The sequence below is a fragment of the Pelecanus crispus genome, chromosome 2 (genome assembly GCF_030463565.1).
Source record: "Pelecanus crispus isolate bPelCri1 chromosome 2, bPelCri1.pri, whole genome shotgun sequence".
In the NCBI taxonomy this organism is placed as follows: Eukaryota; Metazoa; Chordata; class Aves; order Pelecaniformes; family Pelecanidae; genus Pelecanus; species Pelecanus crispus.
The window spans coordinates 167,600,733-167,744,911 of NC_134644.1; the positions used below are offsets into that span (position 1 = coordinate 167,600,733).

The following is a 144,179-nucleotide window of genomic DNA, read 5'->3' on the forward strand; positions in this document are numbered from 1 at the left end:
ACTTTGTGAAGAGAAAAAATGGTATTCCATTTAAAATTTAACAACAGAGCCGACCCGATCTTGCCACTTTGCACCAGGTGACAAACCTTTCAGAGAAAAAAGAAAAAAAAAAAAAAAAGAGAACTTACATTATTGGGAGGGGCTGCGGGGGAGAGAAGCTTTACTGTTTGCATTCAGGTTTTTATATGGAGGGTTTTGTAAAGGGAGAAAGAGATCCAAAACATTTACTGGGGAAACCGTGCAGAATCTGTTCAGAACCCAGGCTGTGTCACTCCAAACCCACTTGCTTATTAAATGGAAATTGAAGCAACCAACCCAAAATGCTCCATCTTCTGATTTAAAAAAAGAAAGAAGAAGGGAGGGAATTGTTATCACTGTATTTGCAGCAGAGCATGCTGAGTTTTTTCTTTCTTTTTTTTTTTTTTTTTTTGGTAACTTACTTTTACAAGTGCTCCATTAATAATTCATGCTGCTTCTAGACGACAGGGCAGACGCTGTTTCTTTGTCGAATTTCACAATGGCTGAGTGACAACGGTGGCTCTGACTCCAGGCTACTATCTTTGACTCTGCTGGGAGAGACACATTGCTGTCCTTCCTTTGTCATTCAATCCCTGACACCGCTGTGACAAATGCTGGCATGCCCTGTCATTCCCTTCACCCTCCGATAACAGAGATCTGCCACTTTTCAATGTGCAGTCTGCACTCTTGTCCCCAGAGAAGAAGCTGTATGTTAATGATGCCTGGCAATGTGCAGGTCTGGTTCTGCTGGCTGCTTTTCCTCCGGTTATGTATTTGGATTGACTGCGCTTCAAAAAGCACAGACTTTAAACGCTGCTTTGGGATCAGCACCCAGCTAAAGCTTGTATGATAATGGTGTCTCCAGGGGACTGAGGGGGGAAAAAAGTCTCTCTTTTTCAGCAAAAGTGATAGGAGACAATGCCAGATTTTAGGACAGATAACAAAACAACACAGATGGAAAGAACTATATGTTTCCCATCGGTGCGAAGGAGCTTTTGGGCCTGAGCTGGCAGGATGTGGTGCAACCCCTGGGGTTACAGAAGCACTGCTGGAGGCTTCCCGAAACCCGTGCAGGACAGCGCATGCAGGACATGCCACGTACCTTCCTTATGTGCTGAAGCATCACAAACTGCTTTGCAGAGGTTCATCAAGAAAACAGTCCTGCTTCCTTTCTCAGATGCTTGGAAGTGGTGGGTTTGTTTTTGACGGTCAGTACGAAGTGTTCTGGGGCTCCGTCTGAATCTGACAGCAACTTGCAGCCCCCCTGCCTGCAACAGGGGGGCACGTGCTTGATGCATGTGCACAGAATTGCTCTATTCGCTTAATATTCACAATATCCATTACAGAGTATCTAAGCACCTGTTCAGGATGCTGATTCCAGGAAGGGGCTGGGAGCCTTAATGAGTTTCCTAATTTCCAGCACTTTGATCTTCCCAGATAAATGCATGCAGGCCCGTGCAAAACAAGGATTAAGTCCTCATACTGAGAGACGCCAATACCAGTCTATTGAATCCACCATGCCCTCGGAGCAGGCTGCAGTGCCTTAATGGGGCATATCCAGCATTCAGCCATCATACCCTCGGCAAACGTTCACTACATGTTGCTATTACAAACACAGGGGACAAGATGTTACACGGGCATTCTTTCTCCCATGGAGACATTGAATGCTGCTTCCTTTATCCTTAGCTACAGCACCACTGTTACCAATTACAATCACTAAAGGAGAGCAGCTGGCACTTGTTCGAACGGAGCGCTCTCTCCAAAGCCCACTGAGGCCAATGGAAAAAGGATCTCCTTTCTTTCATTGGATTTTGGATCACGCTCAGAGAGACCTGATGGTTTAGAAAGCAGGTGGTTTTTTTTTTTTCCATTCCTTTGTTACTTCTCCATCTCATGTTTGTGACTAGAAACCATTTTTTCCAATCTATACACCTAGTGACAGGAGGTTGGGGCAGCATTACCCCCACCATTTTTATAAAATAAGAGAAGTTAATTAAAAGGCTGCACAGCAGGGCTGGAACTATTAGAAACTAGAAAGGGAGAAAGAATGAGGCAGAACAGCAAACAGGGGCAGACTTTTGATGTCCTTTGCACATGATGTTTTTTGCCATTAGAGTGCTTTCACGGCTGTTCCACGCGTTTCTCAAAGCTCAGTTCGTCTTGGCACAGACTTTACTGAAAGGTAATAAGCAACTCCTAGCTAGAGAGTCAATCAACATGTAATCTTTGACATTTTGAGTCATCAGCAGCTGCCAGATGGGTTTATCCTTTGTGCAGAATAAAACCTATTGCCTGAGTGTTTGAGAATTTGATTTTACGTTTCCTTATTCATCTAGACTGCTATGTTTTCCCAGTCTCATGGTGGGAAAGTGCACTGAGTTTTGTATCTGAAATTATCAACAAAACTCTTCTTGATCTCAGGAAGTGACAAACTGATCCAACAGTGACTGTGTTGGGAGATCAAAATGTCTTTTCCTCCTGCAATTTCCTTGACCATTTGGGGCCAAATTTTCATTTTCATACCTGTAGGACTGTCGTGGTTTAGCCCCAGCCAGCAACTCAGCACCACGCAGCCGCTTGCTCACTCCCCCTACCCCGATGGGATGGGGGAGAGAATCGAAGGAGTAAGAGTGAGAAACACTCCTGAGTTGAGATAAGAACAGTTTAATAATTGAAATAAAGTAAAATAGTAATGATAATAATAACAATATAATAGTGATAACAATAATAATAATATACAAAGCAAGTGATGCACAATTGCTCACCACCCGCCGACCGATACCCAGACAGTTCCCGAGCAGCGATCGCTGCTCCCCAGCCAACCCCCCCCAGTTTATATACTGAGCATGACGTCATATGGTATGGAATAGCCCTTTGGTCAGTTTGCATCAACTATTCTGGCTGTGCCCCCTCCCAGTTTCTTGTGCACCTGGCAGGGCATGGGAAGCTGAAAAGTCCTTGACTAGCATAAGCAGTACTCAGCAACAACTAAAAACATCAGCGTGTTATCAACATTCTTCTCATCCTAAATCCAAAACACAGCACTGTGCCTGCTACTAGGAAGAAAATTAACTCTATCCCAGTGAAAACCAGGACACATAGAATCATAGAATTGTTTAGGTTGGAAACATGCAAATATATATATATATATATTTGACATCAAGTGATGTCTTTGCTATTTTTTCTTAATACTTCTGAAAACCAGGCAAGATAATAGCAACACTCATGAAAGAGTGATTACCATCATTGTGTTAATGATGGTCACAGAAGAAAGGCTCTGGCTCAATGAGCTCTGGATTGGAAATTAATTTTGCAAAAGAGGTGAGGAATAAATGGGAGAATCTGAAACCCAAATCCATGAGGAGGTGATTTACTGCAATTTTCTGTGGACTATATAATCCTAAAGTAGAATAGAATTCAAGCCTTTTAAGAGAGATCTCTGCCACATTAATACATTTGCTGCATCACCACCACAAAGCGGCTCTACCCACTGTAACACACTGCCCCCCAGTCAGATGAAATGGCTCGCACCTCAGGTTTACTAGATGGTCAATTAAATCAAGCTGATAAAGCAGATGAATTCAGCCAAAGGACAAATTAAGCAGCACAGAACGTATCGTTGCCAAGGCAGAAATGTAACACATGGAGCAGATGCAGAGAAGCTGCTGTACTCCCAGAGAGTGCTGTGCTGGCCAAAGCAAGGAAATGCTACCGAAAATTAACGGCAATGTGGTCTACATGCTGAACAAGAAAGCCATGCCATGAAATGCATGACCCAAACATTGTGGTTGATAAGAGTAAAAATGAGAGAGAGAGACATTATTCAAAGGGTAATCCAGCAGGTAAGAGTTTAACAACTTTTATGAAGAGTAGATCGAGGTAAGAAGGTTCCCAATGAGAGAAGAAATTAATTGCAGTCAATGTTGCTGGTGTGTGAGCAGAAAGGTCACCAAGGGTCTGGAGCAGGACCTGAACAGATTGAAGTTTCTATTACACAGTGCTAGATGGAAATGCAGAATAATTGCTTTTGCAAGCTTGCAAAGGATTAAACTGATTTAAATGGGATGAATGTAGCTGCAGCCCACTGCATCGGCTGTGTGACAGCAATTAACATGCAGATTAGAAAAAAAATTAAATAGTTTACTTTGCACTAAGGCAACATTTTCCGTTCAAAATTTCAGTGACATCTCAGGCCTTAGCATAGATAGATAGTGTGAAAGATGTCTTCCAATGCTCAAAGTTCTTAATGTACAGATGAATTAATTTTCCAGGCTTCTTTTTAAGAAGAGCGACTTCATTTGGGATTTAGAATTGAAGTTCTAGTTTTACACTACAAATTTAAAAAGTGCTTAGGAAAAAACTGTTCAAATTACTTACAAATATACATCATGAAGTTGGGATAGATGTACTTGCTTTGGCTTGTATTTGTGCTTTGCAGCTACGTAAAGGCCACAGAGAACATTAGACATGCATAAATGGTCAAGCTAATTATTCCCAAACATTCACATTGCAGTAGCACTCACAAGCCCGTCACGCATTAGGGTCCAACCACTTTATTCAGTCTGCCAATCAGACCTAAAACTGCATGGGCAGAGCCGGGTGGTTGTAACAGGGTCCATCAGCAGTCCCAGAGAAGGCAAGGTGACAAATCAGGGCCAGGGTTCACCTAGGGAATGCAGTGAGGAACAGCAGGAGATTGGGCAGGAGGCACGGCTGCAGACAAAGCTACAGTGCAGGTCTGAGGTCCATCCACGAGCCTGGGCAGAGGCAGGACTGGAGACAAGTTACCTATAACCAAGGTCCAAGGTCCTTTTAGGAAACAAGGACAGACATGTCTCCAAAATATCCACAATATTTTCAATGTTGATCTCAGCTTCCAAAATACTTCTGTTGTCTGTTGGGTTTCTGTTATGCAGACTTAATAAGCATACTGTTGTACCCATCATGATGTAGGCAAATACTCTTGATACCCACGTTAAGAAAGGAGAAACAAAGACTGGAAGCCCAGATTGTGTTACATACTGCTTGATTTTTGAAAATTTCATGATATTCAAACACTTCAGAGGGCATGCAAAGTACTCGCCTCTGATGATGAGACCTGGACATCTAGCTCTGTGCAATCTTCAAGATCATCATCTTATGAATTTTCTTTTTTAAGACTACTAAAAACTCATTTTCAATCAAAAAAGGAATTGCATCCTTATTTAAGTTGTAGATATCTGTCACTAACTAAAGAATGGTACTGCTTTAATCTCTATTATTTTTATCTTACAAGTGACAAAGAAAGATGGCAAGAATAAGTCAGAAGGATTGTGACACTTTGCAGTCAGCAGACAACCTTATTATAGACAGCTTCACAAGTTTTGTGTGACAATGTAAAAAAGTTACATGTTGGGAGAAAAGCTTTATTATTAGTCATGCATTTCTGCTAGGACAATGTACATGTTACTGGTGAAAGTTTTAAACTGCCTCTTTTCACTGGACTGACTTCTTAGAAGCTCACCCCCTGCCTACAACACTATGAAAACAAAAATCATCACAAAGGCACTTGGCTCTAAACACACGGCAGCATGCTGGGATCTTTGCAGGCCATTACCTACATGGAGAGCTGTTGCAATGCTCTGCTTTATGCAAATAAGACTTGACCTTTGGGTGCTGAGAAAACCAGTGGTGCACCTCTTCAGCAAGTCCTGAGCAACCCTTCTACATCTATTTTTACAGCAGCTTCATCTTATATTCCAGATACTGCAAAAGTCCCCCAGCCACCGGTGTGTCAGGAGCACAGCAATTACTAATCATAGAATCATAGAATCGTTTAGGTTGGAAAAGACCTTCAAGATCATCCAGTCCAACCATCAACCTAACATTACCAAGTCCACACTAAGCCAATCAAGGGTAGAATAGACTAAACCACATCCCCAAGTGCCACATCTACCCGTTTTTTGAATGCTTCCAGGGATGGTGACTCCACCACCTCTCTGGGCAGCCTGTTCCAATTCTTGACCACCCTTTCCGTAAAGAAATTTTTCCTAATTTCCAGTCTAAACCTCCCCTGGCGCAGCTTGAGCCCATTTCCTCTCATCCTATCACTAACTACTTGGGAGAAGAGACCAACACCCACCTCACTACAACCTCCTTTCAGGTAGCTGTAGAGAGCGATAAGGTCTCCCCTCAGCCTCCTCTTCTCCAGGCTAAACAACCCCAGTTCCCTCAGCCGCTCCTCATAAGGCCTGTGCTCCAGACCCTTCACCAGCCTTGTTGCCCTTCTCTGGACACTCTCCAGCACCTCAATGTCTTTCTTGTAGTGAGGGGCCCAAAACTGGACACAGTATTCCAGGTGCGGCCTCACCAGCGCCGAGTACAGGGGCACAATCACCTCCCTGCTCCTGCTGGCCACACTATTCCTGACACAAGCCAGGATGCTGTTGGCCTTCTTGGCCACCTGGGCACACTGCTGGCTCATGTTCAGCCGGCTGTCGACCAACACCCCCAGGTCCTTTTCTGTTGGGCAGCTTTCCAGCCACTCTTCCCCAAGCCTGTAGCGTTGCATGGGGTTGTTGTGACCCAAGTGCAGGACCCGGCACTTGGCCTTGTTAAACCTCATACAGTTGGCCTCAGCCCATCGATCCAGTCTGTCCAGGTCCCTCTGCAGGGCCATCCTACCCTCCAGCAGATCGACACTCCCACCCAGCTTGGTGTCGTCTGCAAACTTACTGAGGGTACGTAAGCTGGGTAAACTTACCCAGCTCCCACCTCAACCCACCGTGCAGCTGGATGCTCATTTAGTGGCGATGAGCTCCCAGGCATTGGAGAATTAGTCCTGTTGTTTGTGTGCTGATGCTTTATGATCTCTACATATGCATTGCTAATTTTGTTTTTAACCACACTAGCTGTTCCTCTCAATCTCTAAAACCTCCTGAGAAGTGGTATAATCCCATTGGTTCCCATTTGCATGATACATGCTCCCAACACATGCAATTACCGAACGCATAATTGCCAGCTCACATAGGCTCAATTATTAGTTTCTAAATCAGGTATTTAACTAGTCCTTCTAAATCACTGGGAGGGTGATTTAAACACAATTCCGTATACCCTTGTGGTGTCAGCCTCAGTGAAATGGTTTGGGTTCACAGTAAATCACACAGTATCCAAGTCTTAGTGCCTTCTGTTTTATAAGCAGGATCTATCATCTCAGAAGAAGTAAAATCCTTTAATACACAGAATCCTTTTAAATTTCTGGGTGTGTGGATAAAGCAAACCGCCTCGAACAAAGGTTGCAAAATGGAGCAAGCTAAGCATTCAGCATAACAAAAGAGCATCAAAAGATCTGAAAGCAGAGCAAGAGTGGCAAGGCATATTCTTCTGAATATATAGCACAAGGGAATAAGCATGAATGTCCAATTCAGATGGATCTTGGCTCAACTGGGAAATATGCAATTAGGTGACAATCTGGCTTTACGCTGAGCTGTGATGTAGGACCTCTAGAGCAGAAACCTTATTGATGTCTCACAGCACTCAGTGCCCTGAATTCTTTGTGAAACAACTTAAGCATAAAGTACAGGCACTAACAGCTAGCGAACTAGGCAGTGAAAAGAGAAGAAAGTAAAAACCAAAGTTTGTAGCTTAAGACAACACACTTCCATTGCTTCAAGAGGTGAGCAGAGGTAAAGACGTCCTGGTGGCTTACCAGGTATAGTATAATAGTATAAATAGTATAAATACAGAATTTTGCTGCTAAACACATTAATATTGTTAAATCAAGACAGATATATTTCTCTCTTGCAACACTACCAGTTTTGACTTTTCAAAAATATCTCCTACATGTGGTTTTGCAAGCTGTGTTTATGCTTGCCTTGGTGTTACGCTTTTGGTACCTATTAATGCCTACCACTAGAGGCTATATGACAATTGCTATATGACAAAATACACTCATTTTATGCATCTACAGCTGTTAAAAGCTAGTCCCACCTAGATTCCCATGCTGAGAATACTACCCAAAAATGTAACTGTCTGAAAAAAGAGCATAACAACTGAAAGTATGCTGCCATGGTTCAGCCAGTATCTGTTGTTTCACGCTTCCACTCTCCCTGCCACAGAAATATCAGTTACCAGAATTCAAGAAGCTCCAGGCTCTCACTTCACAGAGCTACAGACCCATATAACTATATTGCATAAAGACACTGCACTGTACAGACAGTAGAGAGGAATGTCAGTTAAGACCCCTTTCAGCTGTCAGAAAAGCTTTATTCCAGGAGAGGTTCCACATATGCTTCCCTCTACCTGCCTGTAGGCTTTTCTGCAACTTCCTTATGTTTTGTATCTCAAGAGGAAAGACAACACAAGGATACCTGGCTTCTCTTGGCTCTGCCACAGATTTACAGCTACCCCCCACTCTAGTTCTCCATTTAGAGATATGGAAAAACTGTATTTTAAGAACTCATATCAATCCTGTCTACTTAAAGAGTAAGATGTTTGGGGCAAGGATTTTTGGTGTGATTTTACACCACCTACCACAACATGAACCGGTGACTAAGTTCTGCTCTAGTACAAACTAACAGCAAAATAAGCAGGCCTATATTAATACCAGAATATAAGACATAGTACTATATTTCCATTTTATCAATACTTTCCAGAATATCTCATTCTTCCTGCTGTAACAGTTTTTAAGGTGATGATTAAAAAAAACCCTAAAACCTAAACCTAACAAAAAAAAACTCCTAGTAAACTTTGCACATAGTACATCTTGCTTAGTACAGAATATCAGGAATAGATTTCACCCTGACTCCCTGTTTTACATATGACTAAATAAATGTTAGGTTTAAGATTTTGCATCTTTACACAGAAGTCCAATAGTATTGCCTGCTTCCCTTCTGTTCCTCACTCAGACAAGGCTCTGGAGAGGCTCTGTAGTTAAATGCATCGCATGAAAAGCTGGAAGTTCTGGTATAGCTTCAGGAAAAGTAAAATAAAAATAGTATTAGACTAATCACTAAAAAGTATAACACAATCACTGTGCCAGGCCCTCTGGTATTTATTTTCTGCTAAAGTACACAAAAATTTAAATTTTCTGTCAGCTAGTTGGTTTTGGGGGGGGTTCCCCATTCTGACCCAGGAAAATTAAAGCACTGAAACTGGCTAAAGCTTTGTCCATGTTTTCAGGTTTTTGTTTTTTTTTTTTTTTTTTTTTTTTAAATCAGAGAAAGAGAGAGAGAACTATAGTGGGTCACATTTCTAATGCAGCTGCCGTTATGTTAGCAAAGACCTTTTGCCAAGAAAAATGTATTTTATTCAGGCAAATGGGAAAAGAATTTATTCTAAATAAGAAACACATTCAAGTAATACAAACGTCTTATTATGACATTCCCAGCTGTAGCTATACCAGTGTAAGGAGTTTTATCTGGTCACCATTGCACCCTTTTCCGCAGCTAACCACGTAGGTTGGCAACAGTGAAGTCCCCAAGCGCTCGTGGTCAGCTGCCCAGCCGCCTCCTTGAGGTTGCCCAATAGCTCTGTGAGCAGAGTGCTCAGGTGAGACTCTCCAATATGCTTCAAGGGGAGTGTAGGGGATTAAGTTAATGCTCCGGTTTCCTTGGAGCACATTAGAGAGCCCCTACATGACCTTTTCTGCTGTCAAAGCTGTCGAGTAACCTCTAGCAAATGGGAGAGAACAGCACCTGAGGACCACGCTGTCTTTAGTGAACACCTCTAGGTTCAAAAGTGGACATCTGACTAGCACTTCAGTAAATAATTTTGGTAGTTTCAAGCATTACTATCCCCCAGCTGTTTTCTGACCTCACAAAACAGCACAGTTATGCCAGAAGAACTTGCAAGCACTACGATTTGTGGTAAAAATTTCTTCTGCTGTGGCAGTGGCCAGGAGTCCAAGTCAACACCCAAGGTATGGGAATCTCCCAAACAGAAATGAAAAGCACCTCCACACTAGTGGGACTGCACCCTAAATAGACAAGGCTTCACAAGCAATTCATCATTTAAAGACTTAAAATGGAACCTGAATAGCTAAAGCTAAACTTTAAATAGAATGTGGCTGTCCAGGCTAACTTTGTGGCAAGTGAACGATGGCTGTTTCTGCTGGACAAACTGATTGACCTTTGATCAAGGTGTAAAAGGTATGCACAAAACAACTCCAGAGTCAGGGGATAAATCATCCAGGCTTTTTTACCTCAGTTAGAGAATTATAATATCCTGGTACTCCCAAGCATCACTCATGTACCCTATTTCTCTTGAGCCATGAACAGGCACTTGCTGTAATGAGACAACAGCACAAGCCACAAGGTGAAATCAGCGAATTTTTTTTGTGAAATTTGGGTGTGTATTACAAGTCCTGAGCTTGTTACATGATGAAAACTGATAACATGATCATAAAAAAAGTTTCTTAATTTGTCTTCCATTCTTCATCTAGTCTGAAGTTCTCACAGTTGCCCTAGGATTATTTACTTCCCACTCTGAGTCCAGTCCCACTCATGAAGAGTGCTGCAACGTGTTCTCTTTAAATCTATTTTTTTCATTTTTTAAAAAAAATTCCAATTCTGGCAGCTTGTACTGGATTGTTCTAACACAAAATATCTCTGCACTGGATGTTACCTTTCATAGAATCATAGAAAGCCAACTACCTAACACTTGTCATCACCAAAACTGTAAATCATATTTTCAAAGAAGATAAGGCGTGTCACAGAACTTGTATCGCAACAGCCACAGAAACCTTCCCACTGATCTGCTAACATGTTTTTCAACCACCCTGAGGATGACCTAAACTCAGGCTCCATGTGGCTGCTTGAAGTTTCGTTGTTTCAGTAAAAACTGACATGCTACTTCATTCCCAATTACATGGAGATGTTTTGACTTGGACCTTTTCTATCATATCTTGAATTTGAACCCTTTAACTCATTCAGTTACCATTAGATGAAGGAAATACTTGACTACCATTCGAATATGGATTTGAACAAGCTACCTAGCACCAAAAGAAGTCTGTACTCTATTTTTAATACCCCAAGCCCATTCACAGCTTTCAGCTCCCAGAAAGTATTTTCACTCCTAATGGTAGTAGCAAAAATAAATGCTATCAAGGCTAATCAAGAAGGGAAACCATTTCCAAAACAAATCGTAAAAACATTGACTAGCTCTGTAATCCACTGTGATATTTTGTCTTTCATTTCATTGCTAGCCCATAAAGAATATTACAAATGAGGTAGCTCCTATGGTCTCATTTTCATATATGTTCCTGTAAAATACACTTACAGTGTGTTTCATTTGGGTGCACGACACAAAATGATCCCTTCTTTTCCAGAAGATAACATTCCTTGAACTGAAGAAAAAAACATAACAAGGCTTGTTCTGTAAATTCCTACCAACTATTTGATTCCATTCCAAAACACTGAAGACTTTTTTATCCCTTTTAATTTACCTAGGCTGATTAAGTTATTTCCAGTTTTGCAGAATAATCTATAGCATTTAAAAAAAATCAGGCAGAGCTCTGTGCGGTGTCTTGACTGTAATTTCCCTCTTCATCCACTTTTAGCAAAGAAGACCAAAAAATATATTTATAGAGAATAAAAATGTTATTTATAGCACTGTCAGAGACATTTATTTCCTGTTTTTGTATTTTACTGGCAACCACTACTCACTTCAAGTCTTGCACTGGACTTTTCATGAAGAGTGACATAAGAATAAGAAACTATAAGTAACAATTTTGCTCTTATTTAACATCCCATCAATGCCCATCCCACCAATTCCTTCAGAGTAAGCTCTGACAACCATCCTTGTTAGGTGTGGCTCTGAATATAAAACAGGTCTTATGTCATTTTGTTCTCCTTTGTTGTTATTAAATGCCCAGAAATATGAGGTGTAGGAGAATGCTTTGAGCTCAGCTGCCCTGTTCTTCCCACCAGGCTCAGTCCTAATGCCTGGCTGTATTTTACTCAGTGCAGTAATAGAGCAAACCAACAAGAGGAACCTCTACTATTTCAGGTACTACCTTTCAAGCTAATAGTTCTCCCTAACAGTACGTTAGTACTGTTATTTGGCCTAGTATTTTTTTGGATATCCCATCATTTTATGTTTTTCTGTCACACTAAGCCCTGCCCATTCTCCTCTGGTTAAATCCTTAAACATTGTTTATCACACGTGGGCACTTGGCATCAATCACCTGGTCAACTTACATAAACCCAATTCAGGAGAGGCAGAAGAAAGGACAAAGAACATTTTCAGTAATCCTTAGCTCCAGCTTCTTCCTGTCTTGGTTTCTGAGGAGTTGTAGGCTGATATGGAACCTGCTGAGCTCAGCAGAAAAAACCCCACCGAGTTAAAAGGCCAATCCAGTTACACCAAGCTCTACTAAACGTAGCCTTCCCTCAAGAAACTATGGCCCATGGAGAGCCCAGGCGGGAGCAGGTTGTCCCTGCCCATGGCCGCCCCTGCGCTCCCCTGTGGGTTTTTTTAAACTAGGATAACGATTGCCATCCCTTTCCTTCATCCAAAGGGCTTACAAATCAATTTAAGATTTATTAGGCACCTGAAAGTTCATTTAGAGAGCAGAGAGAGGAAAATAGGTAGCTGCACTAAAACAAGCAAGCAACTCTTGAACTCTTCAGCTGGTGTCCCCTCCTGCACGTCGTGCTATCCGGTCAGGAATACACTGCCCAGCTGGAGTCACTGGCCAACCAGACGCTGCTGCAGCTGCAGCTCTCTCTTTCTAGGGTTCTTATGTTGAACGTCAGCTCCACTACAACTCAGGGCTGAGCCTGTACCCCTTGACAAATACCTGTCACAGCTGATGGCTTTTTATCAATGTGGCAAGTCATTCCTATAAGCATCAACGTGTTCTGTACTCTAAAACATTTTGCTGGTTCATCTGAGAAAAGGCGATCAGGTTGGTCATTGGCAACTCATTCTGAGAAAGAAAAAGTCATTCTGGGATGGTGAGCTTGCACTGTGATCTGCTTTGCACAAGACAAACAAATTATGTTTACATATAAGCAGAGTATTTTTATCCATTATTATTTACCACAAAACACATGATGGCTTCCTTTCTCTGCCTCAACCATCTCGAAGATTGACAGAGGGGAACATAACAGACTTGAAGATAATTTTTCGTTAGGAACACATAACAAGGGCTCTGTAATTTGCACCATCCTTTGAAATGTGTGGAACTGCTTTTAATCACTTAAAGGCCAATACAGGCAAGTTGAGAACAGAAACACATAAAAGATCACCTAACCAATTACCTGTACCTTGTGGAATTATAGCAGAGATGAATATGGTACCACATATTTATGTCATAATATCAATTTTGATACTCTCAGGATGTGCCAAAATACATCTCTGACTGAGTGAACATGAAAGTCTTCCAAGATGAAAAGTTGTCCTCGTTTCAAGGAAGAAAAAAAGACAACTGGAGTAATGCTGCTATTGATTAAAATGATGTCTGCTAATGACGGGAAAGCTGGAAATGCAAATTGAGAAGCTGTCAAGCCATGTCGGGTACAGCTCGGTAACCTCACTGTGATCATATTACCAAAGGGAAAAGAACATCTGCAGTTTATCATGTTATGAGCAAAGATTGCATTATTAGCATTAACTAAATAAACCACATTTTTGCTAATGATGCAGTCTGCAAATGAGCTCATGTCTTTCCCTGTTTAAACTTTCAGGTACTTTCAGCTCAAACACACCTACAAAAAGCAGAAATTGTAATCTGGTGTAAAAAAAAGAAACCACAAACCAAACTACAACAATCCACGTACTATGATTTTGTGTACAGCATCTGCTTCACTCAGCTCTGCTATGTGCACTCTGGTAACAGTTATCATTATTTTTAGATCAAAAGAATTAAAAAGTAAAAATCAATATTCTCTTCTAGTTGCACAGTCTTCAGCGGAACCCCACTGTTCTTACAAAAATACAACTCCACCTTTAAGCAAGACAAGACAGGCTTGCAGTCTTCTAAGGCATAAGACTGGTTGATAATTCTCGTACCTCCATAAAAGATTAGGCGAGACTTTGGAAAAAAGTTCTCCCAAAGTGGTCAGTCTCGAGAACTCAGTACGGTTTTATCACAAGAGTTTGATTTTCAGAAGAGACAGGTACTTAAAACTTCCTCACTGGGTGAATTTTCACATCTCCATTGACTTTATTGAAGCTTCAATAATCTGGAGCAGCTAACGCTAAGCCTCTCCTCCATAGGCAGGCATGAAGAGTTCAAGCCAAATATAAATTCCTGATTCTGCAGTTGAACACAGCTCCAACAGGTTCCCTCACATGCCAAAGTCTCTACCCACTTGGAGATTAAAACATTTATTTGAACATTTGAATATCTTGCAATATTATTTCTGCTACTTTCTTCCTTTCTCTACTGTGCTAACAGTACTTTCTCATTCTTGAGATGCAGGGTTTTTTTTTAAAAATGTGCTTTGGTTTGGTTTTTTTAAGTTTGTAAAGCACATGTCCATGTTGTGAGCAAATTTACTGGAATGCGGAAGCATTTTTCTTTTCCTTTATTAAGAACGAATGTATTAAGTGCAATATTCTATATGGCAGCGCTAGGATGCTGTGTGGACTCAGAACTTTGTAACTTCAGAAGAAATTTATTAAAACATTTTGAAAAATCTCAGACTTGCAGCAATGTCACTTTTGTAATCTTTGAAAATATGCCATTAAAAGCATTCAAGTATATGTACTCAAGGAGCGCAATTCCTTATTACAGTAGGAACAATTGGTCTAACGCTATCATCTCTGTAGTGCTCGTCTCTAGCTGTGATTCCATACAGCTCAAAATTTGATGTAAAACAGCAAAACGGAAGTATGCAGTTCCTTTCTTTTTTTCATCCCATGGATTTTGCAGGTAAGTGATACAGATCCAGTACAAAGCCTCTATTAGTGCAGTTTTCATATAAATTAGGATGCCACAACAGCTGGTTAAAATCACTAATATCAAGAAACAGCGCTGGGATCGAGAGGAACCACAACCAGTCACAGAAACCAAACCACATCAGAAAGAGAGGCAGATCCCATCTTCTTCTCTGCTCAGGAAAGAGAAATTACCCTCTGTGGATATAATAAATTAGGGATGTAAACATTTTTGGAACCTCCATTTCCCATACCCTCTCCTGCGCCTTTTGCCCCGTGAGGTCCAAATTTTCCCTTTTGTGTACAGATGTTTATAACAATCTGTAACGTGAGATCCTTCCAGAACTAGTGTTCCTACTTAATTTCTGTAAGACCTTTTGAAGAAGTCAGCTTCAAGCACTATAATCTTACCTTCCATTAAATAACTTTGCTGCTACTAAAATTATTTGTAGCTTCCTTTTTCCGTTTCTTAAAATCTTTGCACGATTCCAAGACCCCATCTTCCCTCTGTGCTCAACACATTCCCAGAAACATCCGACGCGTTCTTAGCTGTGCAGAGCAGTTAGCCCATCAGTTACGTGATTTATGCGTGCATAAGCTTTTAAAGAGCAGTGTTTGCCAAGTGTTAGCCTAAAGCCAGGGCTAATGAAAATTACTAGTGTGTGGGAAGAATGGATCATCTTCAGAAACAGGAGCTAGTTGACTAACTTAAAACTATAACTGCTTGTCTCCCCTGAGCTGAAAAGGTCACTTAACCCTCAGAAAAAATTAATTGCAAAAAAGGAGGTGAATCTACACTAAAAACAGTCTGTGCTGGTTAGGTGATAACAGAAGCAGAGCTTGCCAAGCAAATGATTTAATTCTTACCTTTTTGGTCATTCCAAATACAGACAAAAGACAACTGGAACAGCTGTGGCCTCTCAAAACAAACATGTGGTATAAACAAAGCTCTCTTTGTTTTCTTTATGCATCTGAAAAAATGCAAATCTTTGGACATTCACTTTGTAAAATACAATGGCTTACATTAAAAAGAAAGTACTTATCTCCTCATAGCATTAAAGATGTTGCATATTCTAGAAAGAAGAAAATGTATTAATTATGGGGGCAAGAAATCAATATGCAGTACTCAACACAGCTGGAAGTCCTTCCTGACTTACACCTCCTAAGTTTCCAACCATTGCATTTCCGAGCAGAGTTGGGGAAAAAACTGGAATTGAAAAGTATTTTTAAAATAAATAAAAGGATACAGAAAATTCACAAAAATGTTTATGCTTTAGTGTAGGAAAATGTGATGTAACTCATCAATTATAAATCAAACCTTAAATTACAGTAGGTATGCATGGCCATGATATACTGGAATTAAAATAAACAAAAAACCAACCCCCTTCCTCCAAATACAGACACACCTCTCATAGACGTTAAGAACTAAGTCTATCTGGAAATAATTTACTTAAGAATTCTTCAGTGTTGCATAGCAAAATACTTTTCTGTTTTCTCCCCCCAGTCAGATAATAATACAACACGTTGTTGAACTGATTCAGAAAGGTTTTACGTTAAGAACATAGCTGTTACTACACACAATCATGAAGCTCTTCCAGATGTGGTTTTAACAGCAGGTGGGCTGTGAATATTTCAATAAATTCTAGGAAAACTTTCTGAGACTGCTTTCTTCTCTTTTAGGTAATAGAAAGCATTATTCTTGCAAATCAACACTGAATTTTAACCAGTAATTACAAAAACAAAGTTTCTTATGCAGATTAATCAATTTGATACATTTGGTGCATCAGTTTCTATCACGTTGCAAATGTTATTAAATGCTTCATGGCTCATTCTAGTCAAGTTTATAACAACGTATAAGAAATCAACACTGACACCTGTGGCCAGCTCCAGCCAGTTACACCAAATGGCAAAAAGGCCTCCATCCTACAAATGTAACATCCCTGGGGCTCCTCGTGCACTTTCAAGATTAAACCAGAGGAAACATAGCTACCACCAAAGTTGAACAATTTTCAGTTATTTTCCATTAGCAAATTTAAATTCCCTATCACCACAGTTAAGGGAGAAGCTACCACTAAATGTTTGCACTCTGATTTTGTATCGCATTAATAGAACCCAGCAGACTTAGAAGAGGCAGACAACCAACTCGCTACATTACATCAACTTAGCCAAAAGCTTTTTTCCACTTTTCTACCCAGAATGCCCATAAATAAGTTCAACCACATAGAAAGGTCTGCCTAGACTTCATTATGCTATTCTTGATTAGAGACTACTAACTGGAGGAATAATTTTTCAGAGTCAATACAAAACAGCATTTTTTACTTAGCTGTGAAAGGGAAGCAACACTTAAGAAATTAGAGCATTAGAAGAAAACATGACAATTTTGTTATTAATTAATAACTTTTATAGCTCAAATTCAAAAATATTAAATCAGAAACAATTCAAGATTCATGAAGAAAAATCTGGAACTATATACATGCATAATTAAGAATATCTAGATTCTTGTCAATATTTACTTAAGTTTTTTGTACAAGTTCTTTCACACAATCATATTTACAAGCATGTCTGTTTAAAACATATGAACATACAGCTTTTATAGCATTTACAAATCACCTGAATATAATTTTTTTCTTAAAAACAAAAGAATATTTCATTGATTTGACAGATTTGGTTTCATCATATGGTACTGGACAGGTATTTATCCAGTGGGATGGAAAGGGTTATCATTATTCAATTATCTAAATAACAGTCATCCTACTGGTATCCAGAATTATCATATATGGCTTTAAATACCTCCCAAACTCAAAGGATCATCTCACAAGTACAAACTACAGTCCATCTGTGGTATGTTTCTAACTGAAGTTTTCAGCCTTTGTTTGGGTTAGATCCACAACTCCACAAACACGTTCTGAGCATGTACTCAGAAATAGGAAGCCCTTCTGATTTAAAGAAAAAACAGCTCTGCTTCCAGTCAAGTCAAGCACGTATTACGTATGTATAAAATGGGATATACGGACTTTTCTAGACATTCTAGCTACCTTTATAGATGTTTTATTATTGTGGGATAACACGGTTTTGAATAGACAATATTTGTGGCCATTTACGGGAATCAAGTGAGAGGTCTTCTAAGAAGGGGAAGAGTACCTTTTCCTTGATATATGAACATTTTTTAGAAAAAAAAAAAAAGTCTGAGGAGGTTTTGTACATAATATGTCTTAGTTACTGATACAATCCAACCAGTCAGATCACTGTCTAGCAACAAGGTCTCACTTCACAAATGAACTGAAAATTTGTCAGCTTGCTTGCTTTTGGCTAGGAGAAAAAACCCTAAACTTTTGGCTTTGGCAAATCAAGTAGCCATCAACTTTGAACACTGTTCTCTAGAGCTCCTGCACCGATTGTTCCACAGTTTGTTCTTCTACAGGCTGCATAGCTTCTTGAACATAAACGATGAATTCTGAAGCCTCTCCACCTTGCGTATAGACAGTCACTGTCTCAATTCCCTCCACTTCATCTGATGAGACTACCAGGTGATGCTGTTCAGACAGCTCCACTGAAGCCTGCTGCAGCGTCTCTTGAATCATCAAAGTGTGATTGGCTGATTGCTCCTCTTCTTTTACCTAAGGAGAAATTGAAGAGATTACAGAAATTTCACCTTTCCAATAAGTACCTGGCATTGTGATGATTAATGGAAATACAGCAGAGAGATTAGAAATCAGATAGTGTTGAAAGAAAATGCCAGTTTTACACAAAATTTGTAGTGAGCACTTTTGATTAATAAGTGTATAGCTAGACAGAATACTGAAAGCAGTAACACAGCATCTCAGTTATACGCACAGAGAGCTGCAAAGTTCCAGGAACATAGGTCTTTGGAGACAGCTTTAATCTCTCAGCAGTCATTCATTCAAAACCACTCTTCTCTGAATAAATCTGAACTCAAACAATTCCACTAGTAGCACTGAGATGAGAATCAATTGAAAACTACATGAAAAAACATCTCCTGTACCCATTTCTTTCTTTTTCGTTTTTGTTTGTTTTTTTTTTTTTTTTCCTAGCCAACTGGTGGCACATGGAGGTAAAAATTTCATTGTAAACTTTAATGGACTTTTATTAGAAAACTGTGAAATGTAAGTATTACTGAAATAGAACCCTAAGACCTACTGGTTTTGAGGCAGCAACTCTTATGTTATTGAAAGGATAGTGACAATTGAAAATAACAGAATTTTTACTGAACGTTTTGCTTCTTGTCAAAAAGAAAAAAACCAACACAATTTGGTATCGAATTTCAAAGAGTTCAAACAGCTGTCTGTCAATTATTACAATATAGTACTTACTAGAATTCAAGAACAAATCTTAGTTCTTTATCAGATCCATACAAAATTCCTGCACACAGTACTCCAGGCCAGTAACAACACATCCGAAAACTGTAAGTCATGTGGAGGAAATGCATTCTCTTAGGTGTTAGCGATAAAATAATGTACTTTAGAGGAGAGAATGGAACAGCAAATTTTTTGATATGCAAAGGCATTTGTTACATGTTTTCAGTGCAATACCACTCCCTGTGTTCATTGAAGAGAGCTGTTTTATTTGCTGGGTCATAAATGCCAACCCACCAGCAACTGCAACATGCAGTTAATCAAATCCTCTCTTCCTTCTCTTTTCAGAAAATTGGTTGGTTTTGTTAAGGCCTATTTCTCTTTTATTTAGGCTTAGCAAATGTTTTATGAAGTAAGCTCCCACAGATAAATCATGTTTATTTCTCGCTGTAAGAAAGTAGCTGATTGAATTTGTAGGAAGTCACGTTCTCTACAACAAATAATTTTTTCATATCATCAAGTGCATCTATAAATTGTCCACTTACACAAACAACAGGGAACGAAGATAGAATTGCTGGCTCACCTACATCTCATGATGAAAAGCAAAACTCCATAGTATTTCCAATAACTATACGGAGTGTAGTAAGAAGAGAACAAAGGATTGATGGGTATCAGTTTACTGGATCTCAGTGTACCTTTGTATCTCAGAGCAGTATATGGTGTGCTGTTGGCAGCACTGAACTCGTGATTTTGAAAAGAATAGGTCAAACATGGTAAATTCCACAAAGTGTGGAATCTAAATTATGTAAATTAGAAAGGGGCTATTTTTTAATTAGAAACCAATTCAAAATTCATCTCCCGCTGAAGTTCAAGCTCAACATCCTGCAAAAGTGTGTGATGCTGGATGTTTGTCTCGATGCAATAAAATTTGCAGCTACCCTCAGAAAAACTAATTTATGTTGTCACAAAATGAAGGTATCGCCAAAGTACCCTTCACTAATGGAAGCTTGAGCCTCTCTTCGAAAAGCAAGGAGCTAAAATATTAGCACTGTTAACTTTCTCCTCTTGTTCCTCCCCATGCACCCCCCTGGTTTTTTTTTTTTTTGTTTTAAATAAGTAAAGAAACCCTAAGTCCTACTGAAAGCAATAGGAATTTTATGAATTCATACAGAGGACTCCCTTTTCATAACTGTCCTCTCCTCTTTCCTGAGGCTACCTGCTCCAGTGTCAGCTCCTGTGTGAAAGGAAAAAGACATACACAAGATCTACTAATGAAGATCAGAACAGGCAGACAAAAGTCTAAGCACTAGCAAATTCAGACAGGAAGCTGCAGTTAAAAATGTTAGATAATTAAAATCTCACAGCTTGTTATGAATTAGCTCACAATTACAGCCCTTGATGCTAGAGGTTCTCAAACAAATACACAAATAGGGGTGTCTAAAATTTGGCCTTTTGATTATGTAATATATACTAACTTCACCTGTGTTAGTGCACTACACATAATCCTCTGACAACATGCCTCAGGCCAGAAAAATTACATTACATTTGCTAAGAGCTGCAAGAATGCACAACACAGTCTGAGAAGGATCTCGTACAGTCTCACTTTAGTCACTCTAAATCAAAACCCATAAATAATTTTAAATATAGTTTTGTGAGTATACATAAATAATGAAGAAGGGAAAATAAATAAAGCACAGCTGACACGAAAATGAAATGAAACCAGAATCTCATTCAACTCAATAGCAGCAATCTAATACTTGTTCAGTTTTATATGCGTTTGAAATGAAAATGGCCAATAAAGAAAGTTAATTTAACCTCCCTACCTGACTTTATCGATGTGGTTTTATTACCCTTGTCATGCAGGGTAAAGAAGACTAATGCCCTTATTTCTGGTGTTTCTAGCTTCTAGTATCTTTTTTGGACAGCTATCTGTAATCCTTTTAGTTTGACAAATCACCACATTATTTTGGATATTTACATTTCAAATCAGTTCAATGTTTACATGCTTCTGCTTGGTTCCTATTAGATTGTTCCACAGGGAATAATCCCAAAATGTTAATTTACATCCCTCAAATTGATGAAACAGTGGGACAGCTGCCATCAGAATGAATGAAGTCACTACACTCAATTCTTTTTATTGGCATCTGAAATCTTTTGAAGAGTAGCATCCAAGACCTCTTTTCTGTTTGAGAGCCAGCTGAAAAGCATCTGGCTGCTTATCCTTCGCTAAAGAATGACAGCAAGAAGCTGAAGCCGCACACAGCTGGCATATTAAATCAATTCGGTACCTACATAAATATTCTTTACTAGCTAAATGTGTCTTTCACAAAAGCCAATGGGACTTTCACCCCCATGTCTTCATAAGAAGCTCGACATTTCTAAATTATAAATATTCTTAATTTAAATATCTGAGGACCATCCAAATACATGTAAGTGACATTAAAAATGGGTACCTCTTAGAGGTATCTCTTCCTCTCAAAACAAGCAAGACTTTTTTAATTTGAGAGAGATTTATTCAAGGCATTAAGGAAAATATACTTCTTCCCTTCCCTGAAAAGGAGTAAAAAAACAAACAAACAAACAAAATATTTGCAGTAAGATGCTAAAGCTGCTTTCTTATTCTAGAGCTCATCCTGAGAAATAATATCTTCAATTTTCTTTGAAGTCAGCGGGAGTTGCAGGTCCATAGTGTCTAAAACAGTCTTGCTGGACTTGACCCAAAATCCGCTACAGAACCTCTCCCTTGATTTTAGATTGAAAGCTGCCTTTCAGTTTACCATGCAGAAGAAAAGTTAATCACAGAGATCTTGCAGGATTTCAAAAACTTACACTAGGTTACAGATACTCCTACTTATATCATAAGACACCACAGTAAGAAAATATACAATATATCTACAGAAAGGATTAAAAGGAAAAATGAACATAAGCATTCTAGATCATAAAGAGCACCTGGGTATGTGATGTGTCAGCTTAGGTTGGTGCCTACAGGACTGTCTGTACCATTTTGTTCAGTGCTATTTGAATAATTTGAACTCTCTCTCTGTTCTAGTTTATACATAGGTTTATTGTGTGAAAAACACACACAGACACAGAGAAAACAGTGCAATTTGATCATATGAACCTCTATAATGAGCTACAAAACAAAGACAATCTGGTGCATAATAGTTTCAGAATAAGAGACTTGAATATGAAAGACTTGCTTTGCATAAAATGAAAAATGCAAGGTGGCAAACAAATCTTCATACTGGCGACGCAGATTTTTAAAAAGTTTTAGCAATTGGCAGGTTGAATATATGCTGACAGAGAGACTGTGACTGGCAACTTACTTGTCTGGTAAAATGCTGTATCACCAGATTTCCTTCTGAGGAATTATGACAACATTGTCATAATTTCAAGAGCTCCAATACAACAGTAATCCTGATATGAGATTTTATCTGTATGTTACACAGATGACAAGAACTCCACAGAGGCTGAGAAAACAGGGCCATGTGCCCTAGCTAGAACTTTCCTTTGCTGGTACCGTCACGTTAAGCATCAAATTGCTCCATGTCCTAAAGCAACCGCAAACTTGAGAATCAACCTATACATAACTTCACATATTGGCGAATTTTCTAGATGAACACCAGCACCCAGCATCAGGTAGGTACAAATCAGAGCCAGACTGAAATATAAGGTATGTTGCTGAAGTACAATGTGCAATAGCCTTTGACATGACAGCCAAGCTAACAGTATTAGATATTTATTTCTGAAGATGTGTTACACTATAAAATTCTGTTCTCTGATCAGCTTCAAGCGGATGCGTAATCTTTGCTGTGCCTTGCTACCACTGTCACTTTGAAGAAAGTGACTGTTACCATGGTAGGATTTTACTGGAGCCTGAAGAGATCACAGAATAAAAGGATGAAAGGAACTAAAATAAAGGGCGAAATGCATGGAAATCCAGTGTTTTCTTAAGCTTGATAAAGATCTGCTTAGTTAGTGAAACAGTTGATATACTTACTCTTCAGAGCAAATTATGGAGAACTCTAGGTTGAAAATAGGTTGCTGTGCTTTTCAGGAATAGAGTTAACCCCACATGCCAAGCTACAGAGGTAGTAAGAACATCAGTCCTGTCTCTTATTTCTGAATGGCAGAAAAAGAGAGAATTCAGCAGCCAATTACTGCTCTTTATTGTTAATATTAGTGTAGTGCTTTGGACCAGGACCTGGATTGTATCAGGTATGCTACATGCAAAAAGTATTTCATGCCCCAAAGGCCTTATAATTTCAATATAAACCAAGAGACAGTAAGCATACACAGAAAAAGGGAGGTGGGGGAGTGCAACGCAAATGAGACAGTGGTAGTTTTGTGTAACAGGCATTATTATCAATATACCAATAGCCTAACCACAGATAATTACTGTCATCATATTTTTGAAGAGTAATTGAGAGAACCCAATGAGGTACAAATTGCTCTTCATTAAAAATCCACATAACTAAGCACAATATGGAAGAAGGCATTAAGAAACTTGTTTGAACAAGAAAGTAATGAGCAATTAAATATTCATGGACTGAGCAAAGGTAGAAGTCAAAATCTTTACAGCCAACGAGAAACGGGACACTAAGTCAGAAAGGAGTAAAAAGCCTTGGAAATAACAACAAGGTTTTGTCTGATGTGGCAAAAAAGGAACATCAAGTGAACAGAATAAGAGAGGATGATGTAAAGAGGGGCAGAGAAAAGTAATCTTTGAATTTTTCTGAAAGAATACAAAAAGGGCAAAACATAATCTGTGAATGCCAGGAAAAAAAGCTATCAGAGTTAACTGTAGCATAAAATAATGATGGCTTGGACAACCATTTTAGCTAAGTGGTTGAAATAAGAGACCCTATAAAAGTTGTCAGGCAGAACAAGTCAGCACTGTTCAGCTAATCACCTGCATGCAAGGCCCAAGAATCCTGCCTAAAGAGGACATCAGTTTTCTGGCTTGAATACAAGGAAAGATTTACATCCCACAGGGTTGAAAATGACAGTGGACTACTGATGAACAGTTGTGCAGAAAGACTGATATAATCATCTCAGTGATTAATAATAATGATTAGTGATTAATACAATCTTCTTAGCCATCTTCAGAGTAAGCTTGAAGTGATGGCTCTAGAGCAACAGGAAAACTTAAGGGGATAGATGCAATCTTCATTTGGGACAGGAGAAGATTGTCTAGAGTGGCAACGTAATTTTGCAGACAAAGATAATGCAAGTCAAATGTCTGTGTCTTACTTAGCATGCGAAGCTCTGGATTTTTGACTAAAGCTTTTACATGCTAATGTGCTACAAGTAAGGTGGCATAAAAATGTCTGTTTGCAGTGCTCACCCAGATATATTGTTCATAAGAACTGGAAATTAAGGAAAAGAACAGAGAGTTGACATGGTGAACAAGACCATGGGCATAGGTTACTTGTTTTTTTGGGGTGCTGGTTTTGTTTTGTTAGAACAAAGACTACTGCTCTGCTCTCTAGCAGTTCTCTGTACATGAGGTAGTCAGGATTTGCTCTGAATGAAGAACAATCTCAGTGGGTTGTTCAGACAGGAAAGATAATATTGAGGAAAAGATTTAAAGCTTTACACAATCATCTGATGATGAGTTTCTCGCATCAGGACAATAATCTCTGGTCCAGTATGACACATAAAACATATTACAAGCCTAAATATGGTAAATTAGCAGCACATTTGCCTATCAGTATCTAAATGAACAAAATCCGAAAAACAGGTAACAAGCAACCAAATTTAACTGGTTATTATAGCATACTGATTTAAAACTTTGGTTAGGACTAGGAATCCAAAAATCTACTGCTCTGGTTCAGTAATTTAAGGCAAGAAGGAAAATTCAAATTTGGACAGAGAACGGTATATATGGTATATAGTTTCTACCTTTTGTTTCAGTGAGATTTGGTACAAGTAATACATTGCATTTATGAAAAATAAATGAGTTAAACCAGAAAGTATCTTGCTACCACTACACATTCCTGCTAACAAGCACTGGAAATGGAAGAGCAACAACTATAACAAAAACTAGAGCTGATGGACACAGACCAAGAAGGGGCAACTCTTCTGATGTTCTGGTCAATGCAGTGAGGGATTCAGGAAATAAGCTTTCAAGGATGTTCATATTGTGAAACCAAGAAAATGCACTCTGAATCTTGTCTCGCTGGAGAGTAACTTACAGACACTACACACCGAAAGTTCCCTCTGCAAAAGATAAGGTAACAGGAGTGCTCATTTCTGAGGGAAATGTTTCTTCACAAGAAACTCAGTATTTAAATCAAACAAATGTTTAACTTGCAACAAACTGCTCCTTCAGGATGTTATTTGATGTATATGCTAACTGAAAGAAAGAACTATACATCAAGGTAGTTTGTAGTTAAACACACTCTCTCTCTCTCTGTTCTACATAAAGATATATTGTGTGAAAAACAAGTCTTTGAACACAGACCTGCAGACACTGTAAACAAGGGCGGCTGTGATACTGGCATGACTGCTCATCCTTGAATCCTGCCTTTATATTCAGCATGTGAGCTAGGAAAATAGTCCACCTATATAAATAATGGACTGAACAGCCTCTGCTAGCAAAATAAACAAAAAACCAAATGAATCAATCTCCACCCTAAGACATGAGGGCAAAAGTATATCTGTAATAGGACACAGAGAGTCAAATCTGCAGAAAGTGACCTGGTTTACATTTCCAGTCCCTCCACCTTGCTATATGCTCCGTTTCCACAAAACTGCTGTCTCCCCACTTTCTTGTTTGTGTTTACCATCCACTAAGAACAGTATTTCCTGCCTTTTCTAAGCATTTATTAGCCTCTTTCGTAGTCATTCTTCGAACTTAGCACTCTTTGCTCTCACCTCTTCCCCACCTTGCTACTTTTTTTGGTCTTTAAGCAGTGCAGAACAACTCAAATACCATGCCATAAAGAAATACCTTCATTAGCTCTGTCAGAAAGAGATCCAGACTGGGTCACTAGTAACTGAAAAGGACTCAAACTGACAAGGATATGCTTTTCCTGCCATGCTGTGATCAAAGCTTCAGTGTGGATTTTTCCCCATCTCAGATCATGCTGGTAAAACTTCACATTATTAACTTTTTCTCTCGGGCATTCGGTGTGTATTACATTCCTTAGCAGTTCTATGTTTTCACAGCTATCACACAACAAGATTTCTCCCAAATTACATACCAGAAAAAGTTTAACTTTGATAGCAGGTTAGTATACTGACTCTCAGGTAAGAATGAGCTAAAGTCATTTCGGGCTCTAGACACAACCTTTGAAATGCCTCATACACATGACACTATCAGAGCCAACAACGATTCCTATTTCCCAATCATAATCCAAGCTAAATAGGGCTAACTTTGCATTCCTGGGATTTAAAATCATAAGCTGAATCCTGACTGAGGCTGGAATTGGTTATTGCTATGTTGTCAAAGTGTTTTCTTTTATAAAATCATTCCTATGAACAAAAAATATAAAGTTTCCAAAGTCAGAACTGAATTTTTTTTCTTCTCAACACCCAATTCAGGAGCTGGGGACTTTGAACAGACAATCTGATCTTGATTTCACCTCCATTATAATGTGTACTCATGACTTAAGATACCTGCAATAAGACCACATGCAATGCAGAACAACAGGTTAATAGAACTCCTCAAACATGGCATCCTTTCTCTCTTGTGACTTACTAGAAAACAATTTTAAAAATATACCAGTCAGATCTAGCTAATACACTGGACACCTTGCAATATGCTGAAAGGGACTTATGGATAAAGACAGAGTTTGTTTCTGCAGGCAAAAGTCTCGGATTAAGCTGAAACACTACAAGTACTGCACACCGAAGGTATGTGAGCACACAGGTCAGGGGAAGCACTAAAGCATGAAGATGGCAGCATTACTGATAGACACATCTGGATTCACACATAATTTTAAGGATCAAGTGTAAATGGCACTTTTATGGGTAAAAAGTAAGGAAGAGGACAGCTGTGGGAGAAAGTTCCAGGAAGGAAATGGGAGACAAAGATAGCAACTATATACTGTAACATTTACAGCAAAAAATACTTTTAAAACATTCTAATAATTTAGGATTTAGAAGAAATTTCTTGGTGCAAATACAGAAATATGAAGGCAACTTGCAAGGGCTAGCTAAAAATAAGATATGAAGGTAAGACTGATGAAAAAACTGGATAATGTATGTCCTTAGAGAAAAAGAAAAAAACCCAACATAACAGCATAAAATCAGAACTACAATAAATATTTTTAAGGAAAAAAATGGAACCAAGCTGCTAAGCAAGGACTCAGTGAGGCCATTAAAGAACAAGAGTGGAAATTCAGTGACAGATGATGCTGATATATTGCTGACACCCTGAATGAATTTTTTGTCTCACAATCCACAAGGGAAGCTGAAGGTCACAGAAGAAAGTGTGGAATAAATTTTCCAGTAGGAAAGTGAAATATGAACATGTCTTAAGATCACTTCAAGGTTAACAATTAGGAACTCAGCATAATTAAAACCTGACAAAGTCATAAGTACAAATGAGTGATATCCCACAGAAAGCAACTCAGTATTGAAGTAAAAAGAAATGCTGACAATTCTGAATAGGAGAGGATTACAGTCACACTAATAACATTAAAGACTTCTTTCCTGCAAATTAAAAATGGGTGTTGCTGTAATTCTGAGGCAATCTGGTGGGAAGACAAGAACTGGAAACTAACTAAAGCTGTATAACAGATCAAACAGACTTTGATAAAACATTGATTTACACAGAAAATTAAAAGAGAAAAATTCAAAAGAGAAATAATCACCATCATCATCTACAGACCTCCCTTGGTCCTTGCTCTACTTCCGTAAAGCCCGCCAAGGGTAGCTAAGCAGCCAGACAGCAGTCAGTAGGCGTACTGCCACTTGATCCGCTCCTGGGAAATCACAGATCTGCACACTTCTGCACACACAAAGTGAAAAGTCACTGAAGCTACCAGAGAAAGAAATGAGTAGGCATTCCAGTACATGCAAGAAACATGTTAATAGAGGAATGGTGCTTCAAGCATCAAAGTAAAGCATAAAGTATAGTATAAAAAAAAAGTATAAAGCCAGTGTAAACAGAGGTAGCACAGGATCACTCAGCTTGAGATGTACTTAAATTCTTCACTGATTTTGCTTCTGTGCAACTTCAAGTTAGGGGAAAAAAGGCATTTTATATTAACAAGACTCTAAAGGGGAGGGGGAAGAAAACCAAACTGAAAAGCGGAAAAGAGATTCTGCTCTGAGAATTCAACATCTGATTTGATATAGGAGTGGAGCTTATAACAGTTTGACATCAGACCACTGAGAGTCATTGATGTATACAAGGCAAGGAAAAAATAAGTGATCAATGCTTAGCAGCTTATAAACTCAAAGGCTAGAAATATGGATTAAAAAGTGAGGGAGAGAATTAATTTGGAAAATAAACATTTTCTTACAAAAAACTGTCAGCAAATTCAGATGGTCTAACAATGAAGACAATAGGTTTTAAGACGAATCAGACATTGATCAGATTTAATACTTGGAGGAGGAAGAACCCCCCAGTTTTTTATATTATGTATTTTTTAAGTTTAACATTCAAATATCAAATATCAAAACATCGTTGCTCCTTGGCAGCTGCTACTTCAACAGTCACTTTTTCCTAGGCTTTTAGTAGAAGGGCCTCAAAAGATGCATTTTTAAGGGAAGCACAGGTTTCAGTAATATTGACAGACAGCACAGAAAAACACCAATGGCTAATACTGTATTCAACCCTTAAATATGTCATATGTGTAAGCACAGCGTGCATATTGGCAGTGACTCTACTGTTAAAGTTGTTTTGACACTTGCACATAAAGAGGACTAAAATGTCTCTTCTCTTTAGCAACTGAATTTAGTTTCCAAATTTGATTCTGTTATTCTTCAAAAACCCCCAAAACTTACATGGTTTCTAATCAAAATACCTGTTAAGTATTGAAAAGGAACATCTCCAAATGCTTTGTCTTGAAATTCTGCCTTATCTCCCTGACATTTGGATGGCAAGATTAGGAATTATCCAAATACTGCCTTCACAGACTACATACTTCTGATGTTTGTGGAGCTCTCATGAACTCAATATCCACAACACTACAAAAAATACTGAACTCAGAAATTAGCTCTAGCTCTCAGAATAATCAGAGTTTTGGTTCATTCAAATAAAAGGAGTGCAGGAATTACGGACCTCTCATGAACTCTCCTTCCCTCACCTATCAACCACATTGAGTGCAGAGACCCCAGTGAATCAATGAACAGAATGGGAAAAGGGATAAGCAGAGAGGTATGATAGAACAGGAGGAACAGTGGAGAACCCTGTGGGAAGAAACGTAAAATGTCAGCAACAAAGTTAGCAGACACCTGTGAGGAAGAAACACTGAGCAGAAGTCTTGATGTTTGCACTCAACAGCCACATCAAATTGAAAATTATTTCCTTTTACTTGCTGATTTTGTGTATCTTACTGTTCTTAATTTCTGAAGTGCTTTAGTAACACCGTACATTGCAAATATTTTTAGCAAAAACTGTGCAGTACCAAACTTCAAGAAAAATATACATACATTAAAGTTACTTCTAGGAATATCTTATAAGGTTTGTCTCATTTTAAGAGGAACTATATTGACTACCATAAATTACATCACTTAACTCTCAGTTGAATCCACCATTTTTCTGGAAAGAGAATTCATGCAAAAGCCTGAAATTAACAATCAATCTTATACATGTTTTGTTTTGGTTTTTTTTTTAATACTGATCTATATCTTCTGGTCTTACGCAATCTGCCTGGTAACAACAAAACTAGCTACAGCTCTTTTCAACCAACTACAACTTAATTGAATTTTTCTTTATCTATCTCAAATGTGGGTGGCCACGCTGACTTTTGTCTCACATGAGCAACTGCTGTAAGGAGCACCTGCAATATTCTTCTCGGAGCTGTTACGTGCCTGCAGATCACTTGTGCTGCAACCCTCATTAGAAAGGCACTGTGAACTCAGACTGAGGAGAAGTGTCATTTGTCCCCAGGGTACATGACTTTAGGAGCCCACAAGTCTGTCAAACTTCAGCCGCAGGACAGCCCTGCAAAGACTAATGACAACGGTTCATCTTTGGGTATGGTCCTACAGCACTATGGCTGCAGAGCATGCACAGTTCTGCACAAGTGACGCCCTTTCATGCTCTTCTGTATCTGGATGAAAGCTGTGCCAAGGACCTCCTGATTCTTGTAGATGACAATGGGATGAAGTGCCCATGCACGATGCAGGTATGTTATTTTAAAAAGCCTGAAAACACCTGCTAGAAAAAAGCTGTATTTTCGCACACACACACGTACATACATATGTGTATTTGTTCACTCAAATTTTATATACATGCAAAAGGGTATGCATTTTTATATGTATAAACATGTATGTGCATGTATGTATAAACATGTATGTGCATGGGCATATAAACACACATACACACAACACGTCACAAAAGATTAGTTTAGGAAAAATTCTATACATGTCTTGCACGGTCGTTCAAAATGTAGTCCTTGCAAAATAATATTAATTTCATAATAAATATATGAAAATTAAATATAGCTGTTTTAGAGAAGAAAAGATCTCTTACCTGCTTTACCACTGTCACAGTGCCAGGTGCCATGGTAACTACAGAAGCAACTGCAGTAGCATCATGGGTTTCTGAACCCAACTCAATGATTTGCTGCAGGATGTTTACAGCTGTTGGATCAAGTCTTTCACCTTATCAGAAAGACAGTAACCATAAGATCATTACAGTAAAACAGCTCTAAGGGTACATGAATCTAAGTGCTACAGGCACTTTTTCCCCTGACTCACAGCGCTGTTTATAAATTTCAAAGAGCTCAATAACATGACACTTTAATAACAGATCTATGGCAGGAAAGTATTCACAAAACAAATTTGCCCAAGGAATGTATGATTCAGCAAGTGAAGTCACACTGATTATGCCCATTTGAAAGAGATCTAAAATAATACATTGAATAAACAAACAACAGGTACAACTCATAGCAGTAACTGTAAATTAGCAAGCTGCAAGACTTTATAAATCCAAATGTGTATTTGCCAGACATTCAGCTTAAACACAACCTGAACTCTATACCTGTAACCGCAACAGATATTTGGTATACAAACCTGTGTTTACCGTCTGTCTGGCCATCTGCAATACCCCTCAACCTAAAAGAAGCACTGTTATCACTAACGTGCTGAAGGGAAAAGTTCATTGCTTGACAGAGCTCATGCTTATCATTTTATAAGCATGGGATCAGAACATGTTTTCCCTTTTTTTTTTTTTTAAATCCTCTTGATGTATGATGTATTCCTGCCAAAGGAAAGGCAAGTTTACAAAAAAAACAACCAACCAAACAAACAAACAAAACCCCAAACCAAATCCCATATATAATTGTACTCTCACTTCTCCCAACGTGTGAAAAGGAAAGATCTGGATGCTGGACAATGTTTTTTGTTATGCAGGAATATGAATTCCCCTCCTGTAGCCCACCATTCCCACACACCCAGTGTCAGCATGAGAGATATGTCAGAAAGGGAAAGAAACTGCCAGGGTCATGTTAAGCTGCCTTATATTTGCTGTAATCACTGTTGGAACTAGGGAAGAGACAGTAAATAGACTAATGCCCATCTCTTAACCCCAAACCCTTTCAAACTGAGGTTGATATTGTGATGGGGATCTAGGTTAGGTAATTTCATTTCAAACAGAAAGTAGTTCTATTTTGTTATCTATGTAAGAAACAAGTTTATCTGTGTACTGAGAAATGTTTGCTTGCTTTAGTTTTTTTCTATGGAACTGCCTTTAGACAAGATACTGTTTTTCATACCTAGAGGGAATATGGGGGAAGATTATCTGAAGCTGGATGCACTAAAAAGCAAATCACTCTACTCTGAAAACTACAGCCTCATGCTTAAATATCAAAACTGTTATGTACAGGATATTCCATGATCATGTTTATTTTAATTTAAATACATAAAAGCTTAAGAAAAGTTCTCAAGAGGTTTTTACTCATTCAGAATTCCCAGTCATTAAAATAAAATAATATACAGAGATTGTCAGTAACATAATTTAATTGAAACATGCTTGGAAATTCCATTATAAGTGGGAGTTTTTGAAATGCATCTGTATTATGAACTTTAAAAACCACAATGGTAAACAATTGTAAAATGCTATCTTCTGATAACCAAGGTGTGTATTTATATATATCAAAACAAAACATATGAACACCTACTCTAGTCTCTGATGTTCTAACACTCTCAGAAACCTCAACATTTTTTCTTTCTTCCAGTTTTTGTTATTTCCCACTTAGTAATCATTATCTAATCCCACTCTTGTTCTTCCTCAACCTGATACAGAATAGCTTACTTAGTTTTGTGCACCATCAGAATTAAGTTTGTTACTGTACTGTCTTGGGAACATGGTAAATGAGCTATTCCACTGTGTCATTTCTGCAGTCTGGCTGACTTAAGCAGGGAGAAAAATAATAGCTAGAGAATTGCCATTAGATACACACCATCTACTCTGCCAAGATAGCTGATTTCACAGTATATTTAATAATACAGGCAGGAAACTCCACATACCTAATAATAAAGTGCAAAAGAGAGTGTGATAAGTATTAATGACTTAAGGATACAGAAATTAATAAAGAATGGTCATTTTTCATTGTTTATCCTCAAAGAAAAATATAACCCCCCAGAACTAAGTTCTGGATGACAAACTACATCAGTTTTAATAGTTTCACAGGAGATCATATATCACCCAGTATGCTCAAAAGAATTAGATATTTATGAAAAAAGATGTATTTTGTGTTCCAACCTAAAAAATGTAACTTACCATTCTCAGGAGTATATCTAAGGTTCTGTAATGCAGCTACGGCAGCTTGAGTGCCTTGAACATCTTCTCCAGCCTCTGTGATATGGAGATACTGAGTGGATGCTTCTTCAGAAACTTCAGCAGTTAACTTGAAAACAAAACCCAGCCAAGGCATGAATAATCGCACTCTCATTTGAGCAATTTAGAGAACAATGAAAGTTCTGGGTTTAAAGGAATGAGTTTTGGACAACAAATATTGTAACAAGAGCTATAGAAATACTGGAACAGAATTCAAGAAGAATATTACATGGGAGTTGGGATATCATCCCACTGTTTTCTTCTAGATTCTACTTCAAAAGTTGTTTTAAGCGTGCCAAATTATCTTAACTTCATTTTTGTTGCACAGTTATTTTACAACTAAAACCAGACTTTTATTGTATCAGGGTCTAGTAAAGACCTTCTGGGCAAAACTGGTTTATAATTCATGTCCTTGCACATCTGGTAAAATATACCTGAAGTTTGAAAATGGCATTTTGTTTTAGAAAAATTATCCTTTCCATAACCATGTTTTTTCAAGACAAGCTGTCAATATGTATTCCTGCTCTGATGGGACTTCTTTATTCATAGCCATTTCAGCAAGAGACACGCTTGCATCCTGGATGCCCTCTTATTTTTTCATGTTTGGGCATCTACTGGGAGAGTGTACAGAGAATCATTTGTGAAATGATATACAAGATGTGGATACAAGATTTTGAAGGACTACGTTTTAAAATGCTTGCCCTGTCTTCTTTGAATAACTGTCCGTATAGAACCTACTCTGGTATTTTTCAAGGACTTAACATTCTATCTGTGGATACTCAAAAACTGTTAAACAAGAACTGCAGGACAGCTCTTCCAAATCAAGCATTAGACTTATAACAGGGGGTAGGCTGCCTGAAATTTAGCAGAACAGGTCTTAAACTGTGGAGGTCAGCCAACTGCAGTTGACTTCTGGCTTATTCCTCTCGGTGGACACCAACAATAGCCTATTCAGGCAGTGGACAAGACTCAGCTTGCCAACCGTAGTTTTTTAAATAAAAGTGTCTAAATAGTTCTGTGGTTTTCCCATACCTTCTGCACCTACAGTCAGCTCTGCTCTATAAGAGTAACAGTTTTCATTTTAAAACAAATAGCTACACATATGACAGCAGCGGAAAGCTTGAAAGGGTAAGCCCTCTCAAGATAGCTGCCCTACCCCACCCCAAACCAGGGGTTGGGGAAAATTTAGGTTGTTGGTTTGTTTTTTTCTAACCCAGCTTCTTAGGTCTAACTTAAATTTTTAAGGTCTGATCTTAGTGATACTGTGATTTCCCATATATTTTGGCTTGAAGCTGGAAACACAGAACAAATGACAGAAGACTTACTCTGTGTAATAGTACCTTTTTTTTAATCTGATCAATTTACAAATTCAGTTTTCTAGATTCTAACCTTTTCTGGACCAAGCCACAAGCTTCCTTCATTAATTCAATATAAGCTAGCAGCTTTGCACATCTTGCAGTTAACACCAGTGAATATTTAGCATATAACAAATGCAGGAAGTTTTTCAATTTCACATTTTTTTGCTAAAACTTTCACCCTTTCTGCTGCAAAGAGAGGACCAATGCAGAAATAAGCACTTACAATGTTTTTAATCCTACCAGATATTAAAGCAGTCAAGCTTAACAGTCATAGTAGTGTATGCATTCAAAATGGAGATGAGATCACGTGACCTCCTGATCTTACATAAAGTGAAGAACACATTTTTGAATACTTCTTATTCGTATCCTTACTTTTCTCACAAGAATTTTTAAAAATCTTGCTTTACCTCCCACTTGGTCTCCCCGTCATGTTCCACTAGCTTCATTCCATGCTTGTTTTTAAGATGTCTGTTGAACTCCCATTTTGTACCGTACACAAAGCTGCAAACAGGACACTTAATGCCACCTATAAGGAAACACAAATAAATCCTGGAGTTATTTTCATACAAATTCTTTTTCAAGGCAGTAAGGACCCATTTAATTTGACCCCATGTCAATCAAGCCACATAACTGTAATTTAACAGGGTTTCCTTTAGCTGTGTGTCCAACATGAAAAAAAAGGAAAAAAAATAAACTAGTTGAAATCTCACAATGCTTAAAGGGCAATTTTGGATAATGGGAATGGAAGGTGTCTGGAACAACTTATGTATCTGGGAAGGTATAGCAAACCTGCTTCCCTGCCTGCATGCCTCCCTTCGGTGGATGTGAAATTGCAGGAATATTGTTCCCACCTTTCCCTCCCCCTACACCTCTATCCCTGTCAGAGGCCCATTAGAAAGCAAGAGCAGGAACAGACAACTCTTTGCATTAGGCTCAGATACAGCACCATTTCCGCAATTAGGTCCACGTAAGAAGTACTGGTTTCATCCCTCAGGAGCTAGATGTTAAGGGATATAGCCAAACTATAACAGAGAGAACATAAATTGCCAAGTAAGTAATAACTTATCTGCCAGCTGAGAACATGTGCTTGCTTTGCTAACAAAACCCATTCTAGAAGTGGTATACACATTAGGGAGGGCAAAGTTTTTTCAAGGAATGACAACATACTAAGTTTGACCAACCCCACCCCATTTTTTCCACTGGTCACGAAAAACCCGCAAACCTAGCAGATGCTTCAGCCTGTGCAGAATCATTCCCACAGTCATGATTCTGGTTGAAATTCAAGTTTCGCAGCACCAACGAAGACCAGTCATAGTTTCCAAGTGAATTTTTTTTCAAGTCTGAGGGTAAATACTCTTTTATTTCAAATCATAGAGTTCCTTAGAAACTAATTTTAATGCCTACTCCATTGCATATCATTGCAGCTTCAAATGTAAATTGTATGTATAGTCCAAAAATCTGCAAGATGGGTCTCTGACAACCTTCAGCTTTAAATATCGGTTCCCTGTTGCCTTACAAAGTCCTGGTGTGCTGGCCTTCACGACACAATGCAAAACCATAGCGCACTGTACTTTTTCAGTTAAGTGTTGGGATTTTTTTTAAGTGCTTATAAACAACACTGTGGTCTTAATATTTAACATACGCAGTAGTGGCATACTTTAATTTTTAAAAAAATGTATCTTCTCTAAGACAGCTGTTACAGTTTTCAGAAGCTTCAGACAAACATTGTTAAGTTTTTTGGCACATTATCAAAGCAAACCAGTAAGAGTTAACAATGTAATGTCATCTTCACCCAACTATCTTTGCTTTTGAGAGTTCCTACTGTTCATGTTAACTTACAAAAATGTAAACCTAAGTTTTCTGACTATCTTCAAAATGATGCATAGCATGAATTTAGCACAATGTTTACTGTCTAAGTGTACAGCATCACAGGTAAAAAACTAAGCATGACAAAATCATAAGCATCCTATTTTCTACACTAGATTAAACAGCTTTTACTTCTTTTTCTTATGAAAGTCATTTGGTCCAATGTCAGATCTCAGTTGCTTGTAATTATGCAAATAAGTAGGTCTCTTTTTTCCCCCCTATTGACTAAAGCAGAACAGAAATAAACTGCACGTGATAAATTGTTGCATTAGGTGACCAGAACTCACTCTAACAAATCTAATGGCTAGAGAAGGGCATTATGCCACTTTAGGAACTATGCCACCAGATGGCTGTCTCCACATTATCATGGCAAATGGAGACTCTTACCCATCATGTTCAAATGCTTCAAATATACTCTCATAAGATGGTTATAAGCCAAGTTCTCATTGCACATACTCTTTTATGAATAAGGTGATTAGAAAAAGCATTCAGTTTTACAGTAATGGAAACCTACCACATGGTATTCTACCAGGTGAATAGAAACAAACTTTTTAATATAACTACACTCAGTCACTAGGGTCTTTCACTGACACTTATTATCCCTCTACAATTTCCCCTTTTTGCTCTCAATGTATCTTCGCCATTATAGCACATGCTCAATACTCCGTCTCTATAAAAAACTGAAACAGTTTTCCTATCAAGGAGCTTAACAACACTTCACAAAAGCAAAATACCTTCGTTCCGATTAGGACAAAGATATCAGCTACAGAAAATGAAATTAAATATTAATTTCACACCAATCTGTAGTATTAGGGAAAAAACGCTGTCATGAAAGAGAGGACACTTTTCCGCATTACTTTGATATTGAAACTATTATAACAATACACCAGATAAATTAAAGCTGTAACTTTTGTCATTATGACTTTAATTAAAGAACAAATAATGGAAGCGTGGAATTAAACTGGTAATATATAACTCCACGTCACTGAGTTGAAATGAAAGCTCCAGAAAATTACTTTCTAGATGATTCTTTAAAGTAACGGATAACATACAGAGAAAGTCAATGAATTACACACCTTATCTACTTCCAATACCAAAACTGATGTTTGCAACAAAATAATGCACACAAATATTATACAGCTCCACAACTTTTTCCATCATGGCATTAACATGTGCTCTCCAAGCCATTAATTTATTTGCCTAAAATCTCCATAAGACAACTATTATTTTGCCTTAAAAGAAAGCATGTGATGATAGTGGTATAATAATAGAAAACAGAGGCCACAACTGGATCATCACATGTGTACTGCACGTGTTGCTGCACCAACACAAATAGAAAATCCGTCTCCCAGAGAGTGCAGAAATATGTAAACAAAACAATGTATGGCAGGGAATATCAGTGAAAAGAAACAATTTCAGGAAAAATTTACGTGACTTGCCCAGCACAAAGCAAATGAAACTAAAAAAGGAAGCTATCAAATGAGCAAGTAGGCAGGGTCTCACAAAAAAACTAATGGGCAATGCATATATAATACTCTTGTTCCCTATGCAGAATATATCAAATTATTACAGTATTTATTTTCCTTTATTACTTTAAAATACTAAAATAAGTGTCAGATCATAGACTTCTATTTAAAAACAAACAAACAAAACCAAAATAACACACCAAACCCCAACAGCCCTTCCACCCCCCGAGCATTTCTCTGATCCTGACTGATCCTAATTTCTAATATAAGCCTAGAAATTAAATACTGTTGTCTATCCCTGGCAATGCAGTTGCTCAAATGACCATGTTCCCTCTTCTATTCTATGAATCATTTATTTATATATAAACACATTCTAGGAATCTTGAGTCCAGAACTCGACATTCATATAAATATTTCCAGCTAAGATTATTTGCCATGTCTACAATGCAGTCAAAAACCAGTTGAGAGTAGAGAAGAAAAGATGAGTAAGAATGAGGCAATCCACTCTGGGCTCAGTGGGCAACTTAGAACAAGAAGAATACAATGCAAATAGACAGCTTTTATTAAACATTAATCTTTTGTTAGCTTCCCTTCTCACTTTTTTTCCAAACGCTTTCACTTGCTGGTTCTCCCGTCTTTTCCTTTTCATCTATAGTCCTTTAATTTCAAAGGACTTGTTTAATATCAGGTCTGAAGGGTCTTCTTTCCTTATATGAATACATGAATAATTTTCCAAAATTGCTTTTCAGATCTATGAATATGGTAAATTGAAACTTGATAGAGGCTAGTCAGGCAGCAAGCGGCAACTGCTGGCCCAAGCAGGTCAGAAACACATACCTTGTCATTCTGCATAATATACGCACAATGATCTGTTTGCACTGTGTGACCCAGATACAGAGAATCTTCTGATTCCAAAATCAGGAAAATATTTATTAACTTCAATAGGACTCATGTTTATCAACTCCAAATGCAAATCCTAATTAACTCAAGTCTCCCACAAGGAACATTTGTTGTTTTCCCCAGTGAGATACCAAAACACTGAGAAAAACTAATGTTTCTACAGTATGATAAGAAATCTGCAGGCCTCCTGTTTTTATTTTGAGCCCATGTGTAAGATCCATGTGATGCATCATGGAGCAGCAGATGGAGCTGGCAAAGAAGGTTGCATGTGGGAAAAGCGCACCTACTAACATGGCTTTCTTCATGGCAGAGTCCTGGTAAGAGGCACCGACTTCATAGCTACAAATGGATTTGAAGCCCCTTTGCTGCTCTAAAATGACACAGAGCAGGTGAACGCATGAAAAGCAGGCATAACACTAGTGGCAGCACAGGAAATATAAATGCTGTGTAAGGAAGTGAAGAGAAAGAAGAATGCAAAGTCAGAGATGGAAAGAACAGAATAGACTATTTCAGTTGGAAGGGACCTACAATGATCATCTAGTCCAGCTGCCTGACCAATTCAGGGCTGACCAAATGTTAAAGGAAATTATAAAGGGCCTTGTCTAAATGCCTCTTAAACAGGCATGGGGCACCGACCACCTCTCCAGGTGTGGAGAGGTGTTTTTTGTGTTCAAAAAACGGGTAGATGTGGCACTTTGGGACATGGTTTAGTCTAGTCTACCCTTGATTGGCTTAGAGTAGACTTGGTAGTGTAGGTTAATGGTTGGACTGGATGATCTTAAAGGTCTTTTCCAACCTAAACGATTCTATGATTCTAAGCCTGTTCCAGTGTTTGACCACCCTCTCAGTACAGTAATACCTCCAAATGTCCAGTCTAAACCTCCCCTGGTGCAGCTTTGAACCATTCCCACGTGTCCTATCGCTGGATCCCAGGGAGAAGAGATCAGCACCTCTCCACTTCCCCTCCTCAGGAAGCTCTAGAGAGCAATGAGGTCGCCCTTCAGCCTCCTTTTCTCCAAATTAGACAAGCCCAAAGTCCTTAGCCACTCCTCATAGCACATGCCTTCCAGGCCTTTCACCAGCTGTGTTGCCCTGCTCTGGACCCATTCAAGGACCTTCACATCCTTCTTCAGTTGTGGGGCCCAGAACCTCACCCTAAGGTGAGGCCGCACCAGCGCTGAATACAGTGGGATAATCCCCTCTTTGGACCGGCTTGACGCACCCCAGGATTTGCCCTCCTGGCTGCCAGGGCACACTGCTCACTCCTGTTGAGCCTGCAGTTGACCAGCACCCCCAGATCCCTTTCTGCAGCGCTGCTCCCCAGCCACTCCTCTCCCAATTTATACTTGTGCCTGGCGTTACTCTGTCCCAGTGCAGAATCCGGCATTTGGACTTGTTAAATTTCATCCCATTAATCATTGCCCGGTGCTTCAATGTGCCGGACAAAGCATGCCAACCACAGAAAGAAATTAAGGGCTGTTCTCTCATCTCGCTCTAACGTCTTCATTATAGGAGTACTCCTGCATTCTCAACAACTTTACAGATTGTTTTATTTCAGTGGAAAAGAATTATTTTCAGAAGTGTAAAGAATTATTTTCAGAAGTGTATTTATCTGGCTCCCAAAGGGGAAGGAAAACCTAACTAGCGTATGATTAATTTTATTTGTTCAAAACATTATAAATATGATCCTTAATTTCATATTAACAGAATTCAATCTTAGGTACCTAGTCTCAAGAGTGGCTATGGACAAATAATTCCTCACAGTACTCAGATACTTGGAAAGCTAAACAAAGCTTCCCATAGTGCACAGTTCTTCTTTCACCAGCACGACTACAGAATAGAGGCTTTGAGTACTGACCAAGTAAATATTACCTCTTTAAAACAACTGCAGGTTCCCTGACAACTTTCACTGTCTGTGAAAATAATCATAAAATTCTACTATACATTCCTGCCCTGAAATTTACAGACAAAGATCTACTTTTTAATTATTCTTGGTTTTTTGACAAAAAGGAAACAAAGAAATATCATATAAAAATAACACAGGCTCAAACTCCTTAGTGCAGTTATACAGTTCTCCATTACAGTGCAAGTATAAAGGGAGAGTTTCAGACTTTGAGTGCCTTTCTGTGTGTCACGATTTCAGTATTATTTTAACATGGATTAAAGCCTTCAGTAGATAAATGTTCTGTGTTAGATGAATAATTTTGAAATATTATTTAGAAATCTTGTCATCTTAGAAGAATTATATTTAATTCATTATCTAATACAACAGCACTATTTTGGTCTCTTCTTCAACAAAACCAGAAATTTTGGAGATCCCAAAAGATATTATAAAAAGGCTGGTAGTTTCTATTAAAAAAATAGGGAAAACCCTTTCTAAAATTATCAGAAACAAAGTAAGAAACTCAACTCTACCAAGCATTAAAATATTTTCAACACAATTTAATATTTAATTTGGCTTTCTCCTCTTCTACCCCCTTTCCCCCCACATCAGGCACTAGAACTGAAGCAGCTTTTCACCCAAAAAGGTATCTGACTGCGTAGGCAATTGTTTGCTTTGGTTCACCTGCCCAGCGTGCAACAGCAAAACTACTCACAGGAGTCAGACAACCTGTACGTGTCTCCTTTGCTAGAACCCAGACACTGCAAGGAATGAGTTACAATTTGTGATACCTGTATCAAGCAGAAATAAAGCAACTAGTGGCACTGACCATCTTTTCAGGATACAGGACTTCAGCTGGGATGAAATTTATAAACAAAAGCAACAACAGCCAGGAATACAACTTTTTATGCTACTATATGAATGTGGTAAAAACTACTACAGTCTGATTTTCTCTTCCCCCTGGCATTCCATTAGCTCTTACATTCAATCTTGAATTTTCAGTCCTCCCCAAAAAGCTTATTGCCTTTACTTAGTTTATGTGTGACAGCAATTTCTCTAATTGACCAGGTGTCTATATCTAATTAGCTTTATTTATCTTTGTGTGGTATGACTACAAGTTTTACACAGCAATAATAAGCAGTTGTTCTAGGCAGAATGAGATATTTAGGACCCTTTACACAGAAATGTGATGTAGAGAAATGCAGGCCTGGTATGACAACCTTGAAAAGTAGAGACCCAGGATGCAGCACAGAGGAGGGCAGGCATGGAGTGATAAGTAGTAGTGATAAGTAATAAGTAGTGCCAAGCTTGGCACTAAAGAAACCACAGCTATTGACAACTCAGAAATGATCAGTTAAAAATATGCAAATCCAGAGCTGGATAAAACTGGTTTTAGGGACAACAAAAATAGTATTTGAAGATACATGAAGAGCACCATAAACAGTAAATTTGGATTTAATCTGCAGCTACAGACCAATGAAAAAGAAAAGTATAAATATGTATAAGCAAACATGTAACAATGGCCCCAGCTGGGAGAGGAAGATCATAGAATCACAGAATCATCTAGGCTGGAAAAGACCCTTAAGATCATATTGAGTCCGACCACTGACCTAACACTGCCAAGTCCACCACTAAACCATGCCCTTAAGTACCACATCTATGTGTCTTCTAAATACCTCCAGGGATGGCAACTCAACCACTTCTTTGGACAGCCTTTTCCAGTGCTTGATAACCTTTTCAGTGAAGAAATTTTTCCTGATATCCAATCTAAGCTTCCCCTGGCACAACTTGAGGCCATTTCCTCTTGTCCTATCGCTTGTTACCTGGGAGAAGAGACCAACACCCACCTCGCTACAACCTCCTTTCAGGTAGTTGTAGAGAGCGATAAGGTCTCCCCTCAGCCTCCTTTTCTCCAGGCTACACAATCCCAGTTCCCTCAGCCCCTCCTTGTAAGACTTGTGCTCTAAACCCTTCACCAGCTTTGCTACCCTTCTCTGGACATCAAGATGAACATCTCACTCCTCCCAGTGAAGATCACCAGATGCTAACAACTTATTGAATTCCCCATCCCAAAGCCAACACCAGAGGAAAACCACCAAACGGTGGAAGGGTCACCATAACACCAGGAAAAGAAGGAGAAACTAAGTGTGTGTGTTACCTTTTTAATTGTAATAATAATACTATTGAGACGACTTCTGTATATAAGTACTCTAGCTGCATTTTATTATTTTTTTTTAGATAATAATTAGATCTAGACTAATGGTGACTCTTGAACTAGGCTGTTAAGATTTCCATTATAATATAATGGAATATAAGCTCCATATAAGCTTTACTTAGACAGATAAGGTGTGCTTCCTTTGCCCATAAACAGGATTCTGAGCATAACAATTTGTAACGTGTTTTACCTGCACTCTCTTTTTTCCCCCATTTTTCTAGTAGGGGAATAATTTGCTGTCATTTACTCTTCAGTCTCTTTCCTTACATTTGCTTAACCTTACCTTTAGTTCAACCTTGCAAAATTGTCATAGAAATTTATCAGTAGAACGATAGATATTTATCGTTCATTTCAACTCATAGTGACACTTGACTTACAAAATGAGACAAGTGAAAATGATAAATGTATGCAACAATGACTAGTACAGGCAAGGTATATCAAAACTTTGGTTCATCCACCCTTAGAAGCCGAGAACAAAGGACACAATGAAGGATAAAAGGTGGCAATTTCAGAATTACTAAAAAGTGGTAACAATTTATCACATAACACCCAATAGACCGAAGAACACATATTGCACAAAAATTTACCTTTACACCAAGTTTTCTTCAGAAAAAAAAAAACCAAACAACAAAAAACCCACAAGCCTTATACAGTGGAGATGTACCTTGTTGGATAAGGGCTTCTGCTGCAGGCTCCCCAGAACCTACATTTACATACTCTTCATTAGGATGCTTTCTGTTGTAATGCCTCTTCAGGGAACCAGATATGTTGCAGGAATAGTGGCAATGTGCACAACGGAAAGGCTAGGAGCAAAAAGGGAAATGTCAGAACATATTTCCTGACCTCTTCAGGATACAGGTCTAAGCTGCAATGTTTTGATCCCAAGAAATCATGTTCATTTCTGGTTTAGGCATCTTCCAAGGAGACTTTCCAAAATTCAATATAAATGGAAGTTGTAACTAAACGTTACCTAAAATTTGGTACTTTTTATTATGTGCAAGACACCACATATTCTCAACATTATAAGATTATTACCTACTTTTCGTAATTCAGTAAACTGTGTGTTTTCATAATTGATGATCACAGGTCTGACCACGTGGAGACTTTCTACTACAAGGAAATGACTCAGCTGCCGTGAGCTTTGGTCTGAAAAGGGGGAGTAAGAGAGCTAAAATAACTGAAGGTACAGTATGATTGTACAGCCAACCTAATTTAACAGATAACCGTACCTGACAGGGTTGATCTCTTCCCTTTCCTTTCCTTCTCTCTCCAACATGCTCTCAACTGCTTCCCTTTCACTGGCACTTGCATTCATCTGACCATTTGGTGAGCTAAGTTTTGGGAACTCAAGTAATTAATTTTTAAGAACATACCTCTCCCTTCAACTGACAGGGAGAGACATTTCTAAAGAAAAAAGTTTAGGAAAACAAACATTTGTGCCTAAAGTTAGCCTTTGAGAATAACCTTCTGACTGAGATATGCCACAGTTACACAAGCTTCACACAACCATCAGGGTGCTGGAAAAGAATGCAGACATTGACCTTGGGGAAAAGTCAAGGACCTCAGAATGGGATGCAAAATGTTTCATGCATAGCAAACAGGCCCCCCTAAAGCTAGTCAGCAGAAAATGGTTGGTACAGAAATGGTTATTAAGAAGCTTAATTTAAAGCAGGGAAACGCCTGCAGTCAGGGTCCACTGACCAGTACATTCCCCTAAGCTTGTTGCTCATGACCTTCCTGCACGCTCCAGACAGCAACAGTAACAAAGAAAAGCAGTGTTCAAATTCCCTTAACCTTACAATTCAGACGGTACTGTAACATTATTTAGCTATTCAATTTTTCAGAGAGGGGTACCCTCCTTTTCTATTGCTGAAACTGTCTTTTTTTCAAGAAAATAATCCAGACAGTCTGTTGTGTTCTTGTACCACTCTCTACATACTTGCATGTCCTGTATGTTATCTGCTATTGGATAGAAGGATTGCAAATTCATAGAGCTTGGAAATTTGATGGATTAAATTATCATTAGGTCGCCTTACTACTGACATTCCTTCGAGTTTGACATGCATGCAAACAACTGTCCCAGAAGAAGGCAACACTTTACTAACAGACAGTTTTTGAACCCCTTTTGACAAATACTCCTGATTGACCTCTTTCAGTGTTTTGCAGTTCTCTTGATAATGCATTGAATAGCCACACTTCTATGCAGGCTGACAGAGGACTTTAAAGAGGTGCCGAATCCTGAGGTCCGAACCAGCTATATTTCAAGAACTGCATTGTGCGTACATTCATCCCATTAGCCATCAAAAAAAGAAAACGACATAAAATCCTTTTAAAAAGATAAGTCCACAGCAAAACTACACACTTAAAAAAGAAAAATTATTTGTGCAAAATATATAATCTCTTTAGATGACTTGCTTCATTTTCTTATATGTCTTGTCTTCCAAAATTTAAACGATGAATCAAAAGTCTGTCTTTCTTTCTGCTTTACAGAGGTACATAGCATTGGTACTTATTAAGAATGGCTGAAGTGTACTCTTTAGAGAAGCAAAATGATTTGTTAGATAATGAAAGATGTTGCATATGAAAATAGCACAATGTTTTCAATAAGAAATATGCTCATTACCAAGATAAATTGTTACATTAAAATGAACATTTTCATACATACAAAATACTGGATTTTTCTGGAAAAGAAACTAGTATCATTTCTATTTCCTGAATATAACATTTCACAATTAATTACATCATGACCTATATCATGCTGAGAACCAATGTGAAATTTAGGAACAAAACCATACTACAATTTATTAAAATAAATCATATCTCTAATCTAAACACTTCATAGAAACATTAACAATCTTCAAAACTCTTCCCAAGACATGTTTCAGATAAATGGGATGTTTTAAAATTAATTCTCTTCAATTTTCTTCAAGTATATGAACTCATCTATAGTACATTAGACTGGCAAACTTTCAGAGAAGATTAAGGTGGGCAATGAATAGTGATGTATGGGATTCGCTTTCCCACTTCCCTAGGACTTTTTAAGGTACATATTAGGTTACTTCTCTCATGGACTGACAGTCAAAAAAACCAATAATGTTTGGTTTATATTGCAGCATACATATATATTTGGCAAGTAAAGCTAGTAACTACAAATTGTCCACAAAAAAAAATAACCCTGTCTCAAAAGTCTGCATATAAAGTCCAAATTCCTGAACTATTAAAATTTATCAATAAGCATAACTTTGTTGTTTTCTTACCTTGAAAGAGACATGTTGTTCCATATGACGTAGGAGCTGTGGTTTTTGGGCAGCCGTATAGTCACACACTGTACACTTAAACTGCTTGCCTGAAATGGGAATGGAAGAATGGAATAACTTTTTTCTATTTAAGTTCAGAAAGCTACTGATTGTATTTCCTCATAAAGATGATTTCCAAAATGCTAAGTATGAAAAATACTTTGCTCTGCAAAGTTTTGGTTAAATAAGAGCTAATAGCACCGTAAGGAAGAAAAAGCCTTGAATGTCATCTTTAAATTATAAGCATTAAATAGTCTAGATGCTCCTGGGATAGTCACTTGGGAAAGAAGAAAAGAATTGGTATAGTGCAGCCTAAATGGAAGAAGAAAATCAACTATTTACAACTGCAGGCACAGTAATTTTGCTATTTGTAAAGCAGATCTGGAAATACTTAAAACACAGGTGTTTGGTCATGTTCACGTGTTTTTACCTACTTTTGTCCCAAGCACTGAATTGTTATGATTCAAATACATTTACATTTTCTTGTTTTTTCCACTGTAAATTTTCTTGACGTATTTCTGGTAGGGTATGACGTGACCTATTATTTTTACCTCAAGATTTGGTTATGGGTTTAGCACTACTTTTCCAATAATGACTCAAACTATCATAAAAGGGTTTTCTACATTGGCTTAACCCTGGATACAGGAAGAAATAAAATATGCTAGAGACAAAAATAAGATTAGAATGGCAAATAATACAGAGGTTTTGTGTTTTGACGTTTCACTTCTGCTTACAGAGTTTTAAAACAACAGGCGTAAGTTGCTCCATCAACATCAGACTGAATGAAGCCTGCTTGCCTTGTTCATCATGACATTTTGTCCTTTCTCTTTTAAATTTCTGCAGTAACCCTAAGTATCACATACAGTCACACAAGGCAAGAGAAAACACATACTGTGACTAGTTCACACTTATGTGTGGTGGCTGACACGCTGGTGGCTACCAAACACTAGCGATAATGGGTAGGTTCTGTGACCTGCTCTTGGAGAGTGCTGATTCATATTTCTTTATTTTAATTGGACACAAATTTTCGCAAAATATATGGAGTTAAAGTTAACTTGGGTTTCTGCTCTTCTGCATCAATTGTTTCAAAAATCATAGAGTGGACCAGAAGAGGGGTAAAGACAATGGGTGCATATTTCCATAAACATTGCTCTTTCAGGTACCAACCTAAAAAGTCACTGAAAGATTTGAGACAGTCTCTGTCTCTCGAGTACTTGGCAGACTGAAAGTCTGCATTGTAAGCAGCTCTTCCACACAACATAATGCAATTAAATAGCGTCAATGCAATTTATATATATTGCTTTGTGAAAAAAAAAAAAAAACAAACTTCAGAAGTATCATCCAAAGAGAGGTGTTACTTTAAGTTCCACAGACAAGACATTATACTTTCCTTACTTACTGTCCTAAGACAATTTCCTTACGTGCCTGTGAGCTTTCTAGTCAGGCATCAATACTGAAGGTACTAACCCTCCAACCTGAAACAGCAACAATAAAATTGAAGAACAAGAACTGGAATTTCAACTAATGAAAGCTGACGCTCAGAACATTCACTCTAAAATAAAGTCAATAATTTTAACAGAGGGCATGATTAATGAATATGACAATTTGCTTAGAAATCAGATGGATGCCCTGTCTTATGAAGTCTTTAAATCAAGTCTGCTTAGCCCTTCCTAAAAAGATATACTACAATCCAGCGGAAATGTGATGCAAAATTATTAGATTAAGTTACAGCCTGTACTCTGCAAAAGATCAGACTTTGTGATCGTGAAAGTCTGCTTTTGCCCCTGAAATCATTAAGTCTGAGTCCTTCTTAAGGCAAGGTGGTCAGATTTTGTCATGATATGGACAAAAATTGGAATTCTTAGTATTCTCTAACAGGAATGAATACTCTCCAACATTTTCGAAAAACATCTGTTGCTGTTTGTGGCTTTGCAAAGAGTGAAACTCCCAAACATATTACCATTTTGTAGCTGTCTCTTACTTCCCTTCAAAGCATTCTCTCTCCCAAATATTTTTTTCCTTATGATTTAAAATAACACAATTTCCTTCCTTTTATTCTCTGGGTTTCATACTCTCTTTCTCCATATTTCGTGTTTAAGATTCTATCAGCCCTGCTACCTCCAGCCAAATTACAAGGTGTATTAAATATAGAAAGACTTCATTCCTGTATTAAATGCCCATGGCCAGCAAACTGTATTTGACTGATGTGGAATAAGTACGTGCTAAAAAATACTCCAAAAGCAAAAGAACCAAAAGGAAGGATGGAGAAGTACACTACAGAATATTCTGCATTATCCTGAAGAGATCAGGTTTCTTTAGATTCTGGATCTTTCTCAAAAAACTTACAAGCATTTTATACTGAGTGTGAAAGTTTCCATGAAACACAGCTAAGAAAAACCTTGCGACAATTTCTGATATCTAATTCAAATAATGAAAACCAGGTTTTCTGGTTTATTTCTAATCACAAACAGTAATAAGCCTGGACTATGGAATTGTTTTCCATCATGCCAATCTTGAGAAGTCTGTCTCCCAGAGAAGAAGGAGACAGAAAACTACTTTATATTCCACTGGTTATATTGACCTTGCAGGGCTGATATGTGAACAAAAATTGCCTGGATTCATAAGTCAGGAAGACAAGACTCATAAACAGCGAAACACCTTTCAAATTCATTTATTTGTGAAATAACTGAAGAATACTAGCTGTGCGCTAGTAAGAACTTTTGAAGTGCTGTCACTATAGAAAGGGACTCCAGGCAAAGAGAAACTGTCAGCATGCAAGAGGCTGAAAGTCCCTTGACAAATCATACACTACTTTCCTGGTGACAAATGTTATCTTATTTTTCACAAGTATTTGAAATGCATGAAGAGTTTACTGGGGTGGACTTAGTGAGGAAAATTACTTAAGACTCCACAGACAGTGAGATTCTGTTTCCACTGGAGCCAATGGCAAAACACATTTCCCAGAGGTACAGGGAATTTCCTGGAACACTTTTGGAAGTGTAAAAAGCAAGGCAAAAGAGCATAAGCCTTGGATTTATTTGTGAGGTGCATCAAAAAGGAACATGCAGTCACCTCAGTTACTGCAAATGATGATGACAGTCTGAAGCCAGATAAAAAAGGCTCCTGGTAATAACACTGCCTCTAGAGTCAAGGTTTCAGCCTGACCTAAAAGTAAATGATAAGAAAATATAGTTCCTTGCGCGCAATTAAATGGCTAAAACTAACTTCACACCTTTAAACCAAATCCAGACAAGGCTAGCTCCTGCACGACTACAGTGCTGTTCTCAACATTGTCAAATTTCAAAGCAGCCTCAGCTGAATTGCAATAATTACTTACACACATAAATATTTTCTTCAAGAAATAGAACTAATTCACAGGTAAAAACAAATCTAACTTTCATTGCTGACTTTCACTATTTGGACATGCCAGATGGTGAAAACAAAACAGAAAGGTTTTGAAATGAAATCCCGTACAGGGTTTTTTTTACAGCACCATAGAAAGAGACCTTTTTTTTTCTTTATAGCCTGATCGTGCTCCAAATTTCCTTTTAATTCAAATACAAACTGCCTCCTTCTTCCAGCCTGGAATCATCTGAGGATTGCATTTGATAAGTAAAATCTTGATTCTTGCATATGAAGTTTAGATGTATGTGCAACACCTGCTTGTTACTGACCAAGTTATTTCAAATACTGGAAAGTACTTTTTGAATAATGAGTGATCACGGTAATACTACAGTAACTTTGGTAACACTACAGTAATGATATGCTTCCTATAATATGTATCATATCAGTGTAAAAGGCACCATATCTTTCACTTATACATACAGATATAAGCATACATAAACATCAATAAGTATCTCTGACACAAAAACTTCACATATATTCTAAAGATGTAACAGAGCATTGTGCACTTTCTGTGAAAGGACAATACTAATGAACATGCAATTTTTTTTTTTAAATAATTTAAACGAAATGGTCAGTAAAGAGTGGAATGCGGTTTCACAAGGTTGCATGAATAACAAATATGAAGCTACTAAGTCATAACGAAGGTCTGTACAACTTACCCTGCTAAATCATTTATTTCAATTTGATAATCACAGAGGAATAAAATATTGTTGTGTCCAAAATTTTGATACAAAAGATGGTATTTTTCTGGATTTGCATCTCACTTTTTTCTGTTATCATCACAAAAATATTACAATTACGGAGCAAATGCATGTGCTGCTTGTGTGCCTGTAGAGAATACATGCTCAGACTTCCCACTGGCTAACTGGACCTGCGGACACAGAGCTGCAGCAGCCTTGCCTCTACTGGGCTACTGGATTCGGCAACTCCTAACAATATTCTCACAGAAGAAAGTAGTAAAAGACTTAACCACAGAACTATTTGTATTTTCAAATTTCTATTGAGATCAACAATTCTCTGTAAGAATATAAAGGGATATAAAGCCCACACAAAATTACAGAAAAATTAAGTATTCCAGAGACAGCTGTCTTTCTGTCACAGAAATTAATTTTGCAAAGTTCTGAATTATTTCACAAACAGTCTCCTGGGAATAAAAATTTGTAAGTAGCACTTAGGGTTCAACTGAAAAATGCTTGTTAATAAGGTCCTATAGTACAGCCAATATTAATAAACACTCACTTACCATCAGCAGTATGAAGGAGTTTATGGCTCTTCAAAGTGCCTTTTGATTTGAACTTTTTCCCACACATATCACAAAGGTGCGTTTTCTCAGTGCTGTGACGATTCATATGGGCTTTCAAGTTACTCTTGCTGCGAGTGGCATACTCACAGAGAGAACATTTGAAGGGTTTAATACCTAAAAATAATAAAAAAAATACTATGAAACAAACAAGCTGCACCTTTTAATGAGATGGTGGACATTTGCTTGAAAGAAATTTCAGATAATGTAAGCAACATGGATAACAAGGTCAACATTTTAAAATTTGAATATCTACATTTAAGAAAATTCATCTGTAGTTTCTGTGTAAATGATACCAAGCTCTTGACAGCATCATTTAACTTACTAAGAGAAAGGAGGATTTAAAATTAGAATCCAGACTGCCTAAGTTGATGCCTAGCTGGTGCACATACAAAGTTTCCCTCTAAAAGTCTTCAGACAACTATCATTCTCTGTTTACTACAATAAAGAATGAAGAAACCTGTTTTGAGGAGGACTGGTTCATTAGGTACTTAATATGCAAGCAGAAGTTAAATGTGCAAAACTGTGTTTTATTGTTAATTAGTATCAGATTTGCTAATGGCTCACACAGTAGTACTTTTTTTTCCCCCTCAGTAAGATGCAAGCACTTACAATTTCACTTCTCTCAAACAGTCCAAAGCATGTAATAGAGACGCACAGTATGTCACCTAGCAGAAGGTCTGCAAGACCAAAGTAAATCCTTCAAAGAAAAGTTGAATAAATCTGAACTGGCATAGTAGTTCAACAGTTTCATGAGGCTCTGGCAGTTTTAGATTGATATTCATGACCTTAAAACTAGATTTACAAGCATGAGGAATTACAGCCTACTTTAAACAGGCTGATTGCACACTTTGATTTGGGAATAAATTTCTGTTCAACTTCTCCTCCTAGTTAGATGAGATAGGTTCCAAGCTTTCTTGGCAGAATAAACAAACTGTATCTATGGAATACACAAGCAATTGCTCTAAGCTTACAATTTTGCATTACCTAAACTCCTCACTGGAGTAAAGGCTACTGGGGAGGACCACTGCTATAGTACACAGGCAGGTAAGCTCATAGTTAAAGCATTCAAACAAATATGCAGCACTAGTATAAATGTCTGAACTATTTGCATGGGAACAAACACTTTGGAACCAAAATATTGGTTCGAGAGTACCAAATCCCATTATCCCCTTTATGCAGAGGGATGGCTAAAGAATCCAAAATAACGCTCAAATGCCATAGGCAATCTGTTCCATAGATTATTAGTTGACTAAAGAGCATTCGAGTGGTCTTCCACCTGTTATAAGAAGAGATAGACTGGGTAGACACAAGATGTTACTGGGCATTGATTTTAAATTCAAGGGATTTTTAACCTGTGTGTTGCCATATTACTGGATTTTCTCCCTAAAAAGTCATAGATATGATCAGCATTATGACTTTTTCATCACTGTTTATGTTCATGTCAGCTAGCTGCCATGCTCAGCATGATTTAATTAAAATACACAGAGAATTTATATGTATATATCAAAGCAACTGGATTTCAATTGTTTTACTAACAGATTTCCAGACCAAGTATTTTTGGACAAATGTGAAAGGAGCAGCAGTTATTCACGAGAAGATACAGGAAATTACTTGTTTTAAGAGACTGAGCATGTATTTAATTCAATCCCCCTTACTCACATTTATTATAGAATACTTTATAGATGTTTATGAATGAGATTTGGAAAAAAATTAATCAGTAACTTATTAATTTTATAAAACATTTAAGCTGTCTATTCATGTTATGAGCGTGCAGTTCCATATGTGATCTGGAATCTATTAAACTAATTAACCTCTACTGTAGCTTAAAGTTTTTGATTCAGGTATAGCAATAAATTTGAATTCCTTTTTATGTCAGCAAAGCTTGTGTGGAGTATGAGACTGATTATATGCCCAAAAGCTTAAAAGCAGAGTTTTACCTTCATGAGCCCAAATATGACGCTGAAGGTCTGATCCATTCTTCATAAAATAAAAATCACAGTAGGGACATTTCACAGCTCGTTTTCCAATAAGTCCTTTCAGCTGAACTCTTCTGCCAAGAATCTCAGAAATAGTAGTCATTGAAACCTCTGAGAGAAATGTAAAAGGTAATAAAAACCAGAAAGACGTGAGGGAATTTGTTCTATAAGTAATGTTGAAGAGCTAGATCCTGATTCACTCCAACTTTTTAAAAGCCCTACCTCCCTTACTGCCACTCAGATAAGACCTGAGCAAAGAACATAAGGAACTTTTTTCCTTTAGGGCTTCTAGGATGTTCTGTCCTTTCTCTCCTGATCTGTGTACTCAGTGTCCCCATTGCCTGCTTAAAATAAAGTATTTTAAATATAAAAAAAATCTTGTGTGTGCCACTGGCTTAGAAATGATTTTCCAACTATGAACTTTCCCAGTAAGCTAACTTGGCACTTTTTTTTCCAGTATTTTCAAAAGACTTTATTCAAGATTTAGCCCCAGATTTCCAGATGTCAATGATTTGAAGGCAATTCACTTCAGCCACAGCTATAATGATCAGAATACCTGATAATCAGAAACTTTAAAGGAAAAAACAGACTCACAGAATAAACGCGATTGGAAGGGACCTCTAAGGTCACGTGCTCCAAGCAGGGCCAACTTTGAGTTCCAACTTCAAAATTAGATCAAGTTGCTCGGGGTTATAACCAGTCCTGTTCTGAACATATCCAAGGATGGAGATTCTACAACCTCTCTTGGCCCATTCCAGTGTTTGACCACCTTTACAGTCAAAATTATTTTCCTAATTTCCAACCAGCATCTCCCTGCTTCAGCTCATGTCCCTTCACTGTACAGTTCCAAGAAGATACTGGCTCTGTCTTTTTTTTAATCTTCTATTAGATAGCTGAAGACAGCAACTAAGATTCCTCTCCTAGCCTTCGCTTATTCAGGCTTAAACACACTCAACTCTCTAAGGTTTTTGTTCATATGATCTAATATTTTGGCTGTCACAGTGAAAAATCTCAAAATAATGAGGTTTAAATTAAAATATCCCAAACACACATAATGAAAACATTGCCAAGTGCTTTTAAAAAATAAATGCAATTACTCAATGCATTTCGGATTAATAAAATGCTAAATATCACGACTCAATGAAAGTACAGCACTCATGCAATCTAAACATTAAGACATGAAAGCTGATAACTTACTATGCTCAAAACCTTATCAAATTTTAAAGTTACAGTCTAAACTTAGATTTTTACCAAATGCGAACTGTCATACCTAATCTCCTGATGATTGGTCCCAGAGTGGAATCAAAAATCCTGCCTGAACTCATATGCACAAGGAAAACAACCTCAAAAGGGAAATATAAAAGCCCATGAACTGAGCAGAGATATGTTCTAAAGTACCCAAAAAAGAAAAATACGGACACAAATCTGAACCCTCATCTGCCTTCGATGGCTTAGATCTTTCATTCATGACTGCAAGCTAGTATGTCTGCTCAATAGGGGTCTATGAAAGCTGATGCCTCTGATGTCTCAAGAATATTAACAAACACCATATTAAATCAGACAGTAGATGAAAAGGTAGATAATTCTGAGAGCTGGGACCAGAATCCAAGACTCCTCCTTCATTGCTAAGTACCCAAATCATTTGGCAATAAAGCCAAGCTCTCTTGTCTCTTTGGTTTGAAATACTGCTCTACCAAAGTCTACAGAGATTTTTGTCCCACTGCCTTCATGGGACCAGAATTCAACTCCTATTCTCTGCAAACCTAGAAGAGGAAGGAGTACCGGTTTATTTCATACTTTATAGTTTATGAAATAGAAGAGACAAGAGAGAGGTCATGCTGAATGATATTAAGAAAGGAAGGAGAGGGGAGCTCCAGAAATAGCATTTTAAAGATAAATACGAAAGGGTTTCAGTTTAAATTAATTTTTGATATGTCGTTTTAAAATTCAATTTCTTTTAACAGTATCCATTTTTTCTTTCATCTTTATTCTTTTCCATTTACATTTTTAAAAACAATTGCACTCATTCCACCACAGTACTTGATAGCTTATGCCATCAGACCCCTCACATTTATTTGGCTTGTAATTAAGCATGTTGTACGAATAAAGGATTTCCTCCTGATTACAAGGACAGCATGCACAGAAGAAAGATCTGTGCTTTAATTCTCCTCCATATATTAAAAGTGTTGTTGCATCCCTACTGCATAGGCATATCTTAGATGTATTATTTCTTTAGTACCATGGAGATATATCTAATAAATCCGGTATTTTGCTTCTAAGTTCTATTCGCCTGCGATACATGAATTAAAAATGAGGACACAAAATAACAGGCTGTGCAGATTTTCTTTTTTAACCTTACCTCTATTATAAACCAGAGTTTAAAAGAACCCACTTTCCTGGATCAAAAAATTTACACTATACTTTTAGAGGGATTCAGTTACCAGATGAATTGTTCAAAAGTATTTAAATGCATGAGTTTAGCATGTCAGGGCTCCAGAATTAACTGGTATTTCTGGACCCCAGACCCAGCAAACACTAATAATTCAGCAGTCAATGGACCAGTGCAGACCAATGGCAACCTGTAAGGGCACAGTACATAATGTACTGCTAGTTCACAAATCACATGACTCAGGGAGGCCTCTTATACTCCCTGGCTGAGCCAGCACGAAGCCTTTATAGGCACAGCTCTTGAGATTCAACTTCTATGCCTACTGGGTGACGTACCTCCTGACTACAGTACAGCACACAAGCCCTCCCTCATCTCAATTCGCTGCATCAGATATGTCCCCTGACGTATGACAAGCCCTCCAACCACCCTGTTGCGGAGTGGTGTGCAAATAAAGACATTTGGTAACTAAGGAGCTAAAGTGGGAGTTAGTCTGAAATTAAAGTGAAGGAAATTGTTTAAAACACGGGTCTAGCACTATCTAGTGGCAGTAGGAAGATAGGAAACCACTGCTTTACCTATTGTGTTGTATTTTTGACAAGAAAATTTACATCATTTTAATTAGATTTTATCTTTCCCCAAACTCAGTTTGACCATGGCCAGTATTTTCTTTCTTAATATCAAATTATGTCAGGTGATAAGTAACACTATAGATGAGTTAATTAAAGTATGTTGGCCAATGCAGTCAATTCTCCTTTATCCACAGTAGCAGTGGGCCTTTCTTTCCCACGTAACACAGATACTGAGGAGGAAAGTATGGACACACCAATGCAGCTCTGCCGACTCCACATCAGTCAGATTTAAATCAGTCCCTGCACCAGTCAGTTGAGCACTTTGGCACCGAATTCCCAAGATTTGAGAAAGGATTCTTTACTCAGGGCACAGCACATTGACTTACATTTTATGTTGCGCTTGCACCGATAAATCAGGGTGCTAGAATGCAAGGTATAAACAGAGTTTGAATGGACTGCAGTGGTTAGCTTGGATCCAGCCAGGCTTCTCAGCTCCAGCTTAATAGTGGCCGTACTACATCACAGCTGGTTCTAGTGAGAGCCCTGCTGCAGACCAGCTGGCCCTGGAGGTAAAGCCCAGCCACACACTAACTGAGCACGCACAGAGTCAGCTCAGGGATCTCTGCATTCACGCCAATTACCTACAGACAAAATAATGTGCAAAAAACACATTTCTGTCAGTTTATGTGTGGCCAATGGGAATTTTATGTCTCACGGGTTGTTACGGGATGTCTATATACCTAATTCCAAACTTCCCAATGCTTAATTTGAATTCACCTAGGTCCTCTTTTGGAAACAAGTTCTTTGCCAGATGAAGAAAGATTTCTTAGCACAATTACCCGATATACTCCACAACACATAAGCTGGAACAATAACTTTGTTCACTCTAAATTCTAACATCTGCAGAACCAATATAATTCTTACTCTAATCCAGTTAAATTAGACTTGGACTCTTCTCTTTCTTTGGAATGTAATCACATTACACTGCTCCCTCTAAACCTTTATCAATTTATTGCAATAGACTGAGAAATTTTCCTTGATTTTTTCTTACCAGGGTGATTTGTCTTGATGTGAGATTTTATAAGTCGATCTTCAGAAAATGACTTCTCACACACAGGACAGGAATAACTCTTTTTATCCTTAAGGAAGAAAGAAAGAAAGAAAGAAAGGGATTGCATTATCAGTCCACTGGTGTAATCACTATAGTCATTATTCAGTAATACATGGTTCTCAACAAAGTTATAATTGAAGGTTCAGTTTTTAAGGGAACAATGAAGATATTTATAGTGAAAAAAGTGAAGGAGAAATATTAAAGTATTCTAAGCACATCATTAATCTTCATCAATGAAGGGCTCCAAGTTACAGCACATGAGAATATGCACAATAAATGCAAGCATTATCTTCTGACTGACTCTTCAGAGAACCAAGAGTCAAAAGATCAAGTCACATAACAGAAGAAAACATGTTTGATATAAGCAGTAATATTCAGGGTTTTTTCATTTTTTTCACAAGTCCACCATTCTGAAGCCTAAGGATCAGATCTCATTATTCTGAAGACATCCACCAGTATGTGTAGTCATAATACTACTTAACGGCCTGAAATTGAGCAGAAGAGTTAACAATGACAGATGCCATTACTTACTTAGTGTCTACACTTCTAATATAAATAGTCAGCATTTTATGTATTAACAATAAAGTATTATTGTACTACTTTGACTTAAAAACTTACAGAGTACTCTGGCTTTTATCAGTGTCTCTGACATTATAAAAGATTTAACACCATCGAGCAAGTTGAACTGGAGAGTTTCGATGCAATTTCTTCCTATATGCAATTTTAGTTTAATTGTCATTTTAGTGTTTTTACAAATGCATCTATCTCCACATAAAAATGTAGGACTTTTCTCCACGAATTGGTAAATGACCCAATTTAAAATAATCTTTGCTGCTTATTATATAAATTGAAGCAGTTGTTCTTTGCAGACGCACCTGCTGACACAACCGACTGGATGCTCAGTCAAATGAGTGGGTCATCTCGTCACCTATGCACTGGCCAGATTAACATATGAATGGATTATCAAAACAACAGATGGAGTGAAGTCTAGTTTGTCCTGACAACTAGGCAGATAGCCAGATAACATATTACCTGGTGGGAGATGTGTACCTACCAAACTACCAAGAGATCACTGTAAAAGGCGAGCTGAAGCTACAGAACAGATTATTTCAGGAGGACAGAAAACTTCTTGAAGAACGTGGAAGGAAGATTACTGTATCAAAAAGAGAGAGACCCCTGTGTTATGAAAGAGAAATTTGGAGGTAACAGGAGAATAAGGGTCTTGGACTCAACCAGTTTTGGACCTGAGGCCAAACAGCATCTCTGAATAGTGAGGAAAACTGTACAAGGAGGTTATTATTGTCTATATGCCACAGTTATACATCTATAAATGGACATCTCTCTTAAAAGAAAAGCAAAACTTGATGGGTTTTCATGGCAAACAGGAATATGATGCAGGTATTTGCATTCAGTATCATGTACCTCTGAAAAAGAAATCCCTACGTTGAAGTACCTACAAGTTAAAACCAGAAGTAGCCCTAGAACTCACAGGCTGAAATAACAATAAATAATTTCATGACAGTAGGACATGGGATATGAAGCTCTCATTGCTGTTAATATGGCAATGGCACAAGGAGAATTCTGCCTGTGCTGTCAGAAGGTTATTTGCTTCTGTGAGAAAACCTACACTAGGGACTGGTGGTGGCAGCTTCTAAAGGATTACCACCCTGAATAGAGCAAGAACAGTATCTTGCTATGATGGAGCTGGGGCAGTCACCATTTTGAGCCCTGAGAATCTCAAGTGAAGAAAGAACAGCAGAGAATACTAGCTGGTTTTTGGAAGAAGAGATTCAAGGAGCCCACAATGCTGACAAAATCTGCTCGAGAAAGAGCTGTTGATTTGTGGAATTAGGGTCTCTCAAATGAAACAACCTATTATCCCTAAACCTGCTACTGATGACTTTGGAATTCTACCTGAACATGTTACTCAAATGAAAATTGGTAGATTAATTCTAATAAAGCTCTACAGCAGCGTTTGCACCTTTTCAAAGACTGGGTTGCATGATCACATTCTTAATTTGGCACATATAAGAAAAACATAAGCACAGTATCATTTAGGGGCTGTTGAGCGGCCAGCTGAAATTTGTTGACAGATCTCAGTCCGTTCCTCAAACCTGCTATAGAATTGGTTTCAAAACAAAATAAATGAAGAAAAAAAAAATAGTACACTTTTAATGTACAGTTGCTGGTGTTTGTACTCATTGTATTAAGTACTTCTCAGGGTGCCCAGAACACTAAGACAAATACACCTTGCTGTAAACCTTTCATAGAGTTAAATAGATAAATAAACCTTTCATAAAGTTAAATAAGAAAAAAAAAAACCAAACCCAGCACTCCACTCCACACACACTATTTTAAGTAAAATGCTATAATTGTGACAACTTTACATTCTTGCTAATACTCTTCACAGGAAGGCAATGCTATAAGCCTATGCCTGAGAGAAAAAATCAAAATCATCAGTATATGCATCAAGAGCTATAGAGCGACATGAAAGTACGGGCACCAAGAACACATCTTTCCACATGACGATGGTAACAAAATTTTTCAACAACAAAATAATCCAAACAGCTTTCTTCAAGCAGTTAGGAAGTCATCTATACCATGTTCTGCAGTAAACGATCTTCAGAAGGGGTATCTTTTGTAGTGTAACAAACGGATTGTCCTTCTGAGCAGAGTCCCTTCAAAGTGTGTCTGTCAAGCTCCAGTCTCTCACAGAAAGCATCCAGCTGAAGCCAAACCTCTCACTCTTGTTTGTCCAGGTCAGTGCCACAGACTTTTGGACCTTATGTTATTAGTTTTGAATGTTTAAGTGCACTTCTGTCACTGCCCTGAGAGCTTGTGACAGTGCTAGTCCTTCAGTGTAATCCCATCACCGTGAAAACCAGCCTTTAAAAATCCTCTGTTGCAAACGAAGGATTTCAGAGCACCCAGGTCACAACCCAGAGCCCCAGAGAAGGTCTCCCCCACCACATCAAGCTCTTCAGAGTGCCCTTCTCACAGGCAACAACAGAGGCACTCTGAAGGATTTAGGCTGAGGTTGTAGTAATACCTTCATCACATTCTCAGCATGCAAGTTTTCCTCTGGTAAGAATAAAAGTTATTTATCCTATGCCTTATCCGAGTGCCTGCCTTTTAAATGCCTTTGTGTCCTTCAAAAAAAAACCTCAAACAGAAGCAAAGTATCAAGAGAGCTGGGTCTACCTTTATTAGAGACCAGCTGCATAGTCCTATCAGCTACTTAAATTTCAAAGTGACTTCCACACTTCCCAAGATTTGCTTAATCCCCCTATTAGCCAATTTGAGAAACTATAAAACTTAAAATAATTCTGAAATAAAGTTAGCTTTCTGACTGAAATTACTGTTCACATTCCACAAATCAGGAATTAATTAGGTCCACAAATATTCTTAAACCTAGTGAAAAAATTGGACTAATACTATCACAGAATTTTCTTGTTTATGCTATGTTTCATTATAAAATAAGGCCACTTACATAGGAATCACAATGCCTTTCTCTTTATGTAAATGAATTAAAATTGTGCTAAGAAAGCATCAGCTATATTGCATTACCAATTTATAGCTCTCTGAAGAGAATTTTGTTTCTCTAAGGCATGTGTTTCAACATAATTCAAGGGGTAGGTGTACTAGTATAGTCATGAAAAGAAAAATGAAAAGCCTCTGTATATGTAGCATTTAAAGCAACAGACCACTATGAAGTTTATTTAATGAATCAAATAGTACTAAGTATGACCTACACTGGAAAACACCAGAAACGTTAGCAGCTCTTCTGTTGTACTCATCAGTAAAGAGACAGACTGATGACACAAGTACCTTCTCTTATGAACATACACAGAATACATAGGATCATATATTATATGATCTATATGGCAATTCTTCAACTGAGACTGTGTGAACTCCTGGCTGCTTTGTTATTGATTTCATTAATAGTGTAAAATTAAGACCATGTCCATAATAAAAACTGTTTAGGCCCAAATTAGACAAATACGTTATAGAAATCAACAATCCATTCCCCTCCTTTAGTAGTAGTGACATGATTTTATGAGCAGGAAATAAAACAAAGCTCTACTAAATATTGGTACTCTGAGAGCGTTTCCAGCACAAGTTCTCACAACTCAATTAACACAACATTTGATTGTATAATTTCATAGAGGAATAGAGAGTGAAAGCCTGCTCCTGCATCTACTCAGATAAACAGAAATTGAATTTCTAACACCTATGGGAACAGAATTAGGCCCCCGAGTTACACTTCTGAGGAGTGAAGACGGCCAGCAATCTTCACCACAGTTGTCATGATGTTCAAATCAAAATTTTCATGAAAGATTCCCGAAGTAAGCTGATGCCCTATTAAAATGCAACTTAGCTAAAAGGATCCGATGTTCTCAGGAGGTGGCTACGCACACATGTGAAGGAGAAAAATTTGCAAATGGTTAGAGAGACTTTTATGAAGTCTGGCAAGCAGCAGAAATCACAGCTCAGAAAATGACAAGCACCTGCAAACTGTACTGCTGAAGCATTTTTTCATGAAATAACCACTAGTAAAAATGAATGGCTAGCTGACATTCATTATGGAAGCAAGGACCAAGAACAAAAGCCATTTTCCAACTGAGTGCCCGATCATTAGATCATAGATTTTTTGGTTAATTCCTTCCCTTCCCAGTACCTTGTATTCTTGACTACGTAGTGGCACTGCTCCAGAGGCAAAGGTATCACAGCCAGAGCAGTGCCAGTCTGAAAATGAATGCTCCTCAGGAAGGGTAAATAAGCAATCAGAGCTCAAGTATCTCACCTCCCGAAGAAAGCTCTAACTACACTATTACACGAAACGTCAGCAGCATAATGAAATTTCTAAGCATCCTTCCAAAGAATCATTTACCTCCCAAAATGTAAATGAAAGCAGATGTAGGCACCTAAGAGCAAGTGGTGGTTCTGGGTCTGAACTCCAGTTTTATAGAGGTGCTTATCTTGCAGATTTAAAATAACTTCAGAGACAAACCTCTCTGTGATGTTTATCTGCTCAGCATACCGAGTATGGTAAAACCCACTGGAGGTTGTAAACAAATGCTGGTACCTACATCAGCATTGTTTAATTCCACAACCGGTCCCTAGTGTTACCACTAGCTCATTCATAACTGTAAATTATTCTAAAGTCATTATAAACTGCCCATCCCTTTCCTAGGTACTATGACATTGAAGTGATTCACAGGCGTCATGGTTTGACCTTCTAAAGAGCTCCATAAATGCCAAGAATTGTCAAAAACCACTACACAAGCCTTAGAGGTAAAAGATGGGTACTGAAAATCAGAGAATATACACAGTATTTTGGTTTTAAATCAAGCCAAGCCTCAATTCCCAGACTTCGAAAGTCAAAATCTTCCCTGTAATAATGATGCGTAGCCAATACTGAGGCAACAGGCAGCACACACAGAGTCCCCATCATCATCCCCCAGGGAATAAACAATCCCAAATTCAGTGCAAGGCTTGGATGGTGCGTAGAGAATAAAATGGGTGGCTATATACTGAGTGACAGGGACGAACAGTAAGCTGCTTTTTAATAACCATCATTTATCCTGTTCAGCAAATAAGGCAGGGATCCAGTTGAAAAGCAGCCAGCAACAAGGTAACAAAAGATAGGCATTCATACAAGGAACTGAACTGAGATTTTGGTATCTTCTATCTCCAGGGAAGATTTAATTTCAATATTTATTAAGAATTGATTTTGCAAACTAAAATTAACATTAAAGTAGCTTTCCACATTTAACTATGCATAGTTTGTTAAAGTACTGTATTTTGGCATGAGTGGTCCTGTTCAGCAAGGTATGCATTAAGTAAATACGCCAAGCAGTGGGCACAAAGGCCAATATGAGAACTGCCAAGTTTAGTTACTGAGTAAATTCTAACACATGAATTTTTCAATCCACTTAAATACTCAAATATATTTGACAGTAAGCACCAGTAAGCATACTTGTGAAAGATCTCGCTGTCACACTGTTTTTAATTATGAAATGCATTTTCTCAGTTCCATTTAGTTTCATGAGAACGATCCTCCTGGTGGGAGCTGTCGGACATTCATCACACTTGAAAACCAGGTACTTATGTAAGGATATAGGATATCTAATTTTAGGCTCTTTTTTCTTAAGTAGCCTGAGATATTATTTACACAGATTTTTGCCGTCAGATGGACATCATAAACATAATAAATTCAAAAGCAGCCTAATGTGAGCTTTCTGCACATTTCGTAAGAAATTCAGATTCTGTTTAAAATACTACAGAATCGGGGGACAAAAGGGAGAAAAATGTTCCCTTTTGTGTAACCTGTTTTGTTTTTTAAAGCTGTCCTGCACTTACAAAAGACTAGTACTTAACAAGAGTAGGAGGTGAAGTGTTCTGTTCTGTTACAAACACCTCTAAGGTAACTTCAGCTGTTGGAAATATTGGCCAAGAGCCTACCTGCTGACTGCAGAAGATGACCTGAAACCACTAGGTACTGTTTGTTAAGAGCTTTTTTAAGTAGCTATGCAGAAATAGTCCACATCTGGGGAAAAATTAACATAAATCCTTAATTCAAGAATCACATTTCACTAGTAGAAGGAAGTGTAGCAACAATATTTACCACAGGACTGAGTTGTGATGTTGTTTTCTCATGTGATTAGGAGGAATGTGTCATATGTGGTGCATTCTATTAAGGCTGCATAAGATTTATTTACAAGACAATGCCAGCGAAAACCATAATGTTGTGTAAAGAATGAAGAAAGACCCATCTGTATGAATACTTCCTTGTTCTTAAAGGATAGAAGAGTGAGTGTTGCAATTAAACAACTGGCATTTTCTCCTCTGCTGGAATAAGAATAAAGATGAATTCAGGAGAAGGGTAAATCACCTTTTGGAAGTATTTTACTGCATAAATTATTAAAAACCCAAACTGCAAGGATGTAGTTCGTGCCAATTTTCTGGCATTATCAGTCAAGAAAGTTTAATTACAAATAGCATGCTTATCATTTTATGAAATCCTAAATTGTACTTTATTCAATACAAGTCTCTTCATATAAAATGAGGTCATGTGTTCCACCTAAGCTTTCCAGATGGCCTTCAGGAAACACTACAGTCAAAAGTGGACTAAATTCATTACTCTGGGAGAGCAGGCACTTGCCAAACATCCTTTTCTAGAGGTTAACTTGGAACGGGAAGGAACATACCTGTGTTCATACACTGTGTGAGTGTATGCGCATTATAACCTCTCTGGGTATACGCAAGTCTAGAACGTCCCAGATCAACCATGCCTTGCAAGCAGAAAGGACCCTGCCACACGGTAGGAAAAGAAGGCAACACTGATATAAAGAAAATAATTGCTTTTTCTTAATCTTCCAAGAAAAGCATGTAAATAATTTTACTTCTAAAAAAGCATCTTAATCAACAATGAAGAATCTCATTCCTTAGCTTTAAAATATTTCTTATTCTGAACACTGTAATATTTTTTTAAAACATACTTTTGAAACAAATGCAAGCAGGGTTGAGATAGACAACATTTTTCCTTAAAAGATTATTCATGTGATAGTGTTGGATCAGAGCCAGAGGTCAAAGCAGCATCTTGCACAAAGAGGGCTTCCAGTCAGGCATGCAGGCCCTTGCGTAGTCTCAAAGAAAACATGTAACAGGGCACGTTGAAGAGGCAGACCAGACCTGTTTTTAACACAATGGAATTCAGAGCTGGAAGGCTTACTGAATAAGATGGGAGCCTTTAAAACATGATTGCTTCATCTTTGTAACCACAACAGAAAATTATAGATGGTCAAAGAGATTGGCTGCAACTACTTAGCTACTTAGAGAAAAAAAAAAAAAAATCTTTTCAACAACTTAAATTTCTTCTGTCTACAGTAATTAAGAGAGAAACATACTTTCATTTTACCACAATCATCTATTTATGAAGGAAGGAAATTCAGCTCCAAGGAATGAAGTAAAGTAACAATAGTACCAGACCTCATTTTACTCTCTCAAGATCCAAAGAATCTGAGAATACTGGGGAAACTGAAGGGAGAAAATGGATACAGACATACTCTACTGGGAAATACTACGAGAGGGACCAAATATCTAGTTGCTGTAAGTCATGTATTCCCTGTACAGAAGTATGCAGAGAGCACTCAGGTAAGAACTCTTACCTACGTCTTCAAATATTGCCACACAGTTCCAAACGTTATGAGGACAACACTGAGTTTATATAAACACACCATTTGGTTTGTTACTTACCAGCTCTGTGTGAACTTTAAGATGTGCCTGGAGCTTGTATTTATCTGGAGTAGAGTAGTTGCAATGTTCCGTGGGGCATTTCAGCAAAATATTACTGTGTTTCTGAATGACGTGACGCTTAAGGCAGTTTTTGGTGATGGAAGAATAACTGCACTGGGAGCAGTAATATAAATGTTCTCGAGTGTGTGTACGAACATGCATGTCATAATGCACTTGGTACCAAAACAACTTGCCTGAAAATAAAATTAGACACAAAGAAAGTAACTCTGAAACAACTGTTAATGAAAATTCCAACACATAGTGTTTTCTTCACAGTTTGAATCCTCTCCCTTTTGTCTCTAACGAAAACTTGTCCTAAAGATGCTTCACTACTGAAAATCTGTTTACAAAACCACTTTTGTCTAAAAAGATTGTGTCATATGTCCTGAAACAGACTAAAAGGGCAACTTTAATACATATCAATGATCTTTTTCCTAATGAGGAAGTCTTTTAAATGTGTTCTCCTATACAAAGAATCTGAATGCAACTGTACACTAAAAAAGATTCTCAAAATTGTTTTTACTTCTGTTCGTGTTATTCCTTCCTAAAAGCTTTTCAGATATAATGGCACCAAAAAGAAAAAGTGCATGGCAATACATATAACATACAATATTATGGTGTTTCAAAACCCCTTTTTTTCCAAACTTTTGATTCCTTTTCCTTCTCAAGAATGAAGGTTACAAAATAAATCCTCAATTGTTTCCTTTCCAGCTACGCAAACACGAAATTTTTCAGGTAGAACAAATAGGAACAGTGTATCCTTCCCACTTTCATAAACTCAAAAAACCGATTACAATCAGAAGTCTTGATCTGATACTATGTAATGAAAATTTTCACCTCAAAAAACTGGTCCAAACAAGTCACAAAAAAAAAAGCCAGTACATGTATCTATTGTACAGCATGTATATTATCATGCATCCTTCCCTACTATATGAAGACGACTCTGAATTTTATACTACACTGACAATGAAGCTTAAGCATTAAAGCATGGACTGACTAATGCTGATCACATGCCTAAATCTGCTGTGTTTGGCCCTAGTGAAAATTATCAGGTGGGGAGAGGCACGTGGACAGAAATAATCTAATTCTACCAAATTTCATATCAACAGAAAATTGAGCCTAGCAAAGCACTGCTATGCTATATTCTGCTAGTGGGTTTTTTTGAGGGGATTTGAGCCATTTCACACTATTTATACAGCCCGGAGTAAATCTTGCTGGACCCCAGAATCTCTACTGAACTATAAAATTAACACTGCTACAAAGATACACAAATATATCAAAAACTAAACCAGTGGAGCAGGAAAAAGATGGCCCAGTATATAACATTAAAAAAAAACCCAAGAAAAAACATCACTCTACTACTCCTTACCACAATATTCACATTCCAAGTCTCCATAAACTTTCCTTATCCTCTCACACAACTCCGTGTTCATTTGTCTCTTCTGCAAGCTATCCAAGATCTGCATAAAGGCAACAGCTCCACTCCCACTGTCTGATGTAACTGCGTTAGAAGAGTCTGCCTGTGGACTGATGGCTGCATTAGCTTCTGCTGCTGCCACAGCGTTTGTGGCTGCTGCTGAATTTTGAACTGGCGGATTGCTTGTTTCTGATTCACTAGAAGGAACAGATTGATTTTTCTCTTCAGAGACTGAAAGGTTCTCAGTCATTGTATTGTTCTGACTCAGATGTAAACTTTTGTCTTCAGACAGCAAAAGCTGAATTTCTTCACCCTGCTCATTTACAGAACTGCAGTGATTAACTTCCACTTCATTTGCAGGAGAAACTTTTAACTCCTCAAAACCAGAAGTACTATTTTTCAGCAGAAAGCAATCTGATGCTACACAGGATTGAATGTTTGGGACTGCTATATCTGTTGTCTGACACAGTGTCTCTGGTACATTCTCCACTGGAGGATTTTCAAATTCTAACAAAGGGACTGTATCAACTTTTAAGTCACCGTTAGGTTGACCATTATGGTTTACATCTGCAGCTGTTGGTTCACCTTTACAAGCAGATGGTTGTGGTACGTTAATAGCATCAGTACTCATGACAGTCAATTCATCTGCACTTTGTGCTAGCTGTTCACCAAGGGCTTCTGGCTGGATATCACCTCCTGGCTCAAGGAGGCAGAAACTTTGATTGATAGAACTGTTAAAAACAAAAGTCTCATGCAAATCTGCATGCACTTCTTTGATGTGAGCACGGAGTCTTACAGAACTGACAAATTTCTTCAGGCACACAGAACACACGTAAACAAATGGGTGTTTTCGCACATGAAGCTCAAGGGCTTGGTATTTAGTGGCTCCATGACCACAGAGCTCACAAGCAAAAGGCCTTTCATCACCATGAACAAGCATGTGACGGTCTCGATCGAGTTCGTTTTTGAATTTGCGTTCACAAATATGGCAGTCATAAAGAAGTTGTCTTTTGCCCTCTCGTGTCATCAAGCGAAGCTCATCGAAAACATCTTTCACTTTTTTATCTTGAAGGTCATGTGTTTCCTTGATGTGCTTGATCAAATTTTTAACGTCTGAGTACTTCTTTTTGCAGAAGCGACAATGCTGTTTAATTTTCTTATGAACTCTTTCAATATGGACTTTGAGATGGCCTTTGCTGAGACAAGTGAACGTACAATAATCGCAGCTAAACTTCTCCCCTGTATGTTTCCGCATGTGAACATTAAGGTTGGCTTTGATTGCACTGGCATAACTGCAGTATGAACACTTGTAAGGTTTTTCATTTGTATGAATCCTCAAATGTGCTTGGAGGGAGTGTTTAAATTTGAACACCTTGTTACAGTATTCACAAGTAAAAATCTTCAGCTGAGTTGGACCCAACCTAAAAAGAAACCAAACTAGTTATATTTACAATATTGAAACTCGGTCAAATGTATGTCAAAATTTTCCTAGATATTCATAATGGACAGAAATGTTTAAAATTTTAAAAAGGTATTCTCCACAGGCTTTTTGAATTCTACAACTTATGCACAGATTATTTTCAGCTGTTCCTTTATTTAAAAGCTCAGAAAATATTTCAATTTCATGAAAATGGATAGGGAAGCATTTCAGTCATATTTTGCATGAACACAAATATAAGTACTTTAAAATTACCTGCTAGATTTCATTGTCTGTTCATATGGGGTTTGCTGAATGGCATATTCTTGATATCCTCTTCGCTGTGATGGGTCTTGAACTGTTGCTTCTGGAGTTGCAGGTTCACTTTCTTGGGGAGCAGCCTCAACAGGAACAATTTTTGTGGCTCCTAAAAGCAAGAACAAAAAAATGCTCATTAAAAATGTCATATTAAAACGTGCATTGTCTATAATATACAAGCGTAAACAAAACATTAAACTCTGTAATCATTGGTTCGACTATTTTAGTTTCTGTTGTTAAATTCGTGTGCATAAAATGATGGATACACCTCCAGAAGACATTAGTACTTACGCCACAGATCTGCTTAAATAACATGCCAGGACTGCTGGGTCTGAGGGTTATTCATGGCGCTTGATGCCTACTATTATGAGATGCTATATCCAAATACTTCCACCTTTAAAAAACTGTAACTTTTCAAAATGAAATTTTAATTTTTCTGTTTCTGCCTCACACTACATCCTTTGAAAACTTCAGCCAAGCTGTTTAATCAGTTTCACAAATAAGGCTGGGGAAAAGACACTGTTTAGTCTATATTTAAAAGTTTGCACATCTTTTCCTCAAACAGATCTTTTATTGTTTATATTTTGGGGCATGCTGCCATGCCTCAGAATAAAGGAATATGTTCTATGTGCACTTCTCAATCTCCATTAGAAGCAGGAGTAAAGGGGCTCTACTGAACACAGTAAAATCAGATTATGTCCCTCAGAGTTTTACAGTTAGTTGAGGCAAAAATAAGCATATTTTGAGATGCAATTAGGTTGAAATTATTTAGCTGGGTGTTCTTTATTTTCTGAACAGTGGCAGGAAAAACTTAATGCTGGGCATCCAAAGTTAGCATTGAAGGTAACGAAAATCCATGCAAATATTAATTTACATGGAAAAAAACCCCAAACAAAACCTCATGTATATCAAGCCAAGCACCTATTATTGATTGATCCCCTCCTTTTTAACTTGTCTGTCTGTAACTCATTGACCCACATGTTCAATGGGAATGTTATTATCTTCAAAAGTTGAAATTATATATATTTGTACATTTATGTATTTATTCACATATATATTACAATTATATAAATATTTGTGAATCTTCATATTCTATTAACAAGTACTGCAGAAAAATCTTTGAAAAAAAAAATTTGCTTTCTGGTCTGATACTGAAAAATGAATAGTAAATGAGGGACCATATACTGAGTAACAAAAAGAAAACAAGACATTAAATATGTAGTAATAGACGAACACCCATCCATCCTAGGAAAAAAGTATTACAGGACCTGTAATTAAAGGTTGTTGTATCATATACTGGGGACAAGAAAGCAGAGATTGCACATGAAAATATCTCTGAATTAAATAACAAAGTTAACAACTTCAGGTAAAACTGAAATTGGGTAAGTTTCCATTTATTTTCTTTTTCTTGGATATTATATTAGTATCTGATCTCATTTCAATTCACCTGATCAGATTGCTGAGGGGAAAAAAAAAGTACAATACACCTTTGTGATAGAGGAAAGAATTTACAGTGAGAATCAAAGAAATCTGAGACACAAAAGCCTAGAGAGAGCCCAGAAAGCAAAAGACAGAGTCAACATACTCAACATATTTTTAAGATACTCACTGTTTTGCATATATAAGTATATATAAAATTAACCACCTGAATAGAAAGTTCAAAGAATGATGCATGAGCTATCCCTTTAACAAAAGGATTAAATTAATTCTTGTTCCACTCAAAGAGCAGGTTTCTGAAGATATTATTTACAAAATATATGCAATATTAACATAAAGGCTCTGAAACAACAATTATAAGAACAACAAAACTAAACCACAGAGAGTACACCATCCAAAGAAAAGTAGCTGGTTAGCAAATTACTAAATCTAGCTTCCCTAAAAAAACCTTTTAGCCTGCAGACTAGCAAAAGCATCAGGAAAAAGGCAGGTAGAGTATATGGGAAAAATCAGTAATAATTGGGGATTACCCAACAACATGTGTGAAAGACTTAGGGACATTGAGCTAAGGAAAGCAGCGCTGTAGACAAGACAAGGGAGAAAGATGGAGATCTTGTGGGTCCTTCAGAGTGATTTAAAGTGGGAAATTGAGATATTTTGAGAAGTGGCCATTTGGGAGTATGTGAGGCTATTGAAGCTTTTTGTATCAGATGGGACATCAGCCAGCTCTGTAAATAAACAGACTGTAATAGCTCTGTTGCTCACTGAACTAGCTGGATCTAAAAATGGCTTTTTTTGACTACTATTTTTTAATAATGCTTTCAGTTCTGTACTAAAGATACTGCCAGTTGATCAGAACTGATCTTCCAAGTTTTCAACTTAAGTGTTACCAGAACATTGTAACTTCTATACTTCTTGTCACTCCCTCTCCCACAAATGTCAGGTTGTCCAGCAGGACATGATGTCCTGCATCTCCCAAATCGCACTGCAGTAGCCCAGTGAGACGGGAGCTTGTCATTACAGTGCAGGAGTTCAATCAGTGGGTTCAGTATAAAGATGATAAAACAGACATCAGACACCAGACTAGTGCTCCCATACTTCAATATTTTTAAAATAGAAGCAAATTCTTCTATATTTAAAATGACTCAGTTAAAATAGATCTTGAACTGCTCTATATGCATGGCTACCTCTTTCAGGCCTCCAGTTTCCTGAATATGAGACAAAGATCCTCATTAAATGCTCTGCACTAAACCTCCTCTGTGCGCTTCTGCCTTTCAGGAAGTTCAAGCATTTCCTGAAAAGACTGTTGAACTGTTTAATAGATTTTTGTGTTATCAGTATAAAATTTGAATCACCTAAATTAGGTGTACTAGACAAGTACTTAACTTTCCAGTATTTTCCATACTTGGAGTGGAAAGATGCTCCAGGTCATCCTAACACTACCACCTACATTCCCCATGCAGTTAATAGAGAGGCAAATACCTCTAGAAACCTAAAGAAGGAGATCCAATTCTTTGAACATACCGATAGAGTACTTGCTCATAGTAGGCAATTACATGGCCTCATGTTAGGTAGTTACTTCCTACCCTTAGAAGATATGGAAGCATTGAGAAACATTAGATGCCTCCATCCACTTGGGATGCTGCCTAAGTACGGGCTACTGATGGACCAGTAGCCACAGCAATCACTGTTATATCATAAACAAATGACTAACGCATGTGCCCAGAAAGTGAGGAGCTTGGTTTCTAGGCTCTACCCAACCTAGTAGGTAGTGAACCCATGTCCACATCCCAAGAGAATGCCCTCAGTATTTGTGTCTCTAAGAGCAGCCACCGGCTAGGAAAAACTGTAAGAACAAGGCAAACAGATACAAGGTCCGTTTTTCCATTAAAAATATCATGCCAATAAGGAAGATAAAAGTCTTCCTGTTTCCCTGGACAATCATTTCAAGAAGTCAGAGTAGACAAATATGTCGCGGTTGAAGCCAGCAGGCAGCTAAACACCACACAGCCGTTCACTCACTCCCTCTGCTCCCAGTGGCATGGGGGAGAAAAACGGGGGCGGGGGGATAAGATTCACAGGTTGAGATAAAGACAGTTTAATAGGACAGACAGAAAAGGAAGGGGAAAATAATAATAATAATAATAATAATAATAATAATAATAGAATATACAAAACAAGTGATGCACAATGCAATTGCTAACCACCCGCCGACCGATGCCCAGCCAGCCCCTGAGCAGCAGCCCCCCTGCCAGCTTTTCCCCAGTTTCTATACTGAGCATGACGCCATATGGTATGGAATAGCCCTTTGGTCGGTTTGGGTCAGCAGTCCTGGCTGTGCCCCCTCCCAGCTTCTTCTGCATCTCCAGCCTTCTCGGATGGTAGAGCATGGGAAGCTGAAAAAGTCCTTGACTAGCGTAAGCACTGCTTAGCAACAACTAAAACATCGGTGTGTTATCAACATTCTTCTCATACTCAATCCAAAACACAGCACTTTACCAGCTACCAGGAAGAAAATTAACTCTATCCCAGATGACACCAGGACAAAATACCAGGGGGAAAAAAGAGGTTAACTGTACTGATCGTTTCTTTCAAAAAAATCCTTCCTCCAGCACTATTATATCTCTATTTTAAATACAGAATGGACGTTAGTTTACTGGCCATTATTTATGTCTTTTGCTTTCCTCTCTTCAGCCAATATCATCTGTTCTAAGTAAATCTCCTTTAAGGGTAATAAGATTTGAGTTCCTCATGACATTCTGACAGCAACTTCTACAGATAAGCATTACCCAGCGTGCCCTATCTCTGGCTTAAACTCAGTGATGGCCTCTAACCTCTTACAGTCTGTCCCTTATAAAAGTATCTTGCCCTTCACTATAGAGCTCTCCAATACTTATCAACAGTCTAAAAGGTGATCACAATGGAAGGAATTATTATGAATGGATCAGAAATAAACCAGGAGACATCATCAACCAAATTTCTACTAAAATCCAACTAAATTCCATGAACATCCTACAAATTCAAGTATGGGCAACAAGAAGGATACAGAAAAACTAGAAAACAGTAACAAAGACAAAATCAGAAATATTTTGTTTTGAAAAGGGATACATGTGTCAGAGACCTTCAGCTTGGAAGAAAGATAAATGAAAGAGAAATATCAGAAAGACCTCTAAAATTAGCAATACTGTGAAAAAAGTGTGAATAATCATTATCTCACAAACCACAAACAAAGAGCAGTTCAAAGAAATAAGCAGTCAGCAGGCCTAAAACAAAACAGAAGAATGTACACTTTCACCCTCTGTGTAATTAAATTATGAAACAATTACTGCACAATGTTACAGACACTGAAAATATGAATGTATTCAAGAAGGGATTTAGACAAATTAATAGATATGTATTAAATATGATGATCCAGATGCAACTACGAGCTCAATGGCTGTCAAAATCTGGGAGACTTTACATAATAAGTTTCTTATTTCCTTCCTACAGAGATGCTGCAAGCTGCCTTTAGAGACAACTGATCCAACTAGATCAATCTTTAAACTATGGATTTTTTTTTCTTTTTTCTTTTTTTTCTTTCTATGTTTAAAAAAACCTTCATAATTAGGTACCTTGGTCTGCATAGGTGAAATAATTTGTTAAGGGTATGAAGTGAGTATCTGTTTCTTACAATGTCTTTCTGAACTAATGTGTTTTTTCCATTTCTACAATATCCTATGGAATGTGCTCCAAATGCATGACACCTGGTGACAGTTCTGAAAGTGAAACCAACAGAAACTAACCCTACCCATAACCCTCAATGTTCCCCATGCAAACCCACCCCTCATCTCCAAAATAAAGCTTAAAAAAAGGCAGAAGAACCTTTTAATGTCTTTATAGGTTAGCTCATGATGAGGTTAAACCCATTTTAACTCAAAGAAATAGAATCACAGACCTGTATTTGGTGGGATGAAGATTACTACCCCTTTCAACAGAGCTGGACATTGGACCAACTTTGAGCTAAATCAGTCTGTAACTCCATGGTAATATAGATACCTGCTCACATTCAGAAGGGAAAGATTTAATTTTCTTAACCTTGCTTAATTCCATGTTTGTTTTAAATCAACATAAGGTTAGCTTCTTTTCTCCAGCCCTCCACTCAACTACATGTTGACACTCAACTAGCACTACCGTGGTCTTCCGGAGGGCAGACTTTGGCCTCTTCAGGACACTGGTTGGGAAAGTCCCTTGGGAGGCAGTCCTGAAGGGCAAAGGGATCCAGGAAGGCTGGGCCCTCTTCAAGAAGGAAGTCTTAAGGGCGCAGGAGCGGGCTGTCCCCGTGTGCCGTAAGACCAACCGGCGGGGAAATCGACCGGCCTGGCTGAATAAGGAGCTTTTGCGGGGACTCAGGGAAAAAAGGAGAGTCTACCACCTTTGGAAGAAGGGGCAGGCAACTCAGGAGGTGTACAGGGATCTTGTTAGGTCCTGCAGGGAGGAAATTAGAAAAGCAAAAGCCCAGCTAGAACTCAATCTGGCCACTGTTGTAACAGATAATAAGAAAATGCTTCTACAAATACATTAACAACAAAAAGAGAGCCAAGAAGAATCTCCATCCTTTATTGGATGTGGGGGCAAACATTGCCACCAAGGATGAGGAAAAGGCTGAGGTACTTAATGCCACCTTTGCCTCTGTCTTTAATAGCCAGACATGGGTGAACACCCTGGAGGTGATCAAAAATCATGTAGACGTGGCACTATGGGACATGGTTTAGTAGGCATGGTGCTGTTGGGTTGATGGTTGGACTGATGATCTTACAGGTCCTTTCCAACCTTAATGATTCCTAGTTTTACTTTCATTAAAAATAATCCAGCCACCAAGCAAGGAAACATGAAATTAATTATTACTCTACCCTTAATTGGTTTAGTGGTGGACTTGGTAGTGTTAGGCTAATGGTTGGACTGGATGATCTTAAAGGTCTTTCCAACCTAAATGATTCTACGATCCTATGTTTGTGATGCCTTAAAAGTGCAAGCATAGGAGTTTATGAAAATGAAGAGAATCAGAGAACGGATCTGGCTAGAATTTACACCACATGTCTCCTTCTGCAAATATATAATTAGTTTTCTAGTGTGTTTTACCACACAACTGCATGAACATGTACAGTGCTCCAAAGGACAGGAATTTGTGGCTGGGGGTGGGAGGACAGCACTGCCCTCGGACAGCAGTCTGTATGTACTGGGCTTAATCATAGAATCATAGAATGCTTTGGGTTGGAAGGGACCTTTAGAGGTCACCTAGCCCAACACCCCTGCAGTGAGCAGGGACAGCTTTAACTAGATCAGGTTGCTCAGAGCCCCGTCCAACCTGACCTTGAATGTTGCCAGGGATGGGGCCTCCACTACCTCTCTGGGCAACCTGTTCCAGTGCTTCACCACCCTCATTATAAAACATTTCTTTCTTATGTCTAGTCTAAATCTACCCTCCTTTAGTTTAAATCCATTATTACTTGTCCTGTCACAACAGGCCTTGTTAAAAAGATTCTCCCGATCTTTCCTGTAGGCCTCCTTTAAGTACTGGAAGGTTGCAATAAGGTCTCCTCGCAGCCTTCTCTTGTCCAGGCTGAACAACCCCAACTCTCTCAGCCTGGCCCCCTAGGAGAGGTGTTCCAGCCCTCGCATCATTTTGGTGGCCCTCCTCTTCTGGACCTGCTCCAACAGGTCCATGTCCTTCTTGTGCTGAGGGCCCCAGAGCTGGACGCAGTACTGCAGGTGAGGTCTCACCAGAGCAGAGCAGAGGGGCAGAATCACCTCCCTTGACCTGCTGGCCACGCTTCTTCTGATGCAGCCCAGGATACGGTTGGCTTTCTGGGCTGCAAGCACATATTGTTGGCTCATGTCCAGCTTTTCATCTACCAGTACCCCCAAGTCCTTCTCTCCAGGGCTGCTCTCAATCTCTTCATCCCCCAACCTGTACTGATACCGGGGGTTGCCCCATCCCAGGTGCAGGACCTTGCACTTGGCCTTGTTGAACCTCATGATATTCACAGAGGCCCACCCCTCCAGCTTGTCCAGGTCCCTCTGGATGACATCTTGTCCTCCTGGCGTGTCAACGGCACCACTCAGCTTGGTGTCGTCTGCAAACTTGGTGAGTGTGCACTCAATCCCACTGTCTATGTCATTGATGAAGATGTTAAATAGCACTGGTCCCAGTACGGACACCTGAGGGACCCCACTTGTCACTGGTCTCCATGTGGACATCGAGCCATTGACCACGACCCTCTGGATGCGACCATCCAACCAATTCCTTATCCATCGAACAGTCCACCCGTCAAAGCCATATCTCTCCAATTTAGAGAGAAGGATGTTGTGGGTACTGTGTCGAACGCTTTACAGAAATCCAAGCAGATGACATCCATTGCTTTTCCCTTGTCCACTGATGCAGTCACTCCTTCATAGAAAGCCACTAGGTTGGTCAGGCAGGACTTGCCCTTGGTGAAGCCGTGCTAGCTGTCTCAAATCACCTCCCTGTCCTCCATGTGCTGGAGCATAGCTTCTAGGAGGATCTGTTCCATGATCTTCCCAGGCACAGAGGTGAGGCTGACAGGTCAATAGTTCCCAGGGTCCTCCTTTCTTCCCTTTTTAAAAATGGGCACAACATTCCCCTTTTTCCAGTCAGCAGGGACTTCACCGGACTGCCATGACTTTTCAAATATCATGGAGAGTGTCTTGGCAACTACATCAGCCAATTCCCTCAGGACTCTGGGATGCATCTCATCAGGTCCCATAGACTTGTGTACATTGAGGTTCTTCAGGTGGTCTCGAACCTGATCTTCCCTTACAGTGGGAGGGGCTTTACCCCCCTGCTCCCCATCTTTTGGTCCATGGACTTGGGAGAGGCGAGGAGAGAGGTTGCCAGTGAAGACCGAGGCAAAGAAATTGTTGAGTACCTCAGCCTTCTCCTCATCCGTTGACACAAGTTCACCTTTCTTGTTCATCAGGGAGGGTACGGTTTCTTTAACCTTTCTTTTCTGGTTGATATACCTGTAGAAGCCCTTCTTGTTATTCTTTACGTCCCTTGCCAAATTCAGCTCCATCCTCGCCTTGGACTTCCTGACCTCCTCCCTACACAACCAGGCCGCTTCCCTGTACTCCTCCCAGGACACCTGTCCCTGCTTCCACTGCCTCTGCCGTTCCTTCTTACTCTTTAGTTTGACCAGCAGGTCTCAACTCAGCCATGCTGGTCTCTTCCCTTCCTTGCCTGATTTCTTACACTTGGGGACTGATAGCTCTTGTGCTCTATGGAAGGTGTCCTTAATGACCTGCCAACTCTGTTCCGTTCCCCTGTCCCTGAGGACCGTCTCCCAGGGAGCCCTTCTGACTAACTCCTTGAAGAGCTGGAAGTTTGCTTTCCTAAAATTTAGGGTCCTGACTGCACTCCTCGCTTTTCCCATGTCCCTCAGGAGCGTGAACTCCACCAATGCATGATCACTGCAGCCCAAGCTGCCTCCAGTCTTGACATCACCGATGAGCTCACTTGCATTGGTGACCATCAGATCCAGTATCGCGTCCCCTTGGGTAGGGGTGTCTATTACCTGGCTTAGGAAGTTGTTGTCTATGCATTCCAGGAATCTCCTGGATTGCCTACAGCTCGCCGTGTTGCTTTTCCAGCAAATGTCAGGGTGGTTGAAGTCCCCCAGCAGGACAAGAGTCTGCAAGCGCAAAGCCTCCCGGAGCTGGAGGAAGAAGGCTTCGTCAGCAGGCTCCCCTTGATCAGGCGGCCTGTAGTAGACACCAACCACAAGGTTCCCATTGTTGCCTCTGTCTCTGACTCTTACCCATAAGCTTTCGACCTGCTCGTGGCTATTCTTCAAGGACAGCTCTTCACATTGTATTGATTTCTTTATGTAGAGGGCAACGCCTCCGCCCCTCCTTCCTCGCCTGTCCCTTCTGAACAGCCTGTAGCCATCAACAGCCACATCCCAGTTGTGGGATTCGTCCCACCAGGTTTCGGTTATGGCAATCAGGTCGTAGCTGTGTAGTAGCACAGCAGCTTCCAGCTCCTCCTGTTTGTTCCCCATGCTGCGTGCGTTTGTGTAGAGGCATTTCATCTGGGCTGCTAGCCGTGTCACCTTCTTAGTAGAACATCCCTTGTTTCCCTCGGGGTGTTTCACGAAGGTTTCCTTGTGAGCTCTAACTATCTCAGGAGCCCCCGGCTCATCTCTGCAAGACTTCAGCTGTACTGCAGTGTCCTCATCATGCCTCTGGGCAACAGGTTGAGGGCTCACAGTAGCACCGCGTCCCTCTAACCATTGCGTACCATCCCACAGCTTGTCACAGGCAAGCCTGATGTGTTCCCCCTCCCCCTTCACATCTAGTTTAAAGCCCTGTCAATGAGCCCCACAAGCTCCTGTGCAAAGACCCTCTTTCCCCTTTGAGAAAGGTAGATCCCATTTGTCGCCAGCAAGCCTGGTGCCATGTAGGCCGTCCCATTGTTGAAGAACCCAAAGTTGTGACAGTGGCACCAGCCTCGGAGCCATGTGTTAAGAGATTGGATCCGCCTGTTCCTACCAATGTCACCTCCCACAACTGGAAGGAGGGAGGAAAGGAGAAGATGACCTGTGCCCTCGATTCCCTCACTAAGCGTCCCAAGGCCCTGAAGTCTCTTTTAATCACCCTTGGGCTGTGCAATGCAACTTCGTCACTACCCACGTGGAAGAGCAGTAAGGGGTAGTAGTCCGAGGGCCGTACCAGGCTGGGAAGTCTCCTGGTGGTATCTCTGTCCCAGGCTCCTGGCAGGGAGCAGACTTCCCTATGAGGAGGGTCCACCCAGCATATTGGACTCTCCATTCCCCTCAGGAGGGAGTCTCCTACGACTATGACCCGTCTTTTCTTCCTTGTTGAGGTGGTAGTAATATGGGGGTGGGTCTTTGTGGTCTTGGCAACTCTTCTGGTGTAGATGGATCAACGCTCACATCATCCACTGACTGGTCCTCCACATCTAGAGCCTCATACCTATTGTGCAGAGGCACCTGGGGGGTCATGGTGGGCAAGGAAAGCGTCCGCTTGCCGCCCCGATTGTAGACTTGTTTCCACTCGCCGCTTCCCTCTAAGACCCTGCCTACATCTTGGTGGGGGGAGGATACTGGCTCCCTTTGGTCACAGGCTTTCTCTGGAAACTGTCCCTGGTCAGGTGTCCGGGAGCTCAGGGCGTGATTCCACCAGTCTATCTCTTGCTCAGACTCCCTGATACTCCGTAGCCTGTCTACTTCCTCTCTTAGCTCTGCCACCAAGCCGAGTAGATAATCCACTTGGTCACAGCACACACAGCTGTTTGCTCCACTGCCATCTGTTCCCAGAGCAAGCTGGTGGCACTCCCTGCAGCCGGAGACCTGGACGGCTGTGTGTTTCCCTGGGAGCTCAGTCTGGGTACATACAGCCTTTCTGGCTAGTGCAGAGGATACAGCCTTCCGCCGGGTGCACACCATGGCTGTGCCTAGGCTCCCTCTCACCAGCTGAACTTACCAAACCTACCTCTTGAGCTAGGAGGGGGGGCACTCGGCCTTCCCCGCGTGCCCTGCCCGTGCAAACTGACGCACCATGCCCTTAATGACTTAAGCCACTCAGCTACTTTGAAAAGGGGCAATCTCAGTCCTCCTCCTTTCCCCCCCGAGAGACTCATTTTGCCACCACTTTCCCGCTTTCCAAAACTGTGCAGCCTCAATGTGCGACAGTTCAGTAAGCAAAACTGGTAGAAAAAAAATTCTCCTGACAGAGAAAATGAGTATGTGTACATGCATGTGCACACATATGTGTACTTACTGGCCCTTTTTTTTTTTGAACAGTTTACTGCAGGCTGACACAAGCACTACTGCCGGTGCAAGAAAGGGGAAGTGACCTGGGAAATAAGAAACAAGCAGGAAAGCTCCCTTGGCAACAGTCTGATATTAAATCCATTCAGATGTGTCATAAACCCACAACCATCGTTCTGTGAGCTACCAAAAAAAAGTCATCTTCAACACAAAATGCTGTTATCAGTTTAACAGAAGAGACTGTCATCAGTTAAACTAAGTCAGTCCCAAAAGAGTAAGTAAAATTACATTCTTCCACTTCTCCACCGCTTCCCAAAATCTCAATGGGAGAAGGAACCAAGTGTTCATAAATTACAGCACAGGGTATAGCAGCAGGAGAACACAGCTGGCCTTTCACAGAAAGTGGCTCCTCAGTGGAAATTGGGAAGAAAAAAACCTTGTATTGAGAATTTGTAGGAGAAAAAAATCCAACTCATTTAGAAATCAAAAAATAATTAGCATCAAGAATTTAAATACTTTATGCTATTCTTGTATATCTTGAGGTCTACCAAAAAACCCAAGAATTCTACCATTGACTGTCTTTACAGGAACTTAAAACAACTCTCCTAGTAACTAGCTGAATCTTTAAAATATTGCAAGACTCACATAAAACAACAATTTAAATGTTCAAAGCAGAATCTCTCCTGAATCAAAGTAATTGAGCATGAATAATAAATTGGTTTTAGAAGCCTTCATAATATTACAGAATTCAAACATGGGAAATAAAAAAACCATAAAAAACCAGAAGACTGAATATTTGGCAGAGTTTACTCAATGGTTCTTAAAAATAGACTATGAACAAAAGTATCTGCCATTCACAACAAAGTATTTTTAGATGTGCATATAACTGCAGTTATTCATTCTCATTCTTAATTGCAATGTTTACCAAAAAAGTACTCTGTTTAATCTCATACAAGGTGTGCGTGTTCATGAACACAACACTCCCCGTCTTCAAGGTCTTTGGGTTCCTCCAGTTGCAGAATCATAGAATGGTTTGGGTTGGAAGGGACCTTTAGAAGTCTAAAATCTACCACTTTTATTCAAACTGTATTTACTCTGTGGGTTAATGCAAGCTTCCAAATTTCTAGAGCTGTAAATCTATTACCTTTCATATGCCTCCCAAGTAAACATTACAGAAAAGGGACACGGGGAAAAATCAATGTTGTCTAACAGTCCTTTCTGGGAAGTTTAAAAACCAAATGATCTGTTTGTTCAAAGGGATTTTGAAGAGATCAATCTATTCATAATCTACTGAACACATGATATAAAGCAGTGTTCCAACCCTAATTAGTGTATAGCAAAATTACAGCAAACTGTTAATGTAATACTCCTAAAAGTATCCTTCATTTAAGAAGGGAGACATACAGTGTGAATATTTCCTCTATGCTGTGGATAAAATACAACTAATTCTTAAAGCCTTCTCTATTTTTCTAATTGACAGAATGCTTATCTGACATCTTCAACAGAATTTTACTGCACTGGACACAAAAAGGGGTATTTCCATGCATCTTTAAAGCTAGATAACAGGTGGCCACAAAATGCTAATGCTTGCAAAAAGATGACTAAGTTTTGATAGTGCTTAAGCACTTTTAAACTTTATTTTCAACTTAACTTTACAGATGATCTAGCACACAGAAAGCACGGAAGAAGGGAGAAATGTTTTATCTATTTCTGTTCTTCAACAGCAGTCTATAGCAATAACTCACCTCTTCAGCACAAGATAAATCTCCAGAAAAATGGAATAAAAGACTATGAAAGATCCTTATAAAAACTCCAGACATTAAAGTATTACTGAGGAAGGGGAACAGCCTAAGAATTGCTAGTGACATTAAAATACAGTTAGATCATGGAAATTAATGAAAGAAATAGAAGGAAAAACAATGAAAAATAAATTAAAACATAATTGTAGGAAATTAAATATTTTTCTTCTGAATCTTCAGAGAGTTAACCACTCATACAGTATCTTCCAGAATTTCCAAATTCTGAAAAAGAAGGATGATAATTCATAACTGTCTTAACAACAATGCCATTTTTAGTATACATATTCTAGCTGGGAACTTGAACATAGTAAGATTAGTAATTGTCAACCAAATAAATGAGAGGACCTTCAAAAATAGCTGCAGGTTCACATTTGACTGTAAATCCCTTTGGTTCATTAAAGCCTTTTGAATGTAACATGTATTGTGCACAAACAGGTCCAAAGTTGAAGCTGTTTTAATATTTTGAGTCACTTAAAAAGCATATGTGTAAAGAAAACCCAAACTTTTTGTTGTCCAAAGAAAAATTTCACTAAGTAGTAAATAAGGCACCAATCTCCTCTAGATTTTCATTTCCTCTCCTGTATCACATGCTTACTACATTTTCTTCACCATCTGTATTTACTGTTATTTTGTTTGCCTCTTTAGGCTAGTTTCCTAAAAAATGGGTCTTTGATTGCACTACCATGTCTTTCCTTTCCCGCCTGAAAATTCTTCTACTCCCTGCCAGAAGTCTGAAGATCTCAAAGACAAAAATTCTTACAAGATTCCTGAAATTTAGCACCTGGAGAGAGGAGACCCCAATTACAGCTCGTCCCAAAAGCCCTGAGGAAGGTGGGAGGGTGTATGTATAAATCCATAAACTAACACCTATATGAACCCATTTCCTAGCATCTACATAAGCCCCTTAACCAGCCATCACATGTGCCCTTTTGCCCGGACAAAGGAGTAGAGGACATGAGGGGAGACTCACGTGTGGCAGCGAGGGCAATGGGCACCAGGATGGGGGAGAAGCTACATGCAGTGGGAAAGAGGCAAAAAAGGTGGGAGACACAGTGGGAAAATGAGTGTTTAGTAACAGCTGGAAAGAGCCCAGGTTACATCACATGAGAGAATGGTGCCTGCAGCTAGTGAAACGAAGAGGCACAGACCTCAAACCACCCTGAAGCCAGGTTTCCACACTTCCAATGCTCACCGGTCCTCTTGCACCTTCCCCTCTATTTACCATATTGTAAGACCAAATTTTTAACAGCTCAGTGTAAGTCCAAAAAAACCCCTGCATGATGTTTCTCAAACAATGAATTTGAAGGTGTTTTTTACTTCCCTTCTAAGCACACGGGATATTCACAGGTGAGATCATCCAGCTTCTTCTACCATCGCAATTAGAAATGCATTTTAGCAAAGTCCAAGCATATCGCAGCTCTCCAAATGAAAAGATATTAAAGAACAACACAGAAAATCCAGCTAGCTTCCAACCCACAACAGTAAAATAAATAAATCCATTCTAGTCATTCTGAGAGCTAAAAGCAAAACAAATATTCAGAAATGTTACCAATAATGAAAAGGAGAACAATAAAGCTACAAAGCTGAAAATAATGCAAAAAACTATAAAAAGGGATTCTGACAGTCAGGTGAGTGACTGGTTTACAGAAACAGGCAAATGCAAGTCTAGTTTTAAAATAAATAGTTTGAAATTGTTCCAAAACCCTCCGATGAAAAGGCACTATAAAAATTTACAGATGAAGAATCCTTTAATCATTATATAGGAACTTCACTTGATCTTCAAATACATATACATATTTTCTGTCAAACTACTGGTATACATAAATATTAAGTTATATAAATACTAAGCTACTTATGTTTTCATAATCAAATTTACATTTATCATAAATATACACACAAATAAAGAGCTAAAATAAAGATATTCAAGGGGAAAAATACTTTCCTTTTCTTTGGCCACTGATTTTTTCAGTTTCTTCTTTAAAGCTATTCACAGACTAAACATAACTGATGTTAATGCAGATAACTACACTCAGGTCCAGCATTTGTTATACCTACGAAGAAATGTGACAGTAGTTCTAAAATTATGTAGCTGCCAGATGCAGACATTATGTATCAAGATAACCAAATAACACTAAATATTTTTCAGATAATAAATATCCTAAGCAGTTCAGTCTTAGACCAATGACTACTTTATACAGTGTCAGCATGGACACAGCCAAATTTGATTATATAATTAGTGATTCTGATTACCTGGAATAGCTTCATGGGCTGTCAAAACCACACTTATAATAGGATTTTTAGCTCCTGAAACCTGTTCAGTCTCCTTAGTTGATGGAGTTTTCTCTGTTTTCTGAACTCTGGGCCTCTTTGGAGTTTTTTCTCGCTCATCTTCCTTCCTGTCAAGGTCAACGTCAGAATCATTACCTAAAGAGCAAACATCAAAAAGAATGTAACTATGTACCAAAGAAATGCGGGTAACAGTCACTAATGCTACGAGAAAGAATTAGGAGAAAATTAATGCTACTGTAGAAAGACATAGGTGTTATCAAAATGAGACGTGCTGCACGAGTCCCTAAAGGGGAACTTTTTTCCCCTCTGTTTAATAAAACTAGTGTGATACTTACACAAATAGAGCAAATAGATAAAATAAAGAAAAAAATCAAAATTCTAAAACAGGACTCTCGGAAACATTTGTGTTTCTAAATTATCTTGACACTATTGTGGATTTTTGTGAAAATTCTATAAACTTTGTAGAATTCCTTATTATTTCACCATTAATGAACGAATTATTTTTCTCCTTTCCCTATGTAATTGTTCTGATGACTTTAGGATTATTTCTCCTAGTACCAGATTCATTATCCATCTTATTTAATGGAAGTCTTCCAAAACATTGAGGTGCTGGAGCGTGTCCAGAGAAGGGCAACAAGGCTGGTGAAGGGTCTGGAGAACAAGTCTTATGAGGAGCGGCTGAGGGAACTGGGGTTGTTTAGCCTGGAGAAGAGGAGGCTGAGGGGAGACCTTATCGCTCTCTACAGCTACCTGAAAGGAGGTTGTAGTGAGGTGGGTGTTGGTCTCTTCTCCCAAGTAGTTAGTGATAGGACGAGAGGAAATGGGCTCAAGCTGCGCCAGGGGAGGTTTAGGTTGGATATTAGGAAAAATTTCTTCACGGAAAGGGTAGTCAAGCATTGGAACAGGCTGCCCAGAGAGGTGGTGGAGTCACCATCCCTGGAAGTGTTCAAAAAACGGGTAGACGTGGCACTTTGGGACATGGTTTAGTCTAGTCTACCCTTGACTGGTTTAGTGTGGACTTGGTACTGTTAAGTTGATGGCTGGACTGGATGATCTTGAAGGTCTTTTCCAACCTAAACGATTCTATGATTCTATAACAGTCTCTCTGGATTAGGCTCCCCCCCACCACTGTTACTCTGAATCAATAGCCACAAACATACTTTTCTTTTTCAGTGTCAATTCAAAAAGAATTAAGGTTTAAAACAGTTCTTTGGTTCAGCCTAACTCCTGACATGTAACTCTTCATTTTGAAGGCCTGCACTTCTAAATCATTCCCTAACTGTTGCTGTTCAGAATGTCTTCAGCCTCTTAAGTTGAATAACTTTTGGACCTGTTAACTAGAAAACAACGCAACAGTTGTATTCAAAACACTCATCTGAAATAAAAATGCATAATCAGTCATCAGATAAGTTGTTCCTTGAAGCTATTTCTTCCTTAAAGCAAATGAGGAATTTCTTACTGGAATTCTAAAAAAAAAGGTTTATATATAAAGAATTAGCTGCATGAAGAATAAAAACAGAGGGTTGCAAGTTTATACCAATGAAATTTCTTTACATTAGATGAAGTGGTAGAAAATGCAGGCTAGAGAAAACAATCTTGGCAAATTAAGGGATTAGACAAACGTTTCAGAGGTAATGAGTAAAGAAAGCAAAAACTGATGGAAGAAAGAAAACTGTAAATGAATTCAGTGAATCTGAGATTTTTTTCTTCCCTGAATATAAAGCACCTGGCACAATCTCCAGAATAAGTCATTCAATGTATATTCATAACATGCTGTAGCTGCTCTACTGAGATAGGAAAACAATATATAAATAAACACCAGTAACAGCAAAGCTGTAGTGTGTCTAGAGTTGTTTATGGCATGCAAATAGCAAAAGCATTGGAAAGATACGCCACATGGAAATGGCTGTGTTTTAATTCCAGTAGTATTTTGTTATTATTCAGCTGAGATTCAAACAAGTCTGTCTCCCATGGTCTTACCTTAATGGAACAAGGGGTTAAAAAGTGTTGGCTGTTCCTTAAAAAAAAAAAAAAAAAAAAAAGGAGGGCACAAGCACAAACTGAAGTATCATAGTTACGACTGATCAAGTAACTAGCACTGGGATAAATTGCAAGCTCTTTCCTAGATTTACTAGATAGAAAACCAGAAGGAAACAAGGTATGTAGGAATCAGTTTAGATTTCTCAGGCACACACATCTGCATGTGTATGCCAACAACTGTTAATGACTTGACACTAACTTGTAAATCTGAAATTCATATTTACAACACCTACAATGAGCAACAACCACATAGCAAACTGAATTCAAACACAGTTAGCAAGCCATCCTTCTATGGAGTCACATTAGCAATGTTTTTGCCCCGGCTTCCAGTTTCTAGGTTATAGAAACATGCTCTGCCTTGAGAGCCCCCTGCTTTTCAGTGCCTGCTAACGATTTCTTCAATTTCATTAGATAAATTCCTTGATATATGCCTCTTCTGAACTACGTTTTTCTCTGTAGATTTCTATGATATTGGAAAATATTGCCGCTTTATACCTTTAAAGGGTCTCATTATGTCCCCATTCAACTCCCTAATATAGTTGTAAATTATTGATTGATATTGAAACCACTTAATTCTAACGCTGACATTTATCTGCAATACTTCAAAGGGATATTTGAATATAAAGAAAAATCCCTTTCAAGCAGAATCTTCTTGTGCAGTGTTTTCTTTTGGTGGGATGAACAGGGGCGGGAGGAAACAAACACATTTTTCCACATTTCCTTCATGAAACAGACACTGTTACTTTATTATCAGCAATAAAATGAATTATCACAAATTTTGCAGCAGGCCCAGGCCACCAACAGAAGAAAGCCTGCTCATAAAGAATCAGAATACACAAAGTATGTAAGCTGCTTATTAAATTGTGTTTCCCTGAGGCTACTTCACATACTATTAAACAACAAATACAGAAATTAATTTGGTTAATTGCTCTGCCTTTGTTCAGTGGACAGTTAAGAGTTAGTGTTAGTTTTAGGGAAAAAAAAAAAATTATATACCTGTGGACAAAACTCTAAGTCAATGTTGTATGTTTTAGCTAACAGAAATCCAGAACTATAGATTGAAAGGAAAGCTGTGATGAGGACAACAGACTTTTCTCCATTTTGCTCGGGATCACATAATGAATTCCTAGCAGGCATATGAATAGAATCCAAGTACCCTACTCCTAAATCTTCCTTTCTAACCATTACAAACTAAGAGTTAGTCTAATGAGGAAATAAAGTAGCTGAAACCAAAAGACAAAACAGTTTTATTGTCTTTTCATGTTAATCTGTAACTCTATTTACTTTTGAATATTGGAATTCTACTAAAAAACAGAAAAGGAACAAAAGGATGAACCACAGAGTAGAGTTTGTTAGTGATCCACATTAATGAATAACTAACTAGTATTACCACAATAACAAGCTAACAAATGTTTCATGCTGTTTTTCTTTCCTAATGTGCCTCTATCAGGCAGATCAGTTTGCTAATGCCTTCAGTTCAACCAAGGGTAAAAGCTGTGAAAAAGAACAGACCTGTTACGATAAATATAACTGACTGACTCCCTGCTTTCAAAACAGAATTCCAGTGCTACTTAATAAGATATTTTAAGAGAATATATAGAATTGCAAAATAAAAATATTTCTTCATTAAAATGTCTCTATTTCATATGCACATAAACCTTGTACATGGATACTAAGCACTAAATATGAAGATTATGGCGATGTGAAAATATTTTCTTAATAAACCCAAAGCTGATAAGTACTTCAAACAAAGAACTGAATCTCAACTTCCACCTTCTCAATATGAGCTGAGAACATCCAGCAACTAACTCAACTACACTCAGTATCTGCAAAGATGCAAAGAAGGTAAAGTGCTATGCAAATTTTGTTAACACAAAAAAAGCCCACACATATATTGGCCAAAACCAGGCAAGACTGAAAATTCAACTGATTTATTGATCATACAAATATTTAGGACTAGTTCAAGATGTACGAATGCTCTCAACACTCACATGACACATTTAAAAAAAAAAAAAAAATCTCTCTTCTCTATGGAGTGGTCAAGTCAAGTTCTGATACTTAAATATTAAAAATTATTCACTACTCTGATTAATGTTGATGGCAGTAGCCCCATTCTCCCCCTTTCTGAGAGGAAGAAGTATCTTCAAGAGCCATTTGTGGATGAGGAGCTGGAGCTGCACACGTTGCCCATACCTTTTACTACAAACATAACTGTTTCACAGTTTGTGTGTAACCTGATAGAGACCTCAGGAAAAAAGTAACCAAAAGTAACACACTCCATCAAACCACCAAACAAACAAACAAAAAAATCTTAACTCTCAATGACAGCTGCTTTCCTCCTGAACTCTCACTACACTGAAAAACCCTGACCTAGAAGGTGTGCTTTAGGAAAGGATGGAGAGGGAGACAAAAGCATGTTTTAATAAAAAACAAGAGCTTCAGCTTTGACCACAGGGCTCAAACTGCCTTTCCATAATATGGGACCATTTCATCAGTAATTTAGTCGTCTTCCTGTAAAAAAATTACTTAACTGTTACTACTGTGGATTAGAGAGTCAAAATAAGTATTTTGTCTCTCACAACTAGGACAATTCATCTGTATAATACAACAATCAGTGTTTTTAAGACAATTTAGGAGAAAATGGAGTATATGCAACTTAGAACAGCTAAGCAAATTTCCTCCAGGCAGTAAGGGTCTTTACTTGCTCCTAAACAGATTTATTTAGACAAACTGCCTCACTTTGCATCTCCCTTGCTAAGCAGTCAGCTCAGCACTTTGTCAGCTGGCACTTCAACTCAACAGCCGAATAAACTGACCTCCCCTATCTAGCAACACGCATTTTAAATGCCTGCTTCTGTTTGTGCAAGAAATACAACGCCATGCCTGTGCCTCCTAACACATTTAAGGAATGGTCCTGTCTGTGTTGATGAGTAAAGCTACTGTCAACTCTGAATGAATCACTGCTTTCAGAGTCCCGTTGTTCATCTGTCCCATGATTCTATTTGAGTCGTTAATTGAAGGTACTACTCTCTGCATTCATAATTGGATGTGCGGTATTTTGCAGGCACAGCTACACATCCCTAATTGGAATGTTTTTAAACTACTCTTCATTCAGATTATTATTTTTCATCCCCTAAAAGATGCTGGTATTTCATAGTAGCAAGAAAGTACTCTGGAAAAAAAAAGTAAACTGGCCATTCAAAATGAACACATGCAATTGGTTCTCCTTGCAGAGATTGACATACTACTCGCAGAAAGAATTAATTTAAATTAGAATCCAGTTGATGGCAAAAACATTTTAAACTAAGGCCAAAATTGCCATCTTTAGAATTATGCAGGCTCCTAATTTGCTAGGAATGAATGGTTCACTCCAGAGAAGAGAATCCGGGCTGTCCACTGCTGTAATCCATCTTCCACCCAAATCCCATTTCCCAGCCATCAAGCGTCCTCTCTTTAATCTGCCAGAGATTCGGGTATGCTGCAGTGTGGGAGACGGATGGTGGTTAAAATAATTACCTGTTGTGTATCTCTCAAAACAAGTGAGTTTACAGGCAGCTACTGATCCAACTCAGCAACAGCCAAAATTCCCAAACCCATCACATCCCAGCGGCAGGGGCTGAAGCAGCTCCGTTTTCTGGCTGGGAGCAGACACATGGCTGTTCAGGAAGAATCACAACTCTTCTAGTTTTGCCTTAGGACAAAAAGAATGGATGGCAGTACCTCCAGCCAGACAGATTCAAATCATTAGCCAAAAACCGTCAATTTGGATTAACCAAATAAAAACAGAAAAAGATGTACACACAGCTCTATTTAAATCACAGCAACTTTCTTAGACAAATAAGCCCTCTATTAAAAAAATCTCTACTAAGCATGTACATGGGGGATTTGTAAGCACAGTGGACATTTTTTTACTACTGTGCAAAAAACTAACACACTTTTTTCTTGCTGTTTTAGTGAATGGGCCCACAAGGTGAAGGCAATCATTATGCATCAAAGGATTAAATTAGACGCACAGAGGATGTCAGTAACCCGTAAGGCTTGGTGACTCCTGAAAGAGTGGGAGAAACGTCAATGAGACACTGATCTCTGAGGTCAATGTGGATCACTAATCGCAGAAGCAAAGAACAGCAGAGGCCTATTACATCCACAAATTATTCCTCTGACCAATACATACTGCACTTTCAATACAGTTTTAGAGTGATTTATTCATTGTAATTTTAAATGTCCAATATGATAAGGCTTTCAACATTTCCCTTGTCGATCTATAAAACATAGCAAAACATTTTATTACTTGGAAGCCTTTCTAATATTTCAGCTTCAGCTCAATACATATATTATGTTTCTCTCAATAAAGAATATCACAGAATATCAATATATACCTTTTCAATATTTATATGTTTAGCATACTTTAGCAATAGCTAAAACATTAGTGTGTTACCAGCATTATTTTGGTCACAAATCTAAAACACCATGTCTATGAGCTGCTACAAAGAAAATTAACTCCATCCCAACCAGACCCAGTGTAAAGTGAAAACATACTTGATTATTAATCGATGTCCATACAGTGCTAAACTTTGCAAGAAATTAAAAACATGAGGAAGTAGTAAATACTACAGAAAAATCACAGAACCATTAGAAAAACAGATAAAAGTAATTTAAAGTTGGAAAGACATGGATAAAAAGGGGGAAAAAAATACCATATGTGTATTAGGTCAGAGGTCAGATACTAAGGGAGAAGAACTTGCAGTCAAAGCTCCTTACGATTTTTAGCCATCTACTCTGAACTACTGTGTCTGAAATGAGAAAGAAGATACTGTAACTCTGGAAGGTTCAAAGACCCACAATAAAATTGTCCATCTAGCTCTAAGAACTTCATCAAAGGACAAATCTCATCAAATTAGAAGGTTCAGTGCTCCTTTTCTCATATACACCAAAATAAGTGTGAGTTCAAGAAGTTTTTTGTCTCAGGGATAGTTTACTCTAGAAAATGTGGTATCAACCACATCTGCTCAAGTAACCAAAATATTTGCTATACATTATACACACACAAAAACACACACACAAAATAAATACCTGGTGTAATACCTGCAATACTATGTGCTGAGACAGCACTCTCTGTGTATGGTACATTTAGATTCAACACCATTTGATGATAATGAAGCTACAGAAAGATCTCTCAATAATCAGTAACTGGTGACAGAATAACCTGGAATTAAACCAGATTAAGGCACCCACAAGCTACAACTATAAATTGCCATTATAGAGAGAGCTCTAGTTAATACAGTCAATGGAGCCTACGAGCAATTCAGCTAACCCTATGCTGCTCCACCCGCTCCCCTAAAGTACCGATTTGATCTTTGTTGAGTATAAATAAAGCTTAGAAAACCTAGTTTGGAACACACTCCCACCAACAGCAACAACAAATGCAAAGCAAAGCACATAAAGGAAAAAACTTCACTGACAAAACAATGGGCTCTAAATTGACTCTTACAACACAGGAAAGATCTGGCTGGCTGGCTAGCTAAATAGTTCCCTTAAAACATAAGTTCAATACTCATCAGTAGTCAGAAAAGCACACATAATCTGAGGAACCATTAAGAAAATAGTAGAACAGAAAAGCAAGATAAAAAATGTATGCCATGGTGTAAACCAAAGATGCTCTTGTGTCTTGAACACCACTTCTAGTTCTGGTCCTCCATCTCAAAACAGTTACAGCAGAGTTGCTGAGGAGAATGGTAAGACTGACCAGGTGCATAAGCAATTTCCATATAGTCTAGTTAGTCTGTTACTTAACACTCATACAGGATAAGAATAATCTCAACACAAATGTGAACATTTCTAAATTATGAACCTTATGCAAGAGGTTAGTACAGAATTACTATTCACCATTTCCTAGAGTTACAGAGCAAGATGACACCCAATGAAATGAGCAGCATCAGGTTTAAGAAACAATCAAAAGCACCACTGTTTCACAAATTATGTAATAATGCTCTTAAGCTCATTAACACAGAACATACTGAAAACTAGAAACCAGACAGCTTTGCAACCCACTTAGATAAATTAAGCGTTTAACAGCTTTCAGTTGCCAATGATGTGGGTAAAACCTCTAGTTCAGGGACTGTCAACAACTTTGACAACTAAGAATCTTGGTGCATTTGTCCAAGTATTTTTATTTTTAAATTATGAACAGGTCCTCATGAAATTGCATGAACAGATAAAAAGTACTTTTACCTTTTCATTATTTGCTTGCCTTTTCAGTTTTAGACTTTTTTGTTCACATTTAGAAGGTTCATCCATCATCCTCAAAACTTTCTTCATAACAATTCAACAGCTCAAATTTTAAAGAACATGTTTTCTGAGCTGGTAAAGTAACACAAGTATGACAAGCAATCCTAGGCATAGACCATATTGTTCTTGTACACTCCCCAGAAACTTTGGAGCTGCTCAATGTAATCACATTTTCTTAAAGGATGATAATATGCATGCTACTTTTATCTACGCATTCAGAAATTGAAAAGTTGTCCCAAAGCAATTTCGTATGGTAAAGCCAGAAGTGAAAAAAATTCCTGTGATGGGACAGCAATCAGTAGATGGCTGAAGACTGAATTTCCCAGAGGTATTCCAAGGAAGAATAATCTCTTCAGGATGAAAACAGGCCCCAGTACCTTCACAGTCTGCAGTCGAGGTAGGAAGCTTTGGGCTGGAGACATTCTAGGTGCACTAGTCACCAGCAACTGGAAGCCCTCGTTATTTGCTGTTCAAGAATGACTTATTTCACTTGATTGCTTTGCTTTTGCCAGAGGATAAATAAAAAATGTTCCATTTGCCCAAAAGTGCGGCTGTTTTCTTTTTAAAGAAGGAAAAGGCTGAGCAATTTACTTTGAAAAATCTGCCAGTGTGTTTTGTAGCAAAACAGATCTAGATAAGATTTAGGAGCAGTAATGAGCTAATAGGTCAAGAACAGTTAATTTCAGTTTATGCTCTGATCTAAGATTTAATTTTAAAAGGATGTTAGAAAAGGCAAGATAGCCAAAATAATGCAAATGTTAACATCAAGTACACCCACATACAAACAGCAAAGGGCATGGACATTTGTGATGCCAGAGGTGAGATGGCTGGAATGAAGGTCACTATACATAGTTGAAAAATGCTACCACTGATGGTAGTACAAAAAAATAACCAGGTGCTTTATCAAAGCAAGAGTTTCTGCACTCTGTCAACATATTCTAAGCCCATTTTAATTATTCTTTGCCACAGAAGTTACCTTCTACATCTCACTGAAAGTAAAATGGTCATACTAGTTGTGTACCATGACGATAGACTGGATACAAAAGGGTAATAGAAAACTGGAGAAGAATCAATGGCAATGTGTCTACCAGTAGAAACAACAGGATATCATGCCAAGCAATTATAGCAAAAGCAAAAACCTAATTTTAACGCAAACACAAAACTCACATAAAGTTAGGTAAGTTGGACAAATGTATTACTTTGTATGCATGTGACAGTCACCTTTGAGCAAAGTTAAATAGCCAGTTGGACTAGATGATCGTTGTAGGTCCCTTCCAACTGTTCTGTTCTGTTCTGTTCTATTCTATTCTAAATGAATGTTCACTGTTGCCTTTTTAAACAGGCTTCCTAGAGGGGTGGTCAATGCCCCAAGCCTGTCAGTGTTTAAGAGGCATTTGGACAATGACCTTAATAATACGCTTTAACTTTTGGTCAGCCCTGCAGTACAGTCGGACCAGATGATCACTGTCCCTTCCAACTGAAATATTCTATTCTATTCTAAAACTTTGAGAGGTTGAATATATTCAAGTCAATCTTAAAGCAACCAACTCTCATACTCCAAAGACAGTCATTCACATAAAGTTCTGTAAATAGAAGAGGGGAGTTTGGCATTATTTTTTATACAGTAAAACAAGCCATTCAGAAAAGCAGTCTTTAAATCTATCTAAATAACAGGACAGAATTCATGTTTCCCAAGTCACATGACAGAAACACCTCTACAGGATCATCCTTCCTCACCTATGTGTGATACTTACCTATGTGGTCCATACCCTTTCTCACTGGAAAACTGTAATCCTCTTTGTGAGAAACAGAACAGTTGCTTATGCAAAAGAAGCATTTCACGGAGTTTAAGACAATCATTAGTGCAATAAGCGTTCTGACCTTTTTGAAAAGAAAAAAAAAACCTTGCCTAGCTTTATTCTCAGTTTTGCTTCAACATGCTTTTTATGTTAAAAGAAACAGACAATTCCATTCCATTTAAAATTAACACTGGGGATTATGAGTCATTACCAATCAGGTTAAAGGATGGAAACACACTGTTTTACAACATGCTTCATGTATTTTTGTTGGGTATTTTCTTACCTCCATCTCCTTCTTCCTCTCCTTCATTTAAAACAATAATGCAGATATGCTTCCTCAGCTGACGTGTGTTGGAGAACTTCCGATTGCATTTCCTACATTCCAAGCTGCCTGGTGAGACTTCAGCCAGTTCCGGTCCTTCTTCTGTCCCAGGAGGAGTTTCTTCACTTGGAACAGGGTTATTTTCTGCCACATCTTCATCCACACAAAACTTCTTAGTAGACCCTTTTGGTCTGCCCCGTTTCCTCTTCACCACAAGAAGCTCTAGAAAAGGAAGTTAAAAAGAAGCTATAATTAAATTCCACACCTAATTAGCTAATATCCATCCGATCTCTGAAAAATATGAATATTAAATGAAGTTCCAGAGCCTCTGTCCCTAAAGATTAAGAAAAAGTTAGCTTCACACAAACTTAGCAATGGTATTTGTTGGCATTTCTGCTAGCTGCAAAGCAGTAACATCTGTGTTACTGAGACTGGCAGATGTCAAAGTGCCACAGTTTTACAGAAATCACACTGCAAGCACTCTTTTATGTTGTTGTATAACTGTAAAAGGAGAATTTACAGCAGTTCTCAAACATTTAAAAAGCCTTGCTGGCAAGTGCTGGGTAGCAACATACACAGGAACAGGAGGACTCATAGGCAACTCGTATCACCAGAACTTCTGAGGCTTATGACAGTCATTTCATATCTCTGCTCCTTGTTTTCCTCTTTCCAGGACAAAACATATCTCAATCTACTTTAAATTAGCAATGACAGAACTAAGTTTTTAACAATGCACATGACCATAAATTCCAGCTATCTCTCTCTACCCAGCTTGCCACCAGCTAGCCATTCACGCACTGCATTGTACCAATCACAGTTCAAGCACCACGCAAGATTAAGAAAACACAGTAACTGAATAGTAGTACATTGTCATTCATCTGTTAGCATGTAACCAAGTCTATCTGAAACATCATTCCTTGCCTAGAAAAAAAATTTTGCTTAACTGTTAAAAATAAAGTAGTATATTAAATACATTTTTAAAAACCCAGATACTTGTTTCAAGGATGATTAGTTAGAAGTTTTAAATTGGTCATTAAAAAGATTTTAAAAGTAAGATCCTGTTCTCTCATGAACATCTTGATTGTTTCTGGGGATTTTCCACTCATCACAGACTCACTGAAACCCACCTTTACATTGACTGCTACTGAATGCACAACAGCAATATTCTGGGAAGGCATTCGGTGCTATGCTACATAATTATGTACGCAAAGGCAGAAAAAGGGTACTTCAGAAAGAGAATAATGAAATAAACTATATAAGCCTATTTTTATACTGTTCCTTCATAGAAGTATTCACATAAGCTTCTCCAAATCAATCCATTTAATAATCAATTGTCTCAGAAATACTCAGAACATGAGTAGCACAGAACATTTCCATTTATGAGGCCTTCATGTTATTATACAGCAGAATTATATTTAATTAATCCCTTGAAGTTTAAATAAACTATACATATATCTCAGTCAAATTCTGCTGAGGTCTGTGATATTTCTCATGAATTACTTGTCTGAATTCATGCTACACAACCAGACCTCCAGAGCACGAGGTCCTAGACAACATTTTTTAAAGCTTATTTTTTAAATAAAGTTGAATAAAAGTAAACATGAAATTAAAATAACAATTACTTCAGTGTTGAGCATTTTAAACTCTTCATAGATTAGACTGTAGACCATGTAGATCATGGCACACTAGCACTATGGATTCTGCTGAGTTTAATGATCCTCAGTATAGTGTTTGCCTCAAAACCAAGCTTTACCAAAACTGATTCACTAAAGGACAACACCCTTAAAGGGTAGGATTTTCCAAAGTTACTTTATTATGTGCAGGGAAATGCAATAAATTGATAAGACTATATACTGTAAGCATATCACAGATTTTTCTGTTCTGGTTTTCTACCCCTCAGCCTTAACTCAATTACATGTATAATTGAAGTTACACATGTACAAAAAGATCTTCAATAAACATTTTAATGTTATAATGGGGCAAATATCTCTGACTCCGGAAGAGTAGGAGATGCAAGCGATCCCTATCAAAATGGCCCAAACTTGTGCGAGTAGCTCAACACAGTCACCACACTGTTAGCTGTAGCACGATGCAAACAAAAAGTTTGTCAGAAGTCACAAAACACTTGCGCAAGTGTTCACTTAAACACCCTCAAGAAATTTTACCAGCTAGATGCATTATGCAACATGAATCCTTCCTCAAATGTCAGTATAAAAAGTTTACATTTTATTTAATCAATTACAACAGTATATGGCTGTATTCACAATCTTCTGCACAAGGTGTCATACAAATATATGCAAATAAATCTCATCCACAGCCTTATATTGTTACTGTTATGTGTATATATCACACCACCACCTAGGAACACCTCTTATCCCCCAAGCCTGAATGCATGCTCCAGTTGTATCCTGTGTTCAAGTAAGGATGAGGCTGATGCATATGCCACATTTTTAAGTGGCCTTAATAACTTAAACTTCTTGGAGAAAATTACAATACCCTGATTCTAACCTTCTTCCAGGTTTCATAATCAATAAATCAGGCCTGGAGACTGTGCTGCAGAGAGCATGTATCCCATAATGCAGATATAGCCTAAAACAAACAATGATCCATCAGGGAATATTATTATCAACAGATGAAGCTAGGGCCATCCATGCTGTCCCTCAAACCATTACCAATCTGACTAAATAGAAGCAAAAAAAAAAAAAAAAATAGAAGCAGAGAGTTTTGACAAGGACTTTGAAGGAGATGGAGATCATTATGAAAAGTTATGAAAGGAAACCCTATGCAAAAGTGGAGTATGAGAGGCTACAGTTAACCTGTAAATACCTGTCATTTCCCAAAGAAAGATGCTACACTCCAGCACTGTGACCTATGCATAATTTGTATAACAGCAACACCTACCCAGTACCCTTGGTTCCACTTGATAAAAAAGTTCTAACATCATTCTACCAAAACAGTTAGGACAAACCAACTCTAAATATATCATGACCTAACTATGGGAAAGTGGCGTGACTAAATACAATTCAGCAGAGAGCACTGCCAATAAAATAACCTTAGAGTAATAAACACATATTACTTGCCTAGCATTTAACTTGTTCACAGTACTTATAAAATCATTAATTTATTACTCAGGCAGAACACACAGCTCCATTTACAACTCAGCATTCACTTGCCTATACCAATTCTGGAGTAGCTACAGTGTTTACCAGTACTTGGAAGAGAAACTATGCTTTCAAAGGACAAAAAGATGTTCATTTATCAGCCAATGAGTACTAAAAGGAAGTTGTAATTTCTAGACTGTCACTCATCAATCACTTCTCCTTTCAGTGACAAGACTGAATTACTACAAAGAAGGGTCCACTGAGAAAAAATTGTATATTATAAACCTTTAAAGTTTTATCTGCTGCAGATTCCATAACAGGAGGGGAAAAAATGATGCCTTGAAAGAACAACTCTTCAAATTCCTACGTTCAACTGTGAAATACCCTATTTTTTTAAAAAGAACACAGGAAATAATTGAATAGGACTTCAAAACAGACTACCCTCTTCTCCAATCAATCTGTGTGATGGAAAAGAAGAAATATTGGAGTATGTCTATAATGTGAGTTGAAATCTATGTGGAAGTAATTTACCTTGACATTCTTACTGACAGCAGATGGCAAAGAGTTGGGCTACATAATCTGAAAAAGGTGGCATCATATGATCGTATCAGATGACAAAAAGTATTCACCAGGAATAATGAAAAAGGTAACTTATGAATACATAACTTAAAATATCAATGTCATATTTTATATAATTAGATTTGCAAAGTTATTTGCTTAAAAGCTGCATACGTCTAATTTCTGCTGCTTCAGATCGTAACAGTATTTACATACTATTCTCATAAATGTACAAATGCATGCTTAACAACACACAATGCAGAAAGTGCAGACAATCCCTGACACAAATGCAAAAAGATGTTTACAGAAGAGCCTTTTTACTAAAAGGAATATGTTACAAAGTACCAGTCTCACTGTGCTCAGAATTACAGTTTAATGAAGGGCTAAAAGGAAACAAAGATTTAAGAAAGGAAGATGCATTCTGCATGCCTGAGAAATTCATTATGTACACTTAAAATAAAATTAGAATGGCATTTTGAAACTTGATGCAGATCTGATATTTATTCATCTTCTTCTGATGTACTGTTAATTTTAGGCATTGTGTGAACTAATAATCTCGTGCAATTTTTCCTCACCAACCATCTGGCGAGATAGCAGCTATAGTCGAATACTAAAAGACCATTATTAGAAATACATTCTTATGTTGATGAAGTTAATATAACTATTGAATTACTGCTGGTAAATAAATTAAGAAATATCACATGCATATGTTAATGACAAAAAAAAACCTTTTAAGTATCGTATTAAGAGTGTTTTTTATTCATCAGCACATACTTTTTAAAATCCAGAAATCATAATGACTGGAAAATCCTAGTAGTTGTATTAAATAAGAGGCTTGCCAACAATATAAATCCATTGCTCAGTAAGGGTCTAAAAGAAGATATAATTACAAAGCCTGAATTATTTTGAACCCATTGCTAACATTACAAGGGATTGCAATTATAATCAGTTAAAAACTGAATGAATGTAACTTCTTCCACTGCAGAGTAAAATCATTCTGTATAACTAATTCAACCTCTGACAACCAGATTGCTTTATTTACTAGTGCCAATATCAAGGCACAGTTATAAATTATGAATCATGCCATTTCCTTTTTGGAATAGATCATAGAATCATTCAGGTTGGAAAAGGCCTTTAAGATGATCCAGTCCAACCATTAACCTACACTACCAAGTCCACACTAAACCAATCAAGGGGAGACTAGACTAAACCATGTCCCCAAGTGCCACATCTACCCGTTTCTTGAACACTTCCAGGGATGGTGACTCCACCACCTCTCTGGGCAGCCTGTTCCAATGCTTGACCACCCTTTCCGTAAAGAAATTATAATATATTAATATAATCTGAAACACAACAAGGAACAAGTTAGACAACTCAAAGCACACCACCATTCCTAATCCTCAAGACCCCCATCCATCGTGTCCTGGTTGCTTTCCACTGCTATTACACCGCTTCAAATTAAACCTGTAGGAAGTAGACTTTGCTATACTTGACATTTAAAATTAATGACCCAATGCCGTCATTCTCTGTCACATTCTGAGTTTATCCACATCGGTCCCCTGAAATACCCTGCACTGAATGAAATTCAGGTTGGCAATGTCCAGTGACCATTATAGAAAGAAGCTATGTAAATCATTCTATACACAATGCAGAATCATCATACCAGAGTTTTTATTAACAAACTAAACTGCTGTTTTCAAAATTACATTCCTCTCAATTTATGAATGTACCTTCTCCATCTTTGTTTATGTTTGTGGGTACCGTTAGAGGTTGGAGCGGAATAATGATGTCATCCGCATTGGTCCCTTCTTCTGTATGCTTCTCAGAGACGTGAGACAATAGTTCTGATTGATTTGGTGAAAATAAATTACAAAGCTTGCACATGAAGATGGAATTGATCCCTGAAAAATAAGTTTAAAAAGAGGAGTTAATATTCCCAAATTTTTGATGTTTGTTTATATTACCATTAGTTATTGAGGTTTTGGTTCAGTTAACACAGTAACTATCAGTTAATACACTTAGCAGACAGAAACGAGCTGAAACAAAGAATGTTACACTGTTAAATTAAGACATTCACAAAAAATCCCCAAATTAATTAACTGAAGAAGTGGTTAAACTTCTACCCAGATCCTCACAAGGCAAAAAAATTTCTTCTGGCTCAAATCTTAGAAATAACATGACCCAAAAGGAAGCAGGATAGATTAAGACCTTTTTTTCCCTTCCGGCCTCAGACAATGTTACAATTTCATGTTTTTTTCAAACATATGATAAAATTATATAAAACATTAAGTCATCATCCAGGTTTGATGTGTATCACATTGGTATAAATGCAAAACATTTTATCCTTTATAAAGTAGCTCTGAAATACAGAGGAGCTGGGCCCCAAATACTAATTTATGTTCACGGACCTTGCTGTTCTTTCCTACGTGTACTTAACCTTTCTACTTACCTCACCTAAGCAAGTCTAATTCTCTAATTAGCTGTGTAAGTGCTGGAAACAAAATAAGGTTAGAAAGAATTAAATACCATAAAAGATAAAAGGAAAATTTTCCTTTGCTGCAGTAACATTTGTTAGAAAATCAATATATTTTATAATAAATGTGTGCTTTGGTGTGTCATTTTTGCCTTAGCACGTTACCACAAGCATACACTGCAAGTTAAAAATGTTAAGTGCTTGGTTTCAGGGGTCATTATCTTTAGACATGGCTCTGCCACTAATGAAAGAGCAGAGAGAGAGGTCAAAACATCTACAGCACTGTAGACCACAAATGTTGCATCATATGACAGCAACAGCTATGCAATCACATCATCTTCCTTTCTCCTTCTGGCCATTCACTTCAGAGCTGTGCGAACACAAAGGTTTTTCTTCTTGTGTCCCAATATTTGAAAAAAAAATATCAGGCTTCCTCTTGACCCATCTACATGGAGAAAAATGGGCAGGAATAGGAGGAAAATTTAAGGAGGGAAAAAAAGTTTTGTTCTCAAAACAAAACACATCATATCAGCCTCAGAGGCAATATTAATATTTGACATTAAAAAAACCATCTAGTATTTCATACGCTTTGACATAAAAGTTGTATGAAAAATTCCTGTTGATTCAAAAAAAAAAAAACCCGCAACGAACTAAAAACTTTTGAAACAGCATCAAATGAAGAATTTCTTAAAACCTTCCTTGGTCAATGCTTTAAACAGAAATTTTACAGAATATTTGAGACAAAACTTGGTGGTTTTTTTTAATTCATAGGTACCACAGGTGTGATGTGAAAGCAAAGCCACAAGAGAGTAAGTAACAATAAAGAAGAGTTAATATAAAGTTAATAGTTCAGAAAACTCCTGCTTAAAAAAAAAAAAGCTCACTAACATTTGGCAGTGAGTTAATTCAGAGGACTTTGCCTTCTAAAACTGCTGTCATTTGCTTTATGGTTTGATTTTTCAACAGTCCCTGCTCCCTTCAGTGTCCAATGAAACCTAACAACAACCAGGAACCAATTTTAACAGCACGCTTGTTCTTCAGCTATGTATATAAACTCCTGCCCCAGAGATCGGTTTCCATTGCTCCTCTCCCCTCCGCTTCCCTAAGGAAAATTAGGCACATGTGCTCACTGAAATCAGACTGGAACAACCAATATTATTTGAGGTACAAACCAGACCCCAGATTAGCCAGATAAGTACAGAAATGAAGTGATATTTTTGTGAACTTTGGGAGGAATCTGAGGGGAAGAGAACAGGGAAACTGTATTTTGGGACCTGTTTTCAAAACAATCCCAAGCAAAGATTACTACCCCTATTCAACATTATTCCCCTCCCTTCATGACACACTAATTATATGGTTCACCCCACTCAAGAAAAATCCATCTTCAGGAGTTCTGAATGTTAAGAACAGCAGAGCTGGCTCTCTTTCACAGTTGTCTGCATCTGAAACTATAACAAAAGCATCCTCAGCTTCAGAAATAATACAACTACCTCAAAACTAAAAGGCAGAGTATGCCTTCATCTCTTTTAAAACATCTCTGAAAAACAACTCAAATACTGTTCCTGCTGCTTGAAATATACTCTACATTACACACACAAGCAGTTATGTAAAATGTATAATACACTCCACGTGTTCTTAGGAGCTCGGTAGGGTTCCTTCTCAGGCATTCTGCTGTCTTAAGCACACACACTTTTATTTTGATTGCAGTATGTTTATAATGGAAATGTTCCTTTGAATCAGTTCCTTTTAAGTAGTTCTGCACTACTTAGCATTATTCTTTTATTTTTTTTAAAAAAGTGAATTAAGCCTGTTATTGACCCAGCAGATGACAACTGTTCTCTCTAAACATAAATGCACATTTAAGATTCACACTACAAAACCTACGTGCATTTACCCAAAGGTTTAACAAACCCTGAACACTGAAACTCCATGATTTAGCTGACACTTCTATCTTGAGGTTTTATTTGCCGCTGTTTCTGCTTCCTGACCTGCTAGTTGTCTTCCCTAGAAGTTCAGGCTCACTGCTTTGCGTCTCCTGCCTCCTCCTTCAACAGCTGTGATCAGTATTCGCAGGCCACTTTATCTCTCACTCGTCCCCACGAGGACTTGGAGAAGGGCAGAAGAGCAAGAAGAATCCCCAAAAGCCTGTTGGGTTGTTTCAAGTGCCTGATTACACAAACCCTTGTTTAAAGTCTTTCCAAGAAGCATTCGGGATTCACGCAAAGTGGTAAAACCATGGGAAACCATCAAAGACCAGTAAAGCTGGAACAAAACCAGCAGTGAAGAGACCGGGTGGCAGAGAACAGTGTGAGCGAAGGTGCAGAAAGCATCAGGAGAACAGGCAGAAGATGCACGTGCTTTGCTCAGAGGTGGAGACAAAACTGAGCAAAGAAATTATTTTAGGAAGAATGACTGGAAAAGGAGGCCATAAAGCAGAGGATAAACTGTGCTGATCTCGGGCCTAAACAACTAGATTAGGAGTAAGCAAACAATAATTGATTAACGAGTTGCTAATTAGGTGGTGTAGCAATAGAGCAATGAATTATAGTCAATTAAGTGTAAAAATCAAATAAGCAATAAGTTAATTAACTATGCAGGGAATCAGTGATTAATTAGTGAATAATTAATTATGTAGGAAATCAACAGAGCAATTAATTAGATAGCAATTAAATATGCAGAGAAAGAAAGCAACAGTAATCAAGTATGCAGGTAAACAAACAACAGGAATTTCAGCCAAAACCAATTTGGAACATTCCATTCACTAAACATGCTTTGTGTTAATTCATTATCTTCAGTCTGCCCATATGAACTGTGCTGAGTGTACACTGAAATAAATAATACCAGTTATTTTCTTCTAAAATGAGAAGTGGCAAATTAAGCTATAATGCAAGTGAAGCCGCTTCAATATTTTTTTTTAATTCTTACAAAGATCTCAGGGTACTTCTTAATTAGTCATTTTTTTTCTTTATACCGAGCACGTATACAGCAAAGGGAGATTAACAAATGGAATACTAAAGACAAATAGAAAATTGCAGACTAGGAAGCAGGTTCCCTTATTCCCAATCCCTTTCACAAAGCATAAACCAGCATCTGTCCTGTTTCACTTTAAAGTTGGAGAGGGGAGGAGAGAAAGGGGGAGAAAGAAACACACTAGAAAAATCACTGAAATTAACAGTATTTAATGGAATCAGGTAATATATTATTGTCATATATACTTTTGATCGTTGTATGACAAAACCTAGTCCAGACTTAATTTTAACTAATCAAGAATAAAAAATTTTAATTTTGCATAAAAGATAGACTAGGGTTGCATATTGTTTTGTTTTATTTTTAAATAACTATTATCGCAAGAAACACAGAGCAAGGAAACAAATCTGTATTTATATGCCGTAAATCATTCTAATATATCCAAAACTTTTCACCACTCTTTTCAACGCAGGCAATAGTTACAAACTTCTGTAATAGCCCTTGAAGTTCTGCAACTGTTAAAAGGGACTAGAACTCTGTAGTTAAATACAAAAATAAAAATTCACCAGACATCTATTGGCCTGTGCAATAACAAAGTTGATAGCACACATATCTATGCACCTGGTCAACTTTCCTACAGTACACAGGAATTAAGTTCAGAATACGACTAACTACTTAGTTAGTAACTACTTACTTAGGGGTGAGTAAGGGGCTCAGCACCAGCAGCTGGAGTGGGACCACGGGTCGCAGCCCATGTGCCTGGTGCCAGATCTGGGCAGGACGGGGGGGAGAATGAGCGCCTGCATCTTCCCCAAACCTGGCGCGTAGGTGTCGTATCAGACAGAGAGCAGGGCCACGCCAGTACCCGGGGGATGCGTGAACGTGTGTGCGCTCGTGAATCTAGAGAGTGCTCCGCGTGTGCCTTCACTAGCGACTTTCCATCTCTAGCAGCCAAAGAGGGGGACTTGGCTGTCTCTGCTTGTATTTTCTGCGAGTCCTGCACGTAGGTGCTGTTGAAGGCAGTGCCCCCACGCTGGTGTCTGGTGTGCGTGCTGTGTGCAGAGGGGGTCTCGGGGACGCGTACTCGGCCTTGCCGCTGGTTGAACTGGCAAGCGGGACAGCAGCAGCCACATCCATCAGCCTGCCACAGGGACTCCCCCAGGATACCCCCCCACGGCGATGTTTCTGATCTTTCTCCAACAAGTTTTGCTTCCTGAAGGTGTACTACTCTCAAATCTCCACGCCTGTAACTATAAAATCAGCCATGCCTGAGGACCAAGGAAAAGCAAATCCTACAGTCCCACCTAAATATATCTCAGCACTGGACTCTATTCAGAAAAAATTGCCTAAAATCCAGCACTAATTTCAAAATAAGTCTTAAAACAATTACTTATTCTTATTAAAACTCCCAATATCTAACACTTAACAATGTCTATAACTAGCCAACACAAACATCACAATACAATCAGAAACAAATCATAGTTTCATCTACCAGCAAAGCATAGCACTGCACTGCTGTCCAACAAGCTTATCAAAAAAAGAGGTATTTGTGTTACTTCAGGACTTGACTTCCTCACTACCTCGCCACGGCTCTCCCCCTGCACTGCATTGTCTTGAAATCTGCAATTATAAGATCACAGCTCTATTAACTACAAGCTGTCTTCATTCAATGGAGTTAAATTTTCCATTGCAATACCAAAATGATAATAATATACTAACATGAGAATTACTGAGAAAATACAAGGGTTTATGTTCAAATCTCAAGTGCAATAAAAAATGGGCACAATTCTTCCAATAAAACCATTGTTTTTATTAAAGAACTCTTCATACACAAATGCTGAGCATGTCAGATATTCAAGTGTCTTAAGAACAATGAACAAGACTCTTCCCTGACAGCTTCTTCAGGTGGAAGTATTGAAATCGTGAGATAACAGTTAATATGAAAGCAACATGTAAAAAGCCAATAATTTGTGTTTAAGACAAGCAACATTATTTCTCAGTAAAAAAATGAAGTGAACATGAAAGAATTGGCACATACGGTACAATGAATTACGATATCCTAATGTCAAATACATTAAAAATATTTTTCTTAGTCATCAGATCTTATTCCTCTGTGCATGTCAGGGATTTTTTTTGTTTTCAATGCTATTTCAAAGATATGAAATTTTCAAAAACATGTCATAATATATCTCTGATTTTTATTGCTTCACTGAAGGGACACTTTCTTGTTGGATTTTTTACTTAAATCTACTTTAATCTGTTTTTAAAAAAAACCAAAATATTTTTTAAAGTACTGTTAAATGTATGATTATGTGTTTTTAATACCTTCAAGTAACAAGTACTATTTCAAAATTTCAGTAAAATGCAAATAACTGTCAGCTGCAATCATCTATCTTACAAAAAAGGATCTTTAAATTAATGTAAGTTTTGATTACATACACTTTAACCTCAGAAGGCTATATTTAGCCATAGATTTATTCCCTAGACATCTTCCTCAACCTTACAACATTTTAGTTATCATTTTGGCAAAGATGCTGGTATAAACTAATTTTATTTCTCTTCATTTGATAGAGTAAGGAAAAAAAAAAAATCAGTATTTGTTTCCTGCTATTTTCTCTATTTTGATTCATTAAGAAATTAACATGCAGGATTATGGCATATCTCCAAATCAAAAGCATTATCCTCATTAAGCATTAAAAACAGTATATAAAACCTGCCACTATGTGCTACCATTAGAACAGCAGCATCACAAGTATCCCATGTTCAAAACAAATTAACTGTACTAAAAGCAGCAGGCCAGAGAGAATAGAAAGCTATTTTAGGGCTTCCTTCATCTGAATTTGAACTACCCTGAATAGCAAGCAACTATTTTTTAATTCACCAGCATAGGATGGCTACTGAGACAAACCCCGCAATACAGAACACACTCAGCCAAGGAAAAGGAGCACCTGATGACGGCTGTTCTCACTTTTAGCTGCTAGCTAAAATCAGGACAATTTCATTCTCATTAGTTAAATGACACAGATATTTTTTAAGAAAGAAAGTTGTGGCAATGTTGATATAGGATGCATTCCTGCAAAAACTGAAAGATGATACTAAAATCAGTACCACTAAATGCGGTTTTATGGAAAACCTAATCATATACATTTCATGTTTTTACTAACAAGGCCGCAAGTTTAGTTTACAAGGTAAACTACATCTATAGAGGCTCTCAGACATTACAGAGAAGTACACAGTATATAAGATTAAATTACACTGAAGTTTGTGAATGTTTCTGATCAAGAAATAAACTGCATTTAAAAACCTATACAATATAAATACCCTAGGACAGAGAAAAAAAAAAAGCACCATTAGAGGTGCTTGGGACATGAATACATGACGGTGCTGTTGTGAGCAGAACTAAGTGGATAGTTTCATATATACCTAAGGGAACATTACAAGTTGAGGAAAAAATACAGAGGAGCAACGGCCTTCATCCAACCCAAAATTTAAGAGATTATGAAAATGTTTTTAAATTAAAGACTGAAGGGTAGGTGACAAGTGCAAAAGACCACAAAGATCAAGATGATTCACCTTGCAGTGGTAAAATCATGAAGACTATTTTCAAATGAAAGATGACACAGAAGTTAGTAAAATTTTAAGAGGAAACAATAAAGAACAGTTGAAACAAACTGTTGGGTTTGTTTTCCATTTTTCTGTAGAAACCACCAGCTCAAAATATCAAGGACAGAAAGTAAGATGTATTGTTTGCGAAGAAATGCCATCTGTTAGAAGCAGCTTAGGGTCAAATCTGATTAACAGTCTTTTTAACAAGTAACAGAATCCCTGAGGACTGAAATATTCACATTGTAAAGAAAAGCACAGTGTTAGGACTACATTAGCAACAGTCTGACCACAATGATAAGCATGACTGTGACACACTGAAGGGGATAAAAGAGGTTACAAAGACAGAAACAACAATATATTGTAGGCTTCCATTACCCTTATGCAGATTGGTTAAATGTCAGGTCAGGCCAGGATGCCAAGATTTAATGTTTAGACACCACTAATGACTGCTTTACCCAGCAAGCAGTCAGGGAAGCCACATGAGGAGAAACAGTTCTTGACTTTATCACAAGTAAAACACAGGACCGCGTTCCAAGTGGCGCACTCTGTAGCCGTGATTAAAGCAGCACTCAAAAATCCTTTAAAAGAGTGAGAAAGAGCCAAATGTTTGTGTTTAACTTCAACAATGTGAACTATATAAAGATAAAAAGCATGTTTAACGTAACAAAAAACACAAAAAGGACTAAAAAGGTTTCAAGAAGAGTTAAATCCTTGAAAGCAGCATGATGACTATTTAAAAGCATCATATTTGATGCTAATGATCTAAGGAGGTTTTAGGAGAGGGAAGAAAAAATCTAGCACAGCTAAATAGCAGTGAAAGGAAGCTTTAGCAGAAGAAAAGATCTTTATAAAAGTTAAAGTTTTGTCAAACAAGGGACACAAAAGATCATTGGAAACTGTGACAAAATAGATGCAAAACCACAGCAAGGCACGTCAATAAGAATAATTTTATCAACTTGAAAAATAAGAAACAGAACGCAGCATTTTTTTTAAAACACCTCAACAGTAACAGGCCAGCCTGAGAGTCTGTGTAGTAAAAAGTAATCTGTGTATGAAAAGACCCTCTATAAGGGTTTGGAGAGGTTTTCTACAAAAGATCTCTCAACTCTGGCAAACACTTTACAGACAGCCTCAAAACAAAGCTAAGAACTGCACTACTCAAAACCAAAACCTTACAGTTGTAACAGACAGTCCTATAAAAAAGATGGTCCTACAACATGTGGACCTATAAAAAACAGAAAAGAAGATTACTGCTGCAAAAGTCTATACTGGGCTTACATCTTTGGATATTGTTCCTCTAACGTGAAAAACTAATAATGATAATAATAATTATTAATAATAATCCTTAAAAGGTACAAAGATAAGGACAATCAACCACATAGCACAGTTCCATATGAGAAGCAGTTAAATAAATTAGAATTTTTCTGCCTGGGAAGGATAGAGCTGAGGGGTGGAGAAAAGGCAGAGAGTAAAATGAAGAACTATGAAATCACATGTGCCATGGAGGAGATGACCAGCAAATGATCCCTCTGAAACTACTGTCTGCTCTTTTCACTTGATCTCTCCCTGCACTGGAAGAAGCAGAGAACATAAAAGGATACGTTCTTCATATGACTGTAAGATGGGAACACATCCATTTGAAGTTAAAATTCTTGGAAGTCCATCAAGAACTAGTAAGTGGAAAGACACTATTCAGGGCTCAGCAAGCCCATAAGAAGGCCTAAGAGAGTATTCTGGACAAATATCGCTGTGTGCTCGCCCTGTTCTTACACTTCTCTATTCAGACATTCAGCGTGAGTCACCATTAGAGACACGATGTGTCAGGCATGCCAAAAAATCAAGATCCAGATGCTTTCTTAGATTTCTTCTAAGTCACAACAGCACTATACAATGTAGACTTTAACACAGCTCAGTTACTGTAGCATTCAAATATTACAGTATTTCACTAATATAACACAGTACCTCTGAAAAATCTCCAAATATTTGACATAAAGACATCATGATCTCCAACACAAGGGTAGAGAAACAGAGTAGTAATGGGCCAGACTTCTCCTTTTTGGTGGATCAATTGTAGATGGTTAACCTGGCTTACTGGAAGACTTGAGTATCCAGGTTACATTGACTCACTTCAGAGTTGTCTAAGATACCACCAGAAACCAGAGCCCGCCTCATGCCACACGACGGAACAGCTGCCCCGACAGGAAACGGGCGCAAGGCTCTCACTTCTCCTCTTTGCCTGAAGCGCGTCTTCATGCTCTCACCACAGCCAAGCATACTGTATTTACCCAGTCTGTTACTAGATTTGTCAAAAGAAACTTGAGTTTAAAACTACTGGAATTTAGCTAACGAAAGCAAATAAAGGCATATGTATTTTTTTCTTTTACACACATCAGCTTTACAACCATTCCTGGAAAAAGTTAAAAAAGTTAAATCAAGTTTTTCAACAGAAGCCACTGCCTACACGCGCGTATCTTGGCTAGAATATACAAAATTCAGAACTGGATGAAAAAAGGATGTTCTAATAACTACGAAATCAATTTATCTGCAGCAGTTTAGAATAATCAGTTTATCAAACACATAAACAAAGTATCTTTCCATCATAAAAAAAAAAAAAAGGCGCCTTAATATATACACTTACAGTAGAACTTTGGGGTTTTTTAACGTTCTAAGATCGCCCTCACGTGGCTAAATGCAACACTGCTGAAGTTACCACCAAAACGCCACCAAACAGCATCGTAACCTACGCCACGCTACCAGAGATACTGAGAACATTTGGCACCTGTCAAGGAATAAGCATGAACTATGTGAGCAGCCATCGGAATCAGGATGCCCTGGTTGAAATGCTCTGAACCTGATTTTTGGAAGCACACTTAACAGAAACGCATCTGTAGTCAGATACAGTTCTGCGGTTGCAACATCGGGCATACCCGACACCCGTGACAGTTCTGGGTTCAACTCCCTCAAAAAAACCACATTTTATTAAGACAAACGTGCTTGCATAAATATGGATTTATCAGCAGCAGTAGTAGTACTAGCAGTAAGAGAATTAATTTCTCATCTAAGTCGGATCAGAGAATATAAAGCAGTCCTGGAATGGTTTTACAATAAAATAACACGGCACCTGTTAGATAATCTGCTATTTTACAAGTCTTGTCCCGACAGTGCTGTTCTCTTTGGTGTAAAATTCCGTCTGAGTTGTAAACTAGTAGTCCACCAATACTCCATAGGACAGCTAGAAATATTTTAGGATTCTACAAATTAAAAGGTCATCTCAGGGAGTGACAACCAAAAGCCGAATTCGAGCATACAGGGTAATTAACTAGTGCTAAACTATTGCAACATCACTTCACAAACTTGTACTGCAATGAACATGCAGGGATTGTGAAATGCAGAAAGCACGTACACGATATTACTACGGCTATCGCGTCTGCTGGATTTTACTTAGACGCGTAATCCCCACGCAAGTCAGGCCAATATAAGGCACGTAAGGGCCCGAGATGGCACTACCGTGGAAGCAGCTAACTTTAACTTGCCAGCTCCCTTCCGCGCTGAACTCTGAGGCTCCTGAGCTAAAACTGTTTACACAAGCGGCCGAAGGAAAGCGTCAGTGCTTCAACTCCCCATGTGCATCAGCTGCAGGCCAACAGCAGGCAGCCCGGCAGCCGCCGCTCCCCAGGTGTGCCCCGACGCGGCCCCGAGCAGGAGCGGCGGGACGGGGAGCGCGGCCGCCCCAGCCCCCGCCCCGCCCGGGCGCCACTCGGGCCCCGCGCGGCCCGCCGGGACGTGGCCGCCCCCTCCGCAGCGGCCCCGCCGCCGCCCCCCGCCCTAGGCCCCGGCTCCCCGGCGGAGGCAGCGCCGCACACCCCCGGGGCGGCCGCCAGCCGCTGCCCCCCCCCCCCCGCCTCTGCCGCCAGCGAAGGCGCGACGAGGGCCGGGCCGGGGCGGGGGGAGCGGCGGCCGGCCCGCCTGTGAGGGAACTACTTCTCCTGCGGATGGATGCTGACGGCAGACACCCGCCGGAACTACTTCCTGCCCCCCTCCTCGCCGTCGCCGGGGCCCTGCTGCAGGGGATCCCTGCGCGCTCCCCCGCCCTCCCGGCCCGCCGCCTGCGGCCGCCCCGCGCCGCCCCGCTCACCTGCAGCCGCAGCCTCCATAACCGCGGCGGGGACGGGGCGGGGGCAGCGCGGGAGCTGACCGAAAGCCAGGCGGCGCGGCCTGGGTTAAAAATAAAAGCGGGGTGGGGGGGAAGGGGGGAAGAAAGGAAAAACGGGGGGGGGGGGGAGGGGGGAATCACTTCCGCGGGCCGGGCTCACGCGGGCCGCGCCGAGGCCCCGCGGGCCTCCCGCTGTGGTAGAGAGACTGTGCGGGGCGGGGGCGGGGGCCCGGCGGGCCGTGGCGAATCTGCCGCGCCCGACACGGCGGCCGCTCCCTCGGCGGCGCCGCACGGAGAGCGCGAGGGCGGGGAGGGGGGAGAGGGCGGGGCGCGAGGGCACGGCGGGGGGGGGGCGGGATGCGCACGCGCTGCCCCGCGGCCACTGGGCCGGCGCCTGCGCAGTTGCGGCGGCGCCGCCTTCCCGCCGGCACCGCGCGCCGGCGCTCGCGCTCGCCGGTCTCCTCAGGCGTTGCCGCCGGCGGCGGCGGAGCGGGGGAGGGGGGCGCGGCGGGACGGGAAAGGGAAAGGGAAAGGGAAAGGGAAAGGGAAAGGGAAAGGGAAAGGGAAAGGGAAAGGGAAAGGGAAAGGGAAAGGGAAAGGGAAAGGGGGGCGCGGAGGGAAGCGGGGTGGCTCCGGCGCCGCCCAGGCCGCGGCTCCACCGAGGCTCCACCTGCCCGGGTGAGCTCTCCGCGCCCGCCTCATCCCTGCCCCGGCACCCGGAGGAGGGGAACGGGGCCTGCGCCGCTCGTAGTGGCACGGCCTTTCCGTGCCGGAGCCGCTGTAATTTACCGCCAGGGATTACAAACGCCTGTTTTAGCCAGCCTGATAGATCTGCGTATTTACTACACGGTAACTGGGCAATTCCATTTCCAGCCTATTTATAAGTCCGTAAACAAATATGGATGACTTGTAGTTCAGAGGGATGTTTAGCCTCATGCCCCAGACTCTGAGTGCTTTACAAGTTTATTTTTCAGAACTCTTTTGCCTTGGAGAGCAGTATATCAACACGCATCAATACTTTGAATCATGTAACAATTTTTTGATCCAGCTCCAAGTTACGAATTTGGGTATTACTTCTTTAGCTTTTGGAGTTTTTCCCCTTAATAGGCCCCTGAAACCAGGTGCATCCATGACACAGCACAACTAGTGCTGCTGGAATACTCAAACACCTGCTTCTGCCTCATGTTCTTGTGTCTTATTTTCCGTTTTGTTTCTACACTAACAATCACTGAATACCAGTTTTACCCCTTTCACTCTTAAATCATCATAAATCCTGTATGTATTCAATATTAATGAATTTAGTGTTGAATTCCATAAGGTCTGTTACAGTAGTTAATTTCAGTACAAATGACTGTGCAGGAACCTCATTATCCTTCCTAAATATTAACAGCATTATATTTTTTTTTTTGTCATACTGCAGATGTACTCAATTAAGTGTAGAGAGTAAAAACTGTAAAAGGAATTCATTTTGGTATTAATTACAGTAATAAACCTAAATAATTTCCTGTTGTAAGAGAAATCACGCACACATATTAACTGAGAAATAGCTTATAAAAATATTTTTTTAAACATCACTGCTTGTATCTCATGGTGACAAGTAAAATTCAGCCACAGGCAAAAGGCCACAAAACCTTTGTATTTCTTAGTCTGATGAAACAGTTTTTAACCTAGAAAGCACCTGTATGATGATCCACATCATAAATACTGACTCGTGCGCCCCAAACCCGACTCACCGGAGCCCTGGGACTGAGCCATCTCTGCCATCACTTGGCCGCTTTCCGAGCATTTCTGCTGTGCTCCACTGTAACGTTACCGGTGCTTAGGCGTACGGGCAACTCGGTGGTCATCCTGCTGTGGTGCCAGCAGCTTCTCTACCACCACCTCATCTCCAAAAACGGTGGGGGCTAATGTCTGCAGTTGTCCTCTTCTTATTTTCTAGCCTTGTGTGCTGGATGCATAATCAGGATCTTTAGCCTAACAGCCAACCTCACAGGTTTACCCCATACCTTATTCTTCGAAGAGTCTTTTGGCCTGGATGGAAGAAATCCATCATGCCTAAGGGCTCATTGAAGCAAATGCCCTTAGATCAGGTATAAAAGAAGACAGAGAACAAACTACAGCCCTGTAGCCAAAAGGAAGGTGGGTGCCTGTTACCGAACTCACTGGGACCTACAGGAAGCTGCGGGGGTCAGAGTGCAGAGATTTTCAACAGAAACGTCACAATCATTGCAAATGGAAGCGTGAGTGCCGGGAGCAGGAGCTGAAGAAGGGCACGTGCTCAGCAGGTCACCGATACTGTGGCGTGTCTACACGTAGCTCCTCATGGCACCCAGGTCAGGAAACCAGAGGGCAGACAGCACCCAGAGAAGACATGAGACACTAAGCCAGCAGCATTGCCAGTGACTCACGGTGGGGCGAGGTGAATGCACGGAAGATGTAAATTGCTGTCAGCTCCTAAACAGCACGAAAGACGCATCCAAACGCTAAGCTTGCCAATTGAGGAACGAGCAGGAGGCGTGATGATGGGGACTCAGTGGCCCTTGTCCTCTGTGACATCACAAGTAATTCTGGCCAGACGGTCTGAACAAAGACCCTTGGTGCTTATGCCTATGAAAGGGCGAGCGTGAGGAAGTGAAATCGTTTGCGTGCAAAACAGCGTCACCTCTCCTAGCTGGTGTCACTCTGTTACACTACGCACAGCATCAAGCAGTCTTCCATTGAATTTTGCTACATTAGTTGCTACAGAAGCAGATGTGAAAGGACAAGAGAAAGGTTACTGCCAAGGAGGGCTTGGCCAGAGCCAGATGGAGTCTTGGGGCCCGGCTCAGACTTTGTCTGAGCGTCCATAGTCTACCAGTGTTCACCCCACCAATATTCCTCTTGGTCAGAATGACTTGCATGAGACAGCTAATGCAGAAACATCTTAGAATTTATGTCAGGGACCCAAGTACAGGCAGAAGGGAGGAAGACCAGACCTTTCCAGAAGCTGTGGTCACACTCCTCTGCTAATTTACTTAATTTGTCTCATGTGATCTGAATGACAGAGCAACGTTATAGCAGACTCACGCATGGATATTCTGACCTGATGAGAAGCAACATTTAGGAGTCTGCCTTTGTCTTTAGCTTGCTGCCTTGACTCACCCTCCTCACCTTCGGGACTCCTGGTGCCCCTTTTTGCCCCTCTTCCCATCCCCACTCATTACTGTATCTACCAACTTCTAGAGAACACTTTCTACTAGGAGCAACAAAGCTGAAAGCACATGCATGCTCAGGGACTCACCACATTGTGCTCTTTTTAGGACATGAGTAATACTCATCCTTACCTTGGCATTGAAAGAACATTCTCTGGTCCTTGAGTCACCGAGCCTCACTACAGCAAGTAGGGTGGACTATCCTGCCAAGAAAAGTACTTGTCCCAAATCTTTCACATAGTTGGGACCACTGGTTGAGCATCAATATGAAACGTGGTTTGTTACTTTTTACATACAGTTATTTCATACAGTTCTGCTTTGCACAATCACAAGCCTGTGTGAAAGGCCACATTAATAAACGCTTGTACTTTAGCAAAGATGAAAAATCAGAGCTGGAATCTCTGAGCTTTGGTGTCTGGCCTGGTCAAAATGTTGTGGGAGCTCTGTCTGTTGGAGGTCAGAAGAGGAAGAGAAAAGCTATTGCTGCTGGGGTGCCTGGCCAGGTCACGGAGCCAGATTAAAGCAAAGTCTTTGCAACTCTGAATCACAATTTCCACGGCTTAAACAAAAATGCCCTCAAGTTCTTCCAGAAATTCCACCACATGCTGTCATACTAAAACCCACATAAACCATCACCAGCATGAGTTCAGATGAGTTCACGCACAACAGCTGATCCAGCTAACAGGATAACTAGCATAATTGTAAGCTCTCAAAGTAGACAGCAACAGAAGATGCCAAGATACAAAGGAGTTTCAGTGGTATCTTCTGAAAACAGAGGAGTAACAGTATTTATGCGTCTTGAGTCAGGCCCCTCAAGGCAGTATGGTCTCTATACACGCATTCCTTCGCTCACCTCATGAGGGAATCTGATCCTGGTCTGTTTATTCATCTCATTCTGTGCTCGTTTCCTTATTGACTAAATTCAAGGTCCACTCCCTACCCACACATTCCCTGTCTCTCCTGCATATCTCCTTGTCTGACCTCTTTTGCTACCTTTCAGCTCCCAGGGCCAGTTTCCATTCACAGGTCTATCTTTCCTGTTTTCCTCAAAGGCTCTTTCCAGGTGCTTTCTACAGTTACTCTCTGGCCCCAACCTCTGTCCAGCCGCTCGCAGCTAAGCTCCTGCACGCACAAGTGTTCAGCACATACAGCTACCAGTTCCCTCTCTTCAGTCCTCTGAGTAGTTCTGGCCTCCAGTAGTTCCAGCCTCCAGGTCTAGCCAATATCAGTTGACTTCCCCTTAACCAACTCTCATATAATAACAATGAAAAAACCCTACAGAGTGCTAGAGAATGCTTAGTTCACATACAGAGCAAGTTAAGGCTTCAGCCTGCTTCTGGAGCTGGAATGCACAAAGAGAGTGTAGATGCCCTTATTGAGGGCACAGCAGATACCAACTCGTCCTCCTTTTCCCAGTTATGTGGTTTGGCTTTATTCACAAACAACGGGAAAAACACTTCACTGAAAAGGCATTTTCACAGGTGTGAAACCAAGTGCACTTTGCTTAGCTGTTCAATATGAGCGGTCCCACAGAATTAAAGTAGTAAAAATCAATAAAAAGTTAGAATTAGTACTGCCTTGCAAAGCTTTCGTTTCCATTTGGTTTTGCATAAGCTATTTCTGGAAATCTTCAGCATCACAGTCATATACTGCATTTGTGCAGGATCTCTGACTCATTTAGCATTGTTGGTGGACCTGACCTAGATAAGAATTTGGGCTCCATAGCAAAGGGGGCTGTCTGTAAAACAAGGGTCTGCCTTGTTTGTTAGAATCATAGAATCATAGAATCATCTAGGTTGGAAAAGACCTTTAAGATCATCCAGTCCAACCATTAACCTACACTACCAAGCCCACTCTAGACTAATCAAGGGTAGACCAGACTAAACCATATCCCGAAGTGCCACATCTACCCGTCTTTTAAACGCCTCCAGGGATGGTGACTCCACCACCTCTCTGGGCAGCCTGTTCCAATGCCTGACCACCCTTTCCGTAAAGAAATTTTTCCTAATTTCCAGTCTAAACCTCCCCTGGCGCAGCTTAAGCCCATTTTCTCTTGTCCTATCGCTAGCTACTTGGGAGAAGAGACCAACACCCACCTCACTACAACCTGCCTTGTTTGTTACAGAACCTGGAAAACACTGAGAATTAAACATGAGGTTTTACGAAGGGAAATTAGGAATAGAGTTTTCAGGAGAAAAATACTTCTTTTCAAAATACTTTTGAATGAAAAAGGTTCATTTATATAATATAGAAACAGTGTTCATTAATTGTGTCTTCCTCCTTTTATGATTGCTCACCATGGCATCTCGCAGTATGCATTGAAAAGTAGCATGTATTTCTATAGCTGAAACTTTTAGCATCTGTGTGTAAATGCAATAATTGCTTTTAAAACCCCTCATCCTAGACCTCTTGAATTGAACATATAAAGTTAGGAAATTTTTTACCCTAAACTTCAATGCATCACTTTCCTTTTTTTCCCCAGAAGCATTTTGTGAAAAGCTGTCTCTGTTAAAGAAGCAAATCAATAAACATGCCCCATAAGCACCCACAGGAGAATTAATTAAGCCACAGGGAGGATGCAAAGCTTTATATAGGACACAAACCAAGCGCTATTTAATTGACTAAATGAAGTAGTAGTCCTGTGAGACAAAACAGTAAATTATGTGATCACAGACCTAAGGATCTGTAACAAACAATATCAGCAGCAGGGTAAAAACAGAAGTATGCTGCCAGTCTTGACTTTGACACTTAATGAGCTTCCAGTGCTTGATTTTCCAACCTTACTGATTTTCATTATAATACCAGTATTTTTAAGACAAAAATCCTTCAGCATTTTATGAAGTAGAATGTATACAGCATTCTAACGGAAGTGCAGAACTCACAGATAAGACAAACTAAATATTGTAAGAAAAATTGTAAAAAAAATTCTTCAAATCAGCTTTGTATACGCTTGCTGTAGAATTGAAGAGACCAACCCAAAGCATCTGTTGGGGTTCTTTACTAGCGCAAGGAATCTTACGGCACATATGCACTTTACTGCATGCAAGTTTACTGCACTTGCTTCCAAACAATTTTTTGGGGAAGTACAAAATTCTCACTGAACTCGTAGTGTTGTTCTCCAGTTTCATATTTTTTAGAAGTGCAGTTTGACCAAAAAGCAGTTTTAGACAAACATGGAAGGTATATTCTTAATACAGATTAGATCACTTTACAAACTCATGTGAAGATTTTCCTACTTCTTTCATGACAAAGGCCATTGCAGCATGTGATCTAAATCAGATAATTCAGAAAGTCTTATGAACAGCACTACTTTCATTTTTTTCCCTTTCGATTAAGCACATCAGGACCTACAATTCTTTTCTGTAGGGATAAGAAGTATTTTATTGGATGTTATTTAAAGAATAAAGCATTGATAAACTAAATTGTTATCCTTTCATGTACTTAAAATATTGCAATTTAACATAGCTGATATTTGATAGAATTATTCTTTCAAGCTGATGTGTTAATGCTAATTAGAGTAGTTACTACTTGAAGCCCCCTTTGCATGTTCCCCCTTTAAGACACATCTCTATTACTGCTGAACTTTAAAACCCCCAGACTTCCAGAATTTAATATTTTTTGTTTTTAATTGCGAGAGCAAAAGTTTTCTCCTCCCCAAAACTGAATGCTTGGAACCAAAGATACAAATATGTACAAAAAATCTTTCCCAGTTTGCCAGTAGTACCATACCATAAATTTTAGTATTTTGCATTCCCCACACATCACTGCAGTTCATATTTCTAGACTTCCCTTGGGGTCGTTTTGAGGATGTAATACTCATTACAGAAATTTGCAGTTACACCGTGACACCTGCTTCGGTAGCTACGCAGGGAAAGCGGGCAGCGGACCTCATTAGCCTGCAAATAGCCCAAAAAGCAGCGGCACTGCCACTGGAACAAGTTTCCAAACTACGCTCTCAAAACATACTCTAGATTAATGCCCACTTTACAGTCCTGAAATTGGACATACCAGTTCCTCAGTCACAAGTCTAGCCACGTAAAATACAGACACTGAATTCCAGGCTTAACTTCCTCAGTGCCAGGTGTTATATTTTCCTGGTGACAGAACAGTTCAAGGCTCTTCCCACTCTTTTTTCCCCCGAGCTGCTCAGTCCTCCCTGCCAGTAAGTTCATGGCTATCTAACTATGCCTGTTAAACTGTGTGCAGCCAAGTGCTCTATATTCAATTTGGAAAACAATCTACATACAAAACTTGTTTAAAAAGAGCTATTTGTAACCTGGATTGGTTCTCTCAACCAGCCCACAGACAACTGCACTGAAACAACCAAGCCGACAGGAGAGAGTGGGAATGGGGGTTGTATCACCACTCATTGATCCGTAACATCTCTTCTTGAATTTTAGTCAATTAAACAGGTTTTAAACCAATCAGTGCAACTGTCAGCTTTCATTTTACGCCGTGGAGACAGTCTGAGTCCATCACCTTCACCTCCAACTCAGAGACCTGGCAAACGTATTACCACATAGGGAACATGTCTCGTTATTTTTAAAATAAAAGCACCATCGTTAATGAGAGCAAAGACTAAAGTTTGTTAAGTAATTAAGTAGTTCTTCCTGGGTTTTGTAAACTGGTTTTGCACTAAGGGGAAAGTCTAGCCATATTTACGGCTGTGGAGGTATTCAAGAGTGTCCATTTAAGATAGATTCTGGGAAAGGTCATGAAGGAGAGCATTCTCAAAGTATTTTAAATCTATAATTTAGGGTATATAAGGTATATAATTTAAGTTTTGTAAAAGATCTGGATAAGAATATGGATTCCTCCAAAGAGAAGCTCAAAGCACTATATTAAACAAAAATATTAGGTGCTTAAAGTGAATTTACCTTCTCCTCCTTGTGAATAATACTGCCCCTTATCCCTATTCCATCAGGTTGATCATCTGTGTGGCAAAAGTCTGTCCACCACCGCACAGGTTTAAGAGAAATTTTCGAAGTTATTCAGCACGTATTTTCTACCTCACTTTTATTTTACCATTGATTCCAAAGGGAAAACAACTCAAGCTGATGCTGTGCACTTTTGGAAGTCCTACTTGAAAATGCAAAGGAGGTGAATGCTCAGAAATTATAGAAGGTTATTTTGCAACTGGTTTTATGCTTAGGAAAGAGAAGTTGGCATTGCTTTACTGTAAATGCTTCATTTTTTTCCCCCACAGTATCTGTCTGGAGTATCTGTATCTGCTTGTTATTTTTATCTGCTATGTTTAATGTGGAGTTCTGTGGTTAGGACTACATAATTGTTGTTTTCTTGTTACAGAACATTAACTTTGTGCTTCCAGTAACAACTTTATAATGAAAATGCTAATAAAAATGGGGCAGTGCAAACTGCACACTTACAAATCTCTCTAGAGCTTAGTGCAAGGCTTATCATAATTCTTGCCATCTCAGGATTGTATAGTCTACTGATACTGATGACGCTGCACAGTTAATTTAAAAATTATCTCCTGCAGGCCTGAGAGAAAGGCAACAATTATAAATAACTTCAGAAAAAAAATATATATACATACTGAAAATGCCTTCTAATAAACAGATTCTAGTTTTCTCCATGTAGCAATATAATCACTGCAGAACTTAGAAATACCACGTATTAATCACATTTCTACTTGCAGGTTTATACTGTTTAATCCTATTACAACTGTACAGCGTGTTTTTCCTTTGCTAGGTGATGTCAGACTATCTGGAGACAGCAGCACAGCTGGAACACTGGGCAGATTTTAATGGTGTTTTCCTTGTTCTTTTAAGGACTTTTTTGATTGGGGGTTGTTTTCTTACACAGGTTCCTATGAGACAAGAAATTGTATTTAAAAAATGAAAGTGAAGAAATGTTATTATGTGCTGTTTCTTCAGTCTAGTACAAAGTGAACACCATGCAGCTGGACTGGGAGAGAAATGCATGTGAGAAAGCAAACTTTGCCAGAAGCTTTTTTAAATGTAGCACTGCCAAAATAGGAGTTTATTTATATTTGTGATGGTGTATAAAAAAAATACAGTGCAACATCCCAACAGCACCCTGATTTCATTCTCTTCACCTTTACTGTAGTACAGGGAAAGAGGAAATATATATGTACCAAATAGAAAAAGTAAATTCATAGTACAAGTAGCACATTCCCAATACCACTAAGAGACAGCGGTATTGAAAAAGGCACAAAGACAGGTGTAGAAGCCAGACGTCTTTGTTATCGTGTTCCTACTGGGAAAGTTGCCACAGCTGTCACTGAACAGCGAGCTATTTATAGGATAGTAGAGCAGAGAGGAAAAACAGCACCAAGCATGCTGGTTTTGATTTATTAACTCTACAGTAGGCATTTGACAACCATGACATACCCAAATGGCAAACTATACAAATCTGAGAGTTCCTACATGATTTGTATGATTTTGATTTGATTAGACATTGCATCATGTGTTTGGCTTCAGCAGACTACCATTCTATTCTTAATCTCCATCAATTTTCTGCAAGATTAGCATGTCATTAGGTACTTCATGCCTTAAGTTCTCTCCTAGGAAAGCGAGAACCAAAACCACCACCACCTACCTAAATAATTTTAGTTCCTCCAATTAAATAATACATACATATATTTTACATGCGCACCCAATTACCCACGTTCTCTTTTCCACATGCACTTTATTTGTGCTACTAAAATGCATGTCTCAGACTTCATTTACTGCTGGTGCTTTTTTTTCCCCCAATAAGCTTAAATAGAATACGCTACACTTTCATCTATCCATCAAGCTCAATGGGTAAGGCAACTGTAAGTTTGTTCAGAACTCATTGCTTCATTACTAAAAATGCTTTAAAATTCCAAGAAACAGTACACATACATTTCTGTCCCCCTAGGGCTTTCACCCAGAGAATGAGAAAGGAAGAGTAATGGGGATTTCCTTGTAAACAAATAAAAGGTAGTTTGTCTCTTCTGTTTACTGAAAGATCTCCTTTTTTTGGTAAAAAACCCCACTTAGTTATAAACTCTGACAGTTGTCTATCAAATACATGCAACTGAATGATTTTAAAATCAAAGACCGCTGCTCCTTCGCATACAAAATCACCACAGAATTCAGGCAGTCTGAAAGGGTAGCATTCACTATCCCTATGCTTTTAACTATATTTTTTACATAAGGCTGTAATTAAGTAAAGAATTTCCCATTCTTGCAGACTGGAGATGGCACCTTTCAAAGTCCTCAGCTCACAGGCAACTCCAAACCCACTTTCACTAGCATTTGAAGTCAAGATGATGGACTGTGAGCAGTAGCAATTGAGGCATGGGCTCACTTTCCTCTCCTGGCTCTGTATGCATGAGCATGCTATTATATGGAAGAAAATCTGCAGCTAAAGTTCTTCAGGGCCTGTCTGCCTGCCTACAGCTTCGAGGTCTTCAGAAGCATCCAGACTTTCCCACTGACTGCAGGAGGAGGCTGGTGGGACTACTGTGACCATCTAAAACAACACGTTAAAGGAGCACGTGCCTACTGATGAAACAAGGTAAAAAACCAAAAAGTTATCTAACTTGTGCAGTGTTGATATTGTTGATTTGCTCATTAGTCTTTGCATATGCATTGCGACCTCCGCAATTATCATAGCCCGATAATTCACTCTTCGACATAGTAAATATTGATGATGGAAAAAAAAAAAACAAACTTAAAAAAGGAAAAGCTGAAAATAAGTCCTTTTTGAGAGTAATATTGCTTGACTGGCAAAAAGTCCTATCACCCCCGTTTGTTCTTTGCTCCTTACAAGGAGGAACACACATGCGCTGCGCAATGTTTGTGGGTATTTTAACTGAACACTCTCCATCTCTCTTACAGAAGAATTTTGAAGGTAGTATAGAAATTGCACCATAAAATGTTTTCAGGAGAATGTACACTTTTACAGTTTTCCTAAAATCACAAATATTGCTCATCTTTTGAATACTCCAGCTACTAAAGTGTAGTAACAACACTGAATTGGATCGTCTGCAGGAAGTCCACATAAAACAAGATGACTTCATTTCTCTAAACTCCATCTAGAGGCTCCAGTTAAACTTCTTAATTGGTATAAGCTGTTTGACTTTCCTTTTTTATTACTCCTTCAGTTTAAGCTAGTATCTGCAGGTTTCATTCTGTAATATCTCAAAACCAAGCAACTGTATGTTCTATCTGGGATTGCTCTCTCGGCCAGGCTACCAGGGTTTTCCTGATCCAAGAATGATTTCCCCCCCTACTCCCTGATACAAAATAAACACACTCAACAAGTTAACTCCAGTGCTCTAATAAGATAATTGCTTAAATTGGAAGGTAAAAGAAAACAAGTTTTGTAGCTTGCACACCTGAATATCTCCCCTATTTTTGGAGTGTTCTTCAGGTCATTTTCTGTTTTATTTTAACAATGAGTAAAAAATAAAGCTTTAAAGGTTTAGCTATATTTCTTTCTGCCTCACTTCTCTTTCTCTGAAATAACAGCACAGTTGCATAATATGTGAAGTACAGTCCCTAAAAACCATCTGCTCAGTCTACTTTCATTAGTACATCATGTCAAGGGTTTTGGTTTTTTTGGGTTTTATTTTTGTAACACAGACACCATTACTTAAACATCTAATAAAAATACACGGGTTCAGTTTTCATGTTCATACAGGGAAGCTATGCTAATAAATTAGTCATCCCTGTCATATCTCAGCTGTCAATTTTGCAAAACTTGTTTATGATTAAACCCACTTAGGTATTATGTACACTTCACGTGCTTTACATAACTGTTTACATTTGTTCATATTTAGTCTCTCCTGATATATTCTGAACCATAACTGAAGCTTGATTATAACCTCATTCATAATAACGAAAGCCAGAAGAAAATACCGTAGAAATCAGTGAAGTCACCCAGATGTAATGGAATTTAATGGAGTCAGAATCTGGCCTTCAGTCACAACTACAGATTGATTAAATGCTCTCAAGTCAGCGCTATTCTGCTATAAAAACAACCATCAAATCTAATTAATAGATGTGAGCTATCACTGAGATCCAGGCATTGGAAGCCATTAGTTTGGTGTGACCCCACCTATTTTTCTAGCAGAAATGCTGCAGCTCAAACAAGAATTTGGGGAAGTTTCGTACTCTAGAATTTTACAATATCCCATCTGAACACATTGGAGGAAATCTGCCCAAAGACCAGCAGAACCTTCACGTACTGTGTGGTTCCTATGCATGCAGGCCACGTCTGCAAGATCGTCAGTAAGGAAGCTGTCAGCGAAAGGTCAGAGCTGGGCGTACTGCAAACCTCCGCGTGCCCAGCGTCACACAGAAACACGCGTTTCAGGCCTCTCCCTGATTCCCAAGAGGCAAGGAAAGCTTCTCATCCCTATCACTGGGGAAGCCCGGGTAGTGATCTTCTGTCCGTAAGGGCAAACTGAAGCCTGCCATTTCTGGCTTTGGGGAAAGCTTGAAATATCCCTGTATCTCCCTCTCCCTTTCCCCCCAAAAAGAGCTGATGCCTACCTAAAAGCTACCAGCCTGGCAAGGAAGGTCTGTAGCCCTTCCTGGACTATCTTGTCTGTCTTTCCCACCCACTTCTGAGCCCCTCTGACACACACTTCCTTCCTTCCCCCAACAATCAGTTTGGAACTGGGGCAACGCAACTTTTCTTTCCGCCATCTGCAAGCCCACACAGATCCCTGGACAACCTTTCTCAGTCACCTTTCACAAAGGAGGGAAGCAGTCCCAGAGAGAGCCGTAAATGGCTGTGGAGTCTGCAGAAGGTATTGTCCTCATTCACCGGGGAGTCTGCAGAAGGTATTGTCCTCATTCACCAAGGTGTATCAGAGAGCCAACAGCAAGTGGCCGAGTGTCTTCCCTAGTCCCCCCACACTAAGGTTTGATGAGGACTACAACCACGGACATACCTACCTAGGATATACTAGTGGCAAGACAGGGGGGCTGAATGGCACAATGAGTGGAAGGCAGGCAAGAAACAGGCTAGAGCAAAGTAGGAATTGAATGACTGAGTCCATGCCATTAAGTAACTTCTTAGACTGATTATATCCATCCCCAAGCTTTCTTTTGGAGTGTGCAGAATTGGTTCCTTCCAAAACAGCCATCCCTGAGTTTTAAGACTGTTTTGCTTCAAGGAACACCTTCTACTAGCCCACCAAGTGGGCTCCTCCTGCCCTCGAGTCCTTGACCACCACCCAAGCGATGCTGCCGTTGCACCCCCGGGCACCAGAACGCACCCCCACTGTCACCCCCAGGCATGCAACGCATACCTCAGTTTCCTGCCCCGATAACACCACTCCAGTGACCTACAGCACAGCCCCCGGCAGCAGACACTTCCAAAAAGGAAAGGAGGGACCACACCCCCATGTATTTGTCTTATGACGGGGGCACTACAGGGCTGATGGAGGAGATCCAGAGTCAAGTGCGATGTAGTGCGGGTGCAGCCGGTCTAGAGGGGACAGCTCGGAGCACTGTGGGTGCAGTCTTTTGGATGGTGGTGGGAGAAGAGCCGGGGGAAGGAATCACTCCCTGGATCAAGTGTATTTATCAGGATAGGTGCAGCCTGTACACTGGACAGATTCAAGTCTTAGCCTACATCTTACTTACTGGAGGAAACTTTTCTGTCCCTAAACCAAAAAGCATAAACTCCTCCTAACAACTCCTCCTAACTTTATGCAACAGTTCACAGATGCATAGAATGTATTTGCCTGCTTGTAAAGTAAAAAAGGTATTTATCAAAAAAAAAAAAAAAAGGTATGAGGTTTAATTAAAATGCTTCTACATCAAAAGGGGCTATTTTAATAAGGTATTGCAGACTTCGTTATGCATCCCACAATAACTACTGCTTCATCAGCTGAAGTAGTATTAAGTTAACCTTCTTATCAACACAGCCCTAAAAGAACCTTACCTTCACTAGATCTTGATTTTTCTTACCGCTACTATATATACAGTCTTTATGGTACAATACCTTGACACTTGAACAACAGTCACTCAACAACAACTTGACACATGAAACAGTCAAAATAAATAGAAAAAAAGTTTAAGATCTGTATGGAAATTAATTATGATCTGTTCAATGTGCAATAGATTGCTTTAGTCTTAAAAAAAAAAAAAGCTGAAAAATTACATCCAAAACTTTACTCTTACCATGAAACACAATCCAAGATTATTTAAAAACTTATTGTCTGCTACCAAACATTTGAAAAGGCTGAACGAAGTTTCTGTTTCCTGAATTCACTGCTTAAAAATAGGAACTTTTAAATGCAGTGGCAAAAACTCAAAAAGGTTCAGAAAGGAACAAAAAATTTAGAAATCTGGGAAGTCTGTGCTGCACCGAAAGCCTACAGAAGACCAATCAAATTAGTTGATCAAGAAGCATATAATTATAACGTAGAGAGTGTACATGGAAAAGATTCTTCACAAATTCTTAACTTAGTTTCTTAGTTTTCACTACGTTTTTCTAATGGGAGGAAGCCAGGGATAAACATAGATGTGTATTTAGTAGTGGGAGATGTCACATAGCTGTTAGAATTCCTGCAGAACAGAAAAAATACAAACAAGTTAAAAAGGGTCCTTCACCCACCGTGTTTACAATAAGGCATAAAAAATCCATACAAATAGGAGAGTCAAATGGTATATGCTGCTTAGTACGACAGGCAGCTGCCTCAGAACAGCACTGAACCCTGATGAAAAACCCAGCCTTATCAGATCTGACACAAAGAGAGAGTTTTAATGAAGGTTTCCAAGGGTAACGAGTTCATTTTTAACAGATGTTCAGAAGGAGCAACTCCAAACAGCAGCTGTGCTCAGGACAGTGGCAGTAAACAGATGACACTATACAGATGGGCTGCTTGTGCACATTGTCACATGATGATTCACTAGAAAATAAATATAGGGTTCCAGTTTGGGCATGAAGTTCTTTTTTTTCTTTTTTTTTTTTTTTTTTGGGGGGGGGTGGTGCAGATTTTTGCCATTTTTCAGTATCTTAGTTTAAAAGAAATGGGCAAACAAAGTCTACCACTGATACTTTTTTTTTTCAGTCTACTTTATATTAAATATATTTCAGTAAAATTAGATGCCATTTTTGCTTCAGAAAAATCAGTTTATAGTATGGCCAAATACTGATTCTTAGATATCTTGAAGAAATGAAGTTTTATTTCATTTTACAGTAAAGACACATATTACTTGTTCTCTCCCTGCCAATTCTGTGTTTAAGTATTGCTAGCCAACGAAAGTTTAACTAGAAAAAGCAATTCTCAGGATTAAAGTTAGCAAGGGTGCAATTTATACTATTCCTACAAAGTACTTAAAATCCTTATAAGATCTTAAAGTGTTCTTGTAACAGTCAGAATAAATTAGGAGCAAGTTTCCCCGCATTCCCAGATTTACCAGTCAGTTGAGTAGGTCCGTGTCATAGTGTACGTCTAATGTGCTTAAAACCAAGAGTGATAAAACAATACTCAGAATACTTCCTTTTGCTTAATATTTTGTTATGTACCTGTGATAGACGTTCGTACTGTGATAGACACTCATAAGAACACCACACATTGGCAAACCTTCCAGTAGCAGAAGGTAAAATTTTCACATAGCATGCTGACTTTGGGAACTACTGTTTTCAGGGCTACTTAGGCACCTAATTACTTTATAATCCTTGAGAATTGGAAAAATCATTTGTAAGTAGGATATTCCCACCCAATTCACTTTCATACTTTTTTTTTTTTTTTCTCATCATCTCAAAATGTTTGGATTTTTACACTCTGTGAAGTTTTCCTATTCTGCGTAACATCTGAAGACTGACCAACATGTGTCCAGAAGCCTCTGAGACTGGGCTCGGTCCTGTGTAATGTTTGTTATGACAATTTACTTGTCAGAGATGGGCAGTTTATCTTCATAATATCAATCAAGCTTTTGGGCCTTCACAGAAGCATTCTCCAAATTAGAGGATCTGGTGAATCCTCTTTCCCCAGCCAATACCATCTGTAAGACTTGCCTGGTATCTTTATACACCTAAGAAAATGCCACCTAGAAGATACCTTTGTGAAATATTCCTAGCTGCAACCAACCCCGAAAATGCAAATTCCTTAAAATACAAACCAGTACGATATTCTCTGCTCCATGTGTTTACAGCTCAGAGTGAAGAACAGGCTCCTTTTAAAGCAGTGAAAAAATTATGTACCTGTTCCTGCTACTAGATCCAGGCAAAGGGAGCCTGGACTTACTCAGCCCTTAGAGATCGAGGCGGTCTTACAATAACCCTTGTTGGGCCACAGCAACTCTTCAAAACTGCACACAGGTGCATCTAAAAAATTTAACTACCAAGCAAAAAGCCACCTCCTATAAAACAAACAAGAGAAGAAGAGAGATCTTTGAACATTTCTGGATCCTGATCCCTTCTTCTGTTTACTGTCTACAAATCAGGTTTGTACTCTGGAAACTCTGGCAAAAAAGGGTCCTTCGTACCTCTGTCTTTGTTCAACTTGGAGGATTTGCTCCTCCCTTTTCTGTATTCTCAAGCTAAGGCCACCAAAGCCACTATCTCTGATTTTGCCTTACAGGCACTTGCTTCCCTGTTCTCTTTCCTTGGGAGGGAGAACTCTTCTTTTACTTCTGAGGAGACAAGTAGGAGTGAAAGACAAAGAGTTCCTTTACTGCAGTTAAAGGAACTCTCTGTTTCCTTTTGTCTGAAAAGAACCAACTGGAACGCTCTACAGTTTCTAAGTTTGGACAAAGCTCTGAACTTTAATTTTGTGAGTAGATTAAAAAAAAAAAAAAAGATCAAGGACCAATACTACACCCCACAAAATAAATATAAATTTGTCACAAACATGTTCTTTTGTTTGCTTTCAGTGTCTTGAAACATGTAGGCAATGTAGGAAGTCCCAAAATATCTGTTCCTAACAATGTAATTGCCAAAGTATTTTTATTCCTGGAAAAAAGTGGGCAGGGTCCAGTTGAAAAAAACTCTGCATCACCACAACATCACCAAAAAATTCATAAGCTTAGCAATTTTCATTTTCTGACACTCAGGTATACACAGTAGGGACTGCAAGCTTCAGAAAAAGGAAAAGCACAAGGGAGGCAGCGACGTGCCAGTATTTCCTGTACAGCTAGATGGGCAGATCTACATGTGCATGTGCGTCTGATAATATGACTTGATACTGCAGGCTTTATTAATCAGTCTTTATGGGAGTACATAAAACTTTATTACAGAAATAGCAATACTAAATTCCTGCACACAAATTCACTGCACAGTAATCTCAAACTGTGAGGAGCACCATTTTGTGATTAGGACCATACTAAAATGTGCTCTGCTTACTCACTTTTTTTTTTTTTTTTTTTTTTAATTGTTCATTAGAAAATAACTAGCCCTTGTGGCTACAGGGGCGATCTTCGGTCTTCAAGAGGGGAAATCAGTGATGGTTATGTCAAAGCAGTTCTTTGTTCCCATCGTGCAGGCACCTGGTATATTCCTGTATTCCTGAGCACCAGCAACGCTCTGGACAGCACATGAGACCCAGAATGTCTCAATACAAGTGCGTGAAGCTTCAGACTTCTTTGCTCTGCATCAACCAAGACAAACACACACAACACAAGCCTGGTAGGACCCTACAACACTGCCAGAACATCCAGCCACAAGAGTGGAGGAAGTAAGACACCTTTCAATAACCAGTTCCTTCATTTAAGTAACCTTGCTTTAGATAGCATTTATATTAACTGTGTCAAAATAGTTTGGGGTAGGGGGACATAAGCCTCATCACTAGAATTTGAATTTTAGACCCAAAACTCTGTAGGAGCCTGGACTACTTCACAGAAAAAAGGACTCCTCCAACAGAGCACTTCACTGAAATGCAGAATTCAGCAGTAAGTAATGTTATTTTCTTATAGAATCATAGAATCGTTTAGGTTGGAAAAGACCTTTAAGATCATCCAGTCCAACCATTAACCTACACTACCAAGTCCACTCTAAACCAATCAAGGGTAGACTAGACTAAACCATGTCCCAAAGTGCCACACCCAGATCATCAATAAAGATATTAAACAAGGCTGGCCCCAAAACAGAGCCCTGGGGAGCACCGCTCGTGACCGGCTGCCAACTGGACTTAACTCCATTCACCACAACTCTCTGGGCTCAGCCACCCAACCAGTTTTTTACCCAGCAAAGACTACACCCATCCAAGCCATGAGCTGCCAGCTTCCCAAGGAGAATATTGTGGGAGACGGTGTCAAAGGCTTTGCTAAAGTGCAGGTAAATGACATCCACAGCTTTTCCATCATCTACCAGGCGGGTCACCAGGTCATAAAAGGAGATCAGGTTGGTCAAGCAGGACCTGCCTTTCATGAACCCATGCTGGTTGGGCCTGATCCCCTGGTTGACCTACACTTGCCTGTTGGAAGTAGAAGTTTCAACACTGCCATTTGAATTAAAACACATCCTTAAAATACAGTGTATTTTACAATACAGGCAAGCATTCTGCAGTTGAATGAAATCGTCATCGCCCCTGCCGGAGAGGTAAGAGGCACTGACAGGCTTGGTTCTGTGCAGAAGCTCCCCCCCAGGTCCGATGGGAGCTGTGAAGGCGAGAGGCGGCAATGCTCGGAACAGGTCAGACAGATGCGATGGACTAATGGCACCATCGCTCCCCTGTAACTCAAACCCTAACCAGTCCACACTTCCAGAAATTCAATACCAAGCAGCAGAATATGAAGCAGAGTTTGAAAAATTCAGCTCATTTCAAGTAAACACCACAAGAACATGAACGTCAGTAGTAGCATTTGAAAGCATATATTCTAGTAGTTAAAAAACCCCTAGCTGTTCCTGATTAACTCCACATGAGAAGACAAATATATTGTTTCCACTTAGCTTAAAACACTTTCACTTGTTCTGGCATAAATGCATATGAAATTAATCTGGAGCCATTTTTGGACCCAAAGTTCAATATAAAGCACGATGTGCAAGTAAAATAATGGAAAATGTTCTTATCATACTGCCACCCACTTACTCTCTAGCAGCACGCATTGCACATACTGTGGTATTTAGGCACTGAGAATTGGAAAGAAAGTTTACATGGCAAAATTCAGCAAAACTGAAGACATCTCTACATTTTAATGTCATCCCAAGAAGTTAAGACAAAACCAGAAATCCCATCCTGCTCTCCCTGGAGCTTAAACTGGCTTCAGCAGCTTTGTTTATGTACGTAATATGCTAACAAGTACAAATCCCACTTATGCATAAATCCCTTGTAGAAAACAAGAATTTCTCACATTATTGAAAATACGGAGCAGGTATATTAACCAAAATTACGCATCTTCTGAATGGTCCTTGATTAGAATTACAACAACCTATTTTATTTTTAAAAAGTTAAAGTTTATTAACATGTATCAAAATGAGCATAAAAAATTTGTCATCTCTAATGCAAATCTAGCATTTTAAGGATTTCTCATTAGAATCTCTAAATTATATGGTCTAACTACATCGATGCAGTGGCAAACAGCTATTAGCATATAGCTGTCATTTAAAAAATACTCAGAGTTAAACAGTTGACTGAAAAAATCTCAAACTGTACAAGTGTCCTCTGAATGGAAACTGATATTGTGTGCACAATCTCCTCAAAAAATATAGTTCTGAATTTTAGTCCTTCTCCTTCCTTTCCCTAGGTTTCTTATTTGGAAGTAACTTTTCTAGAAAACAAGTGTCTACATATTTTAAAAATGACTGGTTGTGGTTTGTTTGGTTTTTTTTTTTTTTTTGTGGTGGTCTTTGATTTAGCAAATAACAATGGGGAGCAGCAGTAAATTTAAGATACAAAGGAGAATACCTCAATTCTCTGAAAGAGAACAGGTTACTTCAGCTGAGAGCCATTTTTGGACAGGGTTTTTTCCCCCCTTTTTCAGTTTTTCCATGAGAAGTTATGAAGCGATTGTTTCCAGAGGTTGTATCTCAGCCATACCTGCAGCTTTCACTTCACTTAATTCGGTGTCTCGAAGCAGAAGCCAACAGACGTTCTCTTGGCCTCAGGCACCAACACCACGCATACACTAGTGCCTCTGACCTGAAAACTCTCTATTAAAGTACCTCCCCCGGCTTCCTCATGAAGATTCCTCCTTCTGATAAGATCCAGTTTGCTGCTTGTTTTCCTGCCTCCATCCCATAACACCAGCTTTTTATAAGACTAATTTATGCAGGAAGGGGTAGGGGGTTTTTCTTCGTTTAATAGCAGAAGGAAGATTTCACTCCTGCTTCTCTGAAGGTGACCGTATAGAATTTGCATCTCCAGCTGACAGAGCTGGACCAGTAACACCCTTGGCATGTGATGCAACCCAGCGCCTACGCCTGGAGAACAGCGTAGCTGCGGAAGTGGAAATCCTGGGTGTATGTCACGTCTCCACTGCAGGTAGGAGGAAGCAACCAACCTACAACAGCTACAGCGGACAGTCTACTAGGACAGACAGGACTTCATGTGTAGTGGGCACAGGAGGGATCGCATTTCATGAAATCGCTCAGCTGGAACATTTCTGTTGACTATTAATATGAAATTGGAATCCAGCTTAAGGAGAGATTTGCTAGCTTACAAATTCCTTAAAGTGTGAAACACCTCCAAAAAAGATTCTTAATATATCCCGTTTTCTACTAGTTAGTAGATCATCAATTCAACTAGTTTATTAATATTTGGGGAAATGTGTTTCTAGAAAAAAATGCATTCAACTATGCACTTAATGTATTTATTTGCAGCATGTTTTCCATAACCTTAAATAAAGAGAGTTCAGTTCACAAAGCATCTTTCATCCCTGCCACCTCCCTTTTTTCCTGTTGAAGATAAAGCTTACGTAAAGTTTGGAAAAATAATTTTCCACTTTATTAAAATGGCAGATTTTTAAGAAAGATAAAGCCATATTGTTTACAGGAAATTATTTCTCTACTGAGAAAGCGATGTTATCAGACAACAAATGATCCAGACTGACATAAACTACATTTCCGTCATTCTGCGTACAGGGCCCATGCATTGTTTCATGGGTTAGCCTTTCCTCTCTTTTAAAGATGCACACGTTCGAGGTCTGCTATTCCTTAACAGAGGGGGGGAACCAAACAACTTAAAGAGTTTTCCTGAACTGTCTGAACAGATTTCAGCATCAGAGGTAAGCCTCTTTACTCATACTCAACTACCACAGAATCATGTGGATTCAATAGTGATTCGAGACTATTAGGTGGAGGTTTTAAGTAGTTTTAACTATGCCCTTACTCACCGCACACACCGAGCCCCTATGAAATGTGAACTAAGCTGGTTGGAAGTGGCGTAGCTGGTTAAGAGGCAGTGCACTGAATTACGGGAAGAACAATCTTAGTGAACACCACAACAGACAAGAAAGGTGGGTATCAATGTACTTTTATTTAAATAAGCATTTGGATTTTTAGCATAAGACAAAAACAGGAGGAATTAAACAGAAGAGTAAATGCGTATTTTCAAAATAGCCATACAAAACCCATTAACCATGCCTATGTGTTTTTCAAGAGACATTTAATTCTTGACTCAGGTTAAGTGACTTACCGTTGCCGCAACATCTATGTACAACTTCCAGACAGCCTTATAAATCATGCACACTGTATCCTTTTCCCAGCTATTTATCCAATTTTGGTTTATGCTGTCACTGGCGCCATGGGATTATGACTTACCTGTTTAAAAAGCACCAATGCAACAGAAGAAAAAAGTGAACTACGTGATTTAACACAGAGCTTCAAATTCTGCAGTGTTATTTTATGCTTGGAACCTTTGAACACGTATTCTAGGTTAGAAGTTTAGCTTTTTACTTCAGCACAAACTGGAATGACAAACATTACCCAATAAATACGGCTGAGGAGAAGCAGTATGAGAATTAGTCTATTTAATTCTCAAATTGAGACTTTCTGTGGAAGAAAGTAAACAAAACAAAGTAAAACAAGTTAGCAGTGTACACTTTTACACCACCTGCACATGCAGCCAAGCACATGGAAGGACACACACAGGCACAATACCCACTCTCCTAGCAAATCTTCACAAAAAAAAAAAAACAACAAACCACCAATACCAACAAAAACACCCCAACAGTTTGGCTTACCTGTAGAAATTTCATCTCAGCATACTGGTCCTGACACTTTTCAGCGGGTATGTTGTCTCCCTTAGGAGGAGCCAAGCTACTTGAAATTGATTGATGAGAATCTCATTATAACCTACTCCACTGTCCATTTACCCAACGAGCAGCTATACAAAATTTAACCCCCCCCAAACTTGAAACCACTACAGAACTCAAACTCCACTGTAAACCCCAAATATTCAAAATATGTTAATTAAGTTTCAAGCTTCAATAGGCTCCAATAGGCTCTTTGGTTTTACTAACTTTAACATTTTACTCCTACTTAATTTTTAAGTGTCCCATCAAAAGCAGTCACAATAGTTCCTTCTATAAGAACAAGAACAGTAAGACTCTAGTTCTGGTCATATTTCTTTTTCTGCAATATGAATTCTAGATCTCAAACGCATTTAAACCAAACCTGCTGAAGTACCAAATACACATCCCCATCTGCTCAGATTGTTCACTCACTGTCCATGCTACCAGTTAGTTCCAGAGGCACTTGCTGAAAAGTTGTATCTTCACACCTTTTGGTTGGCAGTAACGTTGATTTGAGGATTCTTTCTTGCCATCAAACCCGTTTTTTTTTTTTTTTTTGGTCACTACGCTATCCCATGGCTCCATCAGCATGTGGCACCACAGAAGGAAGGGAACTGATCCAGATTGAGAAAGAACAGCAAGTGCATTTCACTGCACTCTCCGGATTGTAATAGAGAGACATGTACAGACTGCGCGTGCCTTTAGATGAGCAAGGGTAGAAGTCATTGGTGAAACAGGTCAAGAGCGTATGTCAACATTAATCACCACGTAACGTCCAACAGCAAAGCTGCACCATGTTACAGCTTCACGGGTACGTCCTCCCACCGCCTTCCACACGCTTCTGTCCTGCTGTCAAAATCTGACGTTCCCAGAGCATGGCAACTCACAGCAGGCGGCTTTTCCAGAGTGGAGAGAAGAGAGAGCACCAGCAACCTTGAGCCAAGTTCTCTCAGACACAGCTAGGGATGCCACGAGGCATCTGACTCTGGGGAATCGAACAGAAAGACATGCAGACTCTTTTCTGGAGGGAAGCTTTTTTAGCTATGTGATCTCTCCTAAGGAGGAGAGCTCTCATCCCTCATACCTCCTTAGTTCACCCTAGCTGGAAAAGTCAATGCATTAAACAGATGCACTAAATCAAAATCCACCAGAACTTTTTATATACGTAGACGTGTGCACAGAGTAAATACATGCTTGTACTGCAGTGTTCACACCACTAGAATTTTGCGTAAATACAACATTTGATGCATTTTCTTGCATGCAGTTGTTTGCAGTGCCGTACACTGCATACAACCTGCCCGCAAGGACTTCTGCAAGTTAAAAAGACCTCTTGTAGTTTGGAAGCAAAAAAAATAGAAAGCACAGCAAAACACTTAACTATAACAAAAAGGTGCTCATGTATGTGAATTTAAATGCAGGAAAATTTTCTTGACAGTTTTGATAATGTATTTGCCTTATAAGTAAGAAATGTATTACATCTCAGAGTCTGAGCCCTTGAAATATTCATGGGGACACAAAACTGTAAAAATGATCCTCCAGAAACCAGGTTATGCTTCACAATGATGATGAATCCCATGTCCTTCATTCTTCCATTTTAATAAAAATATTTGAGTTCTTTTTGAACAGTTAAATTTGGTACTTAGTATTCTCCAAATGCTGGAGCCACACTTCATTAAACAACACATCCATCACTAGTCAGAATGGGATTCCAGGAGATAAGACATGATGTGAGAAGAGTTACACAGAAAGCAAAAGATGCTCATCTCCTTCCTTGCTCTCCTGTCCAGATTTTCCCCCTCAGAGTGAGATGTTTCCAGATATAAAGGGCAACAGAAATGGTTAAATCTTAGTAGTTTTACTACTTTAATGATCTGTTGGTTCAGGTGTTTTTTTTTTTTTTAAGCGTTACCCAATATATCTATTCCTCCTTTGACAATGAGCAAGTAGATAACAAGTAATAAATCACTGCTGCAATTCAGAGTTGAACATTCAGTGTAAGATTTTAGACTATTTCTCATCATCAGGGTATCAGAAGTTACTTTTCAAGCAAAGATGCAAGTTTATTTGCAATTAGAAAAAGATACAATTTCATCAGACTGCTTCACGATAAACATGTATGCCTTTACACAGCCAATATAAATCATAATTTGAGTATTAAGATGTTTGTAGAAATACATCCTGCTTCCACAGAAATTAGAGTATTTACAGTACAATAAGCTTATTTGAATACTACTGAAAAATAGTATTCCTTTCTTGCCAATATGTCACTTGATCACTGAGGAAAGCTGCCTTTCCAAGTCAGTTGAAGTAAACATCCACCCCCCAGCCCTACCACTTGTTATAGCTGAGTGTAGGATGTTTACAGGAACTAAAAGTCAGCTTAACAATATAAATACAGCATTGGCTTTCAAGATATCCAAAACCGAATCTGCACAGACATACTTCAATATATTGTGTGAGCTACAATTTGCGCAACTCATAAGGCACATGCAACACTTACTAAGCCTTACTAACACTATGAAGTTGGAACATGTGTTTTTAACATTTGATCTTCTAAATATCAGCACACGGTAATACACACGTACAGTCCCTGATGCTGTAGAGGTACAAGAAGGAAAACAGGAGAAAAGTTTCTCACAGCCCGTGGAGATCAGCATTCTGTTGCACTCACCTGCTAAGGCCCTTGATGCTCAGCGTAGACACCTAGAAATCTCAAATTCAAATGATTTTCAAAACTGAAACTTGAACACCAAAATATATATGGGAGATTAACAGGGTGGTATGAACTGGGTAACAGTCCTCAGAGATGTCCATCTCAACCTGTTTATGCAAAAATAAACCTTTCTTGTGTTGAACATTTCAACAGTTTCCTTAGCGTGCTAAATTTTACAGCTTTTGTTGCTGCATTTGTACGTCTTGCTATTTGTGTTGTATTTTCTTAAATTAATTCCCATTCCTCCTCCTGAACTTTTTCAAGGTACTCCTATTATTTCAATCTTCTTCGTTCTTATTTTCTTCCCCGTGGATTCAGCTACTCAGACATACAAGTCATTATAACAGCAAGAGAACAGAATGCTACTACTTTAGCTTCAACCTTTTATCTTTAAATTAAACATACCTGTAAAATCTTATGTCTACAGTCTCAAACAAACAAGATCTCAGCAGTCCAGGAAAAGAATACATCGATAAACTCGATCACCCAAGAGGCCAAGCCTCAGCCTTCTCAAAGCTGTTGTCCGAACAGGCATTTTGCAGATTTACTGGGGGAAGGAGCCACAGATGCAGATTATTTCATACACAGAGGAGGAGGGGGGAAGCCCTCCAAATGTTTAACAGTTGTTCTTTGTATGAAGAAAAACATGAGCTCAAGCATTTCTGCTGAATGCAGCTGCGAGTTCACAGCAATGAAAGACTGTGTTACAGAGGCAGGCCTAAAGTCCCCAAGGACTTTGATGTGTTGCTTTTAAGCAGTCATAAAAACGACTCAGAGGAAGGAAAAGCACAGGCAACTAATCCAGCCCGCAAGCACCAGCCTTCACAGGCACTCTGCTTGCTCAGCAAGTGAGGAGCTTTGTATTGCTCCCTAGCTTCCATCTCCAAAGGTAACTGCACATTGCACCTGCATATACAGCGTATGACAACCACCCAAAATTACTAGCTGAGTGTCCACATTTTCACTGCTGGCCTCTGGACCACCACCCTGGGTTTTTCATTCAGGTCACCATCCCTGGAAGTGTTCAAAAAACAGGTAGACATGGCACTTGGGGACATGGTTTAGTCTAGTCTACCCTTGATTGGTTTAGTGTGGACTTGGTAGTGTAGGTTAATGGTTGGACTGGATGATCTTAAAGGTCTTTTCCAACCCAAACGAGTCTATGATTCTATTTTCCTCCACTTCGAAATTAGTGCACTTCAAAACATCAGAAACTGAACCATGACTCCTTATAAAGCAAGCAATAGTCACAGGCCTCATGTTAACGAGGTAACTCGCTTGTTGCTCACCAGGCTGCGCTGTCAAACCTGCCTCTCACATTCCCAAAATTCATTGTTACAGTTGTGCCCCTCTGCTGTCTAATTCTGCAACAGTTGCTTCACCTCCTCCTCCCCACCCGCAGAACTGCACAGCTGCCTGCCAGATTCCCACTGCCCATTCCCAGCAATCCCAGTACTGTGAGCTCACCTGGAACCACGGCATAAATATGCATTTGGACAACACTTTAAGAGACCCCACCTTCTCCAGTTGCAAACAACAGTCCTGTTTGAGACATGTGAAAATGTTCAGTACTTTGTATTTCATGTATAGAAAAAGGATATCCTTGTATTTTAAACACTCGGCAAAAAAACTTCAAACAAAAATGCAGTGTGGTTTTTTAAATTTATTTATTTCCTGCAGTTACAAGCCACTTCAATTTGTTTTCATGTGAAGACATGACAGCTGTGCTTGAGTACATGTATTGATACTAGTACAAGTGTACACATAAGTAAAATTCCGCAAGACTGGACCGACAAACTGCACATGAACTAAGCTTATAAAAGAAAAAAGCACCGTTATCTGGCATGTGGAAAGGCTAAGACAGCAATAGCCAAAATGTCTACTAGATTAATTATGAGATAACATGTTTACTTTAATCATTCAGAGAAGTTTGTTTACAGAGAACACTTCCTTTCTTCTAAGTCCAAATACTATAGAGAACTAGGAAATGCTAAATATTTACAGCAAAGAAAGCTTGGAAAACAACTACCAGCACCTTTTTTTTTTTTTTTAAAAAAAGAAATCAAGATCTGTAGATTCTGCTTCAAAGTCCTTTTTATAGATATACCTACATGAATTATCAAGCCAAACAGATAATACTTAAAAAACCCGATTGTAACTGAGATTGTATTAAGTGTGCAAGCTGCTTTTAAACCAAATCTTTGTAGAGGCGCTAGTAATGAATTGGATCAATAAATAAGTTCAGTACCTTCTATCACTGCACGTGTTCCTGTGACACCAGACAGAGCACCCAGCTAACAGAAACAAAATAGTTCTGGTCACAGGACCATCACAGAAGAAGAATGGCTGTTCTTGGTTCACGTTTGGTCATTCACTGACTGCTTGAAAACCACTATCTTCCTAATGTTTATTAGTCTAGCTTTCCCAGGACTAGGGAATTTTAATTTATCAGAATTAAAACTATTAAGGAGAAAATCTTTCACTTTTCTAAGTATTGGTATCTTTGGACATAATCTTCTTTTACCGAATTTTAGCAAAGTTGAACAAGTAATACCTAGATTTACTATACTATCAAATAAATTAAACAGTTTTAAGTGTCAGGGAATAAAAAGGTAAGATTTTGGGAGGGGGAAGAATAGAGCACTAAATTAGTGCAAGAATATTTTCTGTCTTAGCAGCAGCAGGAGTTACTTGCATAGGCCATTCCTTTAAAAATAGAAGACTAGGGAAACAGAGGAGGAAAGAAATCCCAGACAAGACCCAGGAAACAGCACGTGCAGACCCTGCTCAGAGAAGTGGAAAGTGCTGAAGCTTTTTTGCAGATAGCTGTTCCTGTTGACATGATTGCTTTAAGTCATTTTGGAACTGAATCAGCGAAGAGTTAATTCCGAACAAGTATTTTCAAAAGCTGTTATTTACACGAAAAATAAACCTTTGTACTGCCATGGCACGAATTAGCACAAACCAAGATGACCGTACCACAAACAAGCGTATGCACTGTGTGTTGTTAGTGCAAAAATACATCCTGTGTCGTATTTTTTTAACCTTTATTTTGGCCTTGGGTTATATCCAGCTTACTAACAATAAGAGCACCACCCACTCATAAGGAGACTCAGAACGTGGAATCTCAGAAACAATAGCAAAAAGCAAGGCACATCAGATAAAATCCCTGCTAAGTATTTCACAGCATTTATAATAATTTTTCCTAAGAGTCGTAAGTAACAGAAGCTGCTAAAACAGACAACTCGGAAAGCAAGTCTGGTTTATGGATAACTGCCCAAGAAGTTAACCACCATTTGCCGTTATGTTCCAGTGAGGCATAATTCCGTAGCTCACACCACACAGCAGCGACGACCTCGGTTTTGAGCGATACATATGCGACAGCTTTGTATCTCCATTTCAGACTAAATTTCAAGAAATCATACCTACACTATTAATAAGTCAGGTTAATTCATTTGAAGGCAAGTCAACTGTGTCTACTGAAACACTGTTAGAGAGATATATATGCGCATATGTATTTATGACAGCTTTTCCTTCTGATGTTGTCCAAGAATAGCCAGGTGCAGCAAACATCTGACTGAAAGCTAGAACTGGCACAGCTTCCAGTCGGGGATGTTTACAGCAACAGACTACTATCCGTCACTGCAACTGCCTAACAGTGCAAAGCAGCTGGCCACCTTTAGAGGAGGGGAAATAAAAAAGAAAAACATTTAAGACATGCTTCTATAACATTCCAACCAGTTACTGTTCAGCTAATCATCTTTTTCTGAAGAAAACCTTATTTTCATATTCAGTAACAAAAATACAGTTCTAGATTCTCAACTTCCAGTAAATTAACAAAGTTTCCAAATGCACCATATTGGAATACAAATTCCCAGTTTTTAACACACATTTTTAAGACCTCTTTAGGTTCAAAGGTATTTATTTTTATGTATTTTATATTTATAAATACGTATTTTGTTTACACATTTTAAAATATATTAAAAAATAATAATCTATTTTCATTAGGGTTTAATTGACTTTACTTCCCTATACCCTCATTGCTGGAGCTCTCAAAAATAAAGGGACTTCCACTTTGCACAACCTATGAGTTTTGCAGATAGCTATCCTTTCATAATTATTTTTTAATTTAATTTTTAAATTTAATTTCATTTAAATTTAATTTTTAAACAAAGCCATGTGCAAAATTAAAGACAGTAGCAAAACAAGCCATGTTCATAATAAAGAAAATATCAGAAACAGAAACTTCACAGAATTCTAAAAACATTTACTTTCAGTGTCAGAATCCTACCTGATCAGTTTAAAGCTCTGTTACAATCAAGTAATTAAAAAAAACCCAACACACTAAAAAAAACCTCACACACAAACTCAAACCCACTTATCTTTGGGTAAGCGTTAAAGGAGAGGGACAGGGTGGGAGGGAAAACAGTAACACCCTCAGGATGGAACCATTTTGCTTCCCATCGTCAACAAGTTACTATGAAACTATGAAAACTCCCACAATTTCCTCCAAGTTAAAAGAACCTTTATAATATTAAAAATTAATATTTACAATGCACAACACAAAGAAGAAATAATTTAATTTAAACCAAAGTAATTTATGAAGTGCATTGCACTGAGTTAGTTGTTGCATATTCTCCTAATATTCTCCAATTCCACACTGTTGTGCATAGAAGCAATCCAAAAGTCAAAATTCAAAGGACTCCTGTGGCGCCCCTGCTGTTGCTGAAGCTTTCCCCCTTCTTTGCAATAGACATGGAGGGTCTGAAACTGCTATCAGCAGATTTTTTTTTTTTAACCATATAATTCTGGCATGCTCATATTCACCTAGTATTTATATGCCTTCATTTTGTAGTTTATAGTGGAATGTCTTTCTTTCAGTAATAGAGCCGAAAGCACATTGATATACTCCCATTTAGCAGTCTTCATCCCTTCAGAAAGAAAAGAATTTTGCAAGTAAAAAGTTTTCTACTGCCAGATTATATGTAGACTTCAGCAATTTAAGGTTGCTTGTTTTGGCAGGTTCTCTTCAGGCAATTCATAAAAAAGAAGTTATGACAAGGAGTTTAAAAGTGAAGAAAAACTACAATATTCAAGACTTCTCAGTTACAGAAACCCAACTGCATCCAATTTTCAAGTAAAGGTTCCCTCCTGAAACAGGAAAACTTGTTAGTAGCAAGTGAATTTTGTTATTACAGCAGTATGCCAAGATTAATGAGGAAGCTGCACGCAGTCACTATGGATACCATGCTGACCTTCATTATTTTTGAGAATAAATAGTTAAAAAGCCAGTGGTCATTTGCAACAAAGGCCTCTTCAGGCTGTTCCAAAACTAAAAATTCCTATTTTACATTGGAAAGAAATGGGCTATTTCATGCAGAGGTAGGCACATGGTATTTGACTAATTAGGGTGCTGAGCATTAAGCTGCAATGAACCATTTCTTACACCGCTTTCCTCTAACACTCACTTCTTAAGGAATAATGAAGGTTACTGCAATGTCACCTACCCAAAGAGAACGAACTCCCCACAACCTCCTTTTGTTTTAACATGCAAATCGTCATAAAGTAGCCAATATACATGACAGTAAAATCTTCTGCTGCCTTATCAAACTGTCAATTACAAACACTTACACAGCATCTCACAAAGTGATTATATTTGTATAAAAGGAGTTGAAATTTTCATTTCCGAATGCGGTGTTAAAGGCAGAGGCATGACAGATCACTTGGTACAACTGCATGCTTGAAAGATACAACTTCTATAAAAGTTCAATCAAAATTCAAGCTGTATATTTATGATGAAGCTTCTTCAGCTATTCTCCCAAACATTCTTTTTTTAAACAAATATAAGCAGACAGCATACTCCAGCTTTTGTTAAAGTCACTGCCCTCTCATTTTCGTAAAGCTTAAAAGCACTAAAAACAAACGGGATTTGTTCTAATGTCATCACAAACTGACAAATATTGACTGCTGGCTTGTTAATGCCTTTAACTGTTTTTAAGAACAGCAATAAAGATACCGTTCTCCAAAGTGTGAAATCCCCTCCTAACTCCACATGCAGAAAACATAGAGAACAATGCAAATCTTTATGACTACATAAAGTCCTTTTGACACAAGCAATTCACTTATTTGTCATTTTCCAACAGCAATGTACGATTACCTGCCTAGGAACTGTTCTTCAGCTGTCAATACCCCGGAATAACAAAAAAGGTTTAATACTAAAAAAGGAACACCATTATGATATCTAAAGTTTGTGTTCATTCACATTTTCCAAGACAAAGCCACGCAGGCCACAGAGACTTACTGCAATTTTCCCAAGCCTCAAGCATTATTTTACCAATCACACTGAACTTTTACTGCGCCTCACATGAGCACCTTGAGCAAAGAGTTCAACAAGATAGGAGGAAGGAGAAAGGAAGAGGGTGAGGAGGCAAGCAGCCAAAAGAGAGCTTCTTCCTTCTCTTCTCCCCACATCTTAAGACATCCTCACTCTACAGCCAGCATGACCGCTGTAATTCATTGCACTTGAAGCCTCGGTCGCCACACAGAAATAGTTAAATGTAAACGGAGTCAAAGGAGTCTGTGCGTGCATGCTCGTGTGTGTGTGTTGGAGCCAAGGCCTTGTCAGTCCATCTATCAGTCAAAGCAGTTTAGCCACAGATGCCTGATGCAGGCAAAAAAGTGACTAGAACTGAGAGAGGGAGGCAGATGCTCAGTTTTGCTACGAGTTTTTTTAAGTCATGTGTATTGACCAGAACAGAATTGAGAATTAAACATTAAATACTAAATATAAAAGGGATTCTTGAACAGCACGCAAATTTAAAAAATAGTAGGAAGAACTTCACAATGGAAGTCAACAGACAGCATTCACCAATTTTCTACTAGTTAAAACTGGATTTTAAAATTCTACAGTATACTATAGTATAGTCTGTTTAAAGACTGATGCTACATGAATTGATAGGTTCTCAGTATGCTCGTTTCTCCTTCCCCCCCCCAAAACTCCTCCTAAGTATAAATCTAGGCAAAGAAATTATAAATCCTAACATTTGCTTTTAATAGATTCTTTCCCTTTTTACCTTATAGTAATGTAAATATACCAAACTATTTAAACACAAACCCATTCCTCTGATGCTATAGTTAAGTAGCCAGAACAGATTTTATACTGGAGTCCCTATTTCCCCCCCTGCCCCTTCTTTGGTCAGGGGAAGGGGGGTCAGGGAGGGGAGAACAACTGCTTTCACTAGACAGTTTATTGCTAAACTAAATACTTACAGAAATTTATCCAACTCTAAAGTGATTAAATTCTCACCATTTTTAAAAATTTTTAACTAGCCTTATGGTTTGCAAGCATTTTTATTCCACCTTTTCAGGGATCACAAAGAATAAATTAAGCTATTTGCCCTGGGTCAAACAGCGTGTCTGAATCAGCATTACATTTTAAGAACCGCAGCTTGCGGCTCATACGTAATCCAAATCACATCATCTCCAATAGCACTGGCGTCATGCAGTGATTCAGACGTTACTGCCTCGAATACTGACTGTATGTTGTAGTGAGCTTCTAACACACAGAGAGTACACTGTAGCACTAGAACTTGTTAATGTGTGATGAATTATGATGAAGTAGGAAGTATACATAAGTAGTTTTAACACTGCACTTCCTGTGTATTTTCAGAAAAGCACACACTGCTTCTTTTGATCACTAATACATACGCAGTACAACTAGCAATTTTGGTACAAGAGGCAGAAGGATTTTTTTAAATTGGGCCATGAATTCTAAAACAATCAAAGAGATTGAATCTAACATTACCAATTGTAGAGAAAGAGGAAAAAAGGTGTCTTGATATTTTAAGAATGTATAGGAAAGCATGAAAGTAGAATGTTACTAACACAGCTGAGACCGAATTTAACTGAGGGCTGGATGCGTATGCCATATATAATGATTTCAGAAAAACAAATACCTAGAAGTCTGTGTTGTAAAATAATACTATCTCACAAAGGAGATCTAAGGAGGACAAACTACAGAAAAATGATGATGATGTGAGCCAAAGTAAAGTTCAGATTCAAACGGGCCTCTGCCCAACTGCCCCACATCCAAGTCTGAACAAAGTTAGACTAAAAAAACAAATTTACTCTGCTATGGCTAAGAATGACGACAGCAATTAGACATCGCCCAC

The 144,179-nt window shown here is 38.9% G+C and overlaps 1 protein-coding gene across 3 annotated transcripts; it reads right to left on the reverse strand.

The window, feature by feature from the left end:
* Positions 1 to 18,148: 18,148 nt before the first annotated feature.
* On the reverse strand, positions 18,149 to 110,973 carry ZFAT (zinc finger and AT-hook domain containing). 3 transcript variants are annotated; one of them, XM_075704941.1, is made up of 16 exons: positions 110,942 to 110,973; positions 99,491 to 99,661; positions 94,063 to 94,323; positions 83,614 to 83,787; positions 68,298 to 68,448; positions 66,557 to 68,025; positions 65,149 to 65,381; positions 56,830 to 56,917; positions 52,782 to 52,931; positions 50,785 to 50,958; positions 46,098 to 46,186; positions 43,505 to 43,643; positions 34,919 to 35,037; positions 33,097 to 33,223; positions 30,847 to 30,977; positions 18,149 to 18,497 (listed from the first exon to the last, which is right to left on the reverse strand). In XM_075704941.1, exons 1-16 carry the CDS (start codon positions 110,958 to 110,960, stop codon positions 18,258 to 18,260), a joined length of 3,735 nt encoding a protein of 1,244 aa, XP_075561056.1. In that variant the 5' UTR covers positions 110,961 to 110,973; the 3' UTR covers positions 18,149 to 18,257. The 3 variants fall into 3 exon arrangements, with proteins under 3 accessions (XP_075561056.1, XP_075561059.1, XP_075561058.1); XM_075704944.1 differs by lacking the exons at positions 83,614 to 83,787; positions 110,942 to 110,973 and having other exon boundaries at positions 99,491 to 99,647; XM_075704943.1 differs by lacking the exons at positions 30,847 to 30,977; positions 33,097 to 33,223; positions 110,942 to 110,973 and having other exon boundaries at positions 99,491 to 99,645.
* Positions 110,974 to 144,179: the final 33,206 nt, after the last annotated feature.

What these genes read in the sequence shown, in the direction of transcription:
- ZFAT (XM_075704941.1), bottom strand. An exon ending in AGAGGAAGAAGGAGATGGAG is followed by an intron (nt 83,788 to 94,062) that starts GTAAGAAAATAC and finishes TTTGCTCTTTAG; the next exon opens with GTAATGATTCTGACGTTGAC. An exon ending in CAGACAATGAAATCTAGCAG is followed by an intron (nt 68,026 to 68,297) that starts GTAATTTTAAAG and finishes GTTTCTTTTTAG; the next exon opens with GTTGGGTCCAACTCAGCTGA.